Below are 126,562 nucleotides of genomic sequence, written 5' to 3' on the forward strand. Positions count from 1 at the left end.
ACCTAGAATGCTGCTGCTGTCAGGGAAAGGCCCAGTCCAGGAGACAGCTTTGAAGGTACCGGAGGTTGGCGGGGAGGAGGTTTAGTCGCTAAGTCGTGTCTGACTCTTGCGACCCCATGGACTGTAGCCCACCAGGCTCCTCTGTCCATGGGATTCTCCAGGCAAGAATACTGGAGTGGGTTGCCATTTCCTTCTCCAGGGGGATCTTCCTGACCCAGGGATCAAACCCGGGTCTCCTGCACTGCAGGCAGAGTCTTTACCAACTGGGCTATGAGGGAAGTAAAAGTACAGGGCATCTGCCTAATTCAAAGCCCTGACCTACACATATGTGCATATTCTACTTAAATGGCTGGAAGAATTGGCGGGCTGGCCAGGGTATCCTTCAATAAAAAACGTCTGGTCCTTAAAGGCAGTTTATACAACTCTAGGGTCGTTTTCATATCCTGCAGGCTTGGGACACACTGCCTGAAGTGTCTGCCTGTGTGCACTTGCTCACAGACTTCCTAAAAGTGATTTAAAGAAAAGAGGAGGCAAAGGGGTCGGGAGGATTTAAGAGGCACTACTAACAAATGCAAGCTTGTCTGGTGAATGGATAGATGAGTAGAAGATGGTAACAATAACCCTGTGTATGAGACAGCAAAAGAGACACTGATGTATAGAACAGTCTTATGGACTCTGTGGGAGAGGGAGAGGGTGGGAAGATTTGGGAGAATGGCATTGAAACATGTATAATATCATGTATGAAACGAGTTGCCAGTCCAGGTTCGATGCATGATACTGGATGCTTGAGGCTAGTGCACTGGGACGACCCAGAGGGATGGTATGAGGAGGGAGGAGGGAGGAGGGTTCAGGATGGGGAACACATGTATACCTGTGGCGGATTCATTTTGATGTTTGGCAAGACTAATGCAGTTTTGTAAAGTTTAAAAATAAAATAAAATTAAAAAAAAAGAAAGAAAGAAAGATTGCATCCTAGCAAAGCCAAGCCCAAACCTGTTCTGAGCAGCAGCCAAGCAGAGGTGAAGCAGAAAAGATGCAGAGATGCAAAGGAGACCTAGAGCACCCCTGAAAGGATAACTGAGGAATGATTCTAATGACCAATAAGGAATGGAGCAAGCAGCATTTATTATATAAAATGTAGAGCCAAGGGTAAGGATACCTGGGACTATGGGAACCCACCAAATCTAGCAGGGAAAGTTGCCTCTGCCAGCTCACCACAGTGCTTCAAGGTGGCAAGTGGTGGTACTTATTAGTGAGTTGTTTATACAGCTTGACAAAGTCAGATCTCACCTGTGCTGGCTGGGATAAGTGCTTTGGGGGAGGCATAATTTTTAAGGTTTGAAAGGGACATACAGGGACATACATGGGTGCAATTTACCCAGTGACATGTGGGCACGGTTGGGTGCCAGGTGGTATTCTCTGAGCAAGTGATACTCTGGGGACCGACCAAACTAAACCCAGAGTTACACTGGACGGTGACATTCTCAGATGCAACATACTTTTCCTTATCCACGGACAGCTTTCCATTTTCTACTTCTGGTTTCAAACACGTAACTGTAAGGGAAACATATTTTTGAGCACACTGTTTCTCAATAAAAGGCAATATAACAGCATTTAACAATCAGAATGATGAGAAAGTCTGTTCATAAGTTATACTCAGGTCTTGCAAGTTGTTCTATATTATCTTTCATTTTCATAACACAATAGTATTATAATAGCAATAATACAAGTTACAGTAGTAATAATTAACATTTGTTGAGCAAGTCCATTTGTCAGTCATGTGCTAAATCCTTTACATGCCTTATCTCATTTAATTCCCACTACAACTCTGATCAGATACTACAAAGAAACTGTAAAATAATTTCCTCAGTGTCACATCACTTTTAGGCAGCAGAAACTTTGCTCTTAGTTGCTACACCCCCCGCCAGCCTTGATCAACATATGGTCTTAGGTATGTACTTTTCATTGTTCAGGCCTCATAATCTTCCTGAGCTAAATGAAATTGTTAGCAAAATCATGAAAATACCATGGACATAATGGATGGTATTCTACAGAAAGCATTCACAGTAAATCTCAGTTTTCCTGCCTTGGGCCTTCTCTGAAGCTGGAGAACTATAGTTGGAATTGAAGAGGGGGCAGTTACTGCCCTCAGGGCAACCCTAAACTATGGGAGACAGAAAGCAGTGGATAAACACCTCAGTCTCCCACCCTTCAGACAGACAATTTTGAAAGGCATTCCTTATACTTAGTGGTCTCAAAGAACTGAGCACCTACTGTTTACAATACTTATCTTTTCCTTTTTCCCCTGTCTCCATGTCATCCTGCACGCCTGCTCCCCAAGATCCTAGTTCCCACTTTTGGAGCCGAGCACATCCAAAATGAATCACTGGTACTCCAGTCATTTTGTCAAGCTTGGCTTTCAGAGTAACCCAAACTATGGTACCCAATAATCTCTATCGTGTTGGTGTGAAGAATCTTTCACAATGATGACATTTCGTTTCTTAACCTGATTAGAGACAGATCTTTATAGCCCTCGGTACTCATTTCTTCTGCTTTCTGGCATTTAAACTATCAGATGAATCAGCAAGACTGAGTTAGAGCAAGAAATGTCACTAGACATCAAAGGCTCCCCTATGTTAATTCCTCAACGTGGGAGCTTCCATTGTTACATAAGTTTATAAATGCTTCTTGCCCTCTTGACTTATAAATACAGAGCTTTGTAGGATGGTGTCTCTCTTTACTAGAACATCGGCCACAGTGCTTTCACAGTATATATGCAGGAAAAATGAGAAAATGAGACTTTGAGGGGGATTTTATCAACTCTGCTATTTTCTTCTGCAAGAAAACTTCTCTTGTAAGACTTTTTTGTTTGTTTATGTTTTCCAACTGATAAACTTTGTTCTATAGCTACTTGCATGGCACTAGTGATATGTATAGTATCTGTGACCACCTTTGCACAATATTTCTGAAAAGAACAACCCCAAAGTCACCTGGTATTAAGTACTATGATCATTTGTGGAACCAAGTGGGACCATTTGAGAAATCTGTAGAATACTTGTGAAAAGCTCTCTCACTATTCTTAACTTTTTTACATGCTGGCATTTCAGGCTTCTGTGTGCCATCTTCTTGGCATACACTTGTTCCATCAGGAGAAACAGGGTAATAGCCTCCATCACATGTATATGAAATATGGTCCTCATTGGTATTCTCACTCCTATCAGGAAAACCTCTCTTTTCACTTGTGATTCTAATAGTCTCCATCCCTTGTGTTGAGCAGTATACCTCTGATAAATAAAAAATGATGCTCATGTTTAAGGAAATCATCATGGAGACATGCAAACCTGTCTCGGGAACTGATAAAATTGACAAGAAGTCAGCATGGAAATGGATGCATATTTGAATAGCACCATTAGCAAATTCAAAAATTTCAAATTTGCACCCCAAAATTGCAAAGTACACTTCTTTTCAAGTAGATGCTAAACATTTGCAAAAAATTACTTCATGCTTTGCAATAAAAGAAGTCTCAATAAATTTAAAGGACTGAGATCATATAGACTACAATTTTAAAACTTTAACATTATCTACTATTTATGAACATTTATACTTATGCCATAGCAGTTTCACTCTTGCATGTTTATCCGGCATACATCTGTGCACCCAAAGACATACAAGAATACTAAAAGCAGCATTATTCTTAATAACTCTAAACTGGAAACAGTCCGAATGCCCATCAAGAAGAGGATGAATAACTCAATTATATATATGTTACAAGAGAGTAATAAACAGGTATACAAAGAAACATACCAGAGCTTCAATCCAGAATATTAATAACACAAACATAATGTGATCAAAAGAAGCAAAGTACAAACATCAAACCATTCTGTTTATATAAAGCTCTAAAATATATGTTGTAAGTCAGCCGAACACTTACCTTTGGATAGGAAAGTGACTGTCGACTGGCTAACGCCATGGGGATACCTCTCAGTGGTTACATGGGTATGTTTGCTGTGCTCTCTTCTGTGTGTTACTCTTCAACAAAAATGTTGAAAACTTAGGTGCTAAAGGAAGCCTGTATAAAATTTTAATTTTCAACATTTTTTCATGAACAATAATAAATTCTTAATTCATTTTTTTGTGATCTTCCTTGGGGTTACCACATCCAGAATGATTGGAACTGCTTATTAACATATACCTCTTGGCAAATCTTTGTTGACTCATATATACCTCTCTCTCTATTCTCAAGGATGAAGAAATAAATATTTTCAGAGTTTTATATCAGCTTTAGAGGTAATACACAGGATGAAATTTAGTCATTGCCTGAGGTCAGGGGTTTTTTTTCTTTTGTTGTAAAATTGAAGAGAAAGAATACTTTAGAACCTTTATTTGGATGTCTGCTTCTGATCAAGATGGAATAACAAGGATAGGATTCACTCTCAGCCTGGAACAATTTAAAAAGGGTAAAGGGGGAAAAGACAAACTAAGTGAAATAATGTTTTTTGACATTAAGTATCAAGAAGTAAGAAGACATTGGTCCCTAGTAGTGAGGAAGCAAATGAGAAAAGATGTTTGATGGTCACAGTCTGAGAGTTTTCAGGCTTCAGCACAGAGAAGGGAGAACCAAGGCAGAAACTCCACCTTTCCCTGAAGGTTATAAAGGAGTTAAGGAAACAGAGATGGAAGTCCAGAGAGGTCAGTGTTCACAGGGCAGAGTGACGAAGAGAAAATGTCTGGTCAGAGACAGAGCATTGCAGATCTTCAAAGGATCCCCTTCAAGTTTTCAGCTACATGTTAAGTTTCAGCTGCATGTAAGCAAATAACCAACAAAGAACCCCAAAGAGCAGAGAAAACAATATCTATATTCACTCAGGCCTGAATATAGCTCATTTTACCACCAGATAGACTGGAAAGCCTCATATTTTGTGGGGAATTGATAAAGTAATCAGAATAATATTGTCTCTGCAGGAGGCTTCTCTGATCCCTCTAGACAAAGCTAAAAAGCAAGACTGAAGATAATCAGCTTCCAAATAATTTAACTGCATCCCGGACTAAACTCAAAGATATTTTCAACAAATGCAAAAATATCCAGCACCAAAACATCACATTCAAAATGTCTGGCATTCAACTTTAAAACTACTATAAATACAAAGAGGCAAAGAAAATATAACACATAATGAAGAGAAAACTCAATCAATAGAAACAAACCCTAAAGTGACATGTGATATAATTAGAAAATAAAGACACTAAAATGGTTATTATAACTATATTTCATATATTTAAGTATATAGATGAGAGATTGAGCATGATAAGTGGAGACATTAAAAATATTTTAGGACTGCCTCTATACAACCCAGCAATCCCACTGCTGGGCATACACACCGAGGAAACCAGAATTGAAAGAGACACGTGTACCCCAATGTTCATCGCAGCACTGTTTATAATAGCCAGGACATGGAAGTAACCTAGATGTCCATCAGCAGATGAACTGATAAGAAAGCTGTGGTACATATACACAATGGAGTATTACTCAGCTATTAAAAAGAATACATTTGAATCAGTTCTAATGAGGTGGATGAAACTGGAGCCGATTATACAGAATGAAGTAAGCCAGAAAGAAAAACACCAATACAGTATACTAACACATATATATGGAATTTGGAAAGATGGTAATGACAACCCTGTATGCGAGACAGCAAAAGAGACACAGATGTATAGAACAGTCTTTTGGACTCTGTGAGAGAGGGAGGCAGGGGATGATTTGGGAGAATGGCACTAAAACATATATAATATCATATAAGAAACGAATCACCAGTTCAGGTTCGATGTAGGATATAGGAATCTTGGGGCTGGTGCACTGGGATGACCCAGAGGGATGGTATAGGGAGGGAGGTGGGAGGGGGGTTCAGGATGGGGAACACATGTGCACCCATGAAAGATGCATGTTGATGTATGGCAAAATCAATACAATATTGTAAAGTAAAAAAAAATAATAATAAATAAATTAAATTAAATAAATATTTTAAAAGACCCAACTTAAACTTATAGAAATAAAAACTTGTAGTTGAGAGGTCTCACTTAACAGATGAGTGTTTAAAAGTAAAAAAAAAAAAAAAAAGGGTCAGATTTACATTATATTAGACATGCCAAAGGAAAAGATTAAGAAATTTGAACACATAACAATTATAAAAGATGAAATACCAAACATCAAAAGACTGGGGAAAAAAGAATCAGAGCTACAATCAATTGTGAAGCAATTTCAGATGGTTTCATATATGCATAAGCAGAGATCCTGAAAGAAAGAATGGAATAGAGGTGGAAAATATTTGAGTAAATAATGGTTATAATTTATCAAGTTTTGTGAAAATTATTAACCAAAATTAAATAAACTCAATAAACTCCAGTGACAATAAACAAAAAGAAAACTGAATGAAGATACAACATATCATAATCAAATTTCCTAAAATCAAAGACAAAAAAATTTTTTTTAATCTTTCTAATTCCAGTGGTCATGTATGGATGAGAGAGTTGGACTGTGAAGAAAGCTGAGTGCTGAAGAATTGGTTCTTTTGGACTGTGGTGTTGGAGAAGACTCTTGAGAGTCCCTTGGACTGCAAGGAGGTCCAACCAGTCCATCCTAAAGGAGACCAGTCCTGGGTGTTCATTGGAAGGACTGATGCTGAGCCTGAAACTCCAATACTTTGACCCCCTCATGCGAAGAGTTGACTCATTGGAAAAGACTCTGATGTTGGGAGGGATTGGGGGCAGGAGGAGAAGGGGATGACAAAGGATGAGATGGCTGGATGGCATCACTGACTCAATGGGCATGAGTCTGGTTGGACTCTGGGAGTTGGTGATGGACAGGGAGTTGGTGATGGACAGGAGGCTGCAATTCATGGGGTCACAAAGAGTCAGACAGGACTGAGCGACTGAACTGAACTGAACTGAACTGAAAGAAAAAAGACACCCTAAATACATAGGAGCAAAGAACAAGGCTGACAACAAACATCTTGTTGGAAAAAAGTATTGTATGGTTTCACTTATATGCAAAATATAAAAACCAATCAAACTATATGAATAAAACAAACATGTGGATGCAGAGAACAGAGTAGTGGCTACCAGAGGAAAAGAGGTGGGGGGAGGGCAAAATTGGGAAAGAGATCATCTGTATGGTGATGAATGTAAACTCGAATTCTGGTGGTGAGCATGCTGTAGTATATGCCAAATTTGAAATATACTATTGCATACATCAAACATAGAAAGCTATAAACCAATGATACTTCAACAAAAGTTAAAGAAAAAAAAAGACAATAGGGACTTCCCCAGTGATCCAGTGGTTAAGAATCTGCCTTTCAATGCAGAGGACTCAGGTTCAATCCCTGTTTGAGGAACTAATATCTCACGTGCAATGGGGCAAGTAAGCTCCCCACACACACCCCACAACTACTGAGCCTGCACACTTGGGAGCCCACATGCAATATCAAGAGAGAAACCTGACCACCACAACAAAAAGATCCTACATGCCACAGGGAAGGTCCCATTTGCTGCAACTAAGACCCGATACAGCCAAATAAATAAGTATTTTTTTAAAGAAGCCAATAGAAGCAATATTTTTAAAGTTGCAAAAGAAAAAAAAAACAATCAATCTAGAATTCTCTACTCAGAAAAAATATCTTCCAAATACAAAGGCAAACTAAATCTTTTTTTAAGCTTTTAAACCTAAAAGAATTCATTACCAGCATGTCTAAATTATAGGAAATATTGGTGGAAGTAATTCAAGCAAGAGGAAGATGATACCAGATAGAAATCTGTATCTACACAAAGGATGAAGAGCATCAGAAATGGTAAATATGTAAATAAGTAGAAAGATTTTCCCTTGACGTGTCCTTCAGTAAGGAAATAGCTGAACATCAATGGGATATTTATACCATGGAATACTATTCAGCAATAAAAGGGAATAAATTATTGATGTACATAATCACATCTATCAATTTGAAAAGAATTGTGCTGAATGAAAAAAGCCTTATAAAAAAGCATATTATTTCATCTGTATAAAATTCTAGAAAATGTGAGCCAATCTATGAGCCAATGTGAGCTAATGTGAGCAGAGCAATGAATTTCTGGGGACACTGAGGGAAGGGCTTGAGGAAGAAGCATGAGAAAACTTTTCAGACAGATTGATATGTTCATTATCTTGATTGTACTGATAATTTCAAAAGTGCATACATATGTCAAATTGATAGACTTACATAGTCTACATGTATGTATTTTATTGCATGTCAATAAAAAAAATAAAGCTGTAAAAATATACCTAATTTGAAATGTTCTAAAAAGCTGACATAAGGGAAATGTAATAAATGTATATTTATTTTATTTTATTTTAATTGAAATGTATTTGATTTACAATGTTATGATAGTTTCAGGTGTATAATATAGTCATTTAGTTATACATACACACACAGACACAAATGTACATATATTAATATGCATCAAATAAATATACTTTTTAAAGCTGTAGTAATTTTCTCTCAGATAACGCTTTTCCACACTAGATTTCTTTTTAAATAATTTGGAATAAAATACTCTAGCTCTCTAATTGCAAATAAATCTAGAATTATCTCTGTATCTGTCAAACTTCTTAATTTTTCAAAATAAGCCTTAAAATGTTATTGTAATACCTGACATTTATATCAGGCTATAATTTACTCATGCTGCTGCTGCTAAGTCGCTTCAGTCGTGTCCGACTCTGTGCGACCCCACAGATGGAAGCCCACCAGGCTCCCCCTTCCCTGGGATTCTCCAGGCAAGAACACTGGAGTGGGTTGCCATTTCCTTCTCCAATGCATGAAAGTGAAAAGTGAAAGGGAAGTAGCTCAGTCGTGTTCGACTCTTAGCGACCCCATGGACTGCAGCCCACCAGGTTCCTCCATCCATGGGATTTTCCAGGCAAGAGTACTGAAGTGGGGTGCCATTGCCTTCTCCAATAATTTACCCATAAATATCACCAATTACAAATATATGGACAAAGTACATTTGTGGAGAAGGCAATGGCATCCCACTCCAGTGTTCTTGCCTGGAGAATCACAGGGACGGGGGAGCCTGGTGGGCTGCCGTCTATGGGGTCACACAGAGTTGGACACGAATGAAGTGACTTAGCAGCAGTAGCAGCAGCAGCACATTTTTGACAACTTGGATATACAACTTCTCATTTTAGGATTTATAGACGGTAAAAAGTTTTTTTGTTTTTAACATAGCAATCAGTGTAACTTTAAACCTAACTTAGAAAACAGGTAGATTTTTAAGCATCTATGAGCCTCTATTCATATATGAGAAACTAATATATTAGCTGTTTTTTTCTATTCATTAGGGTAGATTCCTCCAAAGATGCTATTTATTCACCCTCTTATTCATCTTTAAATATGCTTTTAATTTTGTTTTTTATTAATAAAATATGCCCTATTTTCCAAATAGAATCATAGTCATATTATAAATATCATTCTTTTCAAGTGTATTTAGTTAATTCCTGATTTTGAATATTGATTTCTCAATAGGTTGATCTAAACCAGGACTGCTCATTATTTGCCTCTACATAATATGTTAAAATCTAAGAAGAGATAAGAAAGCCTTCTTCAGCGATTAATGCAAAGAAAAGGAGGAAAACAACAGAATGGGAAAGACTAGAGATTTCTTCAAGAAACTTAGAGATACCAGGGGAATATTTCATGCAAAGATGGGCTCAATAAAGGAAAGAAATGGTATGGACCTAACGGAAGCAGAAGATATTAAGAAGAGATGGAAAGAATACACAGAAGAACTGTACAAAAAAGATCTTCATGATCCAGATAATCACAAGGGTGTGATCACTGACCTAGAGCCAGACATCCTGGAATGTGAGGTCAAGTGGGCCTTAGAAAGCATCACTATGAACAAAGCTAGTGGAGGTGATGGAATTCCAGTTGAGCTATTTCAAATCCTGAAAGATGATGCTGTGAAAGTGATGCACTCAATATGCCAGCAAATTTGGAAAACTCAACAGTGGCCACAGGACTGGAAAAGGTCAGTTTTCATTCCAATCCCAAAGAAAGGCAATGCCAAAGAATGCTCAAACTACCGCACAATTGCACTCATCTCACAGGCAAGTAAAGTAATGCTCAAAATTCTCCAAGCCAGGCTTCAGAAATATGTGAACTGTGAACTTCCTGATGTTTAAGTTGGTTTTAGAAAAGGCAGAGGAACCAGAGATCAAATTGCCAACATCCGTGGATCATGGAAAAACCAAGAGAGTTCCAGAAAAACATCTATTTCTGCTTATTGACTATGCCCAAGCCTTTGACTGGGTGGATCACAATAAATGGTGGAAAATTCTGAAAGAGATGGGAATACCAGACCACCTGACCTGCCTCTTGAGAAATCTGTATGCAGGTCAAGAAGCAACAGTTGGACCTGGACATGGAACAACAGACTGGTTCCAAATAGGAAAAGGAGTACGTCAAGGCTGTATATTGTCACCCTGTTTATTTAACTTATATGCACAATACATCATGAGAAATGCTGGACTGGAAGAAATACAAGCTGGAATCAAGATTGCCAGGAGAAATATCAATAACCTCAGATATGCAGATGACACCACCCTTATGGCAGAAAGTGATGAGGAACTAAAAAGCCTCTTGATGAAAATGAAAGTGGAGAGTGAAAAAGTTGGCTTAAAGCTCAACATTCAGAAAACGAAGATCATGGCATCCAGTCCCATCACTTCATGGGAAATAGATGGGGAAACAGCGGAAACAGTGTCAGACTTTATTTTTCTGGGCTCCAAAATCACTGTACATGGTAACTGCAGCCATGAAATTAAAAGACACTTACTCCTTGGAAGGAAAGTTATGATCAACCTAGATAGCATGTTCAAAAGCAGAGACATTACTTTGCCAACAAAGGTCCGTCTAGTCAAGGCTATGGTTTTTCCTGTGGTCATGTATGGATGTGAGAGTTGGACTGTGAAGAAGGCTGAGCACCAAAGAATTGATGCTTTTGAACTGTGGTGTTGGAGAAGACTCTTGAGAGTCCCTTGGGCTGCAAGGAGATCCAACCAGTCCATTCTGAAGGAGATCAGCCCTGGGATTTCTTTTAAAGGAATGATGCTAAAGCTGAAACTCCAGTACTTGGGCCACCTCATGCGAAGAGTTGACTCATTGGAAAAGATTCTGATGCTGGGAGGGATTGGGGGCAAGAGGAGAAGGGGACGACAGAGGATGAGATGGCTGGATGGCATCACTGACTCGATGGATGTGAGTCTCAGTGAACTCCTGGAACTGATGATGGACAGGGAGGCCTGGCGTGCTGCACTTCATGGGGTCGCAAAGAGTCGGACACGACTGAGCGACTGATCTGATCTGATCTCTTCCTTGGTGAAATATCTAGTCACATGCTTTACTCATTTTTTAAATCTTTAATTGGAGGATAATTGCTTTACAACATTGTGTTGGTTTCTGCCATGCAACAACATGAATCAGCCATAAGTATACATAGCCCCCCCCCACCTTGAACAGCCCATCCCATTCATCTAGGTTGTCACAGAGCACCAGGTTGAGCCACCAGTGATACAGAGCAACTTTCCACTAGCTGTCTATTTTAGCAGCGGCTTAGCTCTTTGATTGAGTGAAGACTCAAATCACACTTTCTAAATCTTGCAATCACACCACTCCTCCAAACTTATCTCCTGCATGTGTACCCAATCCTCCTGCCTCATTCCACATTCTCTATTCATGACTTCAATTCTGCCAAAAATTCAATCACCATAATAGCAAATTTGTCTATAACAAGTAATGTTGAGTATATATGGAATGAGTCAGCCTGTTCTGCAAGTGTGCAGAAATAGAAATCTAAGTCTCTGAGGCATTCACACCATCCCACTTCTGCGACACAGGGTCACCATCTGTTTGCTTGAGACTGAGGGGGTCTTCTAGGATGTGAGGCTTTCCATACTAAAACTAGGACAGCTCCAGGAGAGGCGGGACCACTGACCACCTTTGTCCAGTCCCCATCTGGGATGTCTCCTTATCACCTTCCTCTAAGGCAGAGGGAACTGTCACAAGACAATTTGTACATGATGAAAACCAAACAACTCCAAACTCACAGAAGTATTCAAAAATATTTAAATCTTCCCAAGGAAAAAGAAAAAGCTGTAGTTTGTCAGTAAGCCAGTAATTTGCTAGCTATAGTAAACTGGTCATTTAATGAAAGGAATAAAAAATCTTAAAATACTAAAATGTTGGCAAAAAAGTAAATGGCTTTAAATTTTTGTAAAGACACTTTAAAGTGAAAATTTCCTCTAAATAACTCCATATTTGTACTTAAGTTTATAAGGAAAATATATGCATTGAATACACTCATTGTAAATAATAGACTCTAACAACACTAGCTCTGACACGTGATCAGAGCATTGGACAGTCTTAAAGTGATGTTAAGTATATTCTCATGACTATCTTCAATTAAAATTATTTGTATTCTTCAATATATTCTGAAATTTTCAAACACTTTTCCACTGTCTTACTAGTTCACATCTTACCTGTCTACATCATCTGCTCTTTCACCCTTTCCTCCATTAAATCCCACCCATTTTCCAGACACATCTCAAACACTGGTCCTATCCAAAATTCCAGCTTCCATATTCCAGTTACAATTTCAGTTCAGTTCAGTTCAGTCGCTCAGTCGTGTCCAACTCTTTGTGACCCATGAATCGCAGCACACCAGGCCTCCCTGTCCATCACCAACTCCCGGAGTTCACTGAGACTCACGTCCATCGAGTCAGTGATGCCATCCAGCCATCTCATCCTCTGTCGTCCCCTTTTCCTCTTGCCCCCAATCCCTCGCAGCATCAGAGTCTTTTCCAATGAGTCAACTCTTCGCATGAGGTGGCCCAAGTACTGGAGTTTCAGCTTTAGCATCATTCCTTCCAAAGAAATCCCAGGGCTGATCTCCCTCAGAATGGACTGGTTGGATCTCCTTGCAGTCCAAGGGACTCTCAAGAGTCTTCTCCAACACCACAGTTCAAAATCATCAATTCTTCAGCGCTCAGTGCTCATAATTCTATTTTAATTGCAACTTGGATTACAGCTAACATCAAAAGTCTGTCGTTCAGCTAAACCATAAACTCCTTGAAGTGAAAGGGTGAAAACCCTCTCATTTATGACCTCCTTACACAGAAAAGGTGCTGAACAAATATTTCTAAATTTATGACAAAATATGCTTTATAGAGGAAAAAATGCTTCATGTCCATTTCTATCCATGTGTGTGTGTGTGTGTGTGTGGTCAGATTGTATTTATCTTAAAGATGTTGTTTAGTCACTAAGTTGTGTTCAACTCTTTTGCTACCCCATGGACAGATGGGATTTCTTAGGCAAGAATGGGTTGCCATTTCCTTCTCCAGGAGCTCTTCCTAACCAAGGGATTGAACCAGCATCTCTTTATTTTAATAAGATACTACCAGGTGATTTCATTGTAGGTTCCAAGGTTCCCCTTCCCCATCTTTAACCTGAGTCAATGTCATCAACCAGTTAATGGAGAGCAATGGCATAAGACCAGTAAAAGGAGAGTGAGAGAAATAAAAAATGTTTCTCCTTTCTCTGCAGCTCACAGCCAAGTTAGGCAATGATGGCAAATGGAAAATGATGGGAAATGATTTCACTCCTTTTATCTCAACGTATCAAGGCCACAGCCAAAGTGTTATCTACAGAGGAGGACAGTGTGTGGCCAGTACACACGTGTGAGCTCTGGAATCAGGCCCAGGCCATGTGGATTTTACTCCTGGTTCCACCACATGTGAAATGTGTTCCCATGGCAAGATACTCAGCTAAGCCCAAATTTCCTCTATAAAAACTACACAATTCTCTGACAATTGTTGAGAAAATTAAATAAGAATATTTTCTGTAAAGGGCTTGGCATAGTCAATGGAACTGCCATGGTGCTGGCAGTTGTTAAACCTAGGGAAGAGAGGGGCAGAACTGGAATTAGCATGTGACTCTGCTGGAAGGTGAACTCCTAGAAGACAAAACATCATCACAATCATGATCTAAACTTATAATGACTGGTGGCTGCAATTCCAGGAGTCTTTAACTCAGCCCTGGTGCAGAGGAAGGCACGCTGGATTTCAGCCAGAAGCCTTGGTCTGGCCTTCACTGTGGCTCGTGGTAATAGAGAAACCCAGTGCCATACCCAGAGCACGGGGCACCCATGGAGCTCTATCCTGGGCGGCTTCTTCCCTCACCTTAACTGTCTTCCTGGGAGGAACTTATCAGCTTCCTGACTCTGACCATCATCCATGAATCATTCACGGATCTCTGCACCCAGCTATCTCTGGTTTTTATGGAGCACATATGTTAATAAAAATCTTATAAAATAAAAACCTTATTCTACCCTCTTTCATCCCACATGTAATCATTTTATAAAAAGATTTACTGAGAAATAATTCACAAACCACAAATTTCACCTACTTCAGGCATAAAATTCACAGCCTTTAGTACATTCACAGGGTTGTATAACTGTTACCACCATCTGATTTTTGAATACTTTTATCACTCCCAAAGAAATGCTATACCCATTAGCAGTCACCCCCCATGTCTATCTCCCTCCCAGGCCCTGGCAACCACTAACTTACTTTCCATCTCTGTGGATATGTCTATTCTAGACTTTTCATATAAATAGAATCATATAGTGTGTGGGATTTTGTGACTGGCTTCCTTCACTTAGTATAATGTTTTAGGGTTCATTGATATCATAACTTTAGTACTTCATTCCTTTTATGACTGAATAGTATTCTGCTCTATGACTATTGCACCTCTTGTTTTTCCATCCTTTAGCTGATGGACATTTGGGTTGTTTCCACTTTTGAGCTATTAGGAATAATTCTGCTATGAACATTCATGTACATTTTTGTGTATATACACTTGTTTTCATTTTTTATTGGGTGTATTCCCTTTTTTCTAGGACTAGAATTGCTGGATCATACAGTGACTCTAGGTTTAATATACTGATGAACTGCCAAATAATTTTCCAAAGTGACTGCATCACTTTACATTCCCAGCAGCAGTGAATGAGGGCTTCAGTTTCTCAGCATTATCCCTCAACACTTGAAATTGGTTGTCTTTTTTAATTTAGCTACCTTAATATGTATGAAGTGGTACCTCATTGTGGGTTTGATTTACATTTCTCTAATGTCTAATGATGTTGAATATTTTTATGTGCTAATTATTATATGGATATCTTCTTTAAAGAAATCTCTATTAAAAATCATTTGCTCATTTCTAATTGGGTTAATTGTCTTTTTGTGTATAAGTTGTATGAGGTCTTTATATATTTTGGATACAAGCCACTTGTCATCCTGTGGGATTTCTACTTATTCTTGATAGTATCTTTTGAAGCACAAATGTTTTTAATTTAGATGAATTTTTAATTTATTTTTTAATTTTGTTGCTTATGTATCGAAGAAACCACTGCCTAACTCAACGTGAAGATTTTATTCCTATGATTTCTTCTAAGTGTTTCACAGTTTTAGTTCTGCTTGTCTGAGATCCATTCTGAGTTTTGGTTTTGTTTTTTTTTTAATGCTTCTGCTTATTCTAGCTACTTTACTTTCACTCTCCTTTTACTACCAGTTTAAGTCAGAACAGATGCAGCCAAGGAAAGGCGTGGATGAAATGAATGAATTCACAACCAAAATGCAAGTATGCCATGCTCAACCAAGGTAGAAGAGAATTTCAAGGCAGAAGAGAACAATGCCAATTACAGAAAGTGAGGGAGAGAAAAGAGGTGAGGAAGACTATGATTTCATGCTTAAAAGACTGAATAGAGGGTTACCAGTATCCACTTATTATCTACAAATCTTTGCTTTCAAAGACTGATGACAGGTAAATGAAATCTCCAAAGAGAAACCTAACACATTTGCTGAATGTAGGCTCTGAAAACCAGACCTTCTATGTCCTACTTTCTCACTGGACCCCTCTTGTCTTTCCAGCAAATCTGAGTTACTTCCAGCTTCTTCTCCCAGACGTGAGACTTAGGCAGAAAACCAACAAACACACATGTTTTAGAATCGGTAAAAATAGCATCTTACACTCCTGATTTACTTTCCAATTTATTTCATTGGTAGGCATTATTTTCTCCCCATCTATAAGCAAATAATCAAGTCTTCAAAAATTTTTAAATACTTTTCAAGTCCCACAAACCGTTTTCTTTCTACCACAAAACATAGGAATCCTGAAAGGATTTCTGATGAACAGACACTTGATTATTTCTCTCTGCCTTATCCTTTGAAGCCTTCACTCCTCAGACAAAAATATCAGTCTCTTCCTTAAGGTAATCTGAGTGCTTAGTAAATTACTTACCTGTAGGTTTCTGAACAAGAAACAGACTCCACAGTGTTGCCTTGATTTCTTTCTCTCAGAATGAGTTACCTTTGATCTCAGATATTCTTAACCCTCTCTACAACAGAATTTATCACAACATCCTTGCCTTTCAAGCAAGTGCTCAGCTGAAAATCCTCTGAGTTCCAGCAGTGTGATTGGTGGCTGTCTGGTCAGGTAAAAATGAACAGTTGGCGTAGATAAGAAGTAACCGTTAATTGTCCTTGCAAATGATTAACTGCAGAGAAAAGTGGCAGTGAATATTTAATTTCCTCCTTCCCCTTAACCAGTCTTCAAATTGATAACATGTCATAATTGTTCATTGTTCCCTTTGCTTACCTTGCCCATGAGGGATAATTAGAAGGATGATTCCCATGACCTAACCAAAAAAAGAACAGTGTTCACTGGGGGAAAAAAATGTAGAACTGGAGGCTAGGAAAGCTGGATCTATGATATCTTCCTGTCCTGGGTCTGGATTTTATTTGCTGAAAAATGAAAGCATTAAAACCTGCTACTTCTAACTCAGAGTGTTAAATGAAGAACTAGCTCCTATAATTAAGTTTAAACAATGCATAAATAAAATCCACCTTAAAGCTCATCTTACCAGCAGCAATTGAGATAGTGCATGAATGTGTGTGCTAAGTCGCTTCAGTCATGTCCAACTCTCTGCGACCCCATGGACTGTAGCCCACCAGGCTCCTCTGTCCCTGTGTTTCTCCAGGCAAGAATATTAGAGTGGGTTGCCATGCCTTCCTCTAGGGGACCTTCCTGACCCAGAGATCCAACCTGTGTCTCTTGTGTCTCCTGCATTGGCAGGTGGATTCTTTACCACTGATCCACTTGAGCCCATAATACATATTGTATGATCTCAATTATAAAAAGAAATAAATCAACCCCAAGCTTGTAATTGGACTTACTGGGTAACTCAGTGGTTAAACGTCCACTTGCCAATGTAGGAGACGAAGGTTTGAACCCTGGGTTGGGAAGATCCCCTGGAGAAGGAAATGGCAACATGCTCCAGTATTTTTGCCTGCAAAATTCCATGGACACAGGAACCTGGAGGGCTACAGTCCGTGGGGTTGCAAATAGTAGGACATGACTCAAGTGACTGAGCACGCAAGCTAGTAATTAAGGATGCACACTTATTTCATAAAACTATAAACAACATAAAGGGAGTGACCACTACACATCAAGAGAGTGGTGATGTTTGGGGGCGAGGGAGAGTAATAGGACAATGATGGAGGCATGACGAAATCATGTAAGACAAAGTTGTGGCAGACAGAAATGGAGCCTTTCTGAAGTAAATTGGAGATATATTTTGGAGGTGGATAGAAACTGAATAGATGAGAAATACTATGATATTGAACCAGAGTCTCCTACATGCTGAGTAGGAGCATCTATACTGTCTTAGTTTCCAAACACTCTTGAAAAATTTGGATTTGAAAGTGAGGACTTGATTAAAACCATCACACAGGTACATCAATTGTTGTCTAAGATGAAATTTGTTGCTGGTGATTAAAGCGTGATACAAATGTCATCATTAAACATTTGTACCCTCAAATATTACCCATGGCAAAGGTGTTCTGACTATAAGTGCCCTCTCGCTGGAGCCAGATCCTCTCAGTGCTTTGTAATTTCAGTGTGAGGGTATTTATGCATTTGCTGATGAGATCTTTAATATTTCCTTCTTTATAGCAAAACTTCAGAAATAACAGAATCCCCAATCTGTTCCTTCTGATTCTCACTCTATCCCTTTGTCATTTTGTTCACTATTCACTTTTCTGACATGTCCTCTTCTATGGATCTAATTGTAGGCAATCCTTGAAGATTGCTTTTATCTATGAATTTTTTGTTTTTTCTTTTATCTATGGATTTTTTTGTCTTTTGGGAGCATTCTCAATGTCCATGGAGAATCACATATTTTGGGGGGTATAAAGCTGAAGTTGAACAGTTCTATGAAGACCTACAAGACCTTTTAGAACTAACCCCCAAAAAAGATGTCCTTTGCATTTTAGGGGACTGGAATGCAAAAGTAGGAAGTCAAGAAACACCTGGAATAAAAGGCAAATTTGGCCTTGGAATATGGAATGAAGCAGGGCAAAGACTAATAGAGTTTTGCCAAGAAAATGCACTGATCATAGCAAACACCCTCTTCCAACAACACAAGAGAAGACTCTATACATGGACATTACCAGATGGTCAACACCGAAGTCAGATTGATTATATTCTTTGCAGCCAAAGATGGAGAAGCTCTATACACTCAACAAAAACAAGATCAGGAGCTGACTGTGACTCAGATCATGAACTCCTTATTGCCAAATTCAGACTGAAATTGAAGAAAGTAGGGAAAACCACTAGACCATTCAGGTATGACCTAAATCAAATCCCTTATGATTATACAGTGGAAGTGAGAAATAGATTTAAGGGCCTAGATCTGATAGATACAGTGCCTGATGAACTATGGACTGAGGTTTGTGACATTGTACAGGAGACAGGGATCAAGACCATCCCCATGGAAGAGAAATGCAAAAAAGCAAAATGGCTGTCTGGGGACGCCTTACAAAGAGCTGTGAAAAGAAGAGAAGTGAAAAGCAAAGGAGAAAAGGAAAGACATAAGCATCTGAATGCAGAGTTCCAAAGAATAGCAAGAAGAGATAAGAAAGCCTTCCTCAGTGATCAATGCAAAGAACTAGGGAAAACAACAGAATGGGAAAGACTAGAGATCTCTTCAAGAAAATTAGAGAAACCAAGGGAACATTTCATGCAAAGATGGGCTCGATAAAGGACAGAAATGGTATGGACCTAACAGAAGCAGAAGATATTAAGAAGAGGTGGCAAGAATACACAAGAACTGTACAAAAAAGCTCTTCACAACCAAGATAGTCATGATGGTGTGATCACTCATCTAGAGCCAGACATCCTGGAATGTGAAGTCAAGTGGGCCTTAGAAAGCATCACTACGAACAAAGCTAGTGGAGGTGATGGAATTCCAGTTGAGCTATTTCAAATCCTGAAAGATGATGCTGCGAAAGTGATGCACTCAATATGCCAGCAAATTTGGAAAACTCAACAGTGGCCACAGGACTGGAAAAGGTCAGTTTTCTTTCCAATCCCAAAGAAAGGCAATGCCAAAGAATGCTCAGACTACCACACAATTGCACTCATCTCACACACTAGTAAGCAGTGCTCAAAATTCTCCAAGCCAGGCTTCAGAAATACCTGAGCCATGAATTTCCTGATGTTCAAGCTAGTTTTAGAAAAGACAGAGGAATCAGAGATCAAATTGCCAACGTGTGCTGGATCATGGAAAAAGCAAGAGAGTTCCAGTAAAACATCTATTTCTGCTTTATTGACTATGCCAAAGCCTTTGACTGTGTGAATCACAATAAACTGTGGAAAATTCTGAAAGAGATGGGAATACCAGACCACCTGACCTGCCTCTTGAGAAATCTGTATGCAGGTCAAGAAGCAACAGTTAGAACTGGACATGGAACAACAGACTGCTTCCAAATAGGAAAAGGAGTACATCAAGGCTATATATTGTCACCCTGCTTATTTAACTTATATGCAGAGTACATCATGAGAAACGCTGGACTGGAAGAAGCACAAGCTGGAATCAAGATTGCTGGGAGAAATATCAATAACCTCAGATATGCAGATGACACCACCCTTATGGCAGAAAATGAAGAGGAACTAAAAAGCCTCTTGATGAAAGTGAAAGTGGAGAGTGAAAAAGTTGGCTTAAAGCTCAACATTCAGAAAACGAAGATCATGGCATCCGGTCCCATCAATTTATGGGAAATAGATGGGGAAACAGTGGAAAGAGTGTCAGACTTTATTTTTTGGGGCTCCAAAATCACTGCAGATGGTGATTGCAGCCATGAAATTAAAAGACGCTTACACCTTGGAAGGAAAGTTACGACCAACCTAGATAGCATATTGAAAAGCAGAGACATTACTTTGCCAACAAAGGTCCGTCTAGTCAAGGCTATGGTTTTTCCTGTGGTCATGTATGGATGTGAGAGTTGGACTGTAAAGAAGGCTGAGCGCCAAAGAATTGATGCTTTTGGACTGTGGTGTTGGAGAAGACTCTTGAGAGTCCCTTGGACTACAAGGAGATCCAACCAGTCCATTCTGACGGAGATCAGCCCTGGGTGTACTTTGGAAGGAATGATGCTAAAGCTGAAACTCCAGTACTTTGGCCACCTCATGCAAAGAGTTGACTTATTGGAAAAGACTCTGATTCTGGGAGGGATTGGGGGCAGGAGGAGAAGGGGATAACAGAGGATGAGATGGCTGGATGGCATCACCAACTTGATGGACGTGAGTCTGTTTGAACTCCGGGAGTTGGTGATGGACAGGGAGGTTGGCATGCTGCGATTCATGGCGTCGCAAGGAGTTGGACATGACTGAGCAACTGAAATGAACTGAACTGAAAGTTTTTAAACACAATATCAAAGGTGAAAACAAAGGGAAAAATGCTTAACTCAAGTATAATTTTTACACCACTCACACCTCAAACAGTAGAAAACATAATAAAATAATTAAAACATATATAACAAATTAAGACAACACTATAAAGAGAAAAGATATTTTTACAAATCATTCCAAAAATAGAACTAGCACATAAAAATGTGGACAAAGAACAAGTAAATCAAAAAAGGAGATATTTCATAGGTTAGGTTAACCGATGAATAGTTCATACATTCCATCCCTGAGAAATAGATTCAAAGGTGGAGGCTGCACGCAGATGGGTCATTCAGGAGTCCTTTCAGGAACAATGCCTTAAAGGCATGACGGGGGCAGGATTGGGTGCAGGGACAAGCTGACCTGGGAAGCAGTGGCATCAGAAGTTACAGCAGATCCCCCAGGCACTCAAAAGATGGAAGATCAAGGTCAAGGGAGGTGAGCCTTTGAAACACTGTATCAACCTGTGAATAATTATCAGATGCCCTCAAGGAGAGATTGCAAATTTAGGTGAGGTAGTTCCCCCAAAATGCCTTATGGTGGTTAAAAATCCAGATTCTCAGGCTCTATCCCCTAAAGAAATACATCTGGTAAGGCTTCAAGGATCTGAAATATTCCTGAAATGGCCCTAGTGATTCTCATATGCAACAAGTTGGGGAACCACAAATCTAACAGAGATGCTATTTATTCATTTCTCTATGTATTCCATGGTCTATCTTTGTTTCAAAATAGAGCTTTAGTAGCTATTTATCTGAATATCAGTAGCTTACGTCCTTTCAAATGCATCAATCTCAACATACGCTTTAATAGATCAACCAACTCAGTTGGCCTTATAAAATGTATAGCCTTATAAAAGGCTATACGTTTGGCTATTGAAAGAAGAGCTTTGCAGTTGGTGATGGTGTTGTCCATGATGTTATTCAGTTTCTTATAAAGTAACCTGAGATCAATTTTAATTTTCTATTTAATATTACCTGTTTTAGTAAGAGCAAATAAGGCCCTCTGTCAGAAATATGTCTAGTTTTATCAACCAACAGAAAATATATAACCATTTCTCATTTTTTCCTTGATGGAACATTTAGATTATGAATCTAAGTTTTGGGACGTCCCTGGCAGTCCAGTGGTTAAGATGCCTCACTTCCACTGCTGGGGGCATGGGTTCAGTCCCTGGTTGGGGAACTACAATCCCACATGCCGTGTGGTGCAGTCAAAAATTAAAATAAGTAAATAAACCTGAGTTTTAATGAATTTTCTGCTTCTCTTCTAGCATTTCCTTCTTTATAAATTTAATTCTGAAGCAATCATGGAGTGTCTTGACTTCACATTTCTGTTTTAGCAACTTTAAGGTATAAATTCTCTGCCAGTTATCACTATATTGCCCTTTGACTCCATTACAGACAACTGTGATAATGAACATTTCCCCTTTGCAGTGAGCATGATGCTAAGCTTTCTCAGTAGAGGGTGCTAAAGGAACATTGTAGGAAGAAGGTATCTCCTGCTGTTTCCTGCTGTTTCACAGTAGGTTAGCATTGTGAGTGTGAGGTTATCTAGCAGCAGTCAGCCCCGGTCCTTGCCCAGAATGCAGAATTTCATGGTAATTTTGCAGCCATGAATTGTCCTGGCCACAAGCTTCCTATAGGTTCTCCTGACAGGGATGCTATGCCAGCCCTTTTGCCATACCAGCACTCTGTCTGCATGTCTGCACACCTGGCTGCCAGTTGCGATGTGCCTACACCCATCTCTGTCTTGTAGGCTTGCAACTGGGTTCCCTGTCACTATGCACACCTATGCTCCTGGCTACCACGGACAGCCCCTGCACAAAGAAAGAATGCTCTACTGCCCCAGACCAGCTGGAGGCCCACAAGCAGAGTCACCAGCTGCAGCTCAGTTAAGCTCTGCCTGCACTCCTAAGGGCTGGTTTCTGCAGACCAGCTCAGGTTCAGGCAACTTACTGAACTTCTCTGGCATCTAGTAGGTTACAATTATGCCTTTTCCAACAAGATCTAAACCCAAACATCAGAAAAGGGCCCCCTTTGAAGTTTGTCCTGCTTGAGTACTTTCCTGCCGCCCTAGCGAAACATATAGAGTTTTCTTAAAGCCTAAAGTTTCTCTTGTATCAAAATTTCACCATTCCTTATACTAAACTTTCCCCATTTAAATCACTGTGTCGTTTCTTACTTTCCAGATCAGACCCAGATGGATACATGTACATTTTGGTACACATTTAAAATGGATATAATTTATAACTTATAATACCCAAGCTCCTGTCAGGTGAGCTAGATGACATCTAATGGTTTTAAGAAAAACAAGTATTTTCGGAAATAAAAATTTTAAATTATGTAAGCTCATGTAGAATATTTCAATATACTTTGAACATAGCAAGGAGAATTCATCAAATTTTTAATTATGCAAATAGACATTATCATACCAGAAAATTTATTATTTGCCTAAAACTGGTAAAAGAACTAGGAAGAATAATTCCTGAATTCAGATGAATTTTAGAAAATAACATGCCCTTTTTTTGGTTCCCATTTACAAAATGGCAGTACAATCAAGATAGTCTCCCTTTAGCTAAACTTTTTCTTGACAGAACCTATGGTTTACCAATTTACTTCTCCCCAAGATTATTAAATCTAAAATAGAAATAATTCACTTTGTTGTAATTCATTTTCCTGTGGTCAGAAAATATTTGGCAGCAGAGGCTCTGTAGTTGACTTCTCTTGGGCTGAACTACACTTTACACCAAATTAACATTTCACATAACTGTATACACTTTTTACTCACAATATAATTATTTGGCACCACCATGAGCAAACCTCTGAGTGAAATACAAAGATGAACTAATCATAGTGGAAGGGAAAACGCTGTTAAAACAAAGAGATAAATGCAAATCCTCTGCATTCTAAGAAAGGGAACAAGTATCTCAGGAAAGACTGAAAGTTCTCTCAGCGTTGACAGTGCAAAAGTAATGTGATGGAAATAGGCCGAGGAGGTGGAGGGAGAAAACAGAATTCAAAGAGAATATAGAAGCAGGAACCTTTTCATCTTGCATGATAGAAGTTGAAGTAAACAAGTAGACAGAAGACCAGAAACCGCTTCTCTGGAGACATGGGACAGCAACAGAGAAAACACTAATATTTGGGGAGTCCCTACCCTGTACTTGGGCTTCCCTTGTGGCTCAGGTGGGAAAGAATCTGCCCGCAATGCGGGAGACCTGGGTTCAATCCCTGGGTTGGGAAGATCCCTTGGAGAAGGGAAAGGCTACCCACTCCAGTATTCCGGCCTGGAGAATTCTAGGGACTGTACAGTCCATGGGGTTGCAAAGACTTGGACACGAGAGAGCAACTTCCACTTTCACTTTCAGCCTGTACTTGTCAGGAAATAGGACATCAGAAAGCTCAGTGGCTCAAAGTAGACAGAAGTTTATTTGTCTTTCATGAAAGGGGAGGCATTAAAGGCATTTAGGATGGTCAGCTGTTCTGACCACATGATCAACAGTGGGGAAATTAGCCAAGATGGCGTGTTCAGGCTCTCTCGCCCCAAGTTTTGTAAATAAAAAACTTGAAGTGAGATCATTTGTAGCCCTGCACACGACTACCTTGTGCTGCGCAGATATATGAGCTCCACCAGTAAAGTGGCAGGAATTACTGCTGCGCCATGGCTGTGTCTGTTGGGTCAGGCACAAGCGGAAAGAATATAGTGTGAATACTGCCAGGGCTGCTGCATCAGCCAAGAGAGAACATTGTGTTATGGCTGTTGTGTCAGCCAGGAGAGCGGCTGTGTTATGTTATGTCTGCTGCTACAGCTGCTGTGCCAGCCAGAAGAGAATAAACACCTCTGCAATCCCTGCGGTTCTCACATCTTCTTTCATCCTCCAAGCTCGCACCTTGCCCACCCTGGGTTCAGCAAACAGTGCAGACAGTGTGAGCAGCAAGACATCTGGCACTGTGAACAGGATGAAGAGCAGCACTTCAACCAAAAACCAGATTCCTTCTTCCTTGTTGCTTCAGCATCCCACACGATGCTGTCCTCCTAAACATGGTGGAAATTCGCTCACCAGCACTATGTCTGCATTTCAGCCCTGATTCTGGAGATAAAGGAAGCGAAGAGCAAGCAGCTTCTTACTCCCCATCCCTTCCCACGTTTCAGTTCAGTCTCTCAGTCGTGTCCTACTCTTTGCGACCCCATAAATCACAGCACACCAGGACTCCCTGTCCATCACCAACTTCCGGAGTTCACTCAGACTCACATCCATCGAGTCAGTGATGCCATCCAGCCATCTCATCCTTTGTCGTCCCCTTCTCCCCCTGCCCCCAATCCCTCCCAGCATCAGGGTCTTTTCCAATGAGTCAACTCTTCGCATGAGGTGGCCAAAGTATTGGAGTTTCAGCCTCAGCATCAGTCCCTCCAATGAACACCCAGGGCTGATCTCCTTTAGGATGGACTGGTTGGATCTCCTTGCAGTCCAAGGGACTCTCAAGAGTCTCCTCCAACACCACAATTCAAAAGCATCAATTCTTCAGCGCTCAGCTTTCTTCACAGTCCAACTCTCCCATTGTTTACTGAGATATAATTAACACATACTACTGTGTAGGTTTAAAGTGTACAGCATAATGATTTGATTTATATACATCACCAAACGATTATCACAGTAAGTTTAATGAATATCCATCATCTCATATAGATACAAAATTAAATAGAAAAAATTTTTTCTTGTGATAAAAACCCTTATGATTTACTCCCTTAACATTTTCATATACAGCATATGTGATAGCATATAACACTTTCAATGTAACATATGTTTCATATACAATATACATTATATTTATTATGTAGTACTTTACATCCCTGTGTGTGAATGTGCTCTGTCCTGTCTGACTCCTTGTGACCCCATGGACTGTAGCCTGCCAGGCTTCTCTGTCCATGGAATTTTCCAGGCAAGAATACTGGTGCAGGTTGCCATTTCCTCCTCTTGACCCAGCGACTGAACCTGTGGCTCTAGAGTCTCCTGCAGATTCTTTACCATTGAGCCAACTGGCAAGCCCATATAACATCCCTAGTACAGATTTATCTTTTTACTAGAAGTGTGTACCTCTCGACTGCTTTCATCCAATCATCTCAATCTGATCTCTTTTTCTTTCTTAGTTTCTGAAGTATATTGATTTATTTATTTTATTTTATTTTATTTTTAAACTTTACAATATTGTATTGGTTCTGCCATATATCAAAATGAATCCGCCACAAGCATACATGTGTTCCCCATCCTGAACCCTCCTCCCTCCTCCCTCCCCATACCATCCCTCTGGGTTCTCCCAGTGCACCAGCCCCAAGCATCCAGTATTGTGCATCAAATCTGGACTGGTGACTCGTTTCATATATGATATTATACATATTTCAATGCCATTTTTCCAAATCATCCCACCCTCTCCCTCTCCCACAGAGTCCAAAAGACTGTTCTACACATCAGTGTCTCTTTTGCTGTCTCGTATACAGGGTTATCATTACCATCTTTCTAAATTCCATATATATGTGTTAGTATGCTATATTGGTGTTTTTCTTTCTGGCTTACTTCACTCTGTATAATAGGCTCCAGTTTCATCCACCTCATTAGGACTGATTCAAATGCATTCTTTTTAATGGCTGAGTAATACTCCATTGTGTATATGTACCCCTGCTTTCTTATCCATTCATCTGCTGATGGACATCTAGGTTGCTTCCATGTCCTGGCTATTATAAACAGTGCCACGATGAACATTGGGGTACACGTGTCTCTTTCAATTCGGGTTTCCTCAGTGTGTATGCCCAGCAGTGGGATTGCTGGGTCATAAGGCAGTTTTATTTCCAGTTTTTTAAGGAATCTCCAGACTGTTCTCCATAGTGGCTGTACTAGTTTACATTCCCACCAACAGTGTAAGAGGGTTCCCTTTTCTCCACACCCTCTCCAGCATTTATTACTTGTAGACTTTTGGATCGCAGCCATTCTGACTGGCGTGAAATGGTACCTCATGGTGGTTTTGATTTGCATTTCTCTGATAATGAGTGATGTTGAGCATCTTTTCATGTGTTTGTTAGCCATCTGTATGTCTTCTTTGGAGAAATGTATGTTCAGTTCTTTGGCCCATTTTTTGATTGGGTCATTTATTTTTCTGGAATTGAGCTGTAGGAGTTGCTTGTATATTTTTGAGATTAGTTGTTTGTTAGTTGCTTCATTTGCTATTATTTTCTCCCATTCTGAAGGCTGTCTTTTCACCTTGCTTAGTTTCCTTTGTTGTGCAGAAGCTTTTAAGTTTAATTAGGTCCCATTTGTTTATTTTTGCTTTTATTTCCAATATTCTGGGAGGTGGGTCATAGAGGATCCTGCTGTGATGTATGTCGGAGAGTGTTTTGCCTATGTTCTCCTCTAGGAGTTTTATAGTTTCTGGTCTTACGTTTAGATCTTTAATCCATTTTGAGTTTATTTTTGTGTATGGCATTAGAAAGTGTTCTAGTTTCATTCTTTTACAAGTGGTTGACCAGTTTTCCCAGCACCACTTGTTAAAGAGATTGTCTTTAATCCATTGTATATTCTTGCCTCCTTTGTCAAAGATAAGGTGTCCATATGTGCATGGATTAATCTCCGGCCTTTCTATTTTGTTCCATTGATCTATATTTTTGTCTTTGTGCCAGTACCATACTGTTTTGATGACTGTGGCTTTGTAGTGGAGCCTGAAGTCAGGCAGGTTGATTCCTCCAGTTCCATTCTTCTTTCTCAAGATTGCTTTGGCTATTCGAGGTTTTTTGTGTTTCCATACAAATTGTGAAATTATTTGTTCTAGCTCTGTGAAGAATATTGTTAGTAGCTTGATAGGGATTGCATTGAATCTATAGATTGCTCTGGGTAGTATACTCATTTTCACTATATTGATTCTTCCAATCCATGAACATGGTATATTTCTCCATCTATTAGTATCCTCTTTGATTTCTTTCACCAGTGTTATAGTTTTCTATATATAGATCTTTAGTTTCTTTAGGTAGATATATTCCTAAGTATTTTATTCTTTCCATTGCAATGGTGAATGGAATTGTTTCCTTAATTTCTCTTTCTGTTTTCTCATTATTAGTGTATAGGAATGCAAGGGATTTCTGGGTGTTGATTTTATATCCTGCAACTTTACTATAATCATTGATTAGTTCTAATAATTTTCTGGTAGAGTCTTTAGGGTTTTCTATGTAGAGGATCATGTCATCTGCAAACAGTGAGAGGTTTACTTTGTCTTTTCCAATTTGGATTCCTTTTATTTCTTTTTCTGCTCTGATTGCTGTGGCCGAAACTTCCAAAACTATGTTGAATAGTAATGGCAAAAGTAGGCACCCTTGTTTTGTTCCTGACTTTAGAGGAAATGCTTTCAATTTTTCACCATTGAGGATAATGTTTGCTGTGGGTTTGTCATATATAGCTTTTATTATGTTGAGGTATGTTCCTTCTATTCCTGCTTTCTGAAAAGTTCTTACCATAAATGGATGTTGACTTTTGTCAAAGGCTTTCTCTGCATCTATTGAGATAATCACATAGTTTTTATTTTTCAATTTGTTAATGTGGTGTATTACATTGATTGATTTGCGGATATTGAAGAATCCTTGCATCCCTGGGATAAAGCCCACTTGGTCATGGTGTATGATCTTTTTAATGTGTCGTTGGATTCTGATTGCTAGAATTTGTTAAGGATTTTTGCATGAATGTTCATCAGTGATATTGGCCTGTAGTTTTCTTTTTTTGTGGCACCTTTGTCAGGTTTTGGTACTAGGGTGATGGTGGCCTCATAGAATGAGTTTGGAAGTTTACCTTCCTCTCCAATTTTCTGGAAGAGTTTGAATAGGATATGTGTTAGCTCTTCTCTAAATTTTTGGTAGAATTCAGCTGTGAAGCCATCTGGACCTGGGCTTTTGTTTGCTGGAAGATTTCTGATTACAGTTTCAATTTCTGTGCTTGTGATGGGTCTGTTAAGATTTTCTATTTCTTCCTGGTCCAGTTTTGGAAAGTTGTACTTTTCTAAGAATTTGTCCATTTCTTCTAAGTTGTCCATTTTATTGGCATATAATTGCTGATAATAGTCTCTTATGATCCTTTGTATTTCTGTGTTGTCTGTTGTGATCTCTCCATTTTCATTTCTAATTTTATTGATTTGATTTTTCTCCCTTTCTTGATGAAGTATATTGATTTAGAACAACATTATAGTACACAATATGTACCATAGTGTTCCTGTTACACAACATGATAATTTAATATTTCTAAACATTTTGGCCACCTCATGCGAAGAGTTGACTCATTGGAAAAGACTTTGATGCTGGGAGGGATTGGGGGCAGGAGGAGAAGGGGATGACAGAGGATGAGATGGCTGGATGGCATCACTGACTCGATGGACGTGAGTCTGAGTGAACTCCGGGAGTTGGTGATGGACAGGGAGGCCTGGCTGCTATGATTCATGGGGTCGCAAAGAGTCGGACATGACTGAGCAACTGAACTGAACTGAAACATTTCAAAATGATCACCATGATAAGTAGAGTTAGAAAATGTCATTATACAAAAATATAACATAGTTACTATATTCCCCCACACTATATATTTCATACAGATGGCTAATTTATTCTACAACTGAAAGTTTGTACCTTTTAAAAGTGAAAGTGAAAGTCGTTCAGCTGTGTCCAGCTCTTTGCGACCCTCTGGACTATACTGTCCATGAAATTTTCCAGGCCAGAAAACTGGAGTTGGTAGCCGTTCCCATCTCCAGGGGATCATCCCACCACAGGGATCGAACCCAGGTCTCCCACATTGCAGCTGGATTCTTTACCAACTGAGCCACCAGGGAAACCCTTGTACCTTTTAATCCCCCTCATCTGTTTATTTCCTTCCCCTACCCCTCTCCCCTCTGGTAACCACCTATTTAGTCTCTGTATCTATGACTTTGTCAAGCAGTTTCTTTTCTAAGTAACTGATTAGGAAGTTGCATTCATTAGAAAGTTGCTCCAAGATAGGTAGGCCCTAGTGAAAAGTGATGTGTCCAGCTGATATTTAAAATGATGAACCAGAAGTGGTTCTGTTTCTTAAAATCAAAGGGGCGATGGTGGTTAAAATAGAAAAACATTTAGTAATCTCTGTTATGACAACAATTTAATTGTAAATACCTCACCTGTACCATCAGACTGCAAGCAAGATTACAGTCAGCAAAATTTGTTGATATACACAGAACTTTAAATGAGATTCTTCAAGCATCAGTCTTCAAAGACCATGTTCATTAATAAAAGTTTTCAGGGAGAAAAATAACACTTCTCTATTACAAATAGCTGCATGAAGACAGAATGAATCTAGGCAGGAAAAAACAGGCAGTACTTTTTTAAAAAGAGAATAGAAATCTTTTGAAAAACGTTATTATATGTTCTTAAAAGAAACTGAAAATCAACAAAAGGTTTAGAATATAAAGCCAAGGAAATCTCCTAAGAAGTGTGTAAAGGGTTGGGTGTGTAAGAATGAAGACAGAAATATAGAAAAGGTAGACCACCAACCAATCAACAAAGAAATCCAATTATCAGACAAATTGGACTTCAATCAGAGATAAAAGTGAAGAACTATTATAGAAGAAATCATATAAGAAAATTTCTCAGACCAGAAGAACATGAGTTTATAGACTGAAAAGATTAGTCAAATATGGGAAAAATGAATAAATAGACAAAATATAGCAAACTGCAGCAACATGATATTTTAGAACATCATGGACAACAAGAGTATCCTAAAAGAGTCCAGAGGAGAGTGTAGAAAATCAGGTCAGAAGTCAGGAGGTTCTCTGACTTCTCAATAGCTACACTGCAAGTATTAGGAGAAATTCATTTAAAATGAGAGAAAAATTCCTTTAAAATGTGAGGAAAAATTATTTTTAGCCCAGCCTTCTACACACAATCAAACTAAATCACATGTAACAGTAAAGACAGTTTCAAACACGCAAAGATCCAAATTTTTACTTTCTATGCATCATTTCTCAGGCAGTTCCAAAAGGATGGGCTTTTGTAAAATGAAAATTCAAGAGAGAGGAAAACATGGATCCAAGAACCAGAGAAAGTAACAAAAGCAGGTGTGAGAGCATCCACCATGTGCTGAAGTGTGTAGCAGACCATTAAGTATCCTGTCCCATCACTAAGGCCTTACCACTTCAGCTCAGCCTGGACAACTTCCACCTGTCAGTCTGCTTCCTTAAGCCCAGGCTTTTCCAGGACGGTTTAAAGCCACTCTGATTTTCAGGGAAAATGGAGGTAAGTAACACCTCCCAGAATCTCCTGGAATCAAGATTTCCGGGAGAGATATCAATAACCTCAGATATGCAGATGACACCACCCTTATGGCAGAAAGTGAAGAACTAAAGAGCTTCTTGATGAAAGTGAAAGAGGAGAGTGAAAAAGTTGGCTTAAAGCTCAATATTCAGAAAACTAAGATCATGGCATCCAGTCCCATTACTTCATGGCAAATAGATGGGGAAACAGTGGCTGACTTTATTTTGGGGGGCTCCAAAATCACTGCAGATGGTAATTGGAGCCATGAAATTAAAAGACGTTTGCTCCTTGGAAGGAAAGGTATGACCCATCTAAACAGCATTTTGAAAAGCAGAGACATTACTTTGCTAACAAAGGTCCATCTAGTCAAGGCTATGGTTTTTCCAGTAGTCATGTATGGATGTGAGAGTTGGACTGTGAAGAAAGCTGAGTGCTGAAGAATTGATGCTTTTGAACTGTGGTGTTGGAGAAGACTCTTGAGAGTCCCGTGGACTGCAAGGAGATCCAACCAATCCATCCTAAAGGAGATCAGTCCTGGGTGTTCATTGGAGGGACTGATGTTGAAGCTGAAACTCCAATATTTGGCCACCTGATGCAGAGAGCTGACTCATTTCAAAAGACGCTGATGCTGGGAAAGATTGAGGGCAGGAGGAGAAGGGAACGACAGAGGATGAGATGGTTGGATGGCATCACTGACACAATGGACATGCATTTGGGTGCACTCCAGGAGTTGGCGATGGACAGGGAGGCCTGGTGTGCTGCGGTTCATGGGGTCACAAAGAGTTGGACACTACTGAGTGACTGAACTGAACTGAACACCTCCCAGAAGCAGCTCTCAATTAACAACTGGTGGAAGTTAGTATCACTACCCCAGCTCCCTCTCCTTTGGGTGATTCTCCTGAGGTGTGAGTTCAACTTATTTACCAGTTTCCCCTGGCATTAGGCTGCTGGCATCCTAAGTGGCTTGACACATCCCTTATTGGCTGTCTTTCCTTTCACTGCCCTACTCATCTCCTGAATAGGGTGTTTCCTAAACCTCCCAAATAAACTACTTATCCTTTCATTCTTATCTCAGGGTCTGCTTCTAGTGTAACCCAAATTAAGAATATGTAGGAGGATGGAGGGCTCTGAGAGGAAGGTCTGTATGGTCTAGAAGGGAGTAGATAAGCATCTTATATCTCTGAACATTGGAACAATGCTGGTAGACTGAAAAATCTCTTGGAGCATTTGAGAAGAATTGAAAATAGATATATAAAAAACTAAGCTAGCAAGCAAAGAACATCACTAGAGAGGGCACTAACAACACCAGAATAAAACAAAAGAAAGTTATAAAGAGAGGAACATCCTTACAGAACACTACTTGATTTATTTCAGTCATGACATTTAGAAGTTATTATTGATTTAACTGAAATTGTGCAATAACTACCCTGGAAAAAGGAGAAAATGTAGATGATTAAGCTAGAAGATGACTAAAGCTTTGTCTGTATTCAACAGACAAATGGACAGTTCATTAAAAAGTAGAAGAAGAAAAAAACAAGTTACTTAAAAATATGGTGATAAGTGCCAGGGAAAAAAAATGCTGCAAGAGGTGACAATGTTTCTCTGAGACCAGGGAAAAGGAATTGTGTGGGTTCAGTTAGCGCATCATATGCTCAATGTTCTTCTATTTTAAATTAATTTTCAGTTCAGTTCAGTCGCTCAGTCATGTCCAACTCTTTGTGACCCCATGAACCACAGCAAGCCAGGCCTCCCTGTCCATCACCAACTCCCGGAGTTCACTCAAACTCATGTCCATCGAGTCGGTGATGCCATTCAGCCATCTCATCCTCTGTCGTTCCCTTCTCCTCCTGCCCTCAATCTTTCCCAGCATCAGGGTCTTTACCAATGAGTCAGCTCTTCACATGAGGTGGCCAAAGTATCGGAGTTTCAGCCTCAGCATCAGTCCTTCCAATGAACACCCCCAGGACTGATCTCCTTTAGGATGGACTGGTTGGATCTCCTTGTAGTCCAAGGGACTCTCAAGAGTCTTCTCCAACACCACAGTTCAAAAGCATCAATTCTTCGGTGTTCAGCCTTCTTCACAGTCCAACTTTCACATCCATACATGACCACTGGAAAAACCATAGCCCTGACTAGACGGACCTTTGTTGGCAAAGTAATATTTGTGCTTTTCAATATACTATCCAGGTTGGTGATAAGTTTCCTTCCAAGGAATAAGCGTCTTTTAATTTCATGGCTGCAATCACCATCTGCAGTGATTTTGGAGCCCCAAAAAATAAAGTCTGACACTGTCTCCACTGTTTCCCCATCTATTTCCCATGAAGTGATGGGGCCAGATGCCATGATCTTTGTTTTCTGAATGTGGAGCTTTAAGCCAACTTTTCACTCTCCTCTTTCACTTTCATCAAGAGGCTTTTTAGTTCCTCTTCACTTTCTGCCATAAGGGTGGTGTCATCTGCATATCTGAGGTTATTGATATTTCCCCCGAAATAATAAGCCAAGAAATAGTTTCACTTGTAATGTGGTTTGCTATTTATAATTTTATGTTATATAATTTTTTTGTTGTTAAGTCACTAAGTCATGTCCAACTCTGCCACCCCATGAACTGCAGCACATCAGGCTTCTGGTCCTTTACTATCTCCTGGAGCTCACTCAAACTCAATATATACCTTTATATAATTTATAACTTAAATATGTAATTATAATTTTATAAAAATTAAAAACTTAAATGTGAAATTTAAATTTAAAATGAAACGAGAAACAAAAAATGTTAACAGAATTGAGTTGCTTACACCCATCTTTATTATTTCAATGTTTGTTTAATTGCACATGCATTTATTTTAGATATTGTAGAGTCAATTAAATAAAAGAAAAAAGAATGGAGAAATAATTCATATCAGTGTGAATTATAGTCTCTGCATTACACCTTCATACTCACAGAGAGTTGTATGGAAGGTAACATGAAGGACTGGAATTTAAAAGCCTCAGCTATTTCTGCTGTACAGCTAAAGAATGAAGCTTGAGTAAGATAATTCTTTATCTAAGCATGTAAATAAAACCATAAGAATACTTAGCTATTCAGTTCTAATCCACTAATATAATGATGTGGAAGTAGGAACCAGATAGTAGAAATCTTAATTTCATTGATGAAAATAAGAAAAATTATCCTTTCCTAACCCATCCCAGGATCCCACCTAATTTCTCTGTATCAGTAAAGCATTCATTCTTAAACACAGCTACAAAAATCTACCAAGGATTTCTATGTATATAGAAACTCCAGTACTTTGGCCACCTCATACAAAGAGTTGACTCATTGGAAAAAACTCTGATGCTGGGAGGGATTGGGGGCAGGAGGAGAAGGGGACAACAGAGGATGAGATAGCTGGATGGCATCACTGACTCAATGGACGTGAGTCTCAGTGACCTCCGGGAGTTGGTGATGGACAGGGAGGCCTGGCGTGCTGCGATTCATGGGGTCGCAAAGAGTCGGACACGACTGAGCGACTGAACTGAACTGAATGCATTTAGAAAGACACCAACTATCTATTTATCTAATAATCATTGAACTCATTAGTGAGTATAATTGCAAGCAATATTCAATGAAACTATATAGTATGAAATATAAACCATGTTTTTATTCTGTTGTAGAGAAAACATGTGCCATAGTAAAAAAAAAAGTGATAGAAATAATAAATGATATAAATTATAATGAAATAGAAAGTTAACTCCACCATTATGTAACAAAATAAAATAAAGACTTGGTTTTCAAATTATTACAGTACTTAATGAATGAAGACTCTTATGAGGGAGGTTTGTTGGCAAAGGAGAAACACAGGAGAATGTAATCACTCCTGCTTGTGGAAGAAGATGAGTGAGAAGCAGTGAAAGTCAGTGAGTGAAACAACAGTTGCCAGATATTTATTCACATCTAATCCCAAGGAATTGTCAGCATCTTCTCCTCCAGTGCTTACTGATGTAGGAAGCAGAGAGAACCATCGCAGGAAGACACAGACACAAACAGAATGAACGTCTGGGTTTCCTTTGCTTACAAACTTTACAGTTCCTTCTAACACAAGACTATACTGGAGTTCAATTTTTAAAAATGACATGTCTGCCCTACCCTCTCCTCATAAGGCAAAGGCAATTATTTTCCTTATCTTCTACACTTTAAAATTTTCATAATTATGTTTATTTTTAATTGATTGATGACTGATTTCTGTCACAGATCAACATGAATTAACCATAAGTATACATATGTCACCTCCCTCTTGAAACTCCCTTCCACCTCCCACCCTTTCCTACCTATCTAGGTTACTACAGAGCCCCAGTTTGAGCTCCCTGAGTCATACAGCAAATTTCCACTGGCTATCTCTTTACATATGTTAGTGTATATGCTTCCATGCTACCACCTCCATACATCTAATCCTCTCCTTCCTCTATCCTTCCTCTCCCCCACCCTGGTCCATAGGCCTGTTTTCTAATGTCTGTGCCTCCATTGCAGCCCTGAAAATAGGCTCATCAGTACCACCTTTATAGATTCCATATATATGCATTAATATATATGGAGCTTCCCTGGTGGCTCAGCTGATGAAGACTGACTGCAGTGTGGGAGACCTGGGTTCGATCCCTGGGTTGGGAAGATCCCCTGAAGAATGGAAAGTCTACCCACTCCAGTATTCTGGCCTGGAGAATTGTACAGACCCCCTGTACAGTCCATGGGGTCACAAAGAATCAGACATGACTGAGTGACTTTCACTTCTGACTTACTTCACTCCTTGTAATAGGGTCTAGGTTCATCCACCTCATTAGAACTGACTCAAATGTGTTCCTTTTATGGCTGAGTAGTATTCCATTGTATATATGTACCACAGTTTCTTTATCCATTCATTTGTTGATGGCCATCTAGGTTACTTCATGTCCTAGCCATCATAAATAGTACTGCAATGAACAATGGGATAAATGTGTCTTTTTCAGTTTTGGTTTCCTCAAGGGTATATGCCTAGAAGTGGTATTGCTAGGTTGTATGGTGGTTTTATTCCCAGTTTTTAAAGGAATCTCCACACTGTCTTCCATAGTGGCTATATCAATTTACATTCCCACCAGCTTTGCAAGATTGTTCCCTTTTCTCCACAACTTTCCAGCACTTATTGTTAGTGGATTTTTTGATGATGGCCATTCTGATCACTGTGAGGTGATATATCATTGTAGTTTTGATTTGCATTTCTCTAATAATGAGCACTGTTGAGCTTCTCTTCATAAGATTATTAGCCATCCATATGTCTTCTTTGGAAGAAGGTCTGTTAAGGTCTTTTGCCCACTGATTGATTGAATTGTTTGTTTTTCTGGTACTGAGTTATATGAGCTGCTTGTATATTTTAGAGATCAATCCTTTGTCAGTTGTTTCATTTACTACTATTTTGTCCCATTCTGAGGGTTGCCTTTTCACCTTGTTTATAGTTTCATTTGCTGTGCAAAAGCTCTTAAGTTTAATTAAGATCCCACTTGTTTATTTTTGTTTTTATTTCCATTATTCTAGGAGGTGGGTCATAGAGGACCTTGCTATGATTTATGTCATACAGTGTTGTCTCTACATTTTCTTCTAAGAGTTTTATGGTTTCTAGTCTTACATTTAGGTCTTTAATCCATTTCAAGTTTATCTTGATGTATGGTGTTAAAAGGGCTTCCCTGGTGGTTCAGACAGTAAAGAATCCACCTGCAATGTGGGACACCTGGGTTTGATCCCTGGGTTTGGAAGATCCAGGGCCTGGCAACCCACTCCAGTATTCTTGCCTGGAGAATCCTCATGGACAGAGGAGCCTGGCAGGCTACAGTCCATGGGGTCACAAAGAGTCAGGCATGACTGAGCGACTAAGCACAGCACAATACAGCATAGTATGGTGTTAGGAAGTATTCTAATTTCATTCTTTTACACAGAGTTGTCCAGTTCTCCCAGCACCACCTATTGAAAATACTATCTTTATCCCACTGTATATTCTTGACTCCTTCATCAAAGATAAGGTGCCCATAGGTGTGTGGGTTTATCTCTGGGCTTATAAATCCCAGGGTTTATCTCTGGGCTTTCTATTTTTTTCCATTGGTCTATACTTCTCTTTTTGTGCCAGTACCATACGGTCTTGATGACCGTAGCTTTGTAGTATAGTCTGAAATTAGATAAGTTGATTCTTCTAGCTCCATTCTTCTTTCTCAAGATTGCTTTGAATATTTGGGGTCCTTTATGTTTCCATATGAATTGTGAAATTTTTGTTCAAATTCTGTGAAAACTGCCATGGGTAATTTGATAGGGATTGCACTGAATCTGTAGATTGCATTTGGTAGTATAGTCATTTTTACAATATTGATTCTCCCATCCCAGGAACATGGAACATCCCTCCATCTGTTTATGTCCTTTTTGATTTCTTTCATCAGTGTCTTATAGTTTTCTGTATATAGTTCTTTTGTCTTCCTGCTGCTGCATCACTTCAGTCGTGTCCGACTCTGTGTGACCCCATAGACAGCAGCCCACCAGGCTTCCCATCCCTGGGATTCTAGTTAGGTTTATTCCTAGGTATTTAGTGTTTTTGTTGGAATGGTAAATGAGATTGATTGCTTAATTTCTCTTTCTGGTATTTATTTGTTAGTATATAGGAATACAAGAGATTTCTACATATTGATTTTGTGTCCTGTGACTTTACTAAATTCACTGATTAGCTCTAGTGATTTTCTGATAGTATCTTTAGATACATGATAGTACATGATACTAGCCTACCAGGCTTCTCCATCCGTGGGATATTCCAGGCTAGAGTACCAAAGTGGGTTGCCATCTCCTTCTCCAGGGGATCTTCCTGACCCAAGGATCAAACCCAAGTGGTCTGCATTGCGGGAAGACGCTTTATCCTCTGAGCCACCAGAGAAGCCCGTACAGTATCATGTCATCTGCAAATAGTGAGAATTTTACTTCTTCCTTTCAAATCTAGATTCCTTTTATTCCTTTTTCTTCTCTACTTGTCATAGCTAGGATTTCTAAAACTTTGTTGAATAATAAAAGCAAGAGTGGAAACCCTTGTCTTGTTACTGACCTTAGAGAGGTTGCTTTCAGTTTCTCACCATTGAGAATATTTGCTGTGGGTTTGTTGTATATGGCCTTTATTATGTTCCTTCTATGCTGATTTTTGAAGTTTTTATCATATATGGGTGCTGAATTTTGTCAAAAGCTTTTTCTGCATCTATTGAGATTTTTATATGGTTTTTATCTTTCAACTTGCTAATATGGTGTATCACATTGATTTATTTGTGTATATTGAAAAATCCTTCTGTCACTGGCATAAACTTGATCATGGTGTATGATCTTTTTAATGGGCTGTTGAATTCTGTTTGCTAGAATTTTGTTGAGGATTTTTTAATCTATGTTCATCAGTGATACTGGCCTGTAATTTTCTTTTGTGTGATGTCTTTGTCTGGCTTTGGTATCAGGGTGATTGTGGCCTCATAGAATGAGCTTTAAAGTGTTCTTTCCTCTGCAATACTTTGGAAGAGTTTCAGGATATGCTAGCTCTTCTCTAAATGTTTGATAGAATTTACCTGTGAAGCTATCTTACACTGGACTTTTGTTTTGGGGGAGATTTTTGTTTATTACAGTTTTGATTTCAGTGTTGGCAGTTGGCTTGTTCATAATTTCTATTTTTTCCTTGCTCAGTCTTAGAAGGTTAAACTTTTTAAGAATCTGTCCATTTCCTCTATGTTGTCTATTTCCTCTATGTTGTCCATTTCCTCTATGTTGTCAATTTTGTTGTTTATTTTATTAGCATCTAGTTGCTTTTAATAGTTTCTCAACATCCTTTGTATTTTTATATTGTCTGTTGCAACCTCTCCTTTTTCATTCTTAATTTTTTTTTATTTGATTTTTTTTCCCCTACCCCCCTCCTTTTTCTTTGGATGACTCTGGCTAATGGTCTGTCAATTTTGCTTATCTTTTCAAAAAACCAGCTTTTAGTTTTATTAACCTTTCAGTTATTTCTGCTCTGACCTTTATGATTTCTTTCCTTCCACTAACTTTGAGGTTTTTTCTGTTCTTCTTTTTCCAGCTGTTTTAGATGTAGAGTTAGGTTGTCTATTCAATGTTTTTCTTGTTTCCTGAGGTAGGATTGTATTGTTACAAACTTCCCTCTTAGAATTGCTTTTGCTGCATCCCATAGGTTTTGGATCATTGTGTTTTCACTGTCATTTGTTCCTAGGAATCTTTATTTTTATTTCCCTTCTTATTTCTTCAGTAACCTGTTTGTTACTTAGAAATGTATTCTTTAATCTCCATGTGATTGTGTTTTTTTTTTACAATGTTATTTTCCTATAACCGATATCTAGTCTCATAGTGTTGTAGTCAGAAAAAATGCCTTATACAATTTTAATTTTCTTAAATTTACTGAGGTTTGATTTGTGACCCAAGATGTGGTCTATCCTGGAGAATGTTCCATGTGCACTTGAGGAGAAAGTGTATTCTTCTGCATTTGATGGAAAGTACTAATGGTCTAATATTTCATTTAATGTTTGTGTTTCCTTATTGATTTTCTGTTTTGATGATCTGTCCATTGCTGTAAGTGGAGTGTTTAAATCCCCTACTATTATTGTGTTACTGTCAATTTCCTCCTTTATGTCTGTTAACGTTTGCTTATGGACTGCGATGCTCCTGTGTTGGGTACCTAAGTATTTACAAGCATTATGTCTTCTTCTTGAATTGATCTTTTGATCATTATGTAGTGTCCTTCTTTATCTCTTGCAATCTTCTTTATTTTTAGTGTATTTTATCTGAAATAAGAGTTGCCACTCCAGCTTTCTTTTGATTTCCATTTGAACACAATATCATTTTCCATCCTTTTACTTTCATTATGTTTATGTCTCTAGATCTGAAGTAGGTCTCTTGTAGACAGCATATATATGGGTCTTGTGTGTGTGTGTGTGTGTGTGTGTGTGTGTGTGTCGATTCAGCCAGTCTGTGTCTTTTGGTTGGAGCATTTAATCCACTTACATTTAAAATAATTGTTGATATATATGTTTCTATTGGCATTTTCTTAATTGTTTGGGGTTCATTTTTGTAGGTCTTTCCTTCCTCTTGTGTTTACTGCTTATATAAGTCCTTTAATATTTGTTGTAAAGCTGGTTTTGTGTTGCTAAATTCCCTTAACTTTTGCTTATCTGTAAAACTTTTTATTTCTCCATCAATTTTGAATGTGGTCCTTGCTAGGTAGAGTAACCATAGTTGTAGAATTTTTGCTTTCAGTTCTTTAAATATATCCTGCCAGTCCCTTTTGGCCTGCAGAGTTTCTGCCAAAAAATTAGCTGTTAATCATATGGGTTTTTCCTCGTATGTTACTTGTTGCTTTTCCTTTGCTGATTTCTTTTTTTTTTTTTTTAATTGGAAGATAATCAGTTTACAATATTGTGGTGGTTTCCACCATGCATCGACATGAATCAGCCATGGGTGCACATGTTTCCTCCCATCCTGACCCCCACTCCCACCTTCCTCCCAACCCCATCCCTCTGGGTTATCCCAGAACACTGGTTTTGAGTGACCTGCTTCATGCATTGAATTTGCACTGGTCATCTATTTTACATATGGTAACATATGTGTTGCAATACTATTCTCTCAAATCATCCCACCCTCATCTTCTGCCACATAGTTCAAAAGTCTGTTCTTTATATCTGTGCCACTTTTTCTGCCTTGCATATAGGACCATCGTTACCATCTTTCTAAATCCCATATATATGCGTCAATATACTATATCGCTGTTTCCCTTGCTGCCCTCTTTCTTTGTGTTTAATCTCTGTTAGCTTGATTAGTATTTGTTTCGACACGTTTCTCATTGGGTTTATCCTGTATGGGACTGCACTTCTTGGACTTGATTGACTATTTCCTTTCCCGTGTTGGGGAAGTTTTCAACTATAATCTCAAAAATTTTCTCAGTGCCTTTCTTTTTCTCTTTTCCCTCTAGGACTCCTATAACTCTAATGTTGGTGCATTTAATATTGCCCCAAAAGTCTCTGAAGCTGTCCTCAATACTTTTCATTCTTTTCCCTTTACTCTGCTCTTCAGCAGAATTCACCATTCTATCTTCCAGCTCACCTATCTGTTCTTCTGTCTCAGTTATTCTACTCTTGGTTCCTTCTAACGTATTTTTAATTTCAGTAATTGTGTTATTCATCTTTGTTTATTCTTTACTTCTCTTATGTCATTGTAATCGTATTAATTGCTTCTTATATTTACTCCATTCTATTTTAGAGGCTTTGGAACATCTTCACTATCATTATTCTGAATTCTTTTTCAGGTAGTTTTCCTATTTCCTTTTTGTTTATTTGATCTTGTGAGTTTCTACTTTGTTTATTCCTTTGTGCTATATTTCTGTCTTTTCATTTTTTCTCCCCAACTGACTCCATTTGAGATCTCCTTTTCCCAGGCTTTAGGGTCATATTCCTCTTCCTTTTGGTTTTTGCCCTCAATGGTTAAGGTTGGTTCAGTTGTCTGTGTTGACTTCGTGTTAGGGGGGACTTGTGCCCGCATTCTAGTGGGAGGAGGTGTGTTGGGGTTTTTTTTGTTGTTGTTTTTTTGTTTTTTGTTTTTTCCTTCTGATAGGCAGGACAGTGTAAGGAGATATATTTTGGTGTGTCTTTGGGCATCTTGTCAGTGATGATTGTTTTTGTGTTTTTGTCTTGCTTGTTGTTTGGGTGAGATGTCCTGCACTGGGTGCCCTGGCAATTGGGTGTGATACCAGGCTTTGTGTACAGGTGTAGGACTTCATGGAAGTTCCCAATTATTAATATCCCCTGGGTTTAGGAGTTCTCTGGCAGTCTGGGTTCCTGGGCTGAGGGTTCCCACTTCAATGGTTCAGGCCAAATCCCTGGATAGGAGACTCCATAAGTCATTTTTTTATGGGATTAAAGAGGATTAAAACAAACATACCAAGACAAAAAGCAAAACATAACAAGAGATAAAAGATGAACCTACATAAATTGTAAATACAAGGTCAGGCAGATAATTACAAAAGCAATGGGACATATACACACCCTTCAGTTCAGTTCAGTTCAGTTGCTCAGTCATGTCTGACTCTTTGCAACCCCATGAACTGCAGCACGCCAGGCCTCCCTGTCCATCACCAACTCCCGGAGTTCACCCAAACTCATGTCCATCAAGTCAGTGATGCCATCCAGTCATCTAATCCTCTGTCATCCCCTTCTCCTCCTGCCCCCAATCCCTCCCAGCATCAGAGTCTTTTCCAATGAGTCAACTCTTCGCATGAGGTGGCCAAAGTACTGGACACTCTTATACACACACAAATATAACCAAAATATTCCAAAGAAAAGAAAGTACAAGAGACTGACTTGGTGAGCAAAAGAAACCAAAAATGATATTGACCAATTAAAAACAGGGTTAACTAAAACTCAGACTGGAAAATTGAGTCAGAGTAGAGTGTCAACTGGGGAATATAGCAAAGAAAACATAAATTAACATACCTGGTGAAAAAAGAAAGAGGGAAGAAAAAAAGGAGAAGAAGGGAAATAAAAGAGAAAAGGCGGGGGCAGAAGAAAAGATAAAAGAAAAATAGAAAATCCAAGATAAAAAGATGTATGTGAAAAAGATTTGTATTTATTAAGGAATAGCTACAGCAGGAAAAACAATAAGAAAAACAGTCAAACAGAACAACAACAAAAAATTCCAAAAGAGAAAGAAACAATCTTTTTAAAAAGATTTTAAAAAGGAAAAGTCCACAGCACTGCAAAAGGCCAATGTAGAAGTAGAGTGTATAGGAAGAATAAAAAGTGTGATTTAAAAGAAGAAAATGAAAAAGTTCTCAAGGTCACAGTTCTTCCTAGTTGTAGACTCTGCTCCCTGTGGATGTGGTTGGACGAGTGCCCAGTGATGGCTTCCTGGTTGGGGGGACTTGTGCCTGTGTTCTGGTCTGGAGTTATATCTTATCTCTCTGAAGGCAGCACCATGTCAAGTAGTAGGTTTTGAGGTGTCTATGTGTTCAGTATGGCTTTGGGCAGCCTGTCTGCTAATGTGCAGCATTGTATTCCTGTCTCATTGAAGAATTGGTGTGGAGTATCTGGGTATTGGTGCTTGCTGGCTTTTGGGTGGGCTGGGTTTTGGTGTTGAGATGAAGGCCTTTGGGAAGGCTCTCATCTATTAATGTTCCCTGGGGTCAGGAGTTCTCCGGTGGTTCAAAGTCCTGGGCTTGAGTCTCTCACCTCAGGGGTTCAGGCTCGATGCCTACTGAAGTTCCAAGACCTCACAAGCCACACAGCACAAAAGACAAATTACCAATATTCTTGGTGAAGGCAACACTCAGCAGCCCAGAACATCCAGTGAGGCTTATACCAAAGACCTCTAATATTTCTAGAAAGGTCTCTGGACCTGTTGTGGGCAGCGTAGGGTGACTTCAGTGTCAGATCTGGCCTAATTCTAGCTTGTAGTTGCTCCCAATGTTTAGAGTTGCCACTTTGGTCCACTGTTCCTGCCCTAGACATGAGGGGGCAAAGGCCAAGTCTCATTGGGGTTCACTTGCTCTCTTGGGCTGGGGAGAGGGGAGGATATGGCCACCACTTATGGGTTGTACCGGCAGTGCCTGTGGCAGTAGTGACCTATTGGAGTTGATACCATCTGAGGTAGGTCGCGAGTTCTCCTAGGGGAAAAGGATTCTTAGAAAGAGCTCAGCTGTTTAAGCTCCCAGCAAGATGCGAGCAGTAACCTGTGCCTGCTCACTGCCTCGTGGTAGCTGCAACCTATGGGATTAGGACCAGATGGGTGGTGTTTTGTCCACTGTCTCTGGCACCCCTCCTGGCTTTGGCAGCAATAGACAAGTCTGTTTCCGCAGCCGCATTGAAGCATCTCAGCGCATTCTCACTGCCACCAGCCCACTACCTCTCCCTGGGATCTTTGCCAGAGCTTCCGACCCTGGTCCTACCCTGTGTTGCAGGTGGAGCTTGCTAGGGTGAGGCTCATGTGGTGCTTTTCTCGGCTTCTTGCCCCCTCCTTCTGGGCAGAGCTGGGGCTTGTTAGCCACTTCTCTTGGTTCCCCACCTCCACCCTCTGGTCAGGGCTAAGACTTGTGAGCTGCTTATGGGCCAAGAAGTGCAGCTTTCTCTGTATTTTGCCTTCTGGGCTCCCATTTTTGCATGGCTCTCTGAGGTTCCACAGCTCCCTCTTGGTCCCACCTGTGAGGGAGTTTCCCAGTGCATGGAAACTTTTCCTCCTTCATGACTACCTCCCTCCCTCCATTGGGGCACAGGCTCCTGTCCTGAAGTTCTCTTTCTCTCTCTTTTAATGTCTTTATCTTTAGTCCTACCTCATTCCAGGGAGCTTAGCTTGCCGCTTTGGAGATCTCGGGTCTTCAGCTGTCATTTAGAGGTTGCTTTGTAGTTGTTTCATATCTTGATGAGTTTTTGATGTTTCTGGGGAGGCAGGTGATCTCCGCATCTTACTCCTCCATGATCTTCTTCTGCTCTAAACTTTAAATTTCTGAGATAAAATATCCAAGTCCCTTTTCTCCCTCTTACTCAAACCCTCAGGAAGCACCAAGTTGAACAAATTAATCTCTTGCAAATTCTTCTAATAAAGTTTCCTAAGAAGCACAAGCTGGAATCAAGATTGCCGGGAGAAATATCAGTAACCTCAGATATGCAGATGACACCACGCTTATGGCAGAAAGTGAAGAGGAACTAAAAAGCCTCTTGATGAAAGTAAAAGAGGAGAGTGAAAAAGTTGGCTTAAAGCTCAACATTCAGAAAACGAAGATCATGGCATCTGGTCCCATCACTTCATGGGAAATAGATGGGGAAACAGTGGAAACAGTGTCAGACTTTATTTTGGGGGACTCCAAAATCACTGCAGATGGTTACTGCAACCATGAAATTAAAAGACACTTACTCCTTGGAAGGAAAGTTATGACCAACCTAGATAGCATACTGAAAAGCAAAGACATTACTTTGCCAACAAAGGTGTGTCTAGTCAAGGCTATGGTTTTTCCAGTGGTCATGTATGGATGTGAGAGTTGGACTGTGAAGAAAGCTGAGCACCTAAGAATTGATGCTTTTGAACTGTGGTGTTGGAGAAGACTCTTGAGAGTCCCTTGGGCTGAAAGGAGATCCAATCAGTCCATTCTAAGGGAGATCAACCCTAGGTGTTCTTTGGAAGGAATGATGCTAAAGCTGAAACTCCAGTAGTTTGGCCACCTCGTGTGAAGAGTTGACTCATTGGAAAAGACTCTGATGCTGGGAGGGATTGGGGGCAGGAGGAGAAGGGGATGACAGAGGATGAGATGGCATCACCGACTCGATGGACGTGAGTTTGAGTGAACTCGGGGAGTTGGTGATGGACAGGAAGGCCTGGCGTGCTGCGTTTCATGGGGTCACAAAGAGTCAGACACGACTGAGTGACTGAACTGAACTGAACTGAAGCTTTCTCAGCTCATGTGCATACTTAACAGGATATTCTACTTTCTTAGATTGTGTTTTTGATGATGAATGTGAAGATAGTTATAATACACTAGAAATTTGGACAATTATAGAAGATGATGGTGAAATCCTTTTCACAGAGTGTCTAAAGGACCACTGAGGCTCATGCTTCATCCTTATATCCCAAACCAAAAGAGGAGGAATCAATATTTGTTACAGCAAATGTATGAATTGTAACTGTTTTATACACAGTGTGTGAGCGGCTCCCCAGGTGGCCCAGTGGTAAAAGAATCCACCTGCCAATGCAGGAGACACAAGAGACACAGGTTGAATCCCTGGGTCAGGAAGATCCCCTGGAGGAGGAAATGGCAACTCACTCCAGGACTCTTACCTGGGGAATCCCATGGACAGAGGAGCCTAGCAGGCTACAGTCCATAGGATCATAGAATTGGACACAACTGAAATGGCTGAGCATAAGCACAAGAGATTTGAGTAGGGAAAAAAATGGATAGACTGGAACAGCACTTCAACAGAGAAAAAGCAACTAGAGAAGACGTGACTTGTGCTCTGCTCACATACCTGCTCTGGAGGTTACCACGAGCAGCCCCACAGAACCATCAGCTATGCGTGTCTCTCTGCCCTGATGTCTCATTTTTGCCCGCACTGGCCCACAGTGCAGGTCAGATGTGACTGAGTGTCAGTCCTACCAGAGCAAGTCTTTACCAATGAAAGGAGAGAACTGGCGATAAATACCCTGGGTCCTCCTCCTTGGAAAGACAACTTAGCATTGTGTTCCACATGCTCCCAGAAAGCCATCAGCATGACTGAACTTCTGCTTGCAACAGCAATGGCCTCTTGAGGCAGTCCTCCCTTTTACACTTCTTCCTCTCAATCACAGCACTTTATGGGGTGCCTCCCAAGGAAAGTAGTTCCTCACTTGTCTCAGGAGAAACCAAAACAAATACCAACCAAAAGAAATTCTGAGTAAAAGGATCAGACAAATGGCTTTTAAGACCATGAATAGATTCCTTCTGTGTCAAGTAGGTAACTATAGTGAATTCAAACTTATTGAAGCTTTAGTGAAAGCCTGTTATACAACATTGTCTCATTGGAGTATGATGAGGGGAATTAAAGAAGCCCCTGTTCCCACATAGAGTTCTGTGTATAAAACAGATGGAATAGCCAAAAAAGCCAAGATATGAGTAACAGAGAGATTTCAGAGGATGCAAGAATTGGAGGAAGTGGTTAGTGCAAAGGATAAAACTCTCCGAACACCCTGAGACATAAAAGTCATTGATATGAGGTTTCTCCTCAGATGGGAAACAATTGCTCAGGCTATTTTTCTTTCTATTAAGGAAAATAAGAGCTAAACCAGATCAAGGACTTAGGAGCATAAAGGTGGCTGCAATGTTGGCTTCCACTCGTCAAACTTTCAGAGCTTGTTGCTGAGGATGGAATCAGGAGATGGACACAGACGAGAATCCCCTTCTCATAAGGCAATGCCCCGTGCATTACTGGGGCAGAGGCCAAGTGCATGGCACTTAGAAAAGGGCATGGCTGCTTCAAATGGGCAACAGTGAACAAGGCGTTTGGGGTGTGTTGATGTTTAATCTAAATACTGAGCACCTGAGTGACCTATATGCAGAACTGTTGAGTAAAGGCAATGCAGAAAAATGTATTGGTGTAAACCCAAGTCCCTATGTTCAGGGTCTCTACAGTAAAATAAATGTATCAACTTTATGCATGGGTTTATTCTCAGACCTCATTTCACAGAGGCCCTAATGACCATGAAAACAAAATACTGTTGGATATGTTAATTTTTAATGGAAAAAAATATATGTACAATGTAGACAGAAAAGCAAAAACAATGAGTCAGAAAATGATCAACAATTCTACAATCTCAAATAACTAAATGTTAACAAATTATTATTTCTAGATAACTATTACCACAATTGATGGCATAAAGAGATGGTAAAGGTGATTAACTGAAGTGATCTATTTTGGATTAAAGTCACAAGTCACATTTTTCTCCCTCTCTCTTAAGAGAAATGCTTCCTGAGAGAAATTCTTTAGTTTATTTGTCTGAAGGAGTTCAATCTCCAGGGACAGCTTGTACACTTCCAGGGCCAATTTCACCTCCTCTGGCCTTGAGAGGCACTGCAAGAGTTTCCTGCCTGTGACTACTTGCTCACAGCCTTCAGAATACTCCTAAAGGAGAAATACATGATAAGTATGCTTGAAAGACTTCTATCCCGATTGTTAGGGAGCACAGTTCATGAAGAAACAGGCAGGGTTACAGATTCAGGACCAAGACACACCCCAGGACTGGTGGGGGAGCAGGAAAACCAGAAACACCTTGCTTCCCACCATCATCTACCTGAGAGGAATATAACTCTGCTCTGAGACAGCCTCCCAGAAAGCTTCTGTGGGAACAAACACTACTTCTGACCATCCAGAAATGGGGCAAGAGTATATCAAATCCTCTAGAAAAGTTGGGAGTCAGTACTACCAGCTCTGAGACCCTCCACTCCAAAGGAGCTCAGTTTTCCCTGATCACAAGTGAGAGCAGGAAAACTTTGCATCTCCTATCGGACCAGAAGGCTCCAAAGTGAAAATGAGAGTTCCTTTGAATAAATGAATCTTGACAAGTCAGGTACCACCTTTGCTGGCAGGACAGTGCTTTGGGGTTTAATAAAACAAAAATTACCTCAAATTGTGTGACTTACCCACTCACACTTGGGCACCTCCGGGCGCCAGGTTCTGTCCTCTGAGCAAGTGATATTTTCAGAACCAACCAAACTATAACCAGACTCACACTGGATAGTAATTCTTTCAGGTTCAACATATCTAACCTTCTCCACAGATAACCTTCCATATTCTATGTCTGGTTTCAGACACAATGCTGCAATGGAAACATAACTTTAAGCAATCCACAGATCTAAGAAAAAACATGCAAGCCTAGGGTACAAAGAATGAGCTGTATTTAAGTTTTGCTAACTGTTTTACCTTTTTTTTAATCTTGAGAAGAAAAATAATGTTCATTAGCATATTTATTGAGCATTGGGATAGTACTTTATCAGACTTTGGGGTAGATCTTTATGTGATCATCTTATTTAAGTCTCACTATTTTATCTAAGAGAAAGTGAGTTACAGAGAGTGACTTGCTGAAGGATATATAACTATTTTAAATAGCCTGACAATGTAAAAAGGGCTGCTGCTGCTCCTGCTGCTAAGTCGCTTCTGTCGTGTCCGACTCTGTGCAACCCCATAGACGGCAGCCCACCAGGCTCCCCCGTCCCTGGGATTCTCCAGGCAAGAACACTTCTCCAATGCATGAAAGTGAAAAGTGAAAGTGAAGTCGCTCAGTCGTGCCCGACTCTTAGCGACCCCATGGACTGCAGCCTACCAGGCTCCTCCGTCCATGGGATTTTCCAGGCAAGAGTACTGGAGTGGGGTGCCATTGCCTTCTCCAAAAAAAGGGGCATGTGACCCCAAATCTTCAACTATCAAATCAGTTGTCTCTTGTATCTTGATTCCTGTAAGACAATAGATGAAAACTTTTCCCTCTTGCTTATTATTCTCCTGTGTGCAAAGGAGACGATGGTGGCAAATCATCCCTGAAGTTGTTGATGATGAAATGATATTAACCCTGTGTGAGTGCAATAATCAGACCTCATTTTGACCTCTTGTCCCATAACAGCTGGAAAATTAGGAGTCCCTCACCACACAGCTACATTGTGAGCAGCTGGTGCCCTGCACTGGCACTGATGGAAATACTTGTGATTTCACAATGCTTGGCATTAGTCCACTAGGGCCTACATTCTAGACCAACTTTTCATGAAAATTTTGCTGCAGGCCACAGCTACATGCAGATAGAATGTACCATCTGTAGACTATTTCTGGAATTATACAAGAAACTGGGAAATGGAGATGCCTAACAAAGGCTGAATTTTGTACCTGGAAAAGAAGGGGAAATTAATGTTCTGTGTGCCCTCTGTACTTTTTGCTATGGATACCATCAGACCATAGTAATTATTTTCAATTAATCAAATCAAATGGTTTTTTTGCTGCCTCTCACAGGAAAGAAACTGTGCTCTCAACCCTTTGATGATAATCCCCACCCCTGCCCCCCTAAAATGAAGAGGGAGCCAGAGTTACCTTTACACTGAGGGACCGCAGGTGACCAGCCTGAAAACGTGCAGGAGAGTTCTTTCGCTCCAACCAGGATGTACCCTTCATCACATTCATATACAGCTTGGTGTTCAAATGCAAATAATTTAGAGACTATTTTACTTTGTCCATGGGCAATGACAGGAGGGGATTCACAATCTTGAGGTGAGACATAAAAGTAAAAGAAGGTCAGCATGTAGAATGCATATAATAACACTTCCTAGTATCTGTGTGGTTCAAAGGAGGCTTCCATCTGTCCTTCTGTCTTCTCTACCCATCCAATCACTCAGCCAAACACAGGACTCGAGCTGCTTTCATGAGGGCCTGAGGCTGGGGACCATAGAAAGGTTACAATGGACTGACAAGCACTTAGGATTGGCTTCATTTTTTGAAAATTCACTAAACTTGACACTACTTAGGAGCCATTTTGGCAGGAAGATGGAATTTAGTCAAAGTCACACTGTGCTGGTGTCACACTCCACTGCTTTTGTGCTAAATGCAGAGATGTATTTCTGGGAGAAACTAAAGATGCAAGATAAATCTGCAATCTCGGACTCATTTCTCCCAATAAAACCAGTCCATCTATCCTCCCAAGAATATACTCACTGTCCTCTAAAATAGTTCAGAAAGAGCTTATACAAAGAATAAAAATGATGGCTTGTATGTTGGAACAATAGACATGACACAGTGCTGAGCACCTGTGTGAAAGGGAACACTGTCAGGACCCACAAACACTGCATGAGAAGTTTAAATAAAACAGGTCATTGGAAATGCCTTCCCTGGTGGTTCAGATGGTAAAGAATCTGCCTGCAGTGAGGGAGACCTGGGTTTGATCCCTGGATGAGGAAGATCCTCTGGGGAAGGGAATGGCAACCCACCCCAGTATTCTTGCCTGGAGAATCCATGGATAGAGACGCCTGGTGGGCTTCCTGGTGGGGTTGCAGAGACTCAGTCACGACTGAGCAACTAACACTTGACATTTTTGGAAATGTCAGTAAAATGTTAAACTGATGGATGATAGTATCTACAGTACTATCCTAAGATGCCTCCTTGAGGCATGGAAAATGTGATACCAACAATGAGGTTCAAATGCTGGAGTTACTGTGGCAAGTGGTAGACAGAGTGATTAAGTGATTCAGAAGAGTGAGTATGCTGGAGTAGATGTGCCACACACATGCAGGAAATGCCACCAAGTGATTATGTTGTCTGGGAAGACCTGGAGGATACATTTACCAAGGACAGAAGGAATATCATAATGAGAGGAGCACTGTATCAGAAACCAGAGCTGATGATGGGAAGACTGTTAAAGAACAAGTTTCACTCTTAGCAGTCACAATCTGAGTGGTGCTCATAGGCTTTAGAAGCTAAGTAAATGTAATCATCCTAAGGAGTGGCAAGTTAGAGATACAACCAGACTGAGATTAGGAAGATGGTTAATAGAACATGACATTCCTAAGGGTGAAAACAGATGAGCAGCCAAATAGATACTACTCAATCTGTACCATGGAAGGAAATAAAGGATGGATGATCAAGAGGCTGATGGCCTTTGGTCCATTAAAAATTACAATCTGTTGCTTAGTTTCTGGACCTGTGCTATTAATAATCTCAGGTCTGGAGATCACTAACTGAAGAAAAAAGTTTCCACGGCTAAGGAGACTACAACAACTTGAGACATATGCACAGTAATGAGTTTCCCAGTCTTCCAAGAGGACCTGTGTCCATTTACATTAGCAATTATGCACAGATGAGAAGTGCATAATAATCCAAGTATTATTGGGCATAGAGTTTGAGTTGACATAGATACCTAGAACCATCAAGGCTCCCTTATTAAACCACTTGGTGGGCATTTCCATTATCTTTGAAAGTGTGGGCCAGATAGACAAAACTGGTCATTGGCATAATCCCCATATTCATCCTTGGCCTATGGGTTAAGAATGTCCTATCCAAGAAAACCAAGTAGAAGTCATTGATATGACCTATAAACTCCCCTTAGAGGCAAAGAAGATAAGTTCTTTTAAATATCATTTACCAATGTGTAGAGGAAACAGAGAAATATGTGCCACTCTTAAATAATTAAAGATGCAAGAGTGGTCATCGTATCTCCATGTATTTCATAAGTCTGTCTACTACAAAAAATTCGGATTCTGGAGAATTACAGTAGACTACTAAAAACGCAACAGCATTGCAGCCACTGTACCACATGTGGTATCTTCGCTAGAGCAGAATAACATGTCTTCTGGTAGGTGAGGCCACTGATTCAGCAGAGGCCTTCTTTTCCATCCCTGTCAGAAAAGAGCATCACAAGAAGTGTGCATACATATGGAAAGGTCAAGATCATCCATCTGCATTTGTAAGTCCTTGGCTGTGATAACACTTCTGTCCCTCTCTGAAGATATTACAACCATGCAGACATACATAGAACAGCACTTTGATACAGAACATCAATGGCATCATGTTAATTCTACTGAATAAGCAAGACTAGATGGCATGATGATGTCCCAGAGAAAGGAAGGTAGAGAAGGAAGAAAAGATGTAAACTCTGAAAGGCAGGTTCAAATAGATTTGAGCAGGTTTTATAATGCAGTAGGTGAAGGCACATGGACCAGAAAGAAAGGAAGAAAAAAGAATAAATACCAAGAAACAAAAGGTAATCATTGAAATGTCTAGCTTATCTATTAGATGTGGCCCATTTTCATTGATTCAGAAAAGGGAGGGAAACCAGCAAAGTCAAAGAATGGGAACAAATAATGGGGGATAAAGAGAAAGTTGGACTAATGAGCAGTATTTTTTAACAAACTTATCCACTTAAAAAACATTCAGTATATACACGTTTTTAACCTAATGTGCTTTTTGTTGGTGTGTGTGTGTTTTGTTTCATTTTTCCAACTGAATGATGCTGCAGGAAAGGATTTTCACTGCAATTTCATTTCCTTTGTTCAAATTGTACAAACGAAGCTAGGTAAAAAAAAAAAAAAAATACAACACATAAAAACATCAGATCAGACAAATCACCACCATTACACATTTCTTAAATTCTAAACTTACATTGTAAAAGCAAATTATGAAAAAGGTGTGCATGGTAGGGAATGAACAATGGTATAGTCCCTCTTTCTTGATGGAAGTCACAACAGTTACTAATATTTATCCCCCTGTGAAGTTCATTGTTCTAATTTCCATTATCCAAGGAGGAAATCTGTCCTTGAGGATATCCAAAACCTTATTATGCTATGATATTAGAAGCATCCTTGATATTGGGACAAAAGCCAAGCTTGTTCTCTGATCAAGTGATTGATCCATCAGCAGCACAGTAATAGGGTCATTTCACTAGTACCAGGGGTCCTGGGAGGGTGCCCAAATGTTTCAACCAGGGGGTCCTGAGGTCAACATACAACTGAGCAGTGGATGGGAACTTCTAGGTTAAAAAGTGCCAAAGTATAAGAGAAATTTCTAGTATTGGAAACTTTTCTCAGTTCACACACACTTCAGAAGAACTAAGTAGATTTCCAAGAGGAGAAATCAAAGTTAAATTTAATAATTTCATCTGCCTCTAGATTGTTCTTCTTTAGTAATGCTCCAACACTTAAACTGCAAAAATGTAAGGAGGGGAAAAATGACACTCATCTCAAGATCTGATTTTCTATCCTTTCATTCATTTAGCAGATAGAGACTGAAAGCTACTGGGTGCTGAGCTTTGCACCCCTCCCTATCTTTAAGAAGTCAGCAGTTGGCTTTAGTGAGAATAAGTCAGGAGCTATAGAATTTGTGCCAAATTTATTCAACATTTTCTTTTTTAAAGTGTGGATTTGGATCTGACCATATGAATGCACAGTTATAAGCATTTTTTTTCTTCTGCATGAAATTGATCAGGATCCTGTGGGGCTCCTGGGCACAGAAGCCCTTCTGTCCCTGATTTCTTGTAAGGAACACACCTCCAACCTCCATGACATTCCCCGAATTCCAAAGGGCAGATTCTAACAAATATTAATTTGGGAAAGGAAGGGATGAAAAGACAAGGGAGGGGCACCCAAGAAACAATAGAGCCTTGAGGCAGTCTTGGTCTGCCTCAAGGATACATAACAATGTCTTTAAACTATTTAAGATGTCAGCTTCCCACTGACGTCTAATAGAAGCAGAAGATATTAAGAAGAGGTAGCAAGAATACACAGAACATACAAAAAGATCTTCAAGACCCAGATAACCAAAATAGTGTGATCACTCACCTAGAACCAGATATCCTGGAATGTGAAGTCTAGTGGGTCTTAGGAAGCATTGCTGCCAATAAAGCTAGCAGAGGTGATGGAATTCCAGCAGATATTTAAAATCCTAAAAGACGATGCTATTAAAGTGCTGTACTCCATATGTCAGCAAAATTGGAAAACCTAGCAGTGGCCACAGGACTAGAAAAGGTCAATATCATCTGACTTCCTAAGAAGGGCAGTACTGGATCTTCTGTTCAAACCACCAGACAATTGAACTCATCTCCCATGCTAGTAAGATTTTGCTCAAAATCCTCCAAGCTAGGCTTCAGCATTTGTGAACTGAGAACTTCAAGATTGCAAGTTGGGTTTAGAAAAGGCAGAGGAAACAAAGCCAAAAGCTGGTTCTTTGAAAGCATAAATAAAATTGACAAACCATTAGCCAGACTCATCAAGAAACAAAGGGAGCAAAAACAAATCAATAAAATTAGACATGAAAATGGAGAGATCGCAACAGACAACACAGAAATACAAAGGATCATAAGAGACTATTATCAGCAATTATATGCCAATAAAATGGACAACGTGGAAGAAATGGACAAATTCTTAGAAAAGTACAACTTTCCAAAACTGAACCAGGAAGAAATAGAAAACCTTAACAGACCCATCACAAGCACGGAAATTGAAACTGTAATCAGAAATCTTCCAGCAAACAAAAGCCCAGGTCCAGACAGCTTCACAGATGAATTCTACCAAAAATTTAGAGAAGAGCTAACACCTATCCTACTCAAACTCTTCAGAAAATTGCAGAGGAAGGTAAACTTCCAAACTCATTCTATGAGGCCACCATCACCCTAACACCAAAACCTGACAAAGATACCACAAAAAAAGAAAACTACAGGCCAATATCACTGATGAATATAGATGCAAAATTCTTAACAAAATTCTAGCAATCAGAATCCAACAACACATTAAAAAGATCATACACCATGACCAAGTGGGCTTTATCCCAGGGATGCAAGGATTCTTCAATATCCGCAAATCAATCAATGTAATACACCACATTAACAAATTGAAAAATAAAAGCCATATGATCATCTCAACAGATGCAGAGAAAGCCTTTGACAAAATTCAATATCCATTTATGATAAAAACTCTCCAGAAAGCAGGAATAGAAGGAACATACCTCAACATAATAAAAGCTATATATGACAAACCCACAGCAAACATTATCCTCAATGGTGAAAAGTTGAAAGCATTTCCCCTAAAGTCAGGAACAAGACAAGGGTGCCCACTTTCACCACTACTATTCAACATAGTTTTGGAAGTTTTGGCCACAGCAATCAGAGCAGAAAAAGAAATATAAGGAATCCAAATTGCAAAAGAAGAAGTAAAACTTTTACTGTTTGCAGATGACATGATCCTCTACATAGAAAACCCTAAAGACTCCATCAGAAAATTACTAGAGCTAATCAATGAATATAGTAAAGTTGCAGGATATAAAATCAACACCCAGAAATCCCTTGCATTCCTAAACACTAATAATGAGAAAATAGAAAGAGAAATTAAGGAAACAATTCCATTCACCATTGCAACGAAAAGAATAAGATACTTAGGCATATATCTACCTAAATATATAGAAAACTATAAAATACTGGTGAAAGAAATCAAAGAGGATACTAATAGATGGAGAAATATACCATGTTCATGGATCGAAAGAATCGATATAGTGAAAATGAGTATACTACCCAAAGCAATCTACAGATTCAATGCAATCTCTATCAAGCTACCAACGGTATTCTTCACAGAGCTAGAACAAATAATTTCACAGTTTGTATGCAAATACAAAAAACCTCGAATAGCCAAAGCAGTCTTGAGAAAGAATGGAACTGGAGGAATCAACCTGCCTGACTTCAGGCTCTACCACAAAGCCACAGTCATCAAGACAGTATGGTTCTGGCATAAAGACAGAAATATAGATCAATGGAACAAAATAGAAAGCCCAGAGATAAATCCACGCACCTATGGACACCTTATCTTTGACAAAGGAGGCAAAAATATACAGTGGATTAAAGACAATCTCTTTAACAAGTGATGCTGGGAAAACTGGTCAACCACTTGTAAAAGAATGAAACTAGAGCACTTTCTAACACCATACACAAAAATAAACTCAAAATGGATTAAACATCTAAACATAAGACCAGAAACTATAAAACTCCTAGAGGAGAACATAGGCAAAACACTCTCTGACACACATCACAGCAGGATCCTCTATAACCCACCTCCCAGAATATTGGAAATAAAAGCAAAAATAAACAAATGGGACCTAATTAAACTTAAAAGCTTCTGCACAACAAAGGAAACTCTAAGCAAGGTGAAAAGACAGCCTTCAGAATGGGAGAAAATAATAGCAAATGAAGCAACTGACAAACAAGTAATCTCAAAAATATACAAGCAACTCCTATAGCTCAATTCCAGAAAAATAAATGACCCAATCAAAAAATGGGCCGAAGAACTGAACAGACATTTCTCCAAAGAAGACATACAGATGGCTAACAAACACATGAAAAGTTGCTCAACATCACTCATTATCAGAGAAATGCAAATCAAAACCACAGTGAGGTACCATTTCACGCCAGTCAGAATGGCCGCGATCCAAAAGTCTACAAGCAATAAAGGCTGGAGAGGGTGTGGAGAAAAGGGAACCCTCTTCCACTGTTGGTGGGAATGCAAACTAGTACAGCCACTATGGAGAACAGTGTGGAGATTCCTTAAAAAACTGGAAATAGAACTGCCATATGATCCAGCAATCCCACTGCTGGGCATACACACTGAGGAAACCAGAATTGAAAGAGACACGTGTACCCCAATGTTCATCGTGGCACTGTTTATAATAGCCAGGACATGGAAGCAACCTAGATGTCCATCAGCAGATGAATGGATAAGAAAGCTGTGGTACATATACACAATGGAGTATTACTCAGCTATTAAAAAGAATACATTTGCATAAGTTCTAATGAGGTGGATGAAACTGGAGCCTATTATACAGAGTGAAGTAAGCCAGAAAGAAAAATACCAATACAGTATACTAAAACATATATATGGAATTTAGAAAGATGGTAACGATAACCCTGTATGCAAGACAACAAAAGAGACAGATGTATACAACAGTATTTTGGACTCTGTGGGAGAGGGAGAGGGTGGGGTGATTTGGGAGAATGGCATTGAAACGTGTAATATCATATAAGAAACGAATCACCAGTCCAGGTTTGATGCAGGATACAGGATCCTTGGGGCTGGTGCACTGGGATGACCCAGAGTGATGGTACGGGGAAGGAGGTGGGAGGGGTTCAGGATGGGGAACACGTGTACACCCGTGGTGGATTCATGTTGATGTATGGCAAAACCAGTACAATATTGTAAAGTAATTAGCCCCCAATTAAAATAAATAAATTCATATTTTAAAATAAATAATAATTCAGAATAGGAAAAAAATAAAAAGCAGAGACATTACTTTGCCAACAAAGATCTGTCTAGTCAAAGCTATTGTTTTTCCAGTAGTCATGTACAGATATGAAATTTGGACCATGAAGAAGGCTGAGTTCTGAAGAACTGATGCGTTCGAACTGTGGTGCTAGAGAAGATTTTTGAGAGCCCTATGGACAACAAGGAGATCAAACTGGTCATTCCTAAAGGAAATCAATCCTGAATATTCATTGGAAGAACTGATGCTGAAGGTAAAACTCCAATACTCTGGACACCTGATTCAAAGAGCTCACTCATTGGAAAAGACCCTGATGCTGGGAAAGATTGAGGTCAGGGAGAGAAGGGGGAAACAGAAGATGAGATGGTTGGATGGCATCACTGACATGAGTTTGATCAAACTCTGACAGATAGTGAAGGACGGGGAAGTCTTGCATGCTGCAGTCCCTGGGGTCACAAAGAGCCAGACATGACTGAACAACTAAACAACAATGAGACAAAAGACCTCCACCCCCAAAACCATGCGATTCTGATGACAGAAATCAAAGAAGACACAAACAGATGAAAAAATACCATGTTTGTAGATGAAAAGAATCAATATGGCTAAAATGACTATACTACCCAAAGCAGAGTCAATGCAATCCCTATCAAACTACCAATGGAATTTTTCACAGAACTTGAGCAAAAAGTCTTAAAATTTGTAATGGAGACACAAGATCCTGATCTGCCAAAGCAATCTTAAGAAAAAAACAAAGCTGGAGGAATTAGCCTCCCTGACCTCAGACTATACTGCAAAGCTACAGTCATCAAGAAAGTATGATATTCATACAAAAGTAGAAATATAGATCAATGGAACAGGATAAAAAAGCCAGATAAAACACATACACAAAGGAGGCAAGACTACACAATGTTGGAAAGGCAGTCTCTTCAAATGATGCTGGGAAAATCATATACAGCTACATATTTAAAAAAATAAAATTAGATCGTTCTTTAACACTATAGACAAAAAATAAACTTGAAATGGATTAAAAACCTAAATGTGAGACCAGACTCTATAAAGCTCCTAGAGGAAAACATACGCAGAACACTCTCTGACATAAATTCCACCAGCATCTTTTTCAATTCATCTCCCAGAATACTGGAAATAAAAACAAAAATAAATAAATAAATGATATCTACTTAAACTCAAAAGCTTTTGCACAGCAAAAGAAACAATAAACAAATGAAAAGACAACAACAACAAAAGACAACCCACAGCTTGGAATATTTGTTAATGATGTAAATGAAAAGGGATTAGTCTCCAAAATTTATGAAAAGCTCATGTTTGCTGATGCTACTGCTGCTGCTGCAAAGTCGCTTCAGTCGTGTCCAACTCTGTGTGACCCCATAGATGGCAGCCCACCAGGCTCCACCGTCCCTGGGATTCTCCAAGCAAGAACAGTCACTGCTGCTGCTGTTGCTGCCATGATGTTTAGCAGTATCAAAACAAACAGCCTAACCAAAAATGGGCAGAAGTCCTAAATATTGACATTTCTCCAAAGAAGACATACAGATGGACAAGAGGCACATGGATAGATGCTCAGAATCACCAATTATTAAAGAAATGCACATCAAAACTACAATAAGATATCAACTTACAGCAATCACAATGGCCATTATCAAAAACTCCACAAACAGTGAACGCTGTAGAGGATGTGGAGAGAAGGCAACCTTCCCACACTGTTGTGGGAATGTAAATTAGTACAGCCACTATGAAGAACAGTATGGAGGTTCCTTAAAATCTAAGAATAGAACTACTATATGACCCTACTATCCCATTCCTGTGCATATATCTGGAGAAAAACATGGACTGAAAGGATGCATGCACCTCAGTGTTCATTGCAGCACTGTTTACAATGGCCAAGAAATGGAAGCAACCTAAATGTCTATGAATGGATAAAGAAGATGTGGTACATAAATACAATGAAATGATACTCAGCCATTACAAAGAATGAAATAATGTCATTTGCAGCAACATGGATGGACCTAGAGATTGTCATGCTGAGTGAAGTAAGTCACACAGAGAAAGAGAAATATCACATAATATCACCTACATGTGAAATCTAAAAGGAAATGATACAAATGAACTTACAAAACAGAAACAGGCCAACAGACTTAGAGAATGATCTTGCGGTTGCCAGGGGGAATCATGGGGGAAGAGATAGTTAAGTAGTTTGGGATGGACACATACACACTACTATATTCATAATGGATAACCAACAAGGACCTACTGTATAGCACATGGAATTCTGCTTAATGTTACGTGGCAACCTGGATGGGAAGTGTGTTTGGGGAGAATGGATATACAGACATGAGTCCCTTTGCTGTTCACCTGAAACTATCACCACATTGTTAATTGGTTACACAGTTAACAAAATAAAAGTTTCCAAAAAAAAACAAAAAACAAAAAAATTGATTTTTAATATAGTTAGAAAAATAAATATATTCACTAAAAACTTGGTAAATAAAATGCAAAAAATTATAATCTCCATCATTTTGATATGCAAAACTTCTTTTAAAAAATGTGTTTCCATAAGGTCTTACCTGGTCTGCATTCTGGTGTTCTAGGACTCCAAGTGCCATGTTTTGTGCATGTAGCATCAATCATATATTTATTATGACATTCATATGAAACCTTATCTCCACTGATATAGGTACAGTGAGTACTAGTGCTAAGTCTTCTCTGTAGAGTGATGCTTCCGTAATTATTCAGGTTTGGTTCTGGGCAACATACCTCTAAAAATATATAAAAGACGACTAATAGTAAAATCACTATGAGGAGGCTCCTATGGCTAAATCCCATTTCTACCTTTAGAAGATCTCATCACTGAAGAGAGATTGGGGTAAAGGGACACCAAGTCTGTTCTCCCAGTCCCTGATTTGCTAAAGCACTCCAGCTCATTTGTTTCCAATACCTTATTTAAGTGGTGGTAAAAGATTTTATTAATGATATTTTAATTCCGTGATATTAAGGTCTTTCTTTTTATTTCCACAAGATGAGTTTGAATGACTGCAATTAAACTTTAACTCCTAATGTGAAACAAATAATCTTTCAATAAGTGAACTACCATTTTTCATTATTTGTGAAAGTGAAAGTCACTTAGTCATGTCCAGCTCTTTGCGATCCCATGGACTATATAGCCCATGGAATTCTCTAAGCCAGAATACTGGAGTGAGTAGCCTTTTCTTTCTCCAGGTAATCACTCCCAACCCAGGGATCAAACCCAGGTCTCCTGCATTGCAGGCGGATTCTTTACCAGCTGAGCCACAAGGGAAGCCCAAGAATATTGGAGTGGGTAGTCATCCCTTCTCCAGCAGATCTTCCCAGCCCAGGAATTGAACTGGGGGTCTCCTGAATTGCAGGTGAATTCTTTACCAACTGAGCTATCATTATTTGTGCATTTCACATATTGTTTCAATTCCAATCTACAGAATAAAGTTCCCTGTATTCTGTGCCTCAGTGTCTTCACCTCTAAAATGGCAAGACTCCCATAGATAGGTATAAAAATGCATGTTGTGAATTGCAGAGTCCCATAAAATTGCATCCATACGTCTCTCAGTCCCTCACTTACTCTCAAGTGAGACTAGAGACAGTCTCCTTCCTGTCCCATTGAGGCAAAAACACTGAGTCAGGGATCAGAGTCTGTCTTTTAGAGGCAGGTCATTCAGCCCACAGTCCCATCACTCAAGAGACATGAGACACAAGTCACGCTGAAGTTGGTTGAGTTCATGACTGCTTCACAGACTTTCCTCTGCAAAGCACCCAGAGTCTACACTGGGGAGGAAAGGGCTGTGATGGAGGTCTGACTCAAGCAATGGTTGAGTTGTATTCTACATTCTACCTTTACCAATATTGGAGCTAATACTTAATCTGTGTAATATTTGACTTCTGTGCTTGTATCTCATTTGATTCTGAATCAGGATAAGATTATAATTTCTCAGCTCAAACTCCAAGAAATTTATGGTCCCTTCTGGCGATAATAGTTCATATACAGTTCAATTAATATAATGTTAAATTTATCTTGAGGGAAAAATTACATCCATTTAAGATGAAAAAATCAAGCTCATACTGAATATTTAATATACAAAAAGATTTACAAAAAAAGAAACTCACCCTTACATTCTATGTATGGGCTCCACTTCAAATTGCTCTGACAAGTCACAGTTGTAGGTCCATCTGTCTCTGGCTTATAGCCAAACTGGCACTTGTAGCTCAATACAGTTCCAATGTCATACACTTCCTGTTCTGTTTGTGTCTGGTAGTCATATCTTCCCCACGAGGCATGAGGGATGTGTGGTAAGCCAAGACAACCATCTGCTCATAAAGAAACAAAAAGGGAAAAGTACACTCTCAATAGGGATGCAACAATGATCAACAAGCCTGTCATATAAAAGGGTGGCAAGTCCTCGTTCAGCCAGGAGCCAGCCTACCATGGCTGATGAATCAGCCATACCAGAAAACACACAAGGACAGGCATCCAAATGTGCAAGGCATCAGAGAAGTTCTTACTAGGGGCACTGACAAGTGAATTCTGTGTGTTGTGCCAACTTTTTAAAATGTGAATTCTTTTTCATCTTCATTTTATATCACAAACTTTAGTCTCTGAATTGAAACATTGGGCTTGCTAGGTAGGTATGGCTGGAGAAATGTTCCAGGCAAACACATCGAACTTTCTTGTTTCCTGACTGATAGAAGAAAATAAACAAGAGCCATTCCTCTTATTCAGATGACATCAGGAGCTTTATCATTGAAGGGTTTGTCAAGAACAAATCAAATACCAAGGGACTTTTGAGCCTAAATCTGTGTCTTGTCATCTTCACTCTTTCCTGATAATACAGGTTCACAATATGGAAATATAATACAGACACGTCGATTTGGACATTTATTATATTTTCATCTTCAAGGATAAAGGTCTTTTTAAACAGTTTTATTGAGAGACAAGTCACATAACATAAAATTCATCCATTTAAAGTACACAATCCAGTGGTTTTCAGTATATTCACAGAGTTTTCCAACCATCACCACTATCCAATTTTTGGATATTTTTACCAACCCCAAAATAAACTCAGTACTTGTTAGCAGTTACCCCCTAGTCTTGTCTTCTCCCAGGTCCTAGAGACCACTAAAAGACTTTCTCTCTCTATGGATTTTCCTAACCTGGACATTTCAAATAATGGATGTCTGATTCTTAAAATGAGGATAATACTAGTGCCCACAATTCTGGACAGAATCCATTGAATTAATTCTTGCTATAAACCTATACTAGCATCAAGTCATTATTATTACTATTAAGATAATTTTCAGGGATCCACATGAGTTTGTAATTTCAGAGTATGAGAATTACATTGATAGTTAATCCATACAAAATTTTGTGTAAGTTAGAAAAAGATCTTTTTCCCTCAGGGCTCTTTACTGTTTATCTTTAAAACAATTATCATATGATCTTTGTTAGAACAAAGCAATTTTCTATCAAGTGCAAGAAAATTGTTGAAATAAACATACAATAAACAGCTTATTGTAGAGCAACCTCTACAATGCTAAACTCTATCTTTAGGGGTGGAGTATGCACAAGCTTTACAACTGTGTGTGACAGCTTTGTGTGATGTTATATGGTCTTGCACAGTATACTGTAATCCTTTTTTTCAACAAGAAAAAAAAGAGGGATTGATCTAAATTTAAACTTCTAGTGTGATTCAAATGTGCTTAGGCATGTAAGTATGCTCCCAATAATATTTCTGGATATATTTAGATGCCAAACACTGAAACTCTTTCATGGTCCATACTTACTGAGTTCACAAGTGGGAGGAGGAGGATTCCAGCTATTATCAGCTTCACAATGGATTAAACTATTGCCTTCAAGCCGAAAACCTTTATTACAGGCATATACAATAGACTGTTGATAAGTATAGATGGGTCCAAACCCAGAGGTTATTTTTCCATCTTTAACCACTGGTTGAACACAAATGACTTCTAAAAATCCACAAGAAAAGACAAATTTCAACTTTTAAACGCTTCAGTAAAATGAGATTCCATCATATCAGTGCTATTTGTTACCACAAACTGGTACAGCATAAGTATCAGTTTACCAAATTAATGACTGTGTCATTAAAATAATTAGTTTTTCTTTGAATAATTTCACCTCCCCCAATACCTTTCCCTTCCTTTTTCTTTTAAACTAAGAATTCAAACCAAAATTCATCATTATGACTTACTTTTACAAGAAGGAGGGCTTGGACTCCAGACACCTATTGTCTTATTTTCCACTCTGCAAGAAATGGAGGCTTTGCCTAACATTGAGAAGTCATGATCACAGCTGTAGGTGACAGAAGAGCCATATGTGTAGAAGTCTTCATCTCCACCATTGTGTCTCCCATTACTAATGGTTGGAGGAGGTTCACACTTGGCAACTGAGATGAGTGAAGAGGAAGAAAAAATGAGGGAAGTCATCCTTAAAATCTAATATTCATGATGCAAATTCTAATGAAGTGTATAAGAAGCAACAATGAGGGACATGAGTTTTATTATTACCTAACATGTAATAAAGTTTAAGTTCATAGTCAAGTCAAAAAGAGTCTTTGCTTACTTATACATTGTGGGAGAGGATCACTCCAGACAACTGCTGTATCTTGTAGTTCACAATAACTGTTGGCTGAGCCAATTAAGATATACCTGAATAAGACAAGATTGAAGATTTTAATGAAATTATTCCTAGTATAAATTAAGTTGAATAAAGAAGTCTGAACAAACAGATTTATTATTCTATATTAAAAATTAAGAAATAATATTTTATCAGATAATACTTTCCATTAGGAATGCCATTCTGTAAAATTTTATCACTGCAATGAGATGTGTATCTGTTCATTTGTTCTTTTATTCTATAATTTATTACTGTCCTGGCAAATTAAACTTGAAACTTGATTTCATCAAATCTGGGTACTCAAGTAAATGAATAAACAGACTAAGAAGCATGTTACTTTCCTAAGTGAAATGATTAATCCTGATTAGCCATGGGACATTGGATTGCTTAAAAGCAACAGTGGTGATGGTGTTTATATCTGAAAAGTAGGGAGATTTCCTGGGCACCACCTTGTACTACCTCCATGCCCTCTAATTAAAGCCAGTGAAAACTATAACAACCCAATACATGCAGGACTGCAAATTGTCCTTAAAGAATAAAGGTTCACACATCTTGGGTCAGAAATCAAGTCTCAGTAAATTTAAGAAAATTGAAATCATATCAAGTATCTTTTCCAGCCATAATACTATGAGACTAGATATCAATTATGGGGGAAAAAACTGTAAAATAAATAAATAAATAAACACATGGAGATTAAATAATACATTCTAACTAATGAACAAGTTACTGAAGAAATAAAAAGGGAAATGAAAAAAATCTTTAGAAACAAATGGCAATGAAAACACAACAACCCAAAACCTATGAGATGCATCAAAAGCAGTTCTAAAAGGGAAGTTTATAGCAATACAATCTTAGCACAAGAAACAAGAAAAAATCAAATAGAAAACCTATGTTAGGTAGTTAGAATAGAAAACAGGAGTCCAAAATCAGATCAGATAAGATCAGTCGCTCAGTCCTGTCCGACTCTTTGCAACCCCATGAATCGCAGCACGCCAGGCCTCCCTGTCCATCACCAACTCCTGGAGTTCACTCACACTCACGTTCATCGAGTCAGTGATGCCATCCAGCCATCTCATCCTCTGTCGTCCCCATCTCCTCTTGCCCCCAATCCCTCCCAGCATCAGAGTCTTTTCCAATGAGTCAACTCTTCGCATAAGGTGGCCAAACTACTGGAGTTTCAGCTTTAGCATCATTCCTTCCAAAGAAATCCCAGGGCTGATCTCCTTCAGAATGGACTGGTTGGATCTCCTTGCAGTCCAAGGGACTCTCAAGAGTCTTCTCCAACACTACAGTTCAAAAGCATCAATTCTTCGGCACTCAGCCTTCTTCACAGTCCAACTCTCACATCCATACATGACCACAGGAAAAACCATAGCCTTGACTAGACGGACCTTTGTTGCCAAAGTAATGTCTCTGCTTTTGAATATGCTATCTAGCTTGGTCATAACTTTCCTTCCAAGGAGTAAGTGTCTTTTAATTTCATGGCTGCAGTCACCATCTGCAGTGATTTTGGAGCCCAAAAAATAAAGTATGACACTGTTTATACTGTTTCCCCATCTATTTCCCATGAAGTGATGGGACCGGATGCCGTGATCTTCATTTTCTGAATGTTGAGCTTTAAGCCAACTTTTTCACTCTCCACTTTCACTTTCATCAAGAGGCTTTTTAGTTCCTCTTCACTTTCTGCCATAAGGGTGGTGTCATCTGCATATCTGAGGTTATTGATATTTCTCCTGGCAATCTTGATTCCAGCTTGTGCTTCTTCCAGTCCAGCGTTTCTCATGATGTACTCTGCATATAAGTTAAATAAACAGGGTGACAATATACAGCCTTGACGTACTCCTTTTCCTATTTGGAACCAGTCTGTTGTTCCATGTCCAGTTCTAACTGTTGTTTCCTGACCTGCATCAAATTTCTCAAGAGGCAGATCAGGTGGTCTGGTATTCCCATCTCTTTCAGAATTTTCCATAGTTTATTGTGATCCACACAGTCAAAGGCTTTGGCATAGTCAATAAAGCAGAAACAGATGTTTCTCTGGAACTCTCTTGCCTTTTCCATGATCCAGTAGATGTTGGCAATTTGATCTCTGGGTCCTCTGCCTTTTCTAAAACCAGCTTGAACATCATGAAGTTCACGGTTCACATATTGCTGAAGCCTGGCTTGGAGAATTTTGAGCATTACTTTACTAGCGTGTGAGATGAGTGCAATTGTGTAGTAGTTTGAGCATTCTTGGGCATTGCCTTTCTTTGAGATTGGAATGAAAACTGACCTTTTCCAGTCCTGTGGCCACTGTTGAGTTTTCCAAATTTGCTGGCATATTGAGTGCAGCAGAGTCCAAAATGGCGGTGGCTAAAAGACAAGGAGGCAGGCGGCTGCGACCGGCTCACTAAGCGCAGGTGGCTGCGACCAGTGCACTAAGCACGGCCATGAGGAGCTACCCACGTCCGACGTCAGGGGCAGAAGCCTGGAGGACCCGATGCCTGAAGGGCTGCAGCCAAGAGGAGTTACCCCACTTCCGAGGTCAGGGGCAGTGGCCAAGAGTGCCAGGCTGCGATGGCGCAGGAACAGCCGAGAGGAGCTACCCCACGTCTGAGGTCGGGGGGGCGGCCGAGAGGAGCCACCCCACATCCGAGGTCAGGGGAGGCAACGAGAGCAGTTACCCCACGTCCGAAGTCAGGGGCAGCGGCCGGGAGGAGCTACCCTATGCCCCCACGCCTGAGGCCCGGGGTGGCAGCCAGGAGGACCAACCTCACGTCCAAGGAGCCGTGGCTGCGCAGGTGAAGGAGGGCCTAGAGGAGCTTTCCCATGCTGAAGGTCAGGAAGGGTGGCGGTGAACAGATACCCCTCATCCAAGGTAAGGAGAAATGGCTGCACTTTGCTGGAGCAGCCGTGAAGAGATAACCCACGCCCAAGGTAAGAGAAACCCAAGTAAGACAGTAGGTGTTGCAAGAGGGCATCAGAGGGCAGACACACTGAAACCATACTCACAGAAAACTAGTCAATCTAATCACTCTAGGACCACAGCCTTGTCTAACTCAATGAAACTAAGCCATGCCCATGGGGCAACCCAAGATGGGCGGGTCATGGTGGAGAGATCTGACAGAATGTGGTCCACAGGAGAAGGGAATGGCAAACCACTTCAGTATTCTTGCCTTGAGAACCTCATGAACAGTTCACTTCAGTTCAGTTCAGTCTCTCAGTTGTGTCCGACTCTTTGAGACCCCATGAATTGCAGCACGCCAGGCCTCCCTGTCCATCACCAACTCCCAGAGTTCACGCAGACTCACATCCATCGAGTCAGTGATGCCATCCAGCCATCTCATTCTCTGTCGTCCCCTTCTTGCCTCCTGCCCCCAATCCCTCCCAGCATGAGAGTATGAACAGTATGAAAAGGCAAAATGATAGGATACTGAAAGAGGAACTCCCCAGGTCAGTAGGTCCCCAATATGCTACTGGAGATCAGTGGAGAAACAACTCCAAAAAGAATGAAGGGATGGAGCCAAAGCAAAAACAATACCCAGCTGTGGATGTGACTGGTGATAGAAGCAAGGTCTGTTGCTGTAAAGAGCAATATTGCATAGGAACCTGGAATGTCAGGTCCATGAATCAAGGCAAATTGAAAGTGGTCAAACAAGAGATGGCAAGAGTGAATGTCAACATTCTAGGAATCAGCGAACTGAAATGGACTGGAATGGGTGAATTTAACTCAGATGACCATTATATCTACTACTGTGGGCAGGAATCCCTAACAAGAAATGGAGTAGCCATCATGGTCAACAAAAGAGTCCGAAATGCAGTACTTGGATGCAATCTCAAAAACGACAGAATGATCTCTGTTTGTTTCCAAGGCAAACCATTCAATGTCACAGTAATCCAAGTCTATGCCCCAACCAGTAATGCTGAAGAAGCTGAAGTTGAACTGTTCTATGAAGACCTACAAAACCTTTTAGGACCAACACCCAAAAAAGATGTCCTTTTCATCACAGGGGACTGGAATGTAAAAGTAGGAAGTCAAAAAACACCTGGAGTAACAAGCAAATTTGGCCTGGGAATACGGAATGAAGCAGGGCAAAGACTAATAGAGTTTTGCCAAGAAAATGCACTGGTTATAACAAACACCCTTTTCCAACAACACAAGAGAAGACTCTATACATGGACATCACCAGATGGTCAACACTGAATTCAGACTGATTATATTCTTTGCAGCCAAAGATGGAGAAGCTCTATAGTCAGCAAAAACAAGACCAGGAGTTGACTGTGGCTCAGATCATGAACTCCTTATTGCCAAATTCAGACTTAAATTGAAGAAAGTACGGAAAACCACTAGCCCATTCAGGTATGACCTAAATCAAATCCCTTATGATTATACAGTGGAAGTGAGAAATAGATTTAAGGGCCTAGATCTGATAGATAGAGTGCCTGATGAACTATGGACTGAGGTTTGTGACATTGTACAGGAGACAGGGATCAAAACCATCCCCATGGAAGAGAAATGCAAAAAAGCAAAATGGCTGTCTGGGGACGCCTTACAAATAGCTGTGAAAAGAAGAGAAGTGAAAAGCAAAGGAGAAAAGGAAAGACATAAGCATCTGAATGCAGAGTTCCAAAGAATAGCAAGTAGAGATAAGAAAGCCTTCCTCAGTGATCAATGCAAAGAACTAGAGGAAAACAACAGAATGGGAAAGACTAGAGATCTCTTCAAGAAAATTAGAGATACCAAGGGAATATTTCACGCAGAGATGGACTCGATTAAGGACAGAAATGGTATGGACCTAATAGAAGCAGAAGATATTAAGAAGAAATGGCAAGAATACACAGAAGAACTGTACAAAAAAGATCTTCACAACCCAGATAATCACAATGGTGTGATTACTGACCTAGAGCCAGACATTCTGGAATGTGAAGTCAAGTGGGCCTTAGAAAGCATCACAACGAACAAAGCTAGTGGAGGTGATGGAATTCCAGTTGAGCTATTCCAAATCCTGAAAGATGATGCTGTGAAAGTGCTGCACTCAATATGCCAGCAAGTTTGGAAAACTCAACAGTGGCCACAGGACTGGAAAAGGTCAGTTTTCATTCCAATCCCACAGAAAGGCAATACCAAAGAATGCTCAAACTACCGCACAATTGCAGTTATCTCATACACTAGTAAAGTAATGCTCAAAATTCTCCAAGCCAGGCCTCAGCAATATGTGAACCGTGAACTTCATGATGTTCAAGCTGGCTTTAGAAAAGGCAGAGGCACCAGAGATCAAATTGTCAACATCCGCTGGATCATGGAAAAAGCAAGAGAGTTCCAGAGAAACATCTATTTCTGCTTTATTGACTATGCCAAAGCCTTTGACTGTGTGGATCACAATAAACTATGGAAAATTCTGAAAGAGATGGGAATACCAGACCACCTGATCTGCCTCTTGAGAAATTTGTATGCAGGTCAGGAAACAACAGTTAGAACTGGACATGGAACAACAGACTGGTTCCAAATAGGAAAAGGAGTACGTCAAGGCTGTATGTTGTCACCCTGTTTATTTAACTTATATGCAGAGTACATCATGAGAAACGCTGGACTGGAAGAAGCACAAGCTGGAATCAAGATTGCTGGGAGAAATATCAGTAACCTCAGATATGCAGATGACACCACCCTTATGGCAGAAAGTAAAGAGGAACTAAAAGGCCTCTTGATGAAAGTGAAAGTGGAGAGTGAAAAAGTTGGCTTAAAGCTCAACATTCAGAAAATGAAGATCACGGCATCCGGTCCCATCACTTCATGGGAAATAGATGGGGAAACAGTATAAACAGTGTCATACTTTATTTTTTGGGCTCCAAAATCACTGCAGATGGTGACTGCAGCCATGAAATTAAAAGATGCTTACTCCTTGGAAGGAAAGTTATGACCAAGCTAGATAGCATATTCAAAAGCAGAGACATTACTTTGGCAACAAAAGTCCGTCTAGTCAAGGCTATGGTTTTTCCTGTGGTCATGTATGGATGTGAGAGTTGGGCTGTGAAGAAGGCTGAGCACCAAAGAATTGATGCTTTTGAACTGTGGTGTTGGAGAAGACTCTTGGGAGTCCCTTGGACTGCAAGGAGATCCAACCAGTCCATTCTGAAGGAGATCAGCCCTGGGAATTTTTTGGAAGGAATGATACTAAAGCTGAAACTCCAGTAGTTTGGCCACCTCATGCAAAGAGTTGACTCATTGGAAAAGACTGTGATGCTGGGAGGGATTGGGAGCAGGAGGAAAAGGGGACGACAGTGAATGAGATGGCTGAATGGCATCACTGACTCGATGGACGTGAGTGTGAGTGAACTCCGGGAGTTGGTGATGGACAGGGAGGCCTGGCGTGCTGCGATTCATGGGTCACAAAGATTCGGACACAACTGAGCGACTGAACTGAACTGAACTGAACCTAAGGAGAAATTTTTTCAGAATGTTCTTTCATGCATAATGCCAAGTTATTATGGTCTGTAAGTGAATTAGTAGCCAAGTTCTGTACATGCTTAAAAGATCAGATCACAGCATAAGATGTGCCTACAGTTCACACATATTGTTGCTTTCTGCTCCATCACCTTGGTGCCATAACACACAGCCAGAATTACAGCAAACCCAGCTCCTGGAGGATGTCCTCCTTCATATAGTCCAACTTCTGATCCAAGTACATTAGCACTGCAGAGAAGGGCAACAACTTCTACAAGACATTCTCATCTTTGAAGTTGAAGGTTAAGAGGTAATGAAAGAACAATATGAACCCCAGTCTATACTCATGGGTATACTCTAGTGCATACCATGACTTCCAGTCTATACTCCACTCAGCCATGTGGTTCTTCTTTTGGTTTTACATCTCCCACTTCAAATCCACCTTCCCTTTTTGACTGCCTGCCCTGCTGACCTCAGGTCACAGTAGCAAACATAGAAGAAACAGCCTCCTGTACACTTTCACCAGCTGCCAGACTGTTATCAAGTCAGATTCCTATAGCAAATCCATATATATACACCTGAGTTAGTCCTAACTAATATAACTGATATAGACAAAAAAAAAAAAAAAAAAAAAACTACAATTAAAAAAAGTGTGAAAATGGAAATTAAGAAGTAAAATAATCACTCTTTGCAGAGGATATGATTGCAAACTGGGTAATCCCAAGAGAATTAAACTGAAAAACTAATATAAATAATAAAATAATTTATAAAATTAGCTTAGACATCAAGTTCACATGCAGAAATCAAGTATATTTGTGTATAAATACACATATAATGTTACAGTATTTAATGGAAAAAATGATCCATTTAAAGTAGCAAAACTAGGGGCTTCCTTGGTGGCTCAGTGGTAAAGAATCCACCTGCTAATGCAGGAGATATGAGTTTCATCCCTGATCCAGGAAGATTCCACATACTGCTGAGTAACTAAGCCTGTATGCCGCAACAATTGAGCCTGTACTCTAGAGCCCAGGGGCCACAACTACTGAGCCCATGCATCAAACTACCAAAGCCCACACACCCTGTGCTCTGCAACAAGAGAAGCCACCACAATGAGAAGCCAGTGCACCACAATTAGAGAGTAGCTCCACTTGCCACAACTCGACTAAAGCCCTTGCAGTAACAAAGATCCACCACAGCCAAAAATTAAATAAGTAAAAAATTAAAAATAAATAAATAAAATAGAAAAACTAAAATACCTAGGTTTAATCACTTCAAGAAATGCAGAAAGAAAATATTGAAACACTTCTAAAGAAACAAGAGAAAAACACTAAAATAAATAGGGTATAGCACCCCAAAACAGGCCACTTTGGCATCAGTATTATTTTCAGCTAAAGGTACCCGAAAATTAGCAGATGCAAGAAACTTCTGACCTCCCCTTTTCTTCAAGAAAGCAGACCAAATTCCCATGTGAAAGATGACTTTTCTATATCAGGAGGAAAGAACATTTTTATCACCTAAAATAAGAGTATTGAGGCCAAGAGAAATCTGTACTAAAAGATCATGTTAAAAATAATGCTTATCTCTCTTTAGCCACCATATATATTTTCATTGCTGTCATTGCTGTTTAGTCACTAAGTTGTGTCCAACTCTTTGTGACCCCATGGACTGTAGCCCACCAGGATCCTCTGCCCATGGGATTTTTCCAGGCAGGAATACTGGAGTGGGTTACCATTTCCTTCTCCAGGTGATCCACAAATACTATTCTTTGCGCAATCTAATATATAAAGGGTGGGGTAAATGTGGCAGAGTAGGAGGACATGGAGTTCACATCTCCTCATGGCTAGGGCATCTACCAGGCACTGGTGGTGGACCCCAGACACCTAAGGATGGGAGGAACTCCTGTGTTACCAGGTAGGACATGGGGGGAAGGAAAGGGGGAGGAGAAGTGGAAGCGGGAGGAATTGGCACCCCTGAGGCTCAGCTTGGGGGATAAAAGGGATTCCCAAGCTGGGAGAGGGCCACCCACAGTGGGGATGTGGAGAGACCTTGGGGGAATCATAGGATCAAAAGTCAACACAGCCAGCATTTCCCCTGCCCACTCAAACCCTAGGAAGCCTACTGGGATCTCAGACCTGAACTTTCACCCTCTGAGGCCCCCTCTAGCTGAAGGGTTCCTGGGGGCAAGAGAGTGAAGGAGGGAAGGAGGAAGGAAAAGTAGACACCAGTAGACCCAGTGCTCCTGAGATGCATCTGGGGGAGGGGAAGGGTTTCCACACTCAAGTGAGGACCATCCAGTGAGGGGCCCAGAAGAGATAAGGAGAAACATTCCAGGGATTGGATTGGAAGGGAATGGAACCATTGTTTCCCCCTCCAGTTTAGACCCTGGAATGCCTGTTGGGGTCCTGTTGCCTGAACCTTGGACCATTGAGGTACCCTCTAGCTCTGCTGAGCCCTAAGTCCTGCCTCCATCACCTCCCAGGACTGGTCCTGAGCCCCCTCCCCACACCTGCCTAAGCCCCACTCTCTCCTAAGACCTGCCCCCCTACAGCCAAAGCCTTTTCCAGCATCCTTTTTCTTCTCTTTTCTTTTTTGCTGTTGTGCTTCTTTTTTGCTGTATTTTTGTTTCATTTATGTTCTTATTTTTTCTAATATATTTTTAATTTTCTAATTTAACCTTTTGTTCTTTGTTATTGTTATATATATATATATATATATATATATATATATATTTTTTTTTTGCCCTGGGGGTCAGGAGTGAGCTCCTGTAGTGAGAGAGTTGCATCCAAACCATTGGACTAACACAGAACCTCAGACCAAAGGGAATATTAATCAGAGTGAGTTATCCTGGAGGGCCTCATCTCAGCACCAAAACCTGGCTCTGCCCAACTGCCAGCAACTCCAGTGCTGGAAACCTCAGGCTAAACAAGTAAGACAGGGACACAGCCTCACCTATCAAAAAAAAAAAAAAAATGAGACCACAAAAACATATATTACAAGGTTAAAAACCTACAAGACCAAATAAATGAAGAGGAAATAGGCAACCTACCTGAAAATGAGTTCAGAGTAATGACAGTAGAAATGATCCAAAATCTTGGAAAAAGAATGGAGGCATAGATCCAGAAAATACAACAAATATATAACAAGGACCTAGAAGAACTAAAGGACTGAACAAACAGTGGTGAACAATACAATAAATGAAATGAAAAATACATTAGAAGGAATTAATAACAATAACAGAACCAGAAGAATCAATTTGTGAGCTGGAAAATAGAAGAGTGAAAATAACTGCCAAGGAACAGAATAAAGAAAAAAGAATGAAAGGAATTGAGGTCAGTCTCAGAGACCTCTGGGACAACATTAAATGCACCAACAATTCAAATTGTAGGAGTCCCAGAAGAGAAAGACAAAGGGTTTGAGAAAATATTTGAAGACATTATAGTTGAAAATTTCCCTATCATGGGAAAGTAAATATCCACTGATGTCCATGAAGCACAGAGAATCTCATATAAGATAAACCCAAGAAAAAACACGTATCAATCAAGTGAACAAAAAGTAAATTCAAAGAAAAGATGTTAAAAGCAGAAAGGGAAAAGTAAGAAATAACATACAAGGGAATTCCCATAAAGTTGTCAGCTGATTTTTTAGCAGAAACTCTTCAAGCCAGAAGGGAATGGCAGGATATAAAGTGATGAAAGGGAAAAACCTACAACCAAGATTACACAGCAAGGATCTCATTCAGATTTGGTGGAGAAAAGCAAAACTAAAAGAATTCAGTATCACCAAACTAGCTTTACAACAAATTCTCTAGGTATGAAACACAAGAGAAAATAAAGAACAAAAACAAGCAAAAACAATTAAGAAAATGGTAATAGGAACATACATGTCAATAATTACCTTGAAAGTAAATGGATTAAGTGCTCCAACCAAAAGGCACAGACTGGCTGAATGAATACAAAAACAAGACCCATATATATGCTGTCTACATGAAACCCAAGGGCTTCCCTGGTGGCTCAGAGATTAAAGCATCTGCCTGCAATGTGGGAGACCTGGGTTCGATCCCTGGGTCGGGAAGATCCCCTGGAGAAGGAAATGGCAACCCACTCCAGTGTTCTTCCCTGGAGAATTCCATAGATGGGGGAGCCTGGTGGGCTACAGTCCACGGGGTCGCAAAAAGTCGGACACGACTGAGCAACTTCACTTCACTTCTTCACTTCACAAGAAACCCACTTCAGACTTAGGGACATATACAGACATAAAGTGAGGGGATGGAAAAAGATATTCCATGCAAATGGAAATAAAAAGAAAGTGGGAGTGGCAATTCTCATATCAGACAAGATAGACTTTAAAGTAAATAGAGTTACAAGAGATAAGGGAGGACACTACATATTGATCATGGGATCAATCAGAGAAGAAAACATAACAATTATAAGTATTTATGCACCCAGCATAGGAGCACCTCAATATATAAGGCAAATGCTAACTGCCATAAAAGGGCAAATTGCTAGTAGCACAATAATAGTGGGGGACATTAACACCCCACTTACACCAACGGGCAGATCATCCAGACACAAAGTAAATAAAGAAATACAGCTTTAAATGACATGATAGACTAGATAGATTTGATGGATATTGATAAGACATTCACTTGAAAGTTGCAAAATACAATTTCTTCTTATGTGCACATGGAACATTCTCCAGGATAGATCACATCTTTGGTCACAAACCAAGCCTTGGAACATTTAGGAAAATCAAAATTGTATCAAGCATCTTTTCTGACCACAACAGTACAAGATTAGAAATTAATTACAAGGAAAAAAACTGAAACATAAACACATGGAGGCTAAACAGTGCCCTGCTTAATAACCAAGAGATCATTGAAGAAATCAAAGGGGGAAAAAATTTATACGCAGAAACAAATGACAACAAAAACAGGACAATTCAAAACCTATGGAGTACAGCAAAAGTAATTCTAAAAGGGAAGTTATAGCAATTCAACCTCAACTCAAGAAACAAGAATAGTCTCAAACAAGCAATCTAACCTTACATCTAAAGAAACTAAAGAAAGAACAACAACAGGAAAAAAAAATAAAAAACCAAAGTTGGTAAAAGGAAAGAAGAGGTCAGAGCAGAAATAAATGAAATAGAAATGAATAAAACAGTAACAAAAATCAATATAACTAAAAGTTGGTTCATAGAGAAGATAAATAAAATATATAAACCCTTATCCAGAATCATCAAGAAAAAAAGGGAGAAGACTCAAATCAATAAAATTAGAAATGAAAAAGGATAAATTATAATTGATGCCATAGAAATACAAGGGACATAAGAGACTGCTAGAAGCAACTATATGCCAACAAAATAGACAACCTGGAAGAAAAGGACAATTTTCCAAGAATGAACCAGGAGGAATTAGAAAATATAAACAGACCAATCACAAGTAACCAGATGGAAACTGTAATTAAAAATCTCCCAAGACCAGATGGCTTCACAGGCAAATTTTATCAAATATTTAGAAAGCATCTAATGCCTATCCTCAAACCTCCCCCAAAAAAATGCAGAAGGAGGAACACTCCCAAACTTGTTCTATGAGGCTACCATCACCCTGATATCAAAACCAGACAAAGATATCACAAAAAAAGATTGTGCACCAATATCACTGATAAAAATAGACTCAAAAATCCTCAACAAAATATTAGCAAATAGAATCCAATAATATGCAAAAAGGCTCATAAACAAGTGAGATTTATCCCAAGGATACAAAGATTCTTCTATACATGCAAATCAACTTATGTGATACACTACATTAACAAAATGAAGAATGTAAACAGTATGATCATCTCAGTAGATGCAGAAAAAGTTTTTGACAAAATTCAACACCCATTTTTGGGAAAAAATAACTCTCCCGAAAGTTGACACAGAGGGAATCTACCGCAACATAATAAAGGCCATATATGACAAACCCACGGCAAACATCATTCTCAGTGGCAAAAAACTGGAAACACTTCCTCTAATCAGGACCAAGACTAAGAAGTCTACTCTCACCACTACTGTTCAACATAGTTTGGAAGTCCTAGTCACGGCAATCAGAGAAGAAAAAGAAAAAAAAAAAAAAAGTGGAGTCCAGGTTGGAAAAAGAACCCAGAGAAGAAAAATGAAAAAAAAAAAAAAAAAAGGAATCCAGGTTATCATTGTTTGCAGATGACATGATACTATACATAGAAAATCCTAAAGATGTCACCAGAAAAATACTAGAGTTAATCAATGAACTTGATAAAGTTTCAGGATATAATATTAATGCAAAGAACTCTCTTGCATTCCTATACACTAACAGCAAAAGATTAGAAAAAGAAATTAAGGAAACAATCCCATTTACAACAAAAAGAATAAAATACCTAGGAATAAACCTACCTAAGGAGACAAAAGGCTTGTACTCAGAAAACTATAAAACACTGATGAAAGAAGTCAAAGATAACACAAACAGTTGGAGAGATAGACCATGTTCTTGGATGAGAAGAATCAATATCATGAAAATGAATATGCTACCCAAAGCAATCTACAGATTCAGTGCAATCCCTATCAAATTAACAATGGCATTTCTCACATAATTAGAACAAAAAAAATTTATAATTTGTATGGAAATACAAAATATCCTGAATAGTCAAAGCAATCTTGAAAAAGAAAGAGAGCTGGAAGATTCAGGCTCCCTGACTATATTACAAAGCTACAGTAATCAAGATAGTATAGTATTGGCACAAAAACAGAAATATAGATCAATAGAACAGGATAGAAATACCAGAGATAAACCCATATAGTCACCAAATCTATGGTAAAGGAGGCAAGAACATACATAAAAGAAAAGACAGTCACTTCAATAAGTGGTGCTGGGAGAACTGGACAGCTATTGATATGTGCTAAAGAATGAAATTAGAACACTACCTAACTCCATACACAAAAATAAACTCAAAATGGATTAAAGACCTACTACAAGACTGTACAGTTATTCTTAGAGGAAAACACAGGAAAAACACTTTTTTCCGAGAGAAATCAAAGCAAGATCTTTTTGGACACACCTCTTAAAGTAATGAAAATAAAAACAAAAATAAACAAATGGAATTTACTTTTTCATAGCAAAGGAAACCATAAACAAGACAAAAAGACAACCCTCAGAATGAGAAAAAATATTTGCAAACAAAGCAACAGACAAAAGATTAATCTCCAAATTATATAAACAGCCCACAGAGCTCAATATCAAAGAAAAAACCCAAAAGAAAATGGGCAGAAGACCTAAATAAACATTTCTTCAAGGAAGACATAGAGGGCCAAAAGGCATATGAAAATATACTCAACATCATTAATTATTAGAGAAATGTTAATCAAAATTACAATGAGGTATCACCTCACTCTGATGATAGTGGCCATCATCAAAAATCTACAAGCAATAAATGCTGGAGAGGGTGTGGGGAAATGGGAACCCTCTTGCACTGTTGCTGGGAATGTAAATTGATACAGCCACTATGGCGAACTGTGTGGAGGTTCCTTGAAAAAGTAAACATAGAACTACCTTATGACCCAGCAATCCCACTGCTGGGCATATGTCCTGAGAAAACCATAATTCAAAAAGACACAGGTACCCCAATGTTCATTGTAGCACTGTCTACAGTAGCCAGGATATGGAAACAACCTAAGTGTCCATCAACAGATGAATAGATAAAGAAAATGTGGTACATACATACAATGGAATATTATTCACCATAAAAGGGAACAAAATTGGCCCATGTGGATGGACCTATAATCTGTCATACAGAGTGAAGTAAGTCAGAAAGAAAAAAATGATTTTGGTATATTAATGCATGTATGTGGAATCTAGAAAAATGGTACATATGGACCTAGTTTCAGGGCAGGAATAGAGACACAGACATAGAGAATTGGCATATAACACAGCAGGAAAAGGAGAGTGGAATGATTAGGAGATTAGGTTTGACATGTATACACTACCATGTGTAAAATAGCTAGCCAGTGGGAACCTATAGTAAAGCACAGGGGACTCAGCTCAGTGCTCTGGGATAACCTAGATGGGTGGGATGGTAGGGAGAGATCTCAAAAGGAGGCGATAGATGTATACATATAACTGATTCACTTTTTGTACAGCAGAAACTAACACATGCATTAGCTGCTCAGTCATGTCCAACTCTTTGCAACCCCATGGATATTAGCCTACCAGGCTCCTTTGTCCATGGAATTCTCCAGGCAAGAATACTGGAGTGGGTTGCCATTTCCTTCTCCAGGGGATCTTCCTGACCCAGGGATCAAACCTGGGTCTCCCGCATTGCATTGCAAGTAGATTCTTTACCATCTAAGCCACCAGGGAAGCCATAGGAAAGCAATTATATTCCAGTAAAAAAAAAAAAAAATTAACATATAAGCACATAGGCCTAATCATTTTCCTGTGAAGGCTCCCTTCACTTTCCTGTGAAGGCTCCCATGTACATGCAAAAATAAGATTGGTATACTTTTCTCCTATTAATCTGTGTTATGTCAACTTAATTCTCAGACCCAGTCAGAGACCCTAAGAGGGTAAAGGTAAAGTTTTGTCTTCCCTACAATAACATATTCATGTCTAGAAAGACTCAGCATTTAAAAAAAAAAAAATCTATTCGCCTAAAACAAAGTTAAAAGCTAATCCAACATGATTTTAAAACATGCCTAACTTTAAAGTTCATGTAGAAAGATAAACAAGGAAAATTGTTAGGAAAATCCTAGAAAAGAAATTAGATAGGACTATCCATATTACTATTAAAACATATTATAAAACATCAATAAGTAGAAGACTGTGCAATGTGTATATAAATATATAGACAAAACAATGATTGAATAGAAAGTCTAGAAATAGACCCAGATATATATGAGAATTCCATATAGTAGCCAAAAACAATCTCAAATCAGTAAGTTGAGGATGGACTTTTTAATAAACGGTGTTGAGATAACAGGAAAGTCATATGGAAAAATATAGACTTGGATAGGTACCTCATGCTGTATCAGTTCAGTTCAGTTCAGTTCAGTCACTCAGTCATGTCCAACTCTTTGTGACCCCATGAATCGCAGCACACCAGGCCTCCCTGTCCATCACCAACTCCCGGAGTTCACCCAGACTCACATCCATCGAGTCAGTGATGCCATCCAGCCATCTCATCCTCTCTTGTCCCCTTCTCCTCCTGCCCCCAATCCCTCCCAGCATCAGAGTCCTTTCCAATGAGTCAACACTTCGCATGAGGTGGCCAAAGTACTGGAGTTTCAGCTTTAGCATCATTCCTTCCAAAGAAATCCCAGGGCTGATCTCCTTCAGAATGGACTGGTTGGATCTCCTTGCAGTCCAAGGGACTCTCAAGAGTCTTTCCAACACCACAGTTCAAAAGCATCAATTCTTCGGTGCTCAGCCTTCTTCACAGTCCAACTCTCACATCCATACATGACCACAGGAAAAACCATAGCCTTGACTAGACAAACCTTTGTTGCCAAAGTAATGTCTCTGCTTTTGAATATGCTATCTAGCTTGGTCATAACTTTCCTTCCAAGGAGTAAGCGTCTTTTAATTTCATGGCTGCAGTCACCATCTGCAGTGATTTTGGAGCCCAAGAAAATAAAGTCTGACACTGTTTCCACTGTTTCCCCATCTATTTCCCATGAAGTGATGGGACCAGACGCCATGATCTTCATTTTCTGAATGTTGAGCTTTAAGCCAACTTTTTCACTCACCACTTTCACTTTCATCAAGAGGCTTTTTAGTTCCTCATCACTTTCTGCCATAAGGGTGGTGTCATCTGCATATCTGAGGTTATTGATATTTCTCCCAGCAATCTTGATTCCAGCTTGTGCTTCTTCCAGTCCAGCGTTTCTCATGATGTACTGTGCATATCAGTTAAATAAACAGAGTGACAACATACAGCCTTGACGTACTCCTTTTCCTATTTGGAACCTGTCTGTTGTTCCATGTCCAGTTCTAACTGTTGCTTCCTGAACTGCATACAGATTTCTCAAGAGTCAGGTCAGGTGGTCTGGTATTCCCATCTCTTTCAGAATTTTCCACAGTTGATTGTGATCCACCCAGTCAAAGGCTTTGGCATAGTCAATAAAGCAGAAATAGATGTTTTTCTGGAACTCTCTTGCTTTTTCCATGATCCAGCAGATGTTTGGCAATTTGATCTCTGGTTCCTCTGCCTTTTCTAAAGCCAGCTTGAACATCAGGAAGTTCACGGTTCATGTATCACTGAAGCCTGGCTTGGAGAAATTTGAGCATTACTTTACTAGCATGTGAGATGAGTGCAATTGTGTGGTAGTTTGAGCATTCTTTGGCATTGCCTTTCTTTGGGATTGGAATGAAAACTGACCTTTTCCAGTGCTGTGGCCACTGCTGAGTTTTCCAAATTTGCTGGCATATTGAGTGCAGCACTTTCACAGCATCATCTTTCAGGATTTGGAATAGCTCAACTGGAATTCCATCACCTCCACTAGCTTTGTTCATAGTGATGCTTTCTAAGGCCCACTTGACTTCACATTCCAGGATGTCTGGCTCTAGGTGAGTGATCACACCATCGTGATTATCTGGGTCATGAAGATCTTTTTTGTACAGTTCTTCTGTGTATTCTTGCCACCTCTTCTTAATATCTTCTGCTTCTGTTAGGTCCATACCATTTCTGTCCTTTATCGAGCCCATCTTTGCATGAAATGTTCCCTTGGTATCTCTAATTTTCTTGAAGAGATCTCTAATCTTTCCCATTCTGTTGTATACTATATATTTACTCCAAATGGATCAAAGCTTTCAACATTAAAAAATATGAAAACATAAAAGTATAGAAGAAAGCTAGGCAAATAGTTCAAAACCTTGTATTTGAGAAGGCCTTTTAAATTAAGATTTAAAATTCAGAAGCCATTTTAAAAGGAAGACTGATAAATTTGACAACATATACCAAAGCCAAGGGCTTCCCAGGTAGCTCAGTGGGTAAAGAATTTGCCTGCAATGCACGAGACACAAGAGACGCATGTTCAATCCCTGGGTGGGGAAGATGCCCTGGAAGAGGAGATCCAGTCAGTATTCTTGCCTGGAGAATCCCGTGGACAGAGGAACCTGGCGGGCTACAGTCCATAGTGTCAAAAAGAGTCCGACATGACTGAAGCAACTTAGCACACATGCATGCATGCACCAAAGCCAAGGCAAAAGAAAAACTTTGAAGGCAAAGTTGCAGCTCACATCAGAAGCAAGGTGTGAACCCTAACAGACACAAATCCATGTGAATATATGTATCCATATACCTTAAAAACTAAGAATAAAATGCCCAACTAGTTAATAGTAAAAATAGGCAAAGGATATGCCAAATAATTCACAAATATTGAATAAATACAAACATCTTTTATTAAAACATGCTTAATTTTACTCAGAATAAGAGAAATATACATTTAAACTATAGTAAGATTTCATTTTTACCTCTTAAATTGGAAAATTTTCAACATTGTTACAAGCATTGAAGGTTTGACAGCAAACTTAGTTGGAAAGTTTATGGTGAAATAGACATTTGTATATTCTGCAAAACCATGTAACTCCTACAGAGAGCAATTTGGAAATAGTTTTCAAATTTTCAAATATATGTACTCTTTGACTCAGGATTCCTACCATGGAAATTTATCCTACAGATATAATTTATATATACAAGGTAATGTATTAGAGCATAGTTCAGAACAGATTAAGACTGGAAAATTCATGGATCCATCAAAGAGATTATCAATCCACAATATATCACACAATAAAATCCTGTGCAGGCGCAAAAGGGAATTAATGAGAAACCTCTCTATGCACAAACATAGAGACACCTTCTATTTATATTTATAAATAAAATATAAAGCAAGATTTAAGAGATTTAAGACTAATTTTCCTATTGGAAAGTTGTCAAATAGGAATACATAATAATTTCTTAACTTGTATTTATAAAAGTAAACACTAGAAAAATACATGATAAGCCAATATAAGTGTATCCCTGTTTAAAGATGGAAAGGAATGTGGTGATGGAAATAGAATGAAAGTGAGAATTCTCAGTAGATACGTTTTATATCATGTTTGGTTTTGAAATAAAGATTATATTATACATTAGCTATTTTAAAATTTTAATTTAAAAGAAAAGTATCTCTAGATTGCCTCACACTCACCCTTCTGAACAGCTGAATTCTATTTCTGATCCAAAAGAGTAATCTGTCTTAACTATCACTTGCCCATTAAGTAATTCTCCTGGGTTTTCACATCGTTTTTCTGCGAGAAAAGTTAAAATGATGATTAGCGATTCCATGCACTCAAGGATATAGCATTAGAAAAGAGAGCTGATGGATCATTGTGGTAATGAAGTCTATGGTCCAGAATTTAACATACTGACCAGGGAACTCAGCTCCATTCTACATCTCCAGTGTGTACTTGGAACTTAAGCCACTCAAAATACACGTCCTTGGTCACAAAAGGTACAAAAAAAGTATAGATTGCATGTGTATACCCATACTACTAGAAAAACATCACAGAATTTATTCTCAATTAAGAGTGAATAACAGCATCTTCTTCCAAACACAGTATTTGGGATGAGGTTTCTTTGAAAACTGTATCATCATTTTCTAGACACGTAATTTTCATAATTTTATACAGTGAATCTAGTTTTCAGTGTATTAAAATGAATTTGCAGTTCACTTCTGAAAAAAAGTACTTAATGAATAGATTGTAAATGATAGATTTATTTTTCAGTGCAACTAGGTGGCTCCTAATTTGTTTGTTTTATTCCTTTGTTTGTTTTTTCAAAAAGTGGCACACATGTGTACATTGAAATCAGTAACTGACCAACTGGATTGTTCCTCAGTGATCAGAGATACTCATTTGCATTTATAAAGCTTAGTTCCTGAGGCAACTTTGCAAAGAAGGACAAAGCACAAATAAGAGAAATGAATGTTCATACTTACTGACACAAAACTCTTTGTATTTCCAATTGTCTGTTCCATCACAGGTAAGAAAGTTCTTTCTTGAACTTATCCTGTAGCCAGGACGACAGATGTATTTCAGAGTAGTTCCAGTTTCAAACGTTGTCTCATTCAACTCATTTATTGGATAAGCAAAGTCTAAATAGGGTGGAGTATCACAACTGCCTGAATACCAAAATGACAAAATACTCAAGTTAGAGCTTGAGACACAGCATCCTAAAGTTTCAGTAGCATTTTAGGGCAGGAACCATTCTTTTCTCCTCTAATCAAGAAAAGTAATAACTCCTATTATCCCCACTGTTCAATGAATCCAGAGAGTAATTAGTAATACATGTTTGTTGATTAATGACAATGATAAAGATAAAAGGCATAAATTTTTCATTTCTTTTCTCCTATAAATGATTTATCTTAAAAGGATGGCAGACAGGATTTCATCAGCCTATCAGATTGCCCATATCTGCTGACTCATATGCATCCATGCAAATCCAGAAGTCCAACAGTTTTCTTCAACAGAAGTACATCATCTCATTAATAACAACAGAAACTTACCATTTAATTAATAGTAACATTACATGAGTTTGGGTGAACTCCAGGAGTTGGTGATGGACAGGGAGGCCTGGCATGCTGCAATTCATGGGGTCGCAAAGAGTCAGACCCGACTAAGCGACTGAACTGAACTGAACTGAACATTACATAACATTGATTGTTTCAGAGAACAGAAACTCGGTGGCTAGGAGAAGGATGACTATAACATTCTTAATTTGTCCTTTTTGCATCCTTTGGATTTTGTGTTGTCTGAAGGAAGAAACATGGAGCCCTTGAAGCATAACAATCTTAATCCTGCTTTACTTGCAAGAACAAAATATAGGGCTGATTTACCTTTTAGGAGCCACTTTAGAAGTTTATACTTTTCCTGTCCATTCTGGATAAACCCACAGGCAGTGAAGATTGTTTAGTCAGGCTAATAGATAATACAGATTTGTTTCAAGTCATGGTTGGGGACAGATTGTTTTGGAAATCCCTGAAGAAGAAATTCTAGGAGGAAATGTCTACAAAACTGACTATGTGTAAAGCAAATGACCCCTACATTCCAAATTATTCCAAATCCCCTTAAGTTCCAAATTCCACATAAATTCCAAACTTCGTCAAATAAACCCTTTGTTGCTAAAGCTGAATTTCTGCTAAAAGCTTAATCAGCTCTTTGTTAGTCTTAAAAGTGAAGGAGCAAATGATCTTGAAACTTTGCTGACAATTTGAACTTCTCTCCCTATTACTCACCAAGAACAGTGGCCAACAGAGTAGCAACCAAGGTCACTTGGAACAGAATTGGATCAGAGATACTCCACAGCCTGGAGAAGGGCCAGGATGCCATTGTCCCCTTGCTATGAAGGATCGTAACTGGAACTTGCTGATGCTTCATTGACACTTTTCTGCTGAAAGAACTCAATTTGAAAAACCATCATTGAATTCCTACTTGTCATAAAGCACTAGAATCATGCTATGGGATCCATGTCTTGAAGAAATTACAGCCTAGAGTTGGAAGAAAAGACAGGAAACAGTAGGTGTTAGCCTCTGAAGAAGCACTCTGCTCATGAAAGAGATTCATTCCAAGTGGAGAGATGGGAGGTAGCGTAATCTGAGTTAGGTATTCTGCAAAAGCTAGAAAATGTAGGCAGGGCATATTGGGGAACAGTACATAGCACTACAGTTTGGCTGGAAAGTAAGGTATTGCAGATGGTTGTTAAGCAGGAGGCAGCTCACAGTTGTGTCTGAATGGGACATAAGAGCCAAGGTTAGGAATTTATGGACACTACTCTTTAGAGAGTAAAGAGCCATTGTTTCTCGGTTTTGTTTTGATTTGGTTTTGTTTTTGGTGTGTTTGTTTTTAATATGTCCTTAGAGTGATACATCATTGTACTTTAATATCACTAGAGTGGATGTATTAAATATACATGATAGATTGAAATGAACAGAGGAGAAACAGGGAGATTGATTAAGAAGACTATTGTAGTTAGCCAGGTGAGCCACAGAGATGATCAGACCAAGGAAATGGCATAGGAGATAGAGAAAATGAAATAAATTTAAAACAAAACAAAAAGCAGGAAGATTATAAGAGAAAAAAGAGTTGGATCATCATGTATAACATTGGTAGTTCCTCATGACAACTATCAACTGAAACAATAAACCAAGCAATTTGCAGTTTTGGGGGTAAACGGTTTTATCTATAGATATATGTAGGGGCTTTCCAGGTGGCTCAGCGGTAAAGAATCCACATGCCAAACAGGAGATACAGGTTCCATCTCTGGGTCGGGAAGATCCCCTGGAGAAGGAAATGGTAACCCATTCCAATAGTCTTGCCTGGAAAATCCCATGGGTAGAGAAGGCTACAGTCCATGGCGTCACAAAGAGATGGTCATGATTTAGGAACTAAACAACAACAACATAGATATATGTGTATGTGTATATATATATATATATATATATGTATATAAATAAAAATATATGTGACAAATGTACTTTCATTATTTAATTAGACTATATAAAGACTTATTTAAAGGTAAATCATGAAGAACATTTTGTCTTCACCACACTCCTGTTCCCATTGGAAAAAAAAAAAGTGTATCTTAAATTTACATTAGAATTGGTCTTTGTCTTCAAAGGAACACACGAAGTTAAACCCCAATGAAATACTGAATTTCATCTTTTATTCTGATTCTTCTGTTAGATCCACATGATTCTACTCTCCCCATGTGTCCATAATTCATATTAATTGCATATCCATTTAGATAAAAGGGGTCCCCTCAATATTTACCTCAAAGATGTTTCTGTCCCACATTTAAGGGAAAAAAGTTCATAGTGGCCCTTCACATGACACGGAGGGCTCCAACTTCTTAACTGAGCAAAGACTCGTCTAATCTTACCTTTGCAAACTCAGTTCTGACACTCAGGCCTCCACCTGCTATCAACTGCAGGTAACTCCACCCCTAACCCATGAGCTCTGGACTTGGCCACTAGGAAAATTCTGCAAAAAAAATACCTGTTGAAGAATTTATCAAATATCTTTAGTTATTTAAAATGTGCTTGCAGAATTTGTACTGGAAAAATTGAAAAGAGTCAGGACCGGAGTTCTGAGCCCCTGTGTTTCTTGTTTTCCCTTCTCTGTTTTCTTAATACCTCCCTCCTGATCTCTAGTCTCTACTCCTAGCAAGCTGATGAGACTGGAGACAGTTGCGGGTACAGCAAGGTCCACATGATGAAAACCAGTCCACTAAATCATCTGCAAAATTTACAAAATATCACAAATTTCTCCCACCCAATTAAAGCTGTTATAAACTATAAAAACCATAAGAATCAGTTTCTTTCATTGTTGATGTCAGTAAATGTGTCATGTTTATTGAATTTCAGTGAAATTAAAGAGATTTAAAAATATCAATGTGTTGGCAAAATAGAATTTGACTATAATCAAGAGGATAACAGTATAGAGTAAAATTTTTCCCACATGATTTGCTGTAGTTGTTACAATATTCACAAGAAAAATGTACACATAGAACATAATCAGAAAAATATTTGTGAGTATATTTATAAAGATACAGCCATAGATTGAATCCTTAGTTTCGGGAAATTGAACAATACTTAAAATGTTATTTCAAAGATAATATTCATTAGTTATGTTCAAAAAATATATTTATAACCATTAAATACATTCAAAATAAATACTTCTTAGAATGATATTAACTAAACTGATAATGTGATAAGTTCAGCAAATTGATTTCAGTGAACTGATCCGTCAGGAATGGGCATTCATCAAACTGGTTTCTGATGACTAACTTTTTAGTCATAAACCAGCTGATCTGGACAACCCAGATCCCTGACATTTCTAAACATGTTTTTACCTTCTACGCCTGCCCATATCATCTTCCCTCTCGCCATTTCCTCTTTAGTTCCTACTCATTCTAGCCGTCCCTTCTCCAGGGTCCCCTCCTGTCCTCCAGACCAGTCTCCAGCCTCCAGTTACAACTAAGTGTTTATAATTCTGATTCTGACTCGGCTTAACTGACAGCTGAGGTTTGTCTTCCCCATTGGACCACAAGTTCCTTGAAGTCAGAAGGTGGGCTGTTAGTCATCTTGGCCCTCCAAGATACCTAGCCCTGTGCCTAACTCAAAGTGCTCAAGAAATGTTTGTTGCATTTACTTTCAAAAGTACCTAGTGCTAAAATGCCTAAAGTATGTTTTCAAGAAAAATAATACCATTCCATGTCTACTCTTACAGTGCTTGCTTTGTCAAGGTCAGATATTAGCTGATTTTAAAACAAGGCACATCTGCTATCTTAATGAGAACAGATCCTAGTAATTTTACTCTAGGCTGTTCCCCATCCTTAACCCAAAGTTACCATACCGTCAACTATAAAACATAGGTTAGTAGTGAAGGCAAGAATAAACAAACTCCACAGTTTATGACAGGAGCTAAAAGGCAGCCACATACACGTACAGACCCCATACTGTGGTGAGATTAATGGCACGGCCACAGACACAGGGCTGGGGACTGTGACACGGTCACAGCTGTGACGCAGCAAGGCAGCATGTGGCCAGACCCTGGGGTATGAACACTGAAGTCAGACCTAGGCCACGTGGATTCAGTCCTGGTTCCCCCTAAGCTCTCAATTTCCATATTTATAAATGGAAAATAATTATACATATCTCCCAAAATTGCTGAGAGGGTTTGGTTTGGTGCGTGGACAGCACATAATAAATATCCATGAGAAATGTTAAGGAAGAGGATAACAGCGTTGGTGTTGGAATGTGATTCTAACAGAACCAGAACTCCTAGAGTCAAAACATCATCACAAAAATGACATAAAATCATAATGGCTACAATTCCTGGAGACTTTAGCTAAGCCCTGATAAAGAGGAAAACACTCTGGACTTGGGTCAGAAGTCTTGGTCAGGTTTCCACTGTGGCCCATGGTAATAGTAAGGCCCAGTGCGTGCTACATGCTAGGTCGCTTCAGTCCTGCCCGACTCTGCAACGCTGTGGACCATACCCCACTAGGCTTCTCGTCCATGGGATTCTCCAGGCAAGAATACTAGAGTGGGTTGGTATTTTCTTCTCCAGGGGATCTTCCCCACTCAGGGTTCGAACTTTTGTCTATTTCCTGCATTGGCTGTCGGGTTCTTTACCACTAGAGCCACCTGGGAAGTGAGACCCAGGACCACACCCAAAGCAATAACAATGGCACCCCCAGGAGTCCCTCCTAGACTTTTGCTTCCCTCATCTTAACTGTCTTCTTGGAAGGAACTCATTCACTCTATGACCATCACCTATGAATCATTCACAGACCTCTGGGCCCAACTGTCTCCTATGGGTACAAAAACTTATATGTACCATAAACTCAATTATTAATAAAAAAAAAAAATCTTACTCTGCACTGTTACTTACCACATGTCATGTCAATTTTGAGCCTTTCAGGCCTGCCTCCTTTATTCTTGTTGCTAACTATAAAATTCCTGTGCTGAGCCTTATGACCGGAGTTTTACAAAAGACTGTGAAAAAAATCTCTGCAAAATAAGGAGGAATTATTTTCTCTTCCCTTGAAATTACAGAATAGCAGATGTCTACATCATAAATTGAGCTGCAAATGTTATATCTAACAAAGGGATGGTTTCTAACACTTGAACATAACTTTTAACCTTTGAAAGTCTATAATTGTAACTGGTTATCTTAGAAAATTATATTTTGTCTTAGATAATATTTAAATTAATTATTCTGGTTTGGAAAGTTATAAATACTTGTGAACTTCTTAGCAAGTCCAAAAATAAACTGTTACACTTTCTTCACTTGCAATCCTGAACATAAATTAACACTTTTGACTGCTGGACTTCTTTTCTTTAAATTTCATCTTTATTGAGGCATAGGTGACTAAATTGTAAGATACTTAAAGTGTACGTCGTGATGATGTGACAAAGGTATACATTATGAAAGTATTTCTCCCTGCTCCCCTTCTAATTAATTAACACATCCATTATATCACATATTTGACTTTTCCCCACAGTGTAATTAAAAAATAATTGACATACATCGTTGCATAAGTTTAAGGTATACGGCATGACGATTTGATTTACACAAATTGTGAAATAATTACCATACTAGGTCCAGGTAACATTCATCTTCTCATATAGATACAATAAATAGAAAACAAAGAAAAAAAGACAAAATTTTTCCTAATGGTGAGAACTCATGATGAATCTTCAACAACTTTCCAGTATATCATGAAGCAGTTAGTCATGGTCATCGTGCTGTACATTACATGCCTAGCACTTATTTATCTCATAAATAGAAGTTCGCACCTTTTAATCACATTCTTCCAACTCCTCCCCCCAACCCAACTCATGCCCTCCGCCTCTGGTAACCACAAATCTAATCTCTTTTTCTATAAATTTGTTTTGGATGGTTTTGGTTTTTTGTTTTTTTTAGATTCCACAAAGAAGTATACTTTTTCTTTCTAGGAATGACATTTAAGTTCTATTGTCTTGGCAAATTTCAATTGTATGTTATAGTATTACCACCATGTTTTACATTAAATCCTTAAACCTTCATCTTATAGCTGAAAATGTATACCCTTTTACCAAACTCTCCTTGTTTTTCCCATCCCCCAGCCCCTGGCAACCACTTCTTAGATTTCTTAAGAAAAAAACTGTTTTTAAAATTTGTTGTAATAAATCTCAAGGTTCAGCTCAGTATTTCCAACTGCTTTATTTGTATCTCCCAGATATCTTGAATCTAACATATCCAAAACTAAACATACCATCTTCCTTCCAACACTGCTTGACCTTTGCTTTCTGTCTCAACTAAGATAATAATCACCACTCAGTCTTCCAAACTAGAAACCTGGGAAACCCAGCTTCCTCTCTCTTGTCACCTTTCCATATGCAAAGTCACCAAGTCTTGTCACATTGGCTGCAGAAACACTAAGAATCTGTCATTCTCTCTTCTACCTACTTCAGTGGTCAGGGTTTATGTTCTCAGAGTTTCCTTCACTCCACCCTGTGTCATTAAGTTGCTTCAGTCGTGTCTGACTCTTTGTGATCCTATGGACTGTAGCCCTCCATGCTCCTCTGTCCATGGAATTCTCCAGGCAAGAATACTGGAGTGGGTTGCCAGGCCATCCTCTAGGGGATCTTCCTGACCCAGGGATCAAACCCAAGTCTCTCAGGTCTCCTGCACTGGCAGGCAGATTCTTTACCACTAGCACCACCTGGGAAGCCCTACACCACTCACCCTACACTACAGCAAAAGCCTCCAAACAACTGTAAGCCAGCTTTCACATTGATGCTGTTATATTCCTAAGAAGCAATTTAGAAATTGCTAAACTGTTAGCAATTTTAAAACACCCACAGTCCCCAGTTCTTTAGGTTCCCATAAGTCTCCCAACTCTCCCTCTACTTCTGCTCACTTAAAACACTGTGCTTCAACCACACACATATGCTTATCTTTCCCAAAATGTATCCTAGAACTTTCTAAACACCTGCAAGCATTTTAATATGATGTCTCTTAGTGTATGAAAGTTCTTAACTCCCAGCCTCCCCATGATGCACTTATCCAGATCAAATGCCACCTCATTGGTGACGAATTGCCCAACCTCTACACCCAAGAAATATCAATCTTTGCTATGCTTCCCTAATTACCTTGCTGACATATTAATTGTAACACTACATTGTACTGTAACTGCCGGGAGCCGGCATATTGCATATTGAGTGAGGATCTGGAATAGCTCAACTGGAATTCTACCACTGCCGGGAGCCAGCGTGAGGCACTCCGCCCATGACAAAGGTCATGAGGAAGGAGGCTCGGCATACGCAAAGGCGGGATCGAGCCTCAGGAGTCCCCCTGGAAATTCTCGAGCATCTACCCCCAAAACCAGAGTCTGCCTACTTTCTGCTTTGTGCTTTCACCTACACCTCTGACTTTACAGGGGGCTGTCCCCCACTACCTCTCTCTGAAAAGAGAGTTAGCTTACAGCTCCAGTTAATAATTCCTGGATGTGACAGTGTTTCAACCTACAAACTCCTTTGGAAATCCTCTAGCCTGCCTGAATGGGTTTTTCCGGCCACATGTGATTGTTCAGAGCCTCCCAACTGTGAGAGGCAGGAGATGTTCTAAACTGCCTAAACACAGATTCCTTTGAGTAGTTAAAAGATTGATTAGAAATTGTATTGGTGAAGGGTTTTTCACTTGTTGGGCCAATGTTTGCTGCTAAGTCTCCATACTCCTTACCTACTGTGTCCTTGGCAGTGTATTGATTGATATAATGGGTGTATAGAAATGTAAAATGCAGCTTTGTCCAATGCTTTTTGGAAGGCTGGCGCCTGACTTTGGAATAATCACCTTTAGAGAAAGATAAGTTTTTTAAAATGTTAACAGGCCTCCTGGCCAGAAGATGATGTCTATCACCTGAACTTTTGCATATGATAAGTTTACAGGAAAAAAGCCTGGCTTGCTGCATGACTCTACCCCTTCCCCCATTATCCTCTATGCATAACTTAAGGTATAAAAACTACTTTGGAAAATAAAGTGCGGGCCTTGTTCACTGAAATTTGGTCTCCCCATGTCGTTCTTTCTTTCACCTTCTGGCTGAATTTTTCCTCTGAGGCGGGGAAGCTCGTCAAGCCTACTAATTTTGCCTGGGCTTCTAAGATCTGACCGGGGAGGCCTTAGTGTCTCCTCTCCTTTGGGAGAACGGGAGGACGCCTGCGGCCTTCGTAGGTGACGTTATACCCTGCTTTGGAATTTTATTCAGCCTCTTTTCTCCACTGAATTTCCTCACTGAGCTATCCTCATTCTATTACTCTTTAAATCTTTGATAAATATTTATAAATAAATAGGTCGCCGACGCCGTCCCCGCTTCGAATACCCTGCATCAGCCGGGGCTGGACCCTGGCAGTAACTGTCTGTTCTCTTTTGCCCCTTGACTGTAGGACCCTTGAAAGCAAAGGTGTTTACCCAATTGCCGGTTGCCCAATCTTCCAGTTTCTAACCTAATATTAACTGGCATAATAATAGTTATCCAATAAATGTGAAACAAATGAAATGCGAATTAGTTTTGTCCTTAGAGTGAGAATGACTAAACACCTACTGAGGACCAAATGAAATAATCTGTGGGAAGTGCTTTGTAAATTTTAAAGAGATGATTCAGTGATTCTTCCCCCGTTGCTGGTTCCCAGGGTGTGTGGTGGCTCATTGGGCCAGGTGGAGCACTTCCAATTCATCACCATGACTCACTGTGGTCCCTCAGCAGAGCCTGCACAGGACTCAGCAAACCACAGAGTATGGAGATGGAGGCTCGGACTTATGAGCTGAGGAGACCTGATTTGAGTCCTAGCAATGCCAGTCAATTTCTGTGATCTTGAAGCAGCTATATCAGCTCCCCAGTCTCAATTTCTCATCCTTAAAATGATGACATTAAACTTAGATTATCCTTATATTCCCTACAAACCCTAGAATTATGGAATTACCCACTGAAAAGCTACGACTTCCTTAGCAAATGCCCTGATATCTCACTATCACCTTTTAAATTTCTATAGAAATGAAACCAACTCAAGAACTATAGTCACCATGGAGGGTCTCTTGTGAAAAATACCATTGGCATTTGCAAGGCAGAAAGTTTGAGAAGCTCTGGGAAAATCCTCAGCCTCCAAATTTCAAACCCTCTCATTAGAGATTACTTTTTTAAGTTAACTAATTTTTTATTATTAATTTATTTAATTATTAAATATTAAAATTTATTTCTTTAAAATTCCCTTTTAAAAAATTCAGATACCTCTGGAAAAAATGACTTTTTTTCTCCAGTCTAAGTGAGTGTCTCCTGGCTCATACCTGCACTCTCAGTCACATTCCTTGCAGACTCCAGAAAGAACTTGCTTCCACAATTTTCTCTTTCCTAGAATTTCTTTAACTCTCATCAGCTCCTTCTTTCTGAGCCATATTATAATGTATCTCTAAACTTAATATAAACCTTCTTTGATGTTTCTTCCCCTCTGGGCACTCTACTTTGTATTCTCCTTTACTACTACATTTAGGGACAGAACAAGAGTCAGCAAACAGAAGGGTAGTTGAAGAATTAAAACTCAAACCAGAGGAGTAGTATGTCTTGCCCAGTGAAAAGAAAAGGGAATTTCAAGAAGGAAAGCTAATCAACAACCAGATTCAAAAACTGAGGGAGAGAAAAGAAATCGGGACAATTCAGACCTCTAGCTTCAGATACCAACTGGACGCTGACCAATATCCTCCTTCTGAGTAAATCTAAAGGTCTTTACTGTCAGTGGTGGAGGAGATAAGGGGTTCATAAAATCTTTATAGGAAATTGCACCAATTTTCAGAATGTAGACTTTGGAAACCAGTCTCCCGTGTCTCTCTTTGGGACATCTGGCTTACCTCCTGTCTCAACGCCCCCATGCAGAGTGATGGTAAAGGATTTACAAACCAACACTCTCAACTTTTAGGTGCAATAATAAGAATAATTTCTTACTTCTTTCTCTCTTCAGTTTATTAGTATGCATTATTATTCCCCCACTTATAATAGAAAATCGAGGCTCAGTAGGGATTACAAGTACTTTTCAAGTCACACTGTCTCCTAATGCAGTATCCCTAAAAAGATTTCTGTTGAAAACACTTCTCTGTATTATCCTAATAATCATGTTCTCTTTAAAGGGCCAAACCACCAGCCTTTCCCCCAAAATACCCCAAATAATCCACTGACCTGCAGACAGCCGAGGAAGAAGACTCTATCATTGTTCCTTGGGTAGTTTCTTAAGGAGGAAGACTGCTTTGATCTGAAATAGCATTAGTTTAGTTCCTCCTCAGATAAGAGTTTACAAGAACACCCTGAAGTTGGCCCCACCAAAAAGTCCCTCACTTCCAGCCATGTGGTTGGCTGTCCAGGGACAGCCAGGTAGAAATGGATGGGCAGACACTCTCTAGTGACCCAGTGAATGATTAACAGCATAAATAAAGCAGTAGTGTTTATCTAATCTCCTTCTTCTTCACTAGCCCTTTCTTGATAATATGTTGCAATTGTTTATTTTCTTCTCTGCCAACCATTTCCCCTAAGTAGAAGGGTAATATAAATTTGATGCCAGAATTCTTTTTTTTTTTTTTTTTTTTTTCCCGTAAACAAAAGAGGGTTATACAACATGCAAACTAGCTATCCTGGAAACTTTGAATAGTGCAGGGTTCAGACTAGGTCCACAAAAGTGATACACTTTCCAAGATTCTAGGTCCAACAGGCTTTCCTGGGGCTCATGGGATGGCTGGCCTTCCCCTGTACTAGTCTCCAACCCACTCCAAGAAAGTACAGAAGGTGAGGAGCTTAACACACTTACTGAGTTCCCAGCAATGTGCAGAGTTGCTTGGAACATAATTAGTACTTCAAAATTGCATGACCTCCAGAAGTTGGTCTACCATTGAGCACTGCTCAGAAGGATGCAATGAAGGGTCAGCCATGTTTGTTATCACATGTGGTCCTAAGAACACACTCCAACCTTATCCATTTAAGCTCTTAATCCTCAGGATTAAGGTTTTGTGCTCAGGGGACTGCTATTAAGAGAAATTTCTCATGACCATTTCACTTTTTCTCTACATGTGTGCATGCTAAGTCACTTCAGTCATGTCTGACTCTTTGCAACCCTATGGACTATAGCCCCCATGCTTTTCTGTCCGTGGGATTCACCAGGCAATAATAGTGGAGTGAGTTGCCATTTTCTCCTTCAGGGGAGCTTCCTGACACAGGGATCTGAACCTGGGTCTCTTAGGCCTCCTGCTTTGGCAGGCAGGTTCTTTACCACTAGTGCCCAAAATCTCATAAAATTTTCAGAAAAGGAGTTGAACCACAGAAAAGGTTTTGACAAAATATAGGAAATCTGAGCAGGGCATTGAATGAAAAGTGGAAATTATTAGATACTAGAAGTAAAGAGAGCATAAATGGGGAATTTCCCGGTGGTCCAGAGCTTAGCAGCAGTGACAGCAGGGCTAGAAAAGGTCAATCTTCATCCCAATTCCCAAGAAGGGAAGTACTAAAGAATATGCTAGCCCTTGGACAGTTGCTCTCATCTCCCATGCTAGTAAGGTCATGCTTAAAATCTTGCATGCTAGACTTCAGCATTATGTGAATCAAGAACTTCCAGATATCCAAGCTGGGTTTAGAAAAGGAAGAGGAACCAGACACCAAATTGCCAACATTTGATGTATTATGGAGAAGGCAATGGCACCCCACTCCAGTACTTTTGCCTAGAAAATCCCAGGGACGGAGGAGCCTGGTAGGCTGCAGTCCATGGGATCAATAGAGTCGGACACGACTGAGCAACTTCACTTTCACTTTTCACTTTCATGCAGTGGAGAAGGAAATGGCAACCCACTCCAGTGTTCTTGCCTGGAGAATCCCAGGGACAGGAAGCCTGGTGGGCTGCCATCTATGGGGTCCCACAGAGTTGGACACGACTAAAGTGACGCAGCAGCAGAGAAAGCAAGGGAATTTCAGAAGAACATCCATCTCTGTTTCATCGACTATGCCAAATCCTTTAACTGTGTAGATCATGACAAACTGCAGAAAGCTCTTAGAGAGGTGGGAATACCAGATCGTCTTACCTGTCTCTCAGAAACCTGTTTGTGGGTCAAGAAGCAACAGTTAGAACCCTGTATGGAACAACTGATTGGTTTAAGATCAAGAAAGGAGTAGGACAGGGCTGTCTGCTATCACCCTGTTTGTTTAATCTATACACTGAGCACATCAGGAGAAATGCGCACTGGCTGAGTTACAAGCCAGAATTAAGATAGGTGGGAGAATCATAAACAACCTCAGATATGCAGATGTTATCACTGTAATGGCAGAAAGCAAAGAGGAACTAAAGAACCTCCTGATGAGGGTGAAGGAGAGTGAAAGAGCCAACTTAAGACTAAATATTTAAAAAAAACTAAGATCATAGCATCCAGCCCCATTAGATCAGATCAGATCAGATCAGTGGCTCATTCATGTCTGATTCTTTGCGACCCCATGAATCGCAGCACACCAGGCCTCCCTGTCCATCACCATCTCCCGGAGTTCACCCAGATTCATGTCCATTGAGTCAGTGATGCCATCCAGCCATCTCATCCTCTGTCGTCCCCTTGCCCCCAATCCCTCCCAGCATCAGAGTCTTTTCCAATGAGTTAACTCTTCACATGAGGTGGCCAAAGTACCGGAGTTTCAGCTTTAGCATCATTCCTTCCAAAGAAATCCCAGGGCTGATCTCCTTCAGAATGGACTGGTTGGATCTCCTTGCAGTCCAAGGGACTCTCAAGAGTCTTCTCCAGCACCACAGTTCAAAAGCATCAATTCTTTGGCGCTCAGCCTTCTTCACAGTCCAACTCTCACATCCATACATGACCACAGGAAAAACCATAGCCTTGACTAGATGGACCTTTGTTGGCAAAGTAATGTCTCTGCTTTTGAATATGCTATCTAGGTTGGTCATAACTTTCCTTCCAAGGAGTAAGCATCTTTGAATTTCATGGCTACAGTCACCATCTGTAGTGATTTTGGAGCCCAGAAAATAAAGTCTGACACTGTTTCCACTGTTTCCCCATCTATTTCCCATGAAGTGATGGGACCAGATGCCATGATCTTCGTTTTCTGAATGTTGAGCTTTAAGCCAACTTTTTCACTCTCCACTTTCACTTTCATCAAGAGGCTTTGGAGTTCCTCTTCACTTTCTGCCATAAGGGTGGTGTCATCTGCATATCTGAGGTTATTGATATTTCTCCCGGCAATCCTGACTCCAGCCTGTGCTTCCTCCAGTCCAGCGTTTCTCATGATGTACTCTGCATATAAGTTAAATAAACAGGGTGACAATATATAGCCTTGACACACTCCTTTTCCTATTTGGAACCAGTCTGTTGTTCCATGTTCAGTTCTAACTGTTGCTTCCTGACCTGCATACAAATGTCTCAAGAGGCAGATCAGGTGGTCTGGAATTCCCATCTCTTTCAGAATTTTCCACAGTTTATTGTGATCCACATAGTCAAAGGCTTTGGCATAGTCAATAAAGCAGAAATAGATGCTTTTCTGGAACTCTCTTGCTTTTTCCATGATCCAGCCCCATTACTGCATGGCAAATAGAAGGGGAAAGTTGGAAGTAGTGACAGATTTCCTCTTCCTGGTCTCCAAAATCACTGTGGATGGTGACTGCAGCTATGAAATCAGAAGACAATTACTTCTTGGCAGGAAAATGATGATAAACCTAGACAGTGTGTTGAAAAGCAGAGACATCGCTGACAAAGGTCCATATAGTCAAGGCTATGGTCTTTCCATTGGTCATGTATAGTTGTGAGAGTTGGACCATAAAGAAGAAAGAGCACCAAAGAATTGATGCCTTTGAACTATGGTGCTGGAGAAGATTTCTAAAGTCTCCTGGACAGCAAGGAGATCGAAACAGTCAATCTGACGGAAGATCAACCGTGAATATTCACTGGAAAGACTAATGCTGAAGCTGAAGCTCCAGTATTTTGGTCATTGGATGTGAATAGATGATTGATTGGAAAAGTCCCTGATGCTGGGAAAGATTGAGGGCAGAAGGAAAAGAGGGCATCAGAGGATGAGATGGCTGGGCGGCATCACCAATGCAATGAACATGAACTTGGGCAAACTCCCAGAGAAGGCAGGGAGGCCTGAGGGATAGGGAGGTTGAAGTACATGAGGTTGCAAAGAGTCAGACACAACTGGGTGACTGAATAACAACAACCAGAGGTTAGGACTCAGCACTTTCACTGCCAGGGCCCAGGTTCAATCTTCAGTCAGAGAACTAAGATCCTGCAAGCCATGTGGTGGGGCCAAAAAAAGAAAGAGAGAGAGAGAACATGGGTCAAGTCACAAAAGTGAAGCTGATTTGGGGATTTAACAAAAATGAGCCTGGCATACTGTAGTCCATGGGATCGCAAAGAGTCAGCCATGACTGAGTGACTGATCTGAACTGAGAATAAAAAAGGATCCAAAATTATGCAGTCTTGACAATGAAGTTAGAGGAAATATAACCTTTAAAGCTGGGTCGTCAAATTCCATTTCTCAGTCTGAGTCCTTTTCTTTACTTTCCATAGTGACTATTCCAAATTTTTCTCTCCAGTTCACCAAACTGTCTTACTCTCAGCAGATAATCTTGCCTCCTACTTTACTAAGAAATCATTCCAAGTTAGCTTCTCTCTTCCTCAAATTGTCTTCCCTATTTACTCTTGTGTCAGAAGAGATTTATTTTCTTTCCTTACTTATTTTCAATGTATGTCATCCTGAAATGTTCCCTCAGTCTTACCAAACCTCAAATTCAAGTTTTCTTCTGTTGTGAGATGTTGAGCTTCTCAAAAGAATCTCCTATGTTTCAAGCCCACTTTTCTCTCAGTCACTCTTCATCCCTCCCATTGTGGTCTTCAATCTGGCTTCCTCCCACTCTACTGACACACCTCTGTGACATGTGCCTTTGTCTCCAAATCCAAAATTTCTTTAACTCATCAATTTTGGCTTCTCGGCAGCCTCTAGCAATTGTGGATCACCTCCTTTCTGAAGCTTCTCCTTCGACTGCCATTACCCTAAACTTTCCTGTCCTTCCTTGTTTGTTATTACCTTCTCTTCCTACTTTTCAACCCCAAATGCAGATACATCCCAAGTTCTTCTTTTTAAAACTGTTTCTCTTTACATCTTTTTATCTCACCTGTTCTCATGGCTTTAACTGTTCCCTGTAGGGACTACCCCATAATACACCTTTATCTTTCATTTCTCTTTGGAACTCAAACTGATTTTTTTTATTGCCCATTAGAAATCTTATAAGCACCTTTATACACAATAAGGAAGAACTTCTCATTTCCTGCCCAGAAACTTCACCTTCTGACCACAAGATTAATTCAGGCTTCCTGGAATGGAATTTCAGACTCACCTTTAAACCTTTCCTCCCCTCATCTTCCAATGTTCATAAGTTGACAAGTTGTTTTGATTTCACAATGTCTCTCAAGTCTGCTGTTTCTTTTCTATTTCTCATGCCATCAAACTGGTTCGGGTTTTCATTGTCTCTTAGGTGGACTGTTGCTGTGGCTTTTTCCTTGGTTTCTCTGTCTCAGCCCTTTTCTTCCTATACCTCTACAACATACTGTTGTGAGAGAAATCTATGTTCTGTCCTTATCACTTCCTTGCTTGAAAGTTTTCCATCTCTACTCACTGTCTACAAAATAAAGTTCAAATTTTCTAACTTGACCTTTAAAATCCTCGATAAACTGGCTTTAATATATCTTTCCTTCTCTCTCATCACCTCTCATGCTTTATCCAGGCTATGCGGGTTACCCTAAATATGATCCACCCTTCTCTTGCCTCTTTGCACCACCTTTTTTAAAAATTAATATTAAAAATACAATATAAAACATTAAAGAACTTGAAGAGAATTTCACCATTCTAAGACAACTGTTTTCATCTGCACCTATTATTGCCTGGCCCTTTTCTATAAGAATAAAGGTTTTATATAAATGCTATTATAAGTACTTGCTCTTCTGTACTTTATTTTTACTTAAGATTATAAGATTATATTTTTTAAATTTTCTGTCCATAATTATCACTGTGAAAGACTGCATTACATTTGATGTATCATAATTTATTTAAAATTTTCCTTAGATTGGACATTTCTAAAGCTCACAAGGTCTTGCTAGTTGCTATATAGACAATATAGGCAATAATATAATGAACAACTTTAAATTTAAAATCATTTTGGTCAAGTTAGATTAATCCTAGGAGTGGATTTACTTGGTTAAAAAGCTTATGACTTTCATTTGCAACAATGTGGATGGACCCACAGAGTATTATGCTTTAGTGAAATAAGTCAGGCAGAGAAAGACAAATCTTCTATGTCATCAATTGTATATGGAATCTAAAAACTAAAACAAATGAATGAGTACAATAAAGCAGAAATAAATTCACAGTTATAGAGAACAAGCTAGTGGTTACCAGCTCTCTTCTGTATTTTGTTTGTATCCTACACAGAGTTCCTACATGCTTCCTACAGAGATCAGAGTGAGAGATGGAAAAAGCTGGTCATATCAGATAATATAAAATCTTGGCAAGAAAACCTTAGGATTCCTATTTCTTCCGCCCTCTGAAAAAAGGATAACATATTCACATGTGTTGCAGCATCTCAAATTGACCATACAGATCTAAGTTTCATCCAAAAGGCAGTAAGCAATGTTACTGCCGAAGATTTGGAAGCCTTGTTTTATAAACAGGATGTTGGGGAGACCCAGGTGAGAGTTTGTGTTCTAATTCTACTTTTGTTTTGATAAGATACAAATGTGCTGACCTATTTTCCTAAAATAAGACATTAATATTTGCCTCATCAGTTTTGGTTAATTTCAGGTTAATTTTTGCCTCATCATTTGCATTTCATATTGAAAAATGAGGTGGGAATTCCCTAGCAGTCTAGCAGTTAGGACTCCACGCTTTCATTGTGGAGAGCCAGGGTTCAACCCTTATTCAAGGAACTAAGATCCCACAAGCCATGCAGTGCAGCCAAAAAAAAATAAATACTTTATACCTTAGCTGTGATCTAAGTTTCCCATCCTCTTTTAGACAGAAAATTAAACCCTTCCCTCTTCATTGAAGTGAAAGTGTCAGTCACTCAGTCATGTCCAACTCTGCAATCCCAAGAACTGTACCCTGCCAGGCTCCTCTGCCCATGGAATTCTCTGTCCATGGAATTCTGCAGGCAAGAATACTGGAGTGGGTAGCCATTCCCTTCTCCAAGGGATCTTCCTGACCCAGGGATCACACCCAGGTCTCCTGCATTGCAGGCAGATTCTTTACAATATGAGCCACCAGGGAAGCCTTGTGGCTTCATATCCCATTCAGTTCAGGTCAGTTCAGTCACTCAGTCATGTCCAACTCTTTGCAACCCCATGAATCACAGCACACCAGGCCTCTCTGTCCATCACCAACTCCCAGAGTTCACCCAGACTCACGTCCATCGAGTCAGTGATGCCATCCAGCCATCTCATCCTCTGTCGTCCCCTTTTTCTCCTGCCCCCAATCCCTCCCAGCATCAGAGTCTTTTCCGATGAGTCAACTCTTCACATGAGGTAGCCAAAATACTGGAGTTTCAGCTTTAGCATCATTCCTTCCAAAGAAATCCCAGGGCTGATCTCCTTCAGAATGGACTGGTTGGATCTCCTTGCAGTCCAAGGGACTCTCAAGAGTCTTCTCCAACACCACAGTTCAAAAGCATCAATTCTTCGGCACTCAGCCTTCTTCACAGGCCAACTCTCACATCCATACATGACCACTGGAAAAACCATAGCCTTGACTAGACAAACCTTTATTGGCAAAGTACTGTCTCTGCTTTTCAATATGCTATCTAGGTTGGTCATAACTTTCCTTCCAAGGAGTAAGCATCTTTGAATTTCATGGCTACAGTCACCATCTGCAGTGATTTTGGAGCCCAAAAAAATAAAATCTGATGCTGTCTCCACTGCTTCCCCATCTATTTCCCATGAAGTGATGGGACCAGATGCCATGATCTTAGTTTTCTGAATGTTGAGCTTTAAGCCAACTTTTTCACTCTCCACTTTCACTTTCATCAAGAGGCTTTGGAGTTCCTCTTCACTTTCTGCCATAAACGTGGTGTCATCTGCATATCTGAGGTTATTAATATTTCTCCCGGCAATCTTGATTCCAGCTTGTGTTTCTTCCAGTCCAGCGTTTCTCATGATATACTCTGTATATAAGTTAAATAAACAGGGTGACAATATACAGCCTTGACGTACTCCTTTTCCTATTTGGAACCAGTCTGTTGTTCCATGTCCAGTTAATTCTAGTCTTAAACAATCACCACACTTGGTCATTCTACTTTCAACACACACACTCACACAAACACACACACACACACAGTGTATTATACAACTGCAGCTAGTTACTATGAATATGCATTTCAGTCCAAAAAGAGAAAAATCTGAAACCAATTTCAGAACCAAGAGGAAATTTTATTCATGGGAGTATTTCTATTACCCAGTCTGCTCAGCTACAAGGTCAGAGCAACATTTTTGCCTTCAATTTAGCCTTCTTTCTTTCCAGAGAATATTTTACTTTCTCCATTGTTAAGTCACTTTTCTTTAACCTTTGCATAAATTTCTTTATGGCTTTGCAAAGTTCCTTACTCTCCTGAAAGGCAAGCTGAAGAAAAACACCTTTTTAAATTACAGTTTAAGAACTGAGACCCAGTGCCACCCCTCAGAAGCTAATGAGTGGTGTTTAGGTCCCCAGATGAAGACTTCAGTGGGAATCTGGGTCTTCAATATGATGAATCATCTAAATTTGCAGGATGACTGTGGACTGCCTGAGTCGCTTCCAGGATGCTGCCAAGTGTCACTCTCCTCCCACAGGGGCACAGAGATATATATAAAACCTTGCAATTAGGTGTGTCTTGGGGGAAGGCACCACTGCCTGCCATTAGGGTCATTTTTTATTTTCAAAAAATAAAATTTAGAGATTTAAGTTTATTCATCATCCTAGTAATAAATATAGACTAAGAGAGGAGACAGGTTTCCATGGTGGCTCAGTAGTAAAGAATCCACCTGCCCATAGGAGATGTGGGAAGAGGTGTGGGTTTGATCCCTGGATTGAGAAGATCCCCTGGAGAAGGAAATGGCAACCAACTCCAGTATTACTGTCTGGGAAATCCCATGGACAGAGGACCTTAGTGGGCTATGTAGTCTGTGGGGTCTCAAAGAGTTGGATATGACTTGGCAACTAAACAACAACAACAAAAAGAGAGGAGTCTCAATGAAAACAGATCTTTCCGTGTTTTTGTGATTTTTTTTTAAGTCTGGAAAAATTTTAGAGACTTTTCATAGCAATACTTCCAAGTCTATGACATGAAATTATGTATCTTGCTCTTTAAAGCACATGAGACAACAGTTCTTACCAACAGAGCTTCATGAGACATTAATGGTGATGGTGGAGAATGGGAACTCATATACAAAAACATGAGTTAGTAGTTTATGGGTCCCACTCTACAAACAGGCCAAGATGAGTCCATTCAAAGGCATTGCAAATGAACAGCTGTTTCCTGAGCGTGTGCCAGCACCGAAATCAGGCCCTGGGGTCACCACTGTGAATAAGACAGAAAAGAGCCCACTACTTACAAACGCCTTCTCCAACTCTAATTCGGCTGGTTTGGGAGCTTCTTGGATCAACTCACAGATGGGAGGGGCACTGGTCCACTCCCCATCAATGCACTGTTGGTGCTGCGTGCCCACCAGGCGGTACCTGGGCACAAGGTAAGATGGAAACAACTTTTACCCTTCCATTTCTTGAACTGGGCAACTAAAGTTGGTTTTATGTAATAGTATTTCACACTGTGAAATAGAAATACTAGAATCGACTTTCTTGCCCCAGAGCTCTAATGCATTCTTAAGAAGTTATCTCAGTATTACACAACAATCATAAAGTAAAACACTGTCCTGGGGATGGAGAGGACCCAAGAAATATACCAGCATGTAAGATATGGAGGAATGAAAAATTCTAAATATGTGTTTTTAAACACAGAGTTTGGGCTGGGGAGGGTAAGGGAGGAAACTCTTCATCATTCAGTAATTTTTAAAATCAACTGTCATCTATGTTCCAAAAAGCAGTAGAAAGCTAGAGACAGCTTTCAAATAAATCTTGGTGAACTGGCTTAAAAGAAGACTCAGCTTTCAAATAGAAAAACAGGAGAGTTGATGGAAAACTCCACTGGAGATAGAAATCCCTGTGAGGCCTCATGACTATGGGTTAATAAGATTGAGGCCAGAAAAAGAAAAGGCTAGGAGATCATTAAAGGGGCAACCAGGCAGTCTAAGTTAAGGTTAGGCTTTAATTATGATGTCCTAAGGATCTATGGGCTTCCCTGGTGGCTCAGTGGTAAAGAATCTGCCTGCCAATGCAGGAGACACGAGTTCAATCCTTGGTCCAGGAAGATCCCCTGGAGAAGGAAATGGCAACCCACTCTGATATTCCTGCCTGGGAAGTCCCATGGAGAAAGGAGCCTGGCAGTCTACAGACCATGGGGTCATGAAGTGTTGGACATGACTTAGAAACTAAACACTAACAGCAAGGATCTAAATAATTCTATTCCTATACTTTCATATATTCTGTGGGGGTTTTTTGGTTTAGTTTTTTGTTCTGCTATTCTTTAGAAAAACTTTAAACATTCCATTTTGTCTTAGCTAAGAGAAAAGAAAGTGATACATAAGTTAGGATAAATAGGAGAGTTAGACTGTCTTCTAGAACTTGGGGGGACCTGGCAGTGGGTAAAGCAGCTCTCAAAATCAGAATGTGCCTGGTAACCAGCGGACAAGGTTGAGACAGACTGGGGCATTTCTAAAACAAGGCTACCAGTCAATGGGCAAAGTCTTATGTTCAAAAGTCTGCAGTACACTTACCTTGCTTTACAGTAATAAGTGATGGTAGATCCAGACTTGAAATCTCTTCCTTCAAAATAGCCATGAGTTGGAGTCTCAGGAGGGCCACAGTCTCCTGGTAGACAGGATTATAAGAGTGACAGTTGTGAAGCATTCCTGGAATAATGCTCAGAGCATGACATCAGCCACCACAGTGCAATGGTCTAGGCCAGCACCCACCATCTTCAGAGCAGCCCACGTGGGATCTCGGACATGTTCTCCATTTATTTCTTTCTGGTCAAAATCATATTTGCCCATGGGAAAGACTCCCCACCCTGGCTCATTCTCTGGGTCATTAGAGATCTGAAAGTACTTTCTGATTGGCAGGAGTGTGAGGAAAGGAAGGTTAAGTTGTAGAGATGCTAACTGTCAGTGTACAAGAAGAGAAAAATTAGATTTTAGGTAGAGATGGAAGAACTCTTGAAACAGTAGATAAATAGAGTGAGCTCAGATGGAGATTGACTGACCCTGTGGGACAGTTGTACTATATGAGAGCTTCAGGAAAAAAAGAGAACAGAACTGGGAGGAAAGAGAGTGAGTCTGTAAAATTGTGGAGAGAGAGTTGGGCAAGGTACTAGATGTTATGAGTTTTGTTTTTGGCCCTTCCACTAACCATATGGCATGAAACAAGCCTTTTCACCTTTCTTGGCTTCCTCCTTAATCTATAAGATGAGCAGGCTAAATAATATTATCCCTAAGGTCATTTTCAGCTCTGAGGTTACATGAGTCTAAACATGTTGATCAAGATTAATGGCTAAATTAATAGTAATTATGTAGGTATGTTTATTGGAAAATAAAGGTCTTCAAAACATAAAGATAACTAAAACACCAAAGCATAAAAGAGCATGTGTAATATAATACTATTTTTGTAAAACAGTCATATACCAACATTTATGAATAGAAAAAAAAGCCTGAAAATTATATACAAAAGTACTCTGTTATTCTAGAGTGATAGGTCTGTAGGTAATTAAATATTTTCTTCTTTTATCTTATATATTTTTCTACAACAGAGGTGTATTGCTTGAGCAATTAGCAAATAAATTTTCAAAAGATCAAAACCTGAGTTCAAAGTTATGTGGAAGAAAGGAAGAAGAATTGCAATGAGTTGACTGAGGAACTACAGTGTTCTGAATGGACACCTCACCAAAGATGTACAGATGGCATATCAAAAGATGCTTTACATTATATGTCAGAGAAATATAAATTAAAACAACAAGACACCATTGCACATCTATTAGAATGGTCAGATTCTGGAGCATTGACAAAACCAAATGCTAGGAAAGATTTGGAGCAACATTATCTTTCATACACTGCTGCTGGGAATGCAAAATGGTATTTTGCACTTTGGGGTCACTTTGGAAGATACTTTGGTGGTTTCTAAAAAAACTAAATATATGCTGATCATACAATCCAACTCCCAAAGGAGGTGAAAACTTACATCCATACAAAAACTTTCACAGGGATATTTTTAGCAGCTTTATTTCTAATTGCCCAAACTTGGAAGAAACCAAGACGTCCTTCAGAAAGTGAATGGACAAGTTAATGGTGGTACATCCAGAAATATTATTCAGCACTAAAAAGAAATGAGCTATCAGCCATGACAAGACATGGAGGAAACTTATATGGATGTTACTAAGTGAAAGAAGCCTATCTGAAAAGGCTACAAATGTATGATTCTAACTATATGACATTCTGAAATAGGAAAAAATAGAGAAACAACAAAAAGATCAGTGGCTGAGAAGGGTGGGGGAAGTTATAAATAAGCAGAGCACAGAGGGTTTTTAGGGTGGTGAGACTACTCCACATGAGGTTATAACGATGTACATATGTCATTAAACATTGGTCCAAATACATAGAATGTACAACACCAACAGTGAACTCAGGTAAACTATGGATTTTGAATGATAATGATGTGTCAGTTATAACAAATGTACCACTCTGTGAGTGATGTTGATAATGGGAGGGAGGCTGTGCATGTGTGAGTGTGGGGGCAGCAGGGGGAATCTCTGTATCTTCCTCTCAATTTTATTAGAAACCTAAAACTGCTCTAAAACATGAAGTGTTGAAATAAAGAATTAAATTTTGCAGTGTCAGATATGTACCATTCCAAATGAGATTTTTTAATTAATTTTTTTTTTAATTTTTAAATTGAAAACTCTGGTTAGGATTGCATTGTAATACTGAGTCTGTGTGTCTTGATCTTTTCTTTCATTCATACCTTCTTTTCCACTCTTTAATGAATTTTGATATAGGTCTCATGAATGGAATTATTTTTACATTTCAATATTCATCTAATAACTATTACCAGGAAGTGAAACTGTTGATTTTTCAATATTTATTTTGTATCCAAGAATTAGTAATTAATAGAATTACTTGGATTTTTTATGTATATTTTTCAAATGATGATATCATGTGACTCACTCTAGGAATCTATCCTGTAAAAATAATAGCATAAAGTTGTATGTGTATACACATGTGTGTGTGTGTGTATATATATATATATATATATATATATATATTCATTTCATCATTGTAAAGCAAAACTATGGAAATAGAAATAAAATATAGAAATAAATGTTCATCAATATGAGAGATGGCATAGCCACATATACTTAAAAAGTAGGAGACAGAGCTTTACATACTGATCTGAAAAAGCTCTCATGTATATTGTTACATGAAAAAATAAAGCTATTTCAAAAATACAGATAGTAAAATCCCATCTTTGTAGGTAAATATGTGGTTCATAACACTGTACAAGAGGCAGTGATAAAAAACCATCCCCAAGAAAAAGAAATTCAAGTAGGCAAAATGGTTGTCTGAGGAGGCCTTATAAACAGCTAAAAAAAAGAGAAGTGAAAAGCAAAGGGGAAAGGAAAGATATAAGCATCTGAATGCAGAGTTCCAAAGAACAGCAAGGAGAGATAAGAAAGCCTTCCTCAGAGATCAATGCAAACAAATAGAGGAAAACAATAGAATGGGAAAGACTAGAGATCTCTTCAAGAACTTTAGAGATACCAAGGGCTCACTTCATTCAAAGATGGGCAAAATAAAGGACAGAAATGGTATGGACCTAACAGACACAAAAGATATTAAGAAAAGGTGGCCAGAAAACAAAGAACTGTACAAAACAGATCTTCATGACTCAGATAACCACAATGGTATGATCACTCACCTAGGGCCAGACATCCTGGAATGTGAAGTCAAGTGGGCCTTAGAAAGCATCACTGCAAACAAAGCTAGTGGAGCTGAAGGAATTCCAGTTGAGCTGTTTCAAACCCTAAAAGATGATGCTGTGAAAGTGCTGCACTCAATATGCCAGCAAATCTGGAAAACTCAGCAGTGGCTACAGAACTAGCAAAGGTCAGTTTTCATTTCAAGCCCAAAGAAGGGCAATGCCAAAGAATGTTCAAACTACCACACAACTGCACTCATTTCAGATGCTAGCAAAGCAATGCTCAAAATTAACCAAGCTAGGCTTCAACAATACATGAATAGAGAACTTCTGGATGTTCAAGCTGGATTTAGAACAGGCAGAGAAACCAGAAATCAAATTGCCAACATCCATGAAATCATAGAAAAAGCAGGAGAGATCCAGAAAAACATCTACTTCTTCTTCATTGACTGTGCTAAAGCCTTTGACTATGTGTATCACAACAAACTGCGGAAAATTCTTAAAAAGATGGGAATACCAAGCCACCTTACCAACCTCCTGAGAAACCCATATGACATAGGTCAAGAAGCAACAGTTAGAACAAGACATGAAACAACTGACAGGTTCCAAATTGGGATAGGAGTACATCAAGGCTATATATTGTCACCCTGTTTATTTAACTTATATGCAGAGTACATCATGAGAAATGCCGGGCTGGATGAAGCATAAGCTGGAAACAAGATTGCCACGAGAAATATCAGTTAACCTCAGATATGCAGATGACACCACCCTTATGGCAGAAAGCAAAGAAGAACTGAAGAGCCTCTTGATGAAAGTGAAAGAGGAGAGTAAAAAAGCTGGCTTAAAACTCAACATTCAAGAAACAAAGATCATGGCATCCAGTCCCATCACTTCATGGCAAATAGATGGGGAAACAATGGAAACAGTGACAGACTTCATTTTCTTAGGCTCCAAAATCATTTAATGCAGCCATGAAATTAAAAGACACTTGTCCCTTGGAAGAAAAGATATGACCAACATAAACAGCATATTAAAAAGCAGGGACATTACTTTGCCAACAAAGGTCCATCTAGTCAAAGCTATGGTTTTTCCAGTCGATGTGTATAGTTGTGAGAGTTGGGCCACAAAGAAGGCTGAGCACCAAAGAACTGATGCTTTTGAAATTTGGTGTTGGAGAAGACTCTTGAGAGTCCCTTGGACTGCAAGGAGATCAAACCAGTCAACCCTAAAGGAAATTGGTCCTGAATATTCATTGGAAGGACTGCTGCTGAAGTTGAAACTCCAGTACTTTAGCCACCTGATGCGAAAAATTGACTCATTGACCCTGATGCTGGGAAAGATTGAAGGTGGGAGAAGAAAGGAATGACAGAGGACAAGATGGTTGGATGAAATCACTGACTCAATGGACATGAGTTTGAGCAAGCTCCAGGAGATGGTGAAGGACAGGGAAGGCTGGTGTGCTGCAGTCCATGGTGTCACAAAGAGTCGGACACAACTGAGCGATTGAACAGCAACAAATGTCTGTTCATGTGTGTGTGCGTTTATTTAAATATCTGTGTGAACAGAATAAAAAGTCATTAAACACATCCAACCAATTACCTCTAAGAGGTATGACTTGTACTGAGAAAGAAAATATGCTCAATTTTTATTTTATGTAATTTTGCAATGAATTATGGTTTTTCCCCTGTTTTGTGTATCTTTCAAGAAAAGTTATTGCTTAATCTTGAAAGTTTACAAAAACATAGTCAGATGTCCCAAACTACCCTGTTTTAGACCTACTAGGAATCCTACTTCAGGAGGATTATTGTTGGGTACTAATCATTTCATTAGAATCCATTGCTTGAGTTGAGGCTTGGCTCTTTCTTGACTGCCTGCTAGATGCTAAAACCCTCCCCCCAGATACAAGAAAGAGGACAGTGTTGTGGATTTGTGGCAAATGTCTAGATTTTCACTCCTGATCAGTGTCTTTGGGATTTTCACTCTTTTCTCTTATACTTACTGCTTTTGCAGACAGGAGAGTGAGTCACCCGGGCGTGGTTTTCTCGACACTGGCTCCAATTGCTGCCCTTAAAGATGCAATGCTCATTGCATTTAAACATGAAAGTGTCATTCACATTCACAGGCTCCAAGAAACTGAACTCATCAGTCACCAGCAAGGGGTCAGGACAGTGGCCCACTGAACAAAAAAACAGAGAGCTGAAAGGGCGAAGTTGAAACCCACCACAGCAAAGGGTAGACTTCCTCAGGCTTCTTCAAGAAGAGTGAAAACAAGAAGTAAAACTGCATCTTTTGTTTATTTATTTATTTGCTACACCGCACAGCTTGTAGGATCTTAGTTCCCCAGCCAGGGATTGAACCTGGGCCCTCAGCAGTGAGAGTGCAGAATCCTAACCACTGGACCACCAGGGAATTCCCAAAACTTCACCTTTTATTATGGACTGGTTGCTGCTACTGCTGCTGCTAAATCGCTTCAGTCATATCTGACTCTTTGCAACCCCATGGACTGTAGCCTACCAGGCTCCTCTGTCCATGGGATTCTCCAGGCAAGAATACTGGAGTGTGTTGCCATTTCCTTCTCCAGGGGATCTTCCCTACCCAAGTATCAAACCCACGTCTCTTACTTCTCCTGCATTGGCAGGCGGGTCCTTTATCACTAGTGCCACTGGGGAAGCTCATTATGGACTGGTACCAGGAACCAAACCATATCAGTGCAGGATGAGAAAAGATTGGGTTGCCCTAAGTAAGGAAACATCTTGATCGTGCCACAAGAGTGACAACTGACATTAGAACTTACTGAAATTAAGCATGTAACTGGAAATTACCAATAGCACGTTCATCATACTCTTCTGTTAAGCATTGCTCAAAATTTTTGAGCCCACGTTTAAGGCAAGTGTCTCCTTCCCTTTCATCCTGTCAGATACACACATTAGTCATCATTTTTTTTTTTTTTTTACTTTTTATTGTTGTTGTTGTTCTCCCCAGGTGGAAAAACAAAAAACAGAGGGATGTGAATTTGGTAATATGAATAAAGGACAAATATACAGGTTTGCTTTACTCTATGTATAAAGGAGAAATTTTCACTCTAGGTATGAAGCAAAACTAATCTAGCCATTCCTAAAAACAGTATTAATAAAGAGCATGTGGACTAGTTATTCTCCATCTTTACAGACATCACAAATGAGTTTTATGAACCTAAGCAAATCACTTAGATTTCAGGTATCACATTTATAAATTGAGAACATAAATTTTTCCAATTCAAACATTAAATGATGGATAAAATGGTATGATATATTTACTACAAAATAATAATGCAAAGCAGACTTGTAGATGAAAAAAGTCATGTGTTGATAATACATATGAGCTCACTTTTCTAATATTTAATTAATTAATTTATTTGGCTGCACTGGGTCTTAGTTGGAGCCTGGGGGGTCTAGCTACCTCACTTGCATTGGCACCATACAGTCTTAGACACTGGATGACCTCAAAAGTCCCACAAATGAGTTCATTTTATACTTCTGTCTTTTGTATATGTTTATATTTTTTCATAACATAAAAGTTTTAAAGCACTGTGATATTAAATAAACTAAAGTTCCCCCACAAAAAAAAAAAGTAGTTTTAATACATAGAAATCCTTTCCTTCTTGTAGGGGTGACTGGGTCTACTAATTCAGCTAAGTTAATTCTGACTACAAGCTGATGGTTCATACAGTAAAGAATCTGCCTGCAATGCGGGAGACCCAGGTTTGATCCCTGGGTCAGGAAGATCCTCTGGAGAAGGAAATGGCAACCCACTCCAGTATTCTTGCCTGGGGAATTCCATGGACAAAGGAGTCTGGCAGGCTACAGTCCATGAGATCACAAAGAGTAGGGCAAGACTGAGCGACTAACACTCTTACTTTACTTTCAAGAGCTGAATGGGCTTCCCAGGTGTCACAGTATTAAAGAATCCACCTGCCAATGAGGGAAACTTGGGTTCAATCCCTGGTTCTGGAAGGTCTCCTGTAGAAGGAAATGGCAACCCACTCCAGTATTCTTGCCTCGGAAATCCCATGAACAGAGGAGTCTGGCGGGGTTCAGTCCATGGGGTTGCAAAGAGTTGGACATGACTGAGCACACACACACACAAGAGCTGACTGCTGCCGCCGCCGAGTCGCTTCAGTCGTGTCTGACTCTCTGCAGCCCAACAGGCTCCCCCGTCCCTGGGATTCTCCAGGCAAGAACACTGGAGTGGGCTGCCATTTCCTTCTCCAATGCATGAAAGTGAGACGTGAAAGTGAAGTCGCTCAGTCATGTCCGACTCTTTGCGATCCCATGGACTGCAGCCTACCAGGCTCCTCCGTCCATGGGATTTTCCAGACAAGAGTACTGGAGTGGGGTGCCATTGCCTTCTCCGCAAGAGCTGACTACATACCTTCAAAGGAAAGACTGCCACTAGAGTACTTTAAAAATGGATTCCTAAAAGTTGAGAATTTTTTTCTTATAAAGTCTTACCATGGCCTACTGGAGGTATGATGTGAAAGAATACAGTGGGACGACAAGATGAACAAAGAAGCAGAAAGATCAAACTTACAGCAGCACTCAGGAGTGAGGGCATTCCATCCCTTAGAGGCATCAAAAAATCGTTACATAAGTTAAGTCCCCAGAATTTGTCCTTTTCCCTCGTCTGCAATGAATATGCTATCATTCACTGGGGGAAGTTTTGGATAGCTCTTTGTTGGAAGGAAAAAAAAAAAAACAGATTCTCTTGACATGTCACACGCCTTGAGGAAGCACTTACTGGAGTCCCCATCATAGTGTCTTTTTGCTTGACTCCTTGTATTCTGACTCCTGGTATTCTCCCATGTCCATGAACATCCACATCCTTTCCTCCCCAAGGATTCCCAACGTTTTGTTTTCAAAAGAAAAACAAGAGTTTGACTCAAATTCAGCCATTAGTTATCCACTCCTAAAATTACAATCCCCTTTCCAAATAGTGGTACCAGAGTTTATCATAAATAAGACCTCTCAAGATTTTGAAATTGATACATTTTTTGTTTCCAGAACAAAAAGGGAAAGTAGCAAAAAATGACTCACTTCTTAGAGCCAGGTCATTAAATATTTACTGTTGAGTACAGAGCATAACACCAAGTAACCTGAGATTATTCAATAAAGGAAATATGTTTTTATAAATTTAAATTTCATTAAAATCTTAGACAGAATGCCTCATAATTCACATGCTGATATAAAATGCCTTACAGTCTGAACTTAAGAAAAGCATACATACCATCTGAGGCAGAAATCAGCCACACATCCACAAGATAGCACATAAGCCAAAAAAACATCTTACAATCAATTGTTTGAACTGGGTTGGAAATAACCCAGCCTAAGACCCTGGTTTGGATCAAAATAGGTCTTCTCTCACCACTTAAGATCAGACCAATCACTCCTTTCTAGAGACGGGGTTGTATTGATTTTTTCTTCCCTGAAGGGGAAAAGAAAAAAATTCTATGATAGGAAATAAGAATAGCTGTAAGGAAGTTGGTACAAGGAGAGATTTTGCAAAGACACAAGGGGGTGATAAAAAGAATTGCTAGTTTTAAAACTCAGTTTCAGAAATGGCCTGTGTTGTTTATGCAAATCCGGTTGACTATCCCTTTGACCTGCAAGCCAATCATTCCTCAACAGATTCAAGCTAAATGGTCCTACTGTGACCTTCACTTCTGTCAATATTTGCCAGTGTTTGCAGTCCACCTTGTGCAGCTCTCTCCAGCACCGTGGGTGGAGGTGGGAAGTGAGGGGAGAAGTGCATTCCTGGTGATCTCCAGAGCACAACCTGACTCTGGGTGCTACCGCCCACCCTCCCTCTTCAAATACCAGGTATCCAAAGGCTGCAAGCAACACTGAAGCCTGAAAGATCGAGGAAGTCAACTAACCTTGCCCGTCTCTGACAGCCTCCAGACCGTGTTGCCTCCCAGAAAGGAGCGGGTCCTGGTGGATTCCAAACTTGAGGAGGACTCCAGAGTCCTGCAGCGACAACACAGTCCTTGTTGGCCAGCTCCGCACCAGATTTCCGTTCCATGCTCTTTAGAGCAGGATTTGACCCGAGTCCAGAGTCAACCAAATGAACTGAGAAAGGAGGGGAACGCTTGGTCTTAGGAATGAAAGCATGTAAATTTGCTTTTGGTTTCCCATAGTTTCTTGTTCATGATGATTACAGCCATTAACTCATTGTCTGTGCACCAATTATAAAACTGGGATAAAATTACTCAAAACTTTAGGTTTAAATAAAATAATATAAAACATCATAATAAATATAAAGCATAAAGATACAGTAAAGTCTCAAATGTGATTCTCATCCCCACCCTTTATCATACTCTGTTAATGATTTATTAATGTTTTTCTCCCACACTAGACTGTTAAAAAACAAAATTCACCTGAGTAAATTTCAAAACCTAGTTGGTTTTACCCAGCAATTCATGAATCAGGCAACACACCATCTAGCAAACAGAAGGGCCCTCTGAGGAGTTGTACAAAATGCAGGGTTTTATTAAAGAAGAGTGGGGCAAGGAAGTTATTAACGAAAGAAAAGGAATAATTGTTTCAGGGTTGGTCACCTTCTTTGGGGGAAATGATGAGAATCTAATCATGCAGTTTATATCAGTTAGGCTGACCAGAAAATTCCAAAGTGGTCCGATTACAATTATATTCCTGGGGAAGGTCAAAATTGCAATTAGGTCAAGTATTAAATCTAGGTTTGGCACCAGGACATTAGCAGAGATGATGCCCTTTGGGACCTGTGTTTCTCTCTTTAACAACTGTCAACAACTCTAGAACAGGAGTGTGGCCTCATCTGTGTTTGCAATCCCTTCCTCTGCATTGCTTAATACAAAGTAGAATCAGCTGCTAAATGAAGTAAAAGCAACGCAGGGTAAATAAAAAGAACAGTCACCCAGAAACTCTACCACAGCTCCTCAAATCCATACTGATAGTTCATCATTGATTATATATTGCTTTTGTAGTGTTTCCATATCTTTGGTCAACTAATATGTGAGATCTTATAGTGCAAGCATCTTTTAAAGTATAATTTTCAAAAAATTAATACATGGCATTCATGTAATTATAGGAGAAGGCAATGGCACCCCACTCTAGCACTTTTGTGTGGAAAATTCCATGGATGGAGGAGCCTGGTAGGCTGCAGTCCATGGGGTTGCTAGAGTCGGACATGACTACACGACTGAGAGACTTCACTTTCACTTTTCACTTTCATGCATTGGAGAAGGAAATGGCAACCCACTCCAATGTTCTTGCCTGGACAATCCCAGGGACGGGGAAGCCTGGTGGGCTGCTGTCTATGGGGTCGCACAGAGTCAGACATGACTGAAGCAACTTAGCAGCAGCAGCATGTAATTATAAAAATGAACATGTGTCAAAGATATTACTTTATTCATTATTTAACGAGGGCATTATTAAGATGCTACAACTAATTTAAAGAATTTGAGGAACAGAGATATGAAATATATAGTCAGTCAGTCAAAGGCATTCTAAAATGACTTTTCTACTAGAGGCAAAACTGGTTAATATGCTGAGCAGCAATTTATCATATTTGAAATCAGCTTTTCTAACTGATGGAAATTAGCTGAATCTCTACTGGACAAAATTCATTTGCTTTCTGTGATCAGGAATCACTTGTATAGTTCTCTGAAAGGAATCATTTTCACACCCATCCATTTTCTACAAATTAACTCTACTCTTATAGAGTTGTAAAAAAGCCTAATCTAAAAAAAAAAAAAAAAAGACAATCAAAATTACACACTCTATGGAATCAATAATTCCTAGAGAGTGTCTGCTACAGAATACTCAGTAAGCCATTAGAAAATGTCTCCAAGTTTTCAGTAATTTTTAAAATTAATTTATTTTTTATTGAAGGATAATTGCTTTATAGAATTTTGTTGTTTTCTGTCAAGCCTCAACATGAATCACCCATAGATACACATACATCTCCTCCCTTTTGAAACTCCCTCCCATCTCCCTTCCCATCCCACCCCTCTAGATTGATACAGAGCCCCTGTTTGTGTTTCCTGAGCCATACAGCAAATTCCCATTGGCTATCTATTTACATATGGTAATGTAAGTTTCCATGTTACTCTTTCCATAAATCTCACCCTCTCCTCCCCTCTCCCCATGTCCATAAGTCTACTTTCTATGTCTGTTTCTCCATTGCTACCCTGTAAATAAATTCTTCAGTGCCATTTTTCTAGATTCCGTATGTATGTGTTGGAATATGGAATTTATCTTTCTCTTTCTTACAAACTTCACTCTGTATAATAGGTTCTAGGTTCATCCACCTCATTGTGTATATGTACTACAACTTCTTTATACATGCATCTGTCGATTCATCTAGGTCGCTTCCATGTTCTGGATATTGCAAATAGTGCTGAAATGAACAATGGGATGCATGTGTCTCTTTCAATTTTGGTTTCCTCGGGGTATATGCCTAGGAGTAGCATTGCTGGGTCATATTGTGCTTTTATTTCTAGTTTCTTAAGGAATCTCCACCTCATGCGAAGAGTTGACTCATTGGAAAAGACTCTGATGCTGGGAGGGATTGGGGGCAAGAGGAGAAGGGGACGACAGAGGATGAGATGGCTGGATGACATCACTGACTCGATGGACGTGAGTTCGAGCGAACTCCGGGAGTTGGTGATGGACAGGGAGGCCTGGCGTGCTGCGGTTCATGGGGTTGCAAACAGTCGGACACGACTGAGCGACTGATCTGATCTGAAGGAATCTCCATACCATCTTCCATAGTGACTGTATCAATTTACATTCCCACCAACAGTGCAAGAGTGTTCCCTTTTCTCCACACCCTCTCCAGCATTTATGGTTTGTAGACTTTTTGATAACAGCCATTCTGACCTGTGTGAGGTGATATCTCATTGTAGTTTTGATTTGCATTTCTCTAATAATGAGCAATGTTGAGCATCTTTTCATGTGTTTGTTAGCCACCTGTATGTCTTCTTTGGAGAAATGTCTGTTTAGATCTTTTTCCCACTTTTTGATTGGGTTGTTCGTTTTTCTGGTATTGAGTTGTATGAGCTGCTTGTATATTTTGGAAATTAATCCTTTATCAGTTGTTTCATTTGCTATTATTTTCTCCCATTCTGACATTCATAAGCATTTCACCTTGCTTATAGTTTTCTTTGTTGTGCAAAAGCTTTTAAGTTTAATCAGGTCCCACTTGTTTATTTTTGTTTTTATTTCCATTACTCTAGGAGGTGCGTCATAGAGGATCTTGCTTTGATTTATGTCATCAAGTGTTCTGCCTATGTTTTCCTCTAAGAGTTTTATGGTTTCTGATCTTACATTTAGGTCTTTAATCCATTTTGAGTTTATCTTTTGTATGGTGTTAGGAAGTGTTCTAATTTCATTCTTTCACATGTAGCTGCCCAGTTTTCCCAGCACCATTTATTGAAGAGGCTTTCTTGACCCCATTGTATATTCTTGCCTCCTTTGTCAAAAATAAGGTACCCATAGGTGCATGGGTTTATTTCTGGGCTTTCTGTCTTGTTCCATTGGTCTTTTGCTTCTGTTTTTGTGCCAGTACCAAACTGTCTTGATGACTGTAGCTTTGTAGTATAACCTGAAGTCAGGAAGCTTCATTCCTCCAGCTCCATTCTTCTTTCTCAAAACCGCTTTAGCTATTCGGGGTCTTTTGTGTTTCCATATGAATCGTGAAATTTTTTGTTCTAGTTCTGTGAAAAATGCCATTGGTAATTTGATAGGGATTACACTGAATCTCTAAATTGCATTTGGTAGTATAGTCGTTTTCACCATATTGATTCTTTCTACCCAGGAACATGGATTATCCCTCCATCTGTTTATGTCATATTTGATCTCCTTTAATAGTGTCTTATAATTTTCTGTGTACAGTTCTTTCATCTCCTTAGGTAAGTTTATCCCTAGATATTTAATTCTTTTTGTTGCAATGGTGAATAGGATTGATTCCTTAATTGCTCTTTCTGATTTTTCATTGTTAGTATATAGAAATGTAAGTGATTTCTGTGTATTGATTTTGTATCCTGTAACTTTGCTAAATTCACTGATTATCTCTAGTAATTTTCTGATACTATCTTTAGGGTTTTCTATGTACAGTATCATGTCATCTACAGTGAGAGCTTTACTTATTTTTTTATCTGGATTCCTTTTCTTTTTCTTCTCTGATTGCTGCAGCTAGGACTTCCAGAATTATTTTGAAAAATACTGGTGAAAGTGGACACCCTTGTCTTGTTCCTGATCTTAGTGGGAATGCTTTCAGTTTTTCACCATTGAGAATAATGTTTGCTGTAGGCTTATCGTATATTGCCTTTACTATGTTGAGGTAGATTCCCTCTATGCCCATTTTTTGAGGAGTTTTAATCATAAATGGGTGCTGAATTTTGTCAAAAGCTTTTTCTGCATCTATTGAGATGATCATATGGTTTTTATCTTTCAATTTGTTAATATGGTGTATCACATTGATTGATTTTCATATATTGAAGAATCCTTGCATCCCTGGAATAAACCCAACTTGATCATGGTGTATGAGCTTTTTGATGTGTTGCTGAATTCCATTTGCTAAAATTTTGTTGAGGATTTTTGCATCTATGTTCATTAGTGATATTGACCTGTAGTTTTCTTTTCATGTGTTGTCTTTGTCTGGTTTTGGTATCAGGGTGATGATGGCCTTGTAGAATGAATTTGGAAGTGTTCCTTCCTCTGCAATTTTTTGAAAGAGTTTTAGAAGTGTAGAAGTTTTGCTACAAAAGCATGGGTATAAAATAGAGTATTATTAAGGAAATAATTGCAAATAAATCTTCATCTCAATGGCTTATTTCAGATTCAGAATGATTAAGACTTTAGAAAGGTACTATATTACTTATAATATTGTCTTCCTAATATTTCCCCATGAAATGTAAAAATATTTACACTGAGTAGGATATGTAGAGACTATAAATATCCTCACAAAGTTCAGGTCAGGTTTTATGGTCAATAAGTTAAAAAAAAAAAAAAAAACTGTCATCAAAGCATATTAAATATTGTAATTCCATATAAAGGATTACATGTTTTATGATGAAAGTCCAAGTTTGAATAAACTAATAAATGAGCATTAACAGACTCTTCTAGACTGTTGAACAATTTGATTTAATCCAGATTGTTTTCTGGAAACTGGAGTAATAAACCAGGTGCATAAATTGTACTCCTACTGGTTTGATTAATTTACAAAGGGATGGTGGCCAATAATTAATGGAAGAGATTAGGAGGTATGGGTCGAGGTGTAGAAAAACAAAAGCCCTCAATGCCTAGGCTGTGGGAAGAGTTATGGGAAGCTAAACAAGAGGAACACATCCTATGGGTGGGTGTGAGTGAGAGACAGATTTTAAGAGAACTGGGAAAAGATTTTTTTCTACACTGTGTTATGAATGGATTCCTTTTGGTCTTTGTCGAGACAATTCAGAAAATATCTGAATTGCTTCAAATTATTTTTTGTTTATTGAGCTGATACTTCTTGAATGCCTCTCCAAGAAAAACCTGGGTCAGTAAAGCATCCTTTATGCACATGAGAATAAAATACATAAATTTTAAAAAGTCAAACAGTTCATGAAACACTGTTGAATAAGCTTTGCTTGTGAGTCATGACAAATATGCACTATGGCAAGATCAAACTTCATGAATGACAAATAATGTGTTTTTAGTGATGGCAGTATAACTCTTCAAAGACTACTGTTCACCTTGTTTTGTCCCTTCAGACGTGCCACAAAGTCCCTGTTACCTACTGAAGCAGATTGCTGTGCTTAGTCACTCAGCTGTGTCCAACTCTTTGCACCGCCATGGACCGCAGGCTCCTCTGTCCTTGGGGAGTCTCCAGGCAAGAATACTGGAGTGTGTTGTCATGCCCTCCTCCAGGGGATCTTCACAACCCAGAGATGGAACCCAGGTCTCCCTCATTGCAGGCAGATTCTTTACTGACTGAGCCACCAGGGAAGCCCAAAGCAGATTGTTATTCATTCCTAAAATCTATTCCATCTTTCTTCTTTAGTAATTAGACCCCAGTTATAGCTGGCATAAGGTCACATGAAATTAAAAAAAAAAAAAATACAATTCACTCTACTTGCAATCACATATAGCCATGAGCTATGAGAGGGAGTTATGCTCCCTTTTTGCTGATCTGAATGTAGACATGATTCTGGCAGTTTGAGTAGCTATACTGTACTATGAGATAGAATTCAGGACACTGGAGGTGAGAGTAACCTTCTACATATGTAAGGTGCTATTATTTTGGATTTGGTGACGACTTCAGTTACAAACAACTCTAATATGAAATACTGATGAATACAAGAAAATAAGGATCAACTGGTGTTTGAATGAAATGACCTAGAATTTAAATTTGGGGGGGGGGGGGATCATTATAATAAACTTTACTAAATTGTGCCCAGGGCTTCCCTGGTAGCTGAGTTGGTAAATAATCTGCCTGCAATGCAGGAGATGTGGGTTCTATCACTGGGTTGGGAAGATCCTCTGCAGAAGGGAATGGCAACCCACCCTAGTATTCTTACCTCGGAAACCTCATGGACAGAGAAGCCTGGCAGGCTCCAAGGGCTTGCCAGAGTTGGACACAACTTAGTGACTAAGTCACCACCACCAAATTGTGCCCAGAGACTGTTTTCCATCCCATGCCTAAATTCTAAAAAGGCAATGTGTGAAAGAAAAAATCTAGGAAGTGAAAGATGGGCGGGTCATGGTGGAGAGGTCTGACAGAATGTGGTCCACTGGAGAAGGGAATGGCAAACCACTTCAGTATTCTTGCCTTGAGAACACCATGAACAGTATGAAAAGGCAAAATGATAGGATACTGGAAGAGGAACTCCCCAGGTCAGTAGGTGCCCGATATGCTACTGGAGATCAGTGGAGAAATAACTCCAGAAAGAATGAAGGGATGGAGCCAAAGCAAAAAGAATACCCAGTTGTGTGTGTGACTGGTGATAGAAGCAAAGTCCGATGCTGTAAAGAGCAATATTGAATAGGAACCTGGAATGTCAGGTCCATGAATCAAGGCAAATTGGAAGTGGTCAAACAGGAGATGGCAAGAGTGAATGCTGACATTCTAGGAATCAGTGAACTGAAATGGACTGGAATGGGTGAATTTAACTCAAATGACCATTATATCTACTACTGCGGGCAGGAATCCCTCAGAAGAAATGGAGTGGCCATCATGGTCAACAAAAGAGTCTGAAATGCAGTACTTGGATGCAATCTCAAAAACGACAGAATGATCTCTGTTCCTTTCCAAGGCAAACCATTCAATATCACTGTAATCCAAGTCTATGCCCCAACTAGTAACGCTGAAGAAGCTGAAGTTGAACGGTTCTATGAAGACCTATAAGACCTTTTAGAACTAACATCCAAAAAAGATGTCCTTTTCATTATAGGGGACTGGAATGCAAAAGTAGGAAGTCAAGAAACACCTGGAGTAACAGGCAAATTTGGCCTTGGAATACGGAATGAAGCAGGGCAAAGGGCAAGAGAACGCACTGGTCATAGCAAACACCCTCTTCCAACAACACAAGAGAAGACTCTGCACATGAACATCACCAGATGGTCAACACCGAAATCAGATTGATTATATTCTTTGCAGCCAAAGATGGAGAAGCTCTATAAAGTAAGCAAAAACAAGACCGGGAGCTGACTGTGGCTCAGATCATGAATTCCTTATTGCCAAATTCAGACTTAAATTGAAGAAAGTACGGAAAACCACTAGACCATTCAGGTATGACCTAAATCAAATCCCTTATGATTATACAGTGGAAGTGAGAAATAGATTTAAGGGACTAGATCTGATAGACAGAGTGCCTGATGAACTATGGAATGAGGTTCGTGACATTGTACAGGAGCCAGATATCAAGACCATCCCCATGGAAAAGAAATGCAAAAAAGCAGAATGGCTGTCTGGGGACACCTTACAAATAGCTGTGAAAAGAAGAGAAGTGAAAAGCAAAGGAGAAAGGGAAAGATATAAGCATCTGAATGCAGAGTTCCAAAGAATAGCAAGGAGAGATAAGAAAGCCTTCCTCAGCGATCAATGCAAAGAAATAGAGGAAAACAACAGAATGGGAAAGACTAGAGATCTCTTCAAGAAAATTAGAGATACCAAAGGAACATTTCATGCAAAGATGGGCTCGATAAAGGACAGAAATGGTATGGACCTAACAGAAGCAGAAGATATTAAGAAGAGATGGCAAGAATACACAGAAGAACTGTACAAAAAAGATCTTCACAACCCAGATAATCACGATGGTGTGATAACTGACCTAGAGCCAGACATCCTAGAATGTGAAGTCAAGTGGGCCTTAGAAAGCATCACTATGAACAAAGCTAGTGGAGGTGTTGGAATTCCAGTGGAGCTATTTCAAATCCTGAAAGATGATGCTGTGAAAGTGCTGCACTCAATATGCCAGAAAATTTGGAAAACTCAGCAGTGGCCACAGGACTGGAAAAGTCAGTTTTCATTCCTATCCCAAAGAAAGGCAATGCCAAAGAATGCTCAAACTACCGCACAATTGCACTCATCTCACATGCTAGTAAAGTAATGCTCAAAATTCTCCAAGCCAGGCTTCAGCAATATGTGAACTATGAACTTCCAGATGTTCAAACTGGTTTTAGAAAAGGCAGAGGAACCAGAGATCAAATTGCCAGCATCTGCTGGATCATGGAAAAAGCAAGAGAGTTCCAGAAAAACATCTATTTCTGCTTTATTGACTATGCCAAAGCCTTTGACTGTATGGATCACAATCAACTGTGGAAAATTCTGAAAGAGATGGGAATACCAGACCACCTGACCTGCCTCTTGAGAAACCTATATGCAGATCAGGAAGCAACAGTTAGAACTGGACATGGAACAACAGACTGGTTCCAAATAGAAAAAGGAGTACGTCAAGCTGTATATTGTCACCCTGCTTATTTAACTTATATGCAGAGTACATCATGAGAAATGCTGGGCTGGAAGAAGAACAAGCTGGAATCAAGATTACCAGGAGAAATATCAATAACCTCAGATATGCATATGACACCACCCTTATGGCAGAAAGTGAACAGGAACTAAAAAGCCTCTTGATGAAAGTGAAAGTGGAGAGTGAAAAAGTTGGCTTAAAGCCCAACATTCAGAAAACGAAGATCATGGCATCTGGTCCCATCACTTCATGGGAAATAGATGGGTAAACAGTGGAAACAGGGTCAGACTTTATTTTGGGGGGCTCCAAAATCACTGCAGATGCTGACTGCAACCATGAAATTAAAAGACGCTTACTCCTTGGAAGGAAAGTTATGACCAACCTAGATAGCATATTGAAAAGCAGAGACATTACTTTGCCAACAAAGGTCCATCTAGTCAAGGTTATGGTTTTTCCAGTGGTCACGTATGGATGTGAGAGTTGGACTGTGAAGAAAGCTGAGTGCCAAAGAATTGATGCTTTTGAACTGTGGTGTTGGACAAGACTCCTGAGAGTCCCTTTGACTGCAAGGAGATCCAACCAGTCCATTCTGAAGGAGATCAGCCCTCGGTGTTCTTTGGAAGGAATGATGCTAAAGCTGAAACTCCAGTACTTTGGCCACCTCATGTGAAGAGTTGACTCATTGGAAAAGACTCTGATGCTGGGAGGGATTGTGGGCAAGAGAAAAAGGGGACAACAGAGGATGAGATGGCTGGATGGCATCACCAACTCGATGGACATGAGTTTGAGTGAACCCCAGGAGTTGGTGATGGACAGGGAGGCCTGGCGTGCTGCAATTCATGGGGTCACAAAGAGTTGGAAATGACTGAGCAACTGAACTGAACTGATATATAAATAATATGTATTATATATATATATATACTTTAGAAAACTTCTAAATTGTTGCCTAGCTAAAAAATTTATAACATTTTGATTCTACTTGTTTCATTTAGGATGAATAGAATGCCAAATTTCTCATTTTAAAAAAATAGATACACAACAAGCAACAAAGATTTACTGTATATATAGCACAGGGAACTACAGTCAATATTTTGTAATAACCTATCATAAAAAAAATCTGAAAAATAATATATGTGTACATACATGTACAACTAAATCACCTTGCTGTGCACCTGAAAATTGTAAGTCAACTATACTTCGATAAATATATATATATATATTAAGGAAAAAGAAAAGAAAAACAATAAGGTAAGTGGATTACTAATGAAGAAAACCCAAATGGATAAACAAGCTATTCCCTGAAAGCGGGTTAGGTACTTGGTGAAGGGCATTACACTTTTTGAGGCAAGGCCCCATTAGATTTGGAATGCTCTTCCCAAGAGTACCTATGCCTCTGAAATTATTTTACTTAATTGCAAGAAGAAACTCACCTATAGAATATAACCTAGTTTTCAAATGTGAGGTATCACATATATAACCAAAAATGGTACTTAAGTGTCTTTAGTAATTCAGAAGGGAATTCTGAAGGGAGTTATTCTGCCCAAAATGCAATTGGCTTGATGAAAATAAAAGAAGACTTTGTTTCTTGAAGTTTTTAGGAAAAAGAAAATACTACTTTCCATGAAGAGCAATGTTATCTTATTACTGCTACTGCTAAGTCACTTCAGTCATGTCCGACTCTGTGTGACCCCATAGACGGCAGCCCACCAGGCTCCCCCGTCCCTGGGATTCTCCAGGCAAGAACACTGGAGTTGGTTGCCATTTCCTTCTCCAATGCATGAAAGTGAAAAGTGAAAGTGAAGTCGCTCAGTCGTGTCCGACTCCTAGCGACCCCACGGACTGCAGCCCACCAGGCTCCTCCATCCATGGGATTCTCCAGGCAAGAGTACTGGAGTGGGTTGCCATTGCCTTCTCCGGTTATCTTATTACAGTCTACTCAAATTCCACAGGAGAAGGCACTGGCACCCCACTCCAGTACTCTTGCCTGGAGAATCCCATGGATGGAGGAGGCTGGTGGGCTGAAGTCCATGGGGTCGTGAAGTCAGACACGACTGAGCGACTTCACTTTCACTTTTCACTTTCACGCATTAGAGAAGGAAATGGCAGCCCACTCCAGTGTTCTTGCCTGGAGAATCCCAGGGACGGGGGAGCCTGGTGGGCTGCCGTCTATGGGGTCACACAGAGTCAGACACAACTGAAGTGACTTAGCAGCAGCAGCAAATTCCACAAAGGCCAGTTAAAGAAAAAAAAAGTAAGCATGTCAGAATTTCATATATTCCCATTCTCTGCTTAAATGAGTTAATACCAAATAGATGTCTCTTTTTTTATGTCAAAGAAAGGAAAATGGGGTTATAAGTAAGTGTGGAGATTATCATCTACCTCCTAGTTTCCTACTCTGAGGTCCAAGAATAGGTTTCGGGAGGTCACGACCACCCCTAAACTGTATGCACAACTTATGTGTGTGAACATTTTTCTGTGGAGAGACTCCTTAGCTTATATCAAGTTGTCAAATGACCTAGACAATGACTGTAGGTTGTTGGTGCAGAATACTTTGAGACCATATGGCATGGTAACAGTCTATTGCCAGACTGCCAGAAGTGCCAGTAGGGTCATCACCAACAAGGACAAGCTAGTGAACCAAACGCTGCCCCTCCTCATGGCAAGTCCCCAGTGAAGACCTGGAGAGATTCAAAACATGTAGTAGTTACAGCTACAGAAATAAAGCGAACGATGACCATTACCCAACACTTGGAGTACTCTACAATCAGTCATTTTCTTATCCTGATAATCTTTGAAGCTTCTACCTATTTTTAAAAGTAGTATGTTCTGTTTTTATTGGGCCCTCACCATCACAAATCTTGTAATTTGACAAAAACTCCACCAGTATTGAGGTGAGCCACTCAGTAAGGGTGTTCATTCACCTGTTTGTAAAACAAGAAGGATCACAGACACTGCCAGCCCTCTACAATGGCTTGACTGCTGAATAAGAGACACTTACAACAGAGCTTCCCTGGCTCAGACAAAAAATCCACCTGCAATGCAGGAGATGCGGGTTCAACCCCTGGGTCTGGAAGATCTGCTTGAGGAGGAAATGGCAATCCACTCCAGTATCCTTGCTTGGGCAATCCCATGGACAGAGGAGCCTGGCGGGCTACAGTCCACGGGGTCGCACAGCGGACACGACTGAGCGACTAACACTAGCACAGAAGGGCTTGGAGAGTTTTCCAAGGAAATTACACCCTTGACACTCTTGTCACTGTTTCTCCTCCAGATATACTGCTAAACTCTATATAGTTAGCACTTCCTCTCAATATCAAACTAGGAGAATTCGTAAGTAATTTTAATGCTATCAGAGCTCTTGGGTTTATAGGGTTTATAATTGCTTTACTGTTATTATGAACG

The 126,562-nt window shown here is 39.5% G+C and overlaps 2 protein-coding genes, 1 long non-coding RNA gene and 1 other non-coding gene across 11 annotated transcripts; all 4 read right to left on the bottom strand.

Annotated features, from left to right (window-relative positions):
- Nucleotides 1-1,106: 1,106 nt before the first annotated feature.
- LOC102396851 lies at nt 1,107-17,082 on the bottom strand. Its single transcript, XR_326999.4, has 3 exons — nt 16,374-17,082; nt 3,932-4,069; nt 1,107-1,554 (listed from the first exon to the last, which is right to left on the bottom strand). It is a non-coding gene; the product is annotated as an uncharacterized LOC102396851 (long non-coding RNA).
- Nucleotides 17,083-47,395: 30,313 nt separating this feature from the next.
- On the bottom strand, nt 47,396-94,510 carry C4BPA (complement component 4 binding protein alpha). Of its 7 annotated transcripts, none has more exons than XM_025277800.3 (13): nt 94,297-94,510; nt 88,980-89,098; nt 84,821-84,972; nt 83,525-83,707; nt 82,736-82,835; nt 64,069-64,154; nt 63,698-63,892; nt 63,273-63,455; nt 61,599-61,799; nt 60,029-60,220; nt 49,755-49,925; nt 48,323-48,498; nt 47,396-47,804 (listed from the first exon to the last, which is right to left on the bottom strand). In XM_025277800.3, the coding sequence occupies exons 3-13, from the start codon at nt 84,960-84,962 to the stop codon at nt 47,592-47,594; spliced, it is 1,842 nt and encodes a 613-aa protein (XP_025133585.2). In that variant the 5' UTR covers nt 84,963-84,972; nt 88,980-89,098; nt 94,297-94,510; the 3' UTR covers nt 47,396-47,591. The 7 variants fall into 7 exon arrangements, with proteins under 7 accessions (XP_025133585.2, XP_025133582.2, XP_025133581.2 ...); XM_025277797.3 differs by having other exon boundaries at nt 84,821-84,975; XM_025277796.3 differs by having other exon boundaries at nt 84,821-84,984.
- An 8,038-nt stretch (nt 94,511-102,548) lies between these two features.
- C4BPB (complement component 4 binding protein beta) lies at nt 102,549-114,445 on the bottom strand. 2 transcript variants are annotated; one of them, XM_025277686.3, is made up of 7 exons: nt 114,110-114,445; nt 113,461-113,658; nt 112,975-113,058; nt 110,198-110,374; nt 105,009-105,102; nt 103,731-103,854; nt 102,549-102,759 (listed from the first exon to the last, which is right to left on the bottom strand). In XM_025277686.3, exons 2-7 carry the CDS (start codon nt 113,516-113,518, stop codon nt 102,616-102,618), a joined length of 681 nt encoding a protein of 226 aa, XP_025133471.1. In that variant the 5' UTR covers nt 113,519-113,658; nt 114,110-114,445; the 3' UTR covers nt 102,549-102,615. The 2 variants fall into 2 exon arrangements, with proteins under 2 accessions (XP_025133471.1, XP_025133473.1); XM_025277688.2 differs by lacking the exons at nt 112,975-113,058; nt 114,110-114,445 and having other exon boundaries at nt 113,461-113,793.
- TRNAE-CUC lies at nt 110,535-110,607 on the bottom strand. The gene has a single exon. It is a non-coding gene; the product is annotated as a tRNA-Glu (tRNA).
- Nucleotides 114,446-126,562: the final 12,117 nt, after the last annotated feature.

This window comes from Bubalus bubalis, chromosome 5 (genome assembly GCF_019923935.1).
Source record: "Bubalus bubalis isolate 160015118507 breed Murrah chromosome 5, NDDB_SH_1, whole genome shotgun sequence".
In the NCBI taxonomy this organism is placed as follows: Eukaryota; Metazoa; Chordata; class Mammalia; order Artiodactyla; family Bovidae; genus Bubalus; species Bubalus bubalis.

Coding starts and splice junctions, on each gene's coding strand:
- C4BPA (XM_025277793.3), bottom strand. CDS start 94,328: ATGATAGAGTCTTCTTCCTCGGCTGTCTGCAG. Junction 64,155..82,735: donor GAATTCAGCTGTTCAGAAGG/GTGAGTGTGAGG, acceptor TGTCTTATTCAG/GTATATCTTAATTGGCTCAG. Junction 61,800..63,272: donor TCCTCCCACTTGTGAACTCA/GTAAGTATGGAC, acceptor CTTTATGAGCAG/ATGGTTGTCTTGGCTTACCA.
- C4BPB (XM_025277686.3), bottom strand. CDS start 113,518: ATGTTTTTTTGGCTTATGTGCTATCTTGTGGATGTGTGGCTGATTTCT. Junction 113,059..113,460: donor GCTGATTTCTGCCTCAGATG/GTATGTATGCTT, acceptor TGGGGAGGAAAG/GATGTGGATGTTCATGGACA. Junction 105,103..110,197: donor CTCTCCTGTCTGCAAAAGCA/GTAAGTATAAGA, acceptor CCTGTCTACCAG/GAGACTGTGGCCCTCCTGAG.